The 130562-nt window shown below is 43.8% G+C and overlaps 3 protein-coding genes and 1 long non-coding RNA gene across 7 annotated transcripts; all 4 read left to right on the top strand.

Annotated features, from left to right (window-relative positions):
* The first annotated feature begins 45704 nt into the window (after positions 1–45704).
* LOC111769815 (spermatogenesis-associated protein 31E1-like) lies at positions 45705–49591 on the top strand. The gene is made up of 4 exons (XM_070246461.1): positions 45705–46031; positions 46796–46856; positions 47322–47382; positions 47655–49591. The coding sequence occupies exons 1-4, from the start codon at positions 45846–45848 to the stop codon at positions 49072–49074; spliced, it is 1728 nt and encodes a 575-aa protein (XP_070102562.1). The 5' UTR covers positions 45705–45845; the 3' UTR covers positions 49075–49591.
* A 5822-nt stretch (positions 49592–55413) lies between these two features.
* LOC111769814 (spermatogenesis-associated protein 31E1) lies at positions 55414–60147 on the top strand. The gene is made up of 4 exons (XM_023625793.2): positions 55414–55715; positions 56481–56541; positions 56996–57056; positions 57328–60147. Exons 1-4 carry the CDS (start codon positions 55530–55532, stop codon positions 58745–58747), a joined length of 1728 nt encoding a protein of 575 aa, XP_023481561.2. The 5' UTR covers positions 55414–55529; the 3' UTR covers positions 58748–60147.
* A 7734-nt stretch (positions 60148–67881) lies between these two features.
* LOC138919873 (uncharacterized) lies at positions 67882–80598 on the top strand. The gene is made up of 2 exons (XR_011430417.1): positions 67882–68220; positions 80208–80598. It is a non-coding gene; the product is annotated as an uncharacterized lncRNA (long non-coding RNA).
* A 20798-nt stretch (positions 80599–101396) lies between these two features.
* Positions 101397–119554, top strand: SUB1 (SUB1 regulator of transcription). 4 transcript variants are annotated; one of them, XM_023625792.2, is made up of 5 exons: positions 101397–101534; positions 104117–104189; positions 106366–106488; positions 114496–114604; positions 116514–119554. In XM_023625792.2, exons 2-5 carry the CDS (start codon positions 104118–104120, stop codon positions 116591–116593), a joined length of 384 nt encoding a protein of 127 aa, XP_023481560.1. In that variant the 5' UTR covers positions 101397–101534; position 104117; the 3' UTR covers positions 116594–119554. The 4 variants fall into 4 exon arrangements, with proteins under 4 accessions (XP_023481560.1, XP_070102457.1, XP_023481559.2 ...); XM_070246356.1 differs by having other exon boundaries at positions 101494–101650; XM_023625791.2 differs by lacking the exon at positions 101397–101534 and adding an exon at positions 101615–101988.
* The last annotated feature ends 11008 nt before the right edge of the window (positions 119555–130562 follow it).

The following is a 130562-nucleotide window of genomic DNA, read 5'->3' as shown; positions in this document are numbered from 1 at the left end:
AAAAGATAAAACTGAGTTCACAAAACTAATAAGTGGCAGAGGCAGGATTTAAATCTAGGCCAACCTGACTCCAGAATGCCTAACCTCTAACATACCACCACCCTAAAACCCTTCTGACCAATGTGTCACTACCCTGCTGAACACTTTACAAAGATTCCCACTTGCCTAAAGGAAGAACGTGTCCTATTCGTGTACGCAGCTATTTCTCACCGAAAACTCCTGGAGCACTTACATTATCAGCTCTCTAATTATTTCATTGCAAAGTATCCCATACTTTGCATTTCCTAACACACATCAGACCTGTCATTTCTTGCTCAATGTTTTTCTTTCCCCCAGGGAAGTATGTAAGTTCCACAGGGTTGGGAACCAAGTCAGTTTTATCTGCCACTAAATTCCCAATGCCTAGGACCATGATAATAACAACGTAGGCACTAAATAACTGTTTGTGGGATGAATGAGCTTAATCTTATGTCTTCATTCCTTGAGGACACTGGTTTTATGATATATATCTTTGGTATCTTCCTCCCCCTCCTCCAACTGCCACCTGCCACGACACTAGCCACAAAAGCAAATGCTAACCTATCTTAGTCTTCCCAGCTCCCCTGACACTCTAGCACATGTTATCTGCTGCCAAGTCTCACACCCAACACCGGTGCTGTAAGGGTTTCTTTGTGTCAGTAACATATTCTTTGGAATCTGAAGAACCTGGGGGACTCAAGGCAACCACAAAGAATAAAGCTATTTAGGGGCTTGGATAAGAGTCTGAGCCATACTATCACCTGATTTAGAGCTTGATCTGATCATTAATGAGAGATGCTGAAGGGCATATTGCTTAGAACCCACCCTCTAGAGCAACACTGTCCAGTAGAACTTTATTCAAAGGTGGAAATGTTGTATATCTGCATTCTGCAACATGGTAGCCACCAGCCACAAATGGCTATTGAGCTCTTGAAATGTGGCTAGTGTGACAGAAACTAAAATTTTAATTTTATTTAATTTAAATTTAAATATCCATATATGGTTAGTGGCTACCATATTGAATAGCACAGTACTAGAGCCAGATGACCTAGGTTCAAATCCTGGCTCCACTTCTTACTGAGTATTTAGCTTTGGCCAATTTACTTAACTTCCTTGTGCCCTGGTCTCCTCATCTATAAAACAGGAAAAATAATAACAGTACTAACCTCATAAATTTGATGTTGGGATTAAATGACTAAGAACACACTTTGTATATGGGTCCATCAAGCTAGCACTAGGGTGGGTGAGGGAAGAGGCTTCGGACATCTATAAAATGGGTCATCTTGATCACCTGATTAATGGCGTGCCTCCACCTCTGGCAACACCCCCTGGGGGCATTTACATGTGTATTAGTTTCCTCTTGCTGCCATAACAAATTACCACAGACTTCTTGGCTTAAAACAACACATTTGTTGTCTTATAATTCTGTGGTTCAGAAGTCTCACTGGACTAAAATCCAAGTGTCAACAGGGCTGTGTTCCTTCTGAAGAAAATAGAGGACAATCCATTTCCTTGCCTTTTCTAGCTTCTAGAGGTCACTTACATTTCTTGGCTCATGGCCCCTTCCTTCATCTTCAAAGCCAGCAACGTAGCATCTCCACATTTCTCTCTGACTCTGACACTCTTGTTTTCTTCTTATAAAGATCCTTGTGATTACATTAGGCCCACCTGGATAATCTCCCCATCTCAAGATCCTTAAAAAATTCCTTTTGCCATGTAACAGAACATATATTGGGTTTAGGGGCCATTATTCTGCCTATTACACATGGGATATGAACATTTTCACATTCAGTGACAATTCTGAAAGGTCTATCCATCTACTCCTACCCCAGACCTTCTTGTCATAATTTTCTAGCCTTGTTCTTTCTCAGTCCCCTATCAGCTGGCCAACCCACCAGCCAGTGCTCATTAATAAGTGTAGTCCTGTACTCAGTCTATCTTTATTTGCACGTGAAGTGGGCAATAAGGTGTACACCCCAAATCCTGCACTCTGGGAGGGTTTCCCTCTATCACTGTATTTCAGGGCCACCCTGCATGGAGCAGGAGGGCAGCAGATGTCCATTATCGGCTGGAACTGGTATACCAGGCACATCGATCAATGATTCAGGCCCTTGGCTCTTCCTTATTTGCTTCTGTCATTACCTTCATAGGGAATTCCCTGTGAGGCTATAAGGATGGCTAGAGGAAGAGAGTGGAAGGTAATAGGAGCCGGTAACGCAGGATTCTGAGCCACCTGCTTGTGATAGTTCATTTGTGCCTTCTGCCCTGCTCCAGCCTGGTCTCATATATACACCGCTTCTATTTTGGAATGGTGTTGTACATGTTTAGTTTTATGGTTTGATGGATAAGATAATACCCAGTTCATGATGGACAGGTCTTATAGTCACTTGGTGGACATACTCAGCTGTTCAGTCACTACTAGGGCCCAGAAGCCTCCTAGGTTAGAAGTAAATTTCTAGTTACAGTGTTTGATTAATTCTAATCTGCTAGAGATTTTAAAAGCAGCAAAGAAAAAAACTCTGCCAATAATAATTGTAAGGCACCATTGATTATAAGATGCATTTCTAGTTCAAAGATGTTAAAAGGTACAAAAAAGCCCCCAAATTATGCACCTTAGACTTAGTAAAATAAGGTACCTCCTAATCCATCCTTCCAATGTATATAGGGAGAAAGGTCTAGAGAGGTAAATGACTTGTCCAAGATCACACAGCTCCTTAGTGGCAGTGCCACATCCAGACACATCTCTTGACTTCCAGTCCAAAGCCAGTTTCATTTCATCATATAGTTTTATTATTAATGACTAGTATGAATAATAGCAACCCCAGCTTTGCAAGATAAACTTGCATTAAGTGTGCTTATTCCCCTTTATGTCAGGAACACCAGGAAAAATAGAGGCTGGGCCTTTAGGATCGGTACTCTTCGTGACTACTCTCCTGGCCAAAACCAAGTAAAATTACAAGCATCATTAAGTAATTGATTGTGAAATTAGTGTGCATACATGCTCGTGTGCACACATACACACACACATGTTCACACCCAAGTCAGGCAGAAGGTACAGTTCATGTAGGGAAACTAATGCATCTTGTTTGTACTACTTGAGAGATTTTCAGTTGTAAGAATTCCTTTTTGAGAGAGCTATATCTCTGATCTTGAGTTCTAACTCTTTTCCCAGGCCATGTTATCCGTTCAAGCTGTGATTTGCACTAAAGCTGTCTTACTCCTTATTTGGGGAAGGCTTTAGTCTGCCCTGTTTTGTCTACAGCAGTGCCCAGGCATTTTCTGGATTTTATAAAGTCCCATATCTTTTCCTCCCAACTGAGCCTGGTTCTCAGCCCTTTGCTGAACTGACCAGAAAAGATGCTCCTCTGTTTGAGTCCATGTCATCAGAGCACATAATCAATTCCTATCACAGGCTTCCATGCATGGGAAATCATCAAGACCAAGAAGAGGAGCCAGCATTTACCAGTGCTCCTGACAAAGGGTCCAGAGGATGTTTTTCAAACATTTTAACGTGCTGCTGTGAAAACACTTTTCTTCATTCTTTATTACTTAGAAACTCCTTATCTCTACAAAGTAGTATCACTTAAGGATTTCCAAAGGACAGAACATTCTAGGCACTTTAGCATTTTTAAATGTTAGAGACTCTCTAAATCCAGTGTTTCTTCCAACTTTCTCATGATAAAAATCACCTAGGGATTCTTCCGATAATACAAATTCCTGGATCCCCTTGCAGTCCCACTAACTCAGAGTCTCAGGGCCTATGGCCTGGGAAACAATATGTTGAGCAAGTCTCCCCACGTCTTTCTTATCAGCAAGAAGTGTGGGAAACATTGTGCCCAGCTCCATCACTCTAAGGATGAGGACGCTGAAGCCAGAGAAGTTGAATAACTTACGCAAGATACCTCTGTGTCTATGCTTACGTAAGCACAGGCTACTTTTGGAGGGACTGTGCCTTTCTTTGGAAAGGGGCCCAGATGACCAGGAATCTAAAAGGTGAAAGAGACTTTATTTTTTCATTATATGTCCTTTTGTGGTGGTTAGAGAAAAAAGTTTTCCCCGTAAAATGAATTAATTTTTTGATTAAAAACTTAGTTCTAAGTACATCTGATTTGCATACATCTTGGAAATATAGTCATTTGTACCCTGGCTCTCCCTACTCCCACCTACCTTGAGTCTGCTTTCTAGCTGTCAGACAGCCCCCTCATTTCCCTTTCCTCTGCCTACTCTAGGCTCCTCCACCTGTGCAGTCAGCCCCTTCTTACTCCTGCAGCCCGAGCTAGGCTGGAGGCCAGGAACATTTGAATAACTCCTTCTCTGCCTGAAGGGCCGTGGAGTTGCGTCATCTCTTGCCAGAGATGTCCACTCATTACAAAAGGAGGGTTCTGTTAGGAAAGAAAGGGAATGACTGCCATATTAGTCTGCTGGGGCTACCATAGCAAAATACCATAGGCTGGGTAGCTTAAACAAGGGAACGCTAGAGGCTGGGAAGTCCAATATGAAGGTCCAGCAGGGTTTAGTTTCTCCTGGGGACTCTCTCCCAGTTTGGAGATGGCCCCACCTTGCTGTGTGCTCACATGGCCTTTCCTTGGGGTGTGTCCTAGTAGAGGGGGAGAGGGAGAGACAGAGCAAAAGACACTAATCCCATCATGAGGGCCCCACCTTCGTGACATCACCTAACCCTAATTAACTTGCAAAGGCCTCAACTCCAAATACCATCACATTGGGGGTTAGGGCTTGAACATATGAACTGGGGAGGGGAGGTGCACAAACCTTCAATGCATAACAGTTGCCAAGTAGGCAATAAACAATAGCTGCTTTTACTTCTCTGTGGGATGGTTAGGTGGTCCCAACTTGGGTAGCAGCCTGGAAATTATGTTCGCTGTAGGGGACACCAAAGATGTGGTTGTGGTGCTCTTAGTAATAGTACAATCACGTATCTCTAGCCACTCAGGCATGACGCATTCTCACACATTATCCCTCACAGACCTCCATGGCTTGAGACTCTACTCAATGGGCTCTGTCCACAGAGAGCGTCCTTGGTCAACTCAGCCATCATGGGGCAGGCTGAGTGTAGGTGTGGCTTTGCTTCTGTCGTGACAAGACCTGGTTTATCCCAAAGAGTCTGGAATCCTATGAAGATGCACAGTAGCCTATTGACAGTTTCCTGAATGCCCCATGCATGCGATCTTTGTCTGCCTATATGCTCAGTGTCTCCACAAGCAACTTCATGGCTATCCATGTTGCCTAATTTCTAGGCAAGGCCTGAGGATGGGCATTTCTAGTCTCTTGCATAAAGGAAGTAAATATGATGGATTAGTATTTCACCAGTGGTAATCTATATGCTTCCTCCTTTAGATATCCTAAAAGGTCTTCATTTCCATCACCTTCACCCTAGGTAGCTAAATCTGAGCCGTCCACTTCTTTGGAAGTGTAAAAATTAGGGATCTTTGATTGTAAGCAATAGAAACCAATTCTGGCCGATGACATTAACAGGAGACTTTAGAGGAGGTTACAGAAAGCCCACTGGGGCCGGCTGGGTGGCATAGTGGTTAAGTTCGCATGCTCATCTTTGGTGGCCTGGGCTTCACCGGTTTAGATCCTGGGTGAAGACCTACACACAGTTCATTAAACCATGCTGTGGCAGCAGCCCACATAGACGAACTGGAAGGACTTACAACTATGATATACAACGATGTACTGGGGCTTTGAGGAGGAAAAAAAAAAGAAAGCTCACATATTTGGGAAGGCTGGAGACTCAGGCTTGGAACTGGGCAGGAACAAAGTCTGTTCTGGAGGGTAAGGAAGCAGGAGCTGCAAGAACATTCTGGACAGACACCACTGCCTAGTGAATGAAAGCCAACTATTTTCAATTCAATTCTCTGCAGAACATTCGATTGCAAATTTAAATGTGAAAGGAAAATCAATAAAGGCTTTAGAGGAAAACAGGAGAGCCCCTTTGGGCCAGAGAGTCAGGGCAGAGTGTCAAATACAAGCAAGGCTTGTCAAGGGTAGGACACCTGATCTGGACCAGGAATGAGAAATGGAGGCAGAGCCCAGAGGCTTGGAGGGTAGGGAATGCCTTTGGCTTAGGGGTTCCAGAAGCTGGAGCATAACAGATATTGGCCCATGGCAGTCTCACTGATTCCAGATCTCTTCTGTGGTGGCTTAGGTGTTTCCAATACACCTCCGTTCCTGGGCAGCATCAGCTCAGCCTGCTGGGAAAAGGCCTCAGGCTCCACAGCTGAGCAGGGGACAGGCATCACGCGTCTCTTCTCCCACCGAAGGTGCTCAGTTAGCTGGGGACAAGGCATAAAGAACCAGCCTGGGAGCTTAGCAGTGTGGAAATCCATGGTTCCCAGGGAAGGTCTCTGAGAGAGTGTAGCACTCAGCTCTAAGATCTAGAGGCTGAAATTCGGGGCCCCTGGTGACCTCAACAGTGGAATAGAGCAGTGGAAGTAGAGACCTCATGCTTTGCATGTGTTAATAAAAACCAACTATTGGGCTGGCCTGGTGGTGCAGTGGTTAAGTGCACATGTTCTGCTTCAGTGGCCCGGGGTTCGCCAGTTCGGATCCCTGGCGTGGACATGGCACTGTTTGGCAAGCCATGCTGTGGTAGGCATCCCACATATAAAGTAGAGGAAGATGGACACGGATGTGAGCTCAGGGCCAGTCTTCCTCAGCAAAAAGAGGAGGATTGGCAGCAGTTAGCTCAGGACTAATCTTCCTCAAAAAAACAAAACAAAAAAAACTATTACTGTTGTGCCAGCCCTGTTCTAAGCAATTTACATGTGCCATCTTATTTAGTCCTCCTAATATCGCTATCATGTAAGTTGCTAGTACTCTCCTCATTTTACAGATGAAGAAACTGAGGCACAAAGAGTTTAAGGCACTTGCCCCAAGTCACACAGCTATTTAAAGAGGCAGAGCTGGCATTTAAACGTTGGTAACATGGCTCCAAAGATACTTAAACACTGCAACCTATATTGCCTCTCATGTAAGCCAGGCAGATAAACAGACCCCGAAGTAGACTCTTGGAGTAAGAACTGACAATCAGAATGCATCAGAAGTCAAAGAGACAGAGATATAGGTTCATTCCAAGCATGAGAACCCAAGAGCCAAAAGGAGTGGAGAGCAGGAGGGAGTGTCTGAGTCAGGGTGCGACATGTGACTATGTTGAGGTGTGATTCTGTACAGCCTTCATTTCCCTTGCCCCTCCCTTTTGGAGGACTCCCAAATGTGGTTCTTAAAGGTGCATGTGGGCCTTTTGACACGAGGTTGGTAATGAGAATCTTAGGTTCCATCTGACTGCCACAATGGAACTTGCCAGCAAATCCTGCTGCTTTGAGCCATTTTTCATACATTCTTTTTCATTTTTCATTTTTCAAAATTCTTCAACATCTGCCTCTTAGCTTGCTGAGAGTAGACAGTGGCTCTTGTTTGCACGTAGGAAAGTGTACATATTCCTTACCCTGGCATCTAGAACCCTGCATAACTCAACCACCCCAGGTTTTAGCTGCTGTCTGCCCAATTCTCCACGCAACCCCATATAACAGATTCATTCCAGACTCTTCCTCTTTGCTTTCCTGACATACCTTTTCCTCTTGTCTCTAACCATTGAAATGCCACCAATCCTTCAAGGCCTTCCTCAAGTTCCATCCCCTCCACTTAGCCTTCTGTATTACTAAGGGTTCTGCAGAGAAATGGAACCAACAGGAGATATATATATATATCTCATACACATTTATTATAAGAAATTGGCTCTCACAATTATAGAGGATAAGAAGTCTCAAGATCTGCAGTTGGCAAGCTGGAGGACCCAGAGAATGGATGTACAATTCCAAACCAAGTCCGAGGCCTGGGAACCAGGAGAGACAATGGTGTAAGTTCCAGTCCAAAAGCCAGCAGGCTCAAGACCCAAGAAGAGCCAATGTTTCAATTTGAGCCAAAAGGCTGAAAAAAGATCAATGTCCCATCTTAAGCAATCAGGCAAGAGGAGTTCCCTTTTACTTGAGGGAGGGTCAGTCTTTTTGTTCTATGCAGACCTTGAACTGATTGGACAAGGCCCACCCACATTAGGAAGGGCAATCTGCTTTACTCCGTCTGTTGATTCAAATGTTTATCTCATCCTAAAACACCCTCATGGACACATCCAGAGTAAGGTTTGAGCAAAAGTCTGGGCACCCCACAGCCCAGTCAACTTGACACGTAAATTTAACCGTCACAACTTCTTTCATTTTTGAATTGGAACTATATCCTCCAAGCCCCAAATTGTTACCTGTGGTTACTCCTGAAGGGTGGGACTCCAGGAGGGGAAGGTTGAACTTCCATCTTTATTCTTTGCTCTTCAAAAAGAGAGTTAAAAGTGGTGTAACATTAAGTAAATTATGCTTTCATTTTTTTGTGCTTTTCTATATTATATTTTTGTGCTTTCCAAAATTATCTATATTAAAAAATTATATTAAAAATAACGATCCAATTCCAACTACTAGTTATAGAAAATAAAGAGGACAGAGAAACATGTATAATAGGCCACATGATACAATAAGCAAAATTTATGATTATTAAAGACTGTTTATGATGAACCACCCAGTTTCCTCAACAGGTAAATTACAAGTGTTATATAAAGAAGTGAAGGGAAAACCTATAATTGAAAGAGATTTGAAAAACATAGCAACCATTTGCCATGTGTGGACATTATTTGGATCCCATAAAAAAACCCTCACAAAATGAAAAAAGAAAAATTCACAGCGTTTACAAGACAATTGGAAATGTAAACACTGAGAGCACATTTGACACTATTGAAGAATTTTAAAAAGTGTAATCATTGTATTGTGGCTATGTTTTCAAAACATCTTTTAAAGAGCGTACTCAAATTTTTATGGATGAAATGATGTTATCTCTGAGATTTGCTTCAAAATAATTTGAGGAGAGAAGAAGTGGCTAAGGCTGTGGATGGGGCAAGATTGTCATGGACTGATGACTTCAGGGGTTTGGTGATAGATTCAGAGGGGGTTCGTTATACTATTGGGTCTACTTTTGTGTAAGTTGGAAAGTCTCCATAAATAAAAAGATTTTTAAAATTATGATATAGCAAGCTCAATTTAATTGTAGAATTATTTCTATCCCAGCAACTGTGAAAGACTGGTTTTAAAAACTTAGAGATTCACTCAAAAGATAGAGATTCACTCAAAAGATAGTTGAAAATTTGAAACGCTAAGAAATTTTCATCCCCGTTTTCCTCCTCCCACACAATATAATTGACATCCTGGCCACAAAACTTGTCTGAAACCATGTACAATGTGAAGTAAATTGTCAGCTCCCTCTTGGTTTCTGGCTGCAACTCAGCCCTGAGTTGGCCGTGTTCCCTCAGGTTCAGAGCCGAAGCCTCAGTCAAGACTTTCCCTGATACAGAGACAGAGGCCAGGAACCAGGGCTTGTGCAAAACCTGGAGGGGTTGCCAAGATGATTAAGACAGGGCCCCTGCCCTCAAGAACGTGGATCTGACTTTACATCCCAATAGAGAACATTTCTCAAGGTGTCTTCCCGAATGTGGGATTCCAGATTCATTGGACTCCGTCCTCAGCTCCCTCCTCTCGCTATACTTTCTCCCTTGAGAATTCATCCTCCCTCACAGCTTCGCACTCTGAAAGTTAATGATTCCCAGGTTCATCCCTCCAGCCCTGGCCTCTTTCCTGACTGCCGCCTTGCATATCCAACTGTCTTCATGACGTTCTCATCTAAATGATGAGGGCAATCTTGAGTTACCCTGTAACAGGGCTCAGGATGTTTCCTCAGGCCCCACTCCAACCTCACTCTGCCCATCCCAGGAAGTCATTCTTCATTCTTCCCTTTCCTTCATTCTCCATATCCAATTGCTTAATAAGTCCTGTTGACACTGCCTTCCAACTATACCGCACATCTAGCTACTTCTCACCACCTCTACCACTACCACTTGGTCCAAACCACTGGTATCTCTCCTCTGAGCTACGGCAGTACCCTTTTTTGTTTGCTTTTTTTCTGTGCCAATCTTCCTCTATTTTATGTGAGATGCCACCACAGCGTGGCTTGATGAGCAGTGCTAGGTCCACACTGGGGATCCGAATCTGCGAACCCAGGGCCGCCAAAATGGAGCGCACTTCGGAGTGAACTTAACCACTACGCCACCGGGCTGTCCCCTGCAGTAACCTTCTGACTAGTCTTGCTGCTTCCCACCTTGTCCTTTGTTTGGGTGAAGATTAGGTTTTAAAGATATTAATCAGATCATAAGCCACTCCTCTGCTCAACTCTCTCTAGTGGCTTCCTTTTCCACTTATAATGAAATTCAAATTCCTTACGTGACTGACAGGCCCCTACATGACCTGGCGCCTGCCCACCCACTGTTTCCTACTCCTCTTGGCTCATTCTTCTCTAGCCACTGGCCTTTGAATGTTTGCTCCAGCCTCAGGATACTTATGTTTGTTCTTCCTATTCTAGATTATTCTTTCTGAAAATTTCTTATGGCTTGTTCTTTCCCTTGATTCAGGTGTCTACTTAAATATTAGGTTCTCAGAGATGCCTTCTCTCTGTGCTATGCAAAAGAGCCTACCTCTTCGAACCATTTACCCTGATTTTTTCATTTTTATAGCACTTACTACTTAAAATTATATATTTATGTGTTTATTTCTTTATTTTCTGTTTCCTTTCTCTCCTTCTCCTGGGAATGTAAGCTTCATGAGGGCAAGGACTTTGTCTCTTTCACCTTTATATCTCTAGTGCTTAGCATAGTAGTTGAATAGGTAATTGTTGAATGAATGAATGAATCTTTCAGGACTAGTCTGACACAGACTTATATTCTTTACAGAATGGGAAAGTTAGGGGCTGGCCCGGTGGTGTAGCGGTTACTTCTCCCACTCCTCTTTGGTAGGGATCGCAAGTTCGGATCCCAGGCACAGACCTAGCACTACTCATCAAGTCATGCTGTGGTGGCATCCCACATACAATAGAGGAAGATCTGCACAGCTGTTAGCTCAGGGTCAATATTCCTTACCAAAAAAAAAAGAAGAAGGAAAGAAAAGAAAAATACATTTGAAAAAAGAGAAGGGGAAACTGAAAATACCATTTACCAGCCACTTATCTACTTAGAATCCCAGAGTGCAGGCGTAAGCTATTGAATTCACATGAATTTCCACATGAGCTACCAGGGATTCTTTTCTCAAAAGAGCCTGGCGCCCTGGAACTGACAGCTGGCCCTCAGGGCTGCAACCCTCATTCAATTAGAGATCATTAACTTTACCTTAACCTTCCCAGTGGTTTTCTAAAAGGAAAGCAACTCACTCCAACCAGAGTACTCATGCTTGGCCCGTGAGTGCTAATTTAGGTTGGTGAGGACAGAGGGTTTGAAGGCAGCCCTGAGGAGGGTCTGGAATGATTTTTAGGTCCAGCTGTCTTGTATCAGTCTCCTGGGGAGAGGAGTCCTGTACTAAGATGAAAAATTTAATCAAGCTTAAGAGCTGTAGATAATCACACAGGGTGGCTCTGTTTCATGGCCTCACAGAGTTGACCTAGGTTGGAAGAAAGTGTTTCACTTCAGCAGCAACTGAGGGGAGCTGTACTTTGCCTCTGACCCCAGAGACATGGGAGACATTACAGGAGAAGATGGGGGCACCAGCCACAGTGGGGAGGGTGGAGATCCATGCAGCAGGAGTCACAGTGCACGTCTGATGACGAGTGACTACTAGAGTGACAGGGGACTGCCATTCAGCTCTGGGGGTGTGCCAAAGAAGGGGGCTGGATCAGTCAGATTTACCACAATGATTCTATGTAAACAAAGAAACGCAGGTTTCAGTGGCTTACAACATCAACGCCACATTTCTGTTCCTATAGGTCTTCAGGTCAGCTGGGGTAGTTCTGCTTCAGGCTATGGGTCCCATTCAAGTCAGCTCCACATGTCTCTCATGCTAGGTCCAGCATCTTCTCATGGCAGATGACAGAGGTTCCAAGAAGCCAAGCCAAATCATGCAAGCACAGTTAAAACCTCTGCTCAGGTGGCATTCATTAATATTTCATTGACAAACAAATCACATAGTCAAGCCCAACGTCAGTGGGGCATGAAAATGCACTGCAAAGGGAGACCCTACAAGGTCACATGGCAAAGGCTGTGGATGTTTTATTCTGTTGCAAGGAGGGAGTGAAGGAGCCTTAACCCCATTTCCCACAGGGCCCATCAAGGCTGTTTGGAGGCGCAAGTGTGTTACCATGGAGACATCTTGAGTGAGAAGAGTGAAATCTCGATGGTAAGGGCATGCAGCCAAGGATTGTTCCTTTGTTACTGTCACTTTGATACACATTTCTCAATTTTTATGCTCCAGGCTAAAATTTGAGCCTCCTTGATTTTTACCCCCAGGCTAAGTATGAGCCTGTGGAAGCTCAAATTACAGGACCATGAACTTCTATCTCTGGCAGGAAGCAACAAGGCTGAGAACTTGAGAACACAGAGCTCACGTGTAACATAAGGGACCATAGGCACTGGTGCAGTGAAAAGCAGCAGCCAGGCTGGCATGGGAAAAGAAAGCACCTGGGGCTTTTCCAGGTTTGTTTAAAAGTACAGGCAAGATCTTCCTTGCTCTGCATTTATGAGCTTGGTTCCACGGTGACTTCTCTTCGTATCTAAGAATTATACCAACACTCAGTGTACCCGACATTGTGTGGGAATGAAGGTTGCACAGAACTGATATTTCCATGTAATGGAAGCCTGCCCTTTCAAGTACCAAAACAGCATTTATTTTAACCACTTTTTAAAAATAAAACTGTTGTAAAATATATAATTTATTTCCTGTCTTAAAAATCAAAGAGGCCTAAACATTATTCAGTTTTAAAGACGCAGAATATTTATCTATGTCTATTATCGTGCAACAGAACAAGGTTTCTCCTCCTCTGTTGATCTATGTTCTTTGTATTCAGCTTTCACATTTCTTTTTGCTATCATTTGACTTGTTTCTTAAAAAAAAGTCCGCAATTTATTTTCTTGCTTCCAATCTCTGGTAAAAAGGAAACCAGTCATACAGCTTTATTAGAATCATATGTTAAGACCAATGCATGCAAAGGAAGATAGTGTTTGATAAAGATGGCATTTTAAATCAGTGGGGAGCAAATGGAAAATTAGCCATCCATTTGGAAAAAATAATAAATAAAATAACTTCTTTAACTCCATTGTAAGTTCCAGATGGATTTTTACATTTATTTTAAAAGTAAACCCACAAAAGTATTTGAATAATATGTGGAAGAATAACACATGGAAGAATCTTGAAATAGTGAAGAACTTCATAATCAAGAAACAAAAGACAGAAGCAATGAAGTAAAAAAAAAACAAGTAAATTTTGATAACCTCATAAAAATAAAATTTTCTGTACTACCAAAGATACACAATCAACTTAAAAGGCAAGCAAAAGACAGGAAAGAATAATTGTCACAAAGATAAAAGGCAAAATATCCAAAACGTATAGGGGGCCGGCCCAGTGGTGCAGTGTTGGTTAACCGTGCTTGCTCTGCTTTGGCGGCCCAGGGCTCACTAGTTTGAATCCTGGGTACGGACCTACGCACCACTCATCAAGCCATGTTATGGCAGGCGTTCCAAGTATAAGGTAGTGGAAGATGGGCACGGATGTTAGCTCAGGGCCAATCTTCCTCAGCAAAATGAGGAGGATTGGTGGCTGATGTTAGCTCAGTGCTAATCTGCCTCAAAGAAAAAAAAAGGGAATATCCAAAATGTACAAAGAATGCTTATAGATTAAGAAGGGAAAGATCACCTAATAGAAATATAGGCAAAGGAAATGAACAGGCAGTTCTGTGAAGAGGAAATACAAATGGCTGGCAGACATACAAAAAGATGCTTATTCTCCCCAGTGATAGACACATATAGAGTAAAACAAGACAGAGACATCCTTTTACCTACCATATTGGCAAAAATTAAAAAGATGGATTATAACCAATATTGATGAGAATGTGGGGAGACAGGTATTTGCACAAATTCTAGCTCAAGTGCAAATCATGTACGGCCTGTTTGGAAAGCAAATTGTCAATATTTATTAAAATTTTAAATATTTCTACAGTTGACCTAGATATTCACTTCCAGGTAGCAAACCTAGAAGAAAACTTGCACACCTGCACTATGAAACGTATACAGGATCTTCCCTGATGCACGTTCATTGTGCAAAAGATTAGAAACAACCTAAATATCCATCAATAGAACAATTGTTAAATAAACTCTGGTAAAAACATACTACATGTTTGGAGGAACCTCCATTTTTTTTTTCTGGTCTCATATTTTAATGAGAGGAAGTTAAATTAGAGTCACACACTTGACCCCTTCTTCACTCCTCTCTATAGGTATCTTCACTCCTCTCTATAGGAAGAGGGGACATCTAAGATTAGTGAATTTGGGATAAAGAACTGGGGCATGCCCAGCTAAATCCTTTCCTTTCTCTCTCTCTCTTTTTTTTTTTTTTGAGGAAGATTAGCCCTGAGCTAACATCTGCTGCCAATCCTCCTCTTTTTGCTGAGGAAGACTGGCCCTGAGCTAACATCTGCTGCCAATCCTCCTCTTTTTGCTGAGGAAGACTGGCCCTGAGCTAACATCCGTGCCCATCTTCCTCTACTTTATGTGTGGGACGCCTGTCACAGCATGGCTAGACAAGTGGTGCATAAATCCGCACCCGGGATCCGAACTCACAAACCCTAGGCTGCCAAAGTGGAATGTGTGCGAAATTAACTGCTGTGCCACTCCTTCAAGAATGCTGCATTTTGACCTGTTATCCACTGTGTGACAGGTTCTAGTCCTCTAGGACTAGTTGTGACTGAGCGAGGAAGCCTATCTAATTCGACGCTGTCTTTCTCATTGGAGGCTGAAATGCTTTTAGGCAAAAATTTGAATCCATGTTCAATCCAATGCTTATCAGCAAAAAAGCAGAGGCGTGGTCAGGCGTCTGTTTTGCAGTTGGTCCTGTTTTGGGGTGGGAATAAAAAACTGTAATATGGTGGCATCCTAAAAATCCAACAACTTGCAACCTTGGCAGTAGAACAAGACGAGTCGAGAACACAAAGAACACGTGGAGAGAGTACTCTCTTGGCACAGCCGGGGCTGCTGGCGTTAGGATTTTACCTTTATCAAAAACTATAGCTTCATCATCAGAATGGGTGTGTGTGTGTATGTGTTTAATAAATCTTATTTTAATTAACATATAACATACATGCAGAAAAGTGGTCAAATCATGATTACCCACTCAATGAGTGATTACAAAGTGAACACTATCCACATCCACCACCACCTCAGGAAACAGACATGTATTTTATTAATAGACAATTACCCCAACTTCTTGGGTTGAGGTAGAGAAACAACTCAATAAAATTACTGTAAAGCCAAAGGCTAAGAAGGGGATTAAAAGGCTTATGTCTAGGAGGAAGAGAGTCAAGGAGGAGCTAGTGTAGGTTGGAAAAATACGCTTTAGGATGGAGCAGTGGAAGAATACAGGTAAAATAAAGAGAGAGAATCCCTTAAGAAAAGACTGTAATCTGAGAACCTCAACGTGTGGCCCCCAGATCAGCAGCAGGAGCATCACTGGGAACTTCTTAGAAAGGCGGATATTCAAGCTCTACCTCAGACGTATTTCCTCAAAGCTCTAGGGGTGGGGCCCAGGAAGCTCTGTGTTAACAAGCCATCCAGGTGATTCTGATGCTTGCCGAATATTTAAGAACTATCTTGGGACATAGGCTAGGTGGAATTGAAAGAGAAAATAAAGACAAACTATCATACCTCCCATCTATCCTTCTAAGGGTCCACTCATCTTTCCTAAAAATCATTTGCTTTTCCCTAAGATCCCTCCTCCTCTTTGCCTATTAAGATGGTATTTAATCCTGAATTATAAATCCACCTCAGGGAGTTACTGACTTTTCCCTGCGTGTCTCCCATGTGTAGATGAGGTAAACATGTTAATAAACTTGTGTTTGTTTTCTCCTGTTAATCAGTCTTTTATTTCAGGGGTCTCAGCCAAGAAGTCAGAAAGGTAGAGGGAATTTTTTTCTCCCCTACAATACCTACTCCCAGGATGGAATTACTTGATTCAGGAAGATGATATTAGAGTTTGTTTGCTTGAAAATGAATGCTTTCAGAAAACTCAGAATTCGTTGATTTTATGTCTCTCACCCTGGGACCCCACAAAATGAATTGCAGAGGTTTATGTTAGAAAAACAAACATCTGGGCCAGAAAGCAAAAGGAGATGGGGACGAAGGCACGAGGGCCCAGTAAACAATTCCAGCTCTGCAAGAGTTAGAGCATGAATGACACGAGTAGCTGACTAAACGGCTTAAAACCTTCCTGAAGAGGTATAGGAACTTCAGGGGGATATGTAGCCCTGGACGCATATCCCACCTGTGCAGAAAAAGACACGTCAGAAGACAGTAATTCAAGATCTGAGATTCAATTACAAGACCTTAAATTACAAAAAGCTAAAGAAAGCCTAGGATTTGAGGAAGAACAGATGGCAGAGGTATAGGCCCTGCCCAGGCCTCTGGGGACACTGAGAGATGCTTCCGTTCAGAATCTGTGAGGTTGACTCCAACGGAAACAGATGTGGGGACTGAGGGAAACAGGCCCTGGAATTCCAAGAAGTGCTGGCTGGGAACAATTGGAATGGCTTTCCTGGGGGCGTCTCTGCTGAATCTCAGCCCTGCTTAGGCCTGAGCAATTCTATTGCAAGAGGAGCGCAGGACTAAAAACGTCTGTTCACCAGAGTGTGGAGGCTGTGTCACCAGACAGCACTGAGTGACCAGGAACACAGGGGGACGTCCAAATTAAGAGGTTTGAAATCAGTTGGATGGCTAAGAAAGGAACCTCAAATAAAACCTGGTGACGTAGTAAGAAGGTAGGAATGTCTCAGATGCCACCCTCCATAGGAGGAGACATTTTTGTTCTAGATCTGTTAAACACGTGGTTCTCTAATTCGCCTCTTGATGGGAGTTCTTCTCAACGTAGTTTGTTTTCAGGTTATGGTCTCCAGATAGCTGACGTGGAATGACTTGCTTTCTGGTAGGGCTGGAAACACAGATTTTTCCGCTTATTCTCCTTCTCTCAGATCTCATGGCTTTGGTCTTTGTTAATCATATATTTCTACATTAAGCTCTGTGTGCTCAGAGATGTCATGGGGGGAGGATTTAGAATTGCTTAAGTTTCCAAAATATGGTAAGTATGGGACTGGTGCTGTGACAGTCCTGTGAACCCAATTACTGTTTGGACTCTAAAGAGAGGCACATTAGAGTCTTATCATTGAAAGAATTCAATGTCTGAGGTGTTAAAAGAACTATACGCATTCCGGTGGACGTCAACGTGAGGGCATTTTGCAGAAGTAGACTTCACTACAGGGGGCGCCAGTGTGAGAAACTCCAGGGAGAAATGGAGCGTAAAAAGAAATGAATCAGAGAAGAAGGATTTGGGGGATTTTACCTAAATATATACATGAACTTTAATCTCTTTGTACGTTAATTTACAAGGCTAAGAGAATCAATTTTTGGACTTTGTTTTTTTTTTGAGATAGCCATAATAGGAAGGAGAATGTATTCAAATCTCTATGTTGTAGATGTTGAATTTTTTTTATTGTGGTAAAATATATGTAACATTAAAAAGATTGACTATTTTGACCATTTTTTTATTGAGGTCATAATAGTTTATAACATTGTGAAATTTGAGTCATGCATTATTATTTGTCGGTCACTATATAAACGTGCTCCTTCATCCCTTGTGCTCACCCCGCAACTCCCTTCCCTCTGGTAACTAAACTGTTCTCTGTGTCCACGTGTTTGTTTATCTTCCACATGTGAGTGAAATCATACAGTGTTTGTCTTTCTCTGTCTGGCTTATTTCGCTTAACATAATACCTTCCAGGTTATGAATGTTGTTATGAATGTGACGATGTTTTCTTTTTTTGTGGCTGAGTAGTATTTCATTGTATATATATATTACACCTTCTTTATCCAATCATCAGTTGATGGACACTTGGGTTGCTTCCACATCTTGGCTATTGTGAATAATGCTGCAATGAACATAGAGGTGCATAAATCTCTTTGTATTGTTGATTTCAAGTTCTTTGGATAAATACCCAGGAGAGGGATAGCTGGGTCATATGGTATTTCTGTTTTTAATCTTTTGAGGAATCTCCGTACTGTTTTCCACAGTGGCTGGACCAGTTTGCATTCCTACCAGCAGAGGATGGCGGTTCACTTTTCTCCAGATCCTCTCCAACATTTGCCGTTTTTTGTCTTTGTGATTATAGCTGTTCCAACAGGTGTAAGGTGATATCTTAGTATAGTTTTGATTTGGAATTTCCTGATGATTAGGGATGTTGAACATCCTTTCATGTTCCTGTTGGCCATCCATATATCTTCTTTGGGGAAATGTCTGTTCATATCCTCTGCCCACATTTTGATTGGGTTGTTTGTTTTTTTGTAGTTCAGTTGTGTGAGTTCTTTATATATTATGCAGATTAACCCCTGGCCGGCTATATGATTTGCAAATATTTTCTCCCAGTTGGTGGGTTGTCTTTTCATTTAGATCCTGGTTTCCTTTGCATCACAGAGACTCTTTAGTCTGATGAAGTCCCACTTGTTTATTTTTTCTTTTGTTTCCCTTGTCTGAGTAGACATGGTATTTGAAAAGATCCTTTTAGGATCGATGTCAAAGAGTGTACTACCTATATTATATTCTAGTAGTTTTATGGTTTCAGGTCTTACTTTCAAGCCTGTGATGCGTTTTGAGTTTATTTTTGTGTATGGAGAAAGATAGTGGTCTACTTTCATTCTTTTGCATGTGGCTGTCCAGTTTTCCCAACACCATTTATTGAAGAGGCTTTCCTTTCTCCATTGCATCTTCTTGGTTCCTTTGTCGAAGATTAGCTGTCCATAGATGTGTGGCTTTATATCTAAGCTTTCAATTCTGTTCCATTGATCTGTGTGTCTGTTTTTGTATCAGTACCATGCTGTTTTGATTACTATAGCTTTGTAGTATATTTTGAAGTCAGGGGTTGTGATGCCTCCAGCTTTGTTCTTTTTTCTCAGAATTGCTTTGGCTATTTGGGGTCTTTTGTTGCCCCATGGGAGTTTTAAGAATCTCTGTTCTATTTCCATGAAGAATGTCTTTAGGATTCTGATTGGGATTGCATTGAATCTGTAGATTGCTTTAGGTAGTATGGACATTTTAACTATGTTTATTCTTCCAATCCATGTGCATGGAATATCTTTCCATTTCTATATGTCACTATTGATTTCTTTCAATGATGTCTTATAGTTTTCATTGTATAGGTCTTTTACCTCCTTCATCAAATTTATTCCTAGATATTTAATTTTTTTTGTTGTGATTGTACATGGGATTATATTCTTGAGTTCTCTTTCTGTTAGTTCATTACTGGAATATAGAAATGCCACTGATTTTTATAAGTTGACTTTGTACCCTGCAACTTTGCTGTAGTTGCTGATTATTTATAATAGATTTCCAATGGATTCTTTAGGGTTTTCTATATATAAAATCATGTCATCTGCAAACAATGACAGTTTCACTTCTTAATTGCCTATTTGGATTCCTTTTATTTCTTTTTCTTGCCTAATTGCTCTGGCCAAAACCTCCAGTACTATGTTCGATAAAAGTGGTAAGAGTGGGTACCTGTGTCTTGTTCCTGTTCTTAGAGGAATGGCTTTTAGTTTTTCACCATTAAGTAAGATGTTGGCTGTGAGTTTGTCGTATATGGCCTTTATTATTTTGAGGTACTTTCCTTCAATACACGTTTTATTGAGAGTTGCTATCATAAATGGATGTTCGATCTTGTCAGATACTCTCTCTGCATCTATTGAGATTATCATGTCATTTTTCTTCCTCATTTTGTTAATGTGGTGTATCACATTGATTGATTTGTAGATGTTGAACCATCCCGGTATGAATCCTGCTTGATCATGGTGTATGATCTTCTTAATGTATTGCTGTATTCAGTTTGCCAATATTTTGTTGAGGATTTTTGCATCTATGTTCATCAGCGATATTGGCCTGTAATTTTCCTTCTTCACGTTGTCCTCATCTGGGTTTGGTATCAGGGTGATGTTGGCCTCATAGAATGTGTTAGGAAGTGTTCCGTCTTCCTCAATTTTTTGGAATAGTTTGAGAAGGATAGGTAATGAATCTTCTTTGAATGTTTGGTAGAATTCTCCAGAGATGCCATCTGGTCCTGGACTTTTATTTTTGGGAGGTTTTTGATTACTGTTTCAATCTCTTTCCTTGTGATTGATCTATTCAGATTCTCTATTTCTTCTTGATTCAGTTTCAGGAGGTTGTAAGAGTCTAAGAATTTATTCATTTCTTCTAGATTGTCCAATTTGTTGGCACATAGTTTTTTTTATAGTATTCTCTTATAATCTTTTGTATTTCTGTGGCATCTGTTGTAATTTCTCCTCTTTCATTTCTAATTTTATGTATTTGAGCCTTCTTTCTTTTTTCTTAGTGAGTCTGGCTAAAGGTTTATCAGTTTTATTTATCTTCTCAAAAACCAGCTCTTTGTTTCACTGATCCTTTCTACTGTCTTTTTTGTTTCAATTTCATTGATTTCTGCTCTGATTTTTTATTATTTCCCTCCTTCTGCTGAGTTCGGGCTTTATTTATTCTTTTTCTAATTCTGTTAGGTATAGTTTAAGATTGCTTATTTGAGATTTTTCTTGTTTATTAATGTGAGCCTATATTGCTATAAATTTCCCTCTTAGGACCACTTTTGCCGCATCCTGTATGAGTTGGTATGATGTGATTTCATCTTCATTTGTCTCTGGATAATGTTTGATCTCTTCTTTAATTTCTTCAATGATCCATTGGTTGTTTAGTCTCCACATCTTTGTCCCTTTCTTAGCTTTTCTTTTGCAGTTGATTTCTAGTTTCATAGCATTATTGTCAGAAAAGATGCCAGATAGCATTTCAATATTCTTAAATTTATTGAGGCTTGCCTTGTTTCCTAAAATATGGTCTATCCTTAGGAATGTTCCATGCGCATTTGAGAAGAATGTATATTCTGCTGTTTTTGGATGAAGTGTTCTATACATATCTGTAAAGTCTATCTGGTCTAGTTTTTTATTTAATTCCACTATTTCCTTGTTGACTTTTTGTCTGGATGATCTATCCATTGATGTAAGTGGGGTGTTGAGGTTCCCCTACTATTATTGTGTTGTTGTTAATATCTCCTTTTAGGTTTGTTAATAGTTGCTTTATGTACTTTGGTGCTCTTTTGTTGGGTGGAGAAACATTTATAAGTGTATGTCTTCTTGGTGGAGTGTCCCTTTAATCATTATATACTGCCCCTCTTTGTCTCTCTTTACCTGTTTTATCTTGAATCTACTTTGTCTGATATAAGTATGGCAACACCTGCTTTCTTTTGTTTGCCATTAGCTTAGAGTATCATCTTCCATTCCTTCACTCTGAGCCTCTGTTTGTCTTTGGAACTGAGATGTGTTTCCTGGAGGCAGCATATTGTTGGGTCTTGTTTTTTAATCCATCCTGCAACTCTGTGTCTCCTAATTTGAGAATTCAATCCATTTACATTTACAGTGACTATTGATATATGAAGGCTTAATGCTGCTATCTGATCACTTGTTTTCCAGTTCTTCTGCATTTCCTTTGTTTCTCATCCTGTGTGTTTTGGACTACCAATTTGGTTAGGTAGTTTTCTATGATAGTTTTCTTAGTTTTTTCCTTATTTATAATTTGTGTCTCTGTTCTAATTATTTGTTTAGTGATTACTATTAGGTTTGTATAAAAAATCTCATAGATGACATAGTCCATTTTCTGATAGCCTCTTATTTCCTTAGACTAAGCCGATTCCATCCCTTTCCTTTTTCTCTTCTAAGTTATTATTATCATATCTTATTCCATCTTGTGTTATGAGTTTGTGGTTAAAGTGATGAGATTATATTTATTTTGGTGTTTTCTTTCCCTTTATCATTAATGTTATAGTTAAGTTTACTTAACTGTAGTTAACCAGTTACTATGCTTTTTTTAAACTAACTGTTCTGATAGAGAACTGCAATTTTCTGATTTTGCCTACCTATTTATCTCTTTGCTCAGGGCTTTGTAGCCCCTTTCCTATTTTTTTTCAGGTATGAGGGTCTTCTTGAGGATTTCTAGTAGAGGAGGTCTTGTGGCGATGAACTCCCTTAACTTCTGTTTACCTGGGAAAGTTTTTATATCTCCATCATATCTGAAGGATATTTTCTCTGGATAGAGGGTCTTGGCTGAAAGTTTTTGTCTTTCAGAATTTTGAATATATCTTGCCACTCTCTCCTAGCCTGCAGGGTTTCTCCTCAGAAATCTGCTGAAAGCCTGTTAGGGGTTCCTTTGTAAGTTATTTTCTTCTGCCTTGCTTCCCTTAATATGTTTTCTTTGTCATTGACTTTTGTCCGCTTTACTACTGTATGCCTTGGAGAAGGTCTTTTTACACTGATATAGTTAGGAGATCTATTGGCTTTTTTCACTTGTATTTCCAGCTTCTTCCCTAGGTTTAGGAAGTTCTCTGCTGTTATTTCTTTGAACAAGCTTTCTGTTCCATTCTCCTCTTCTCTTTCTGGAATACTTATAATTCTTATGTTGCATTTCCCAATTGAGTTGGATATTTCTTGAGAATTTCTTCATTTCTTTTTAATCTTAGCTCTCTTTCCTCCTCCGTCTGAAGCATTTCTATATTCCTGTCCTCTAAATTGCTAATTTGGTCCTCCATAATACCAGCTCTATTGTTTAGGGAATCCAGATTTTTCTTTATCTCAACCATTGTGCTTTTCATCTCCAACACTTCTGATTGGTTCTCCTTTATAGTTTCAATCTCTTTTGTGGAGAAGTTCCTGATTTCATTGAAGTGTCTCTGTATTTTCTTGTAACTCATTGAGTATTTTTTTATGATAGCTATTTCAAATTCTCTGTCATTTAGATTATAAATTTCTGTGACTTCAGGATTGATTTCTGGGTATTTGTCATTTTCCTTCTGGTCTGGAGACAATATATTTTTTCCTACTGCTTCACTGCATGGATTTTTGCCTCTGCATAGTGATAGTATCTGCTCGCAGCTTCCACCTGCCACCACTGGGTGGGGGTCAGGAGCTGTGTATTCTGAGCCTGCTGTGATTTGCGGCTCCCTAGCTCCGGCTGCTGACTCCTTTTCTGTCTGTGTGGTGCTCTTGCCAATTATAGACCTGGAGCTCTGGGTCAGGGGAGGGGCACTTTCTTTCACAATCCCCAGGGGCATTCTTGCTGGGCTCTCACTATCTGCTCTCCTGGGATGCTAGGTTGATGAAGACACCCCCTCAATAGCTTAGTCACCTCTGTGTGTGGGGCTTTCCCATGGGCTGTGAGGGAACTCAGAGGGTGATGGTGTTCCTGTGGAGGGCCGCCCCTCCTCCCTTTCCCCTCAGAGCCACCTACAGTCCTGGGGTCACTGCCGTTTGGGATGGGAAGAGAAAATTCCTCTTACCTCCTTCCACTTCCTCTGGGGGGACCAGCACCTCCGCTTTCAGATGTATGGCTCTGAGTGTCTCTCAGATGTCTTTTGTGTTGTGTGAATATCCTCTGTTGTTGTATTTCTGTCCTTTTCATTGTATCTTAACGGGGAGAGTCCACAGGGAGAGCTCACTCTGCCACAATGCTGACCTCACTCTATTTTAACCATTTTTAAGTGTACAGTTTAGTAGCATTAAGTACCTGCACATTGCTGTGCAACCATCACCACCATCCATTTCCAGAACTTTTTTTTTGGAGGAAGATTAGCCCTGAGCTAACATCCACCTCCAATCCTCCTCTTTTTGCTGAGGAAGATAGGCCCTGAGCTAACATCCATGCCCATTTTTCTCCACTTTATATGTGAAACACCTGCCACAGTATGGCTTGATAAATGGTGCATAGGTCTGCACCTGGAATCCCAACCAGCGAACCCCAGGCTGCCAAAGCAGAGTGCACAAACTTAACTGCTACACCACCAGGCCAGCCCCTAATTTTTGTGTGTGTGAGGAAGGTTCACCCTGAGCTAGCATCTGTTCCAATCCTTTTTTTTTCCTTTTGCTTGAGGAAGATTAGCCCTGAGCTAACATCTTCCCCTACTTTGTATGTGGGATGCCTCCATAGCATGGCTGATGAGTCAAGTAAGTCCACACCTGGCATCCAAACCTGCAAACCCATGGCCTCCAAAGTGGAGCAGAGGGAACTTTAACCACTAAGCCACAGGGCTGGCCCTTCCAGAACTTTTCTTTCTTCCCAAATCAAAACTCCATATCCATTAAACAATAACTTCCCATTCTCCCCTCTTCCCAGCCCCTGGAAACCACTATTCTACTTTCTGTGTCTATGAATTTGATTATCCTAGGTACCTCATGTGAGTGGAATCATACAATATTTGTCCTTTTGTGACTGGCTTCTTTCACTTTGCGTTGAAGGGTAGTGGGATATGCCACCCCAAAATATGTCACTTTAGTGTATTGATTATTGTGAGCTGTAGGCACTTGAAATACAGCAAATGCAGGGAGAGACTTTCTCTGAATTCCACTTATCTGCCTAAAGATAAATCCTCCAAGGCCATGTTGGATGTCCAAGGATGCTTGTGACCCAACAGGTAAGCCTGTACTCATTCAGGGGTGAAATCTTAGCAAGTCCTTCTAGACATGCCCTTAAGCCATGTTTTCCAATCAGCTTGTTAACAACATGAGCATTTTGACTTCTGTCAGCTTTGGATTTACATCTGTCTGCCTCCATGGCCTTATTTCTCCATTGATCCCAGATTTAGGAAAGAAAGAAAGGAATGTTATTGTAGCTTTCTAAACTCCCCACACTATGGAATAGTATTCAGCACTTAAAAAGAACCAAATGGCTCCATATGTATGTGCATGAAAGCTTTATTGATGAAAGAAGTCTTATTGTTAATTTAAAAAATCAAGCTGCAAAAGAAGAAGATAGGTACAATATGATCCTTTTTTTGTAAAAAAAAAAAAAAAAGCTCCACAGGCTCACAAAACTCTATATTTCTCTATGTACATTTATATGTATAAATAAATATAGAAAGTTTCTGGAAGGACATGCTCCAAACTAGTAACAATGGCTTCTGTATGTTGTATTTGATTTTTTTGGTAACAGTAGAATGTATCTTTATAATTTGTAGTTAAAAATTAAAAAATCTTGCATATGAGTAGAATGTTTGGCTAAAGGCCAGCCCCTTTGAAGGTTCGGAGGTCTTTTTCTATTACTGCCTGGTTAGTTGTGAGATTTTCCTTAATTAGGGTGGTGGGGATGGAGTGGATGTGCAAACCAGATGGGGCCCAGGGGCCACAGGTGAATGCAAGCCCTGTCCCTGGGAACCGATTCTGGGGTCTATGATGAAAAATGAGTGTTGGATTGGAAAAACAGACATGACAAAGCACGGGAGAAGCTGGGCAGGCAGGCCCAGAATTGAAGCGTGGGTGCTCTTGGAGCCAGAGGGCCCAAGCTAAACTTGGGACTTGATTTTTATTGAGTACTTCCTGTGACATTCACTGGTGGGTTGGCCTGGTTCAGTGCACAGAGTTGAGCCAGGCAAAAACTGTGCCTTTAAGAGTTGCCAAACGTCTGCATTTGTGAAGTATCAAAGTACCCAGATGTTTGAGGTGTGTAGAATAAAGTGTGAGGATGCCATCAGAACTATGATATCCTTACCTGTCTAACAGTCCTGACGCACCTTTGAAGAGGACGCTATACCCGCAGATCTGAAAAAGCTCTGCGTGGACATGAAGTGGCAAACTCCTGATTTTCTTCTCCTGGATAATGTAAATAATAGTTTACCTTCACCACCAGGGGGCGCACGCATTTCGGTCGGGAGACCTGGCTCGGGACTGGCAGGAGCCAGGCGGGGATAATTACTTCCAGATGCGGGGGGACGCTACAGCCCCTTACCGGAGGCCATAGAAATTAACCCTTCAACTGGCCAAATGTGTTATGTCTTATATTCTGCCCTATGGCTATTGGCTCTAAACCAGGTTTATAAAGACACTGCATTACCAAATTTCATTTAACTCTTGATTATCCCAATTTTCATTTGAGAACTCTCCCAGCTGGTTGCTGCTTCTTTCTTCTGTGTTTAAGTCCTCTGCAAATATGGTAAACATAGAGTGGGAGAGGAGAAGAACATTTGTCTTCATTTTTGTCGTGAAAGCCTAAATCACAAAAAAGACCGATCCTCTCGTAAACAGAAAGTAAAGCTGAAAATGGCATAGAAATTCCTAGAGGCTACATTCAATCTTTTGTTTATTTGTTTGTTTTGTTTTAAGGTTGTGAGCAGATGGCTCAGCTACATCAATAACGAACAAAGTCAGATCTTACCAGCAAAGAGTTAGCTGGAGATTCAGGGGAGCGGGCTGTGCTAAGCTCACCCCATCTCCCTGGGGCACTATTTCTCCAAGTATAGTCTGCCTACCACGTGAATCCGAACCACCTGGGGGAAGCAGGCTTGTAAAAACGCAGCTTTCTTGGCTGCATACCAACCTACTGAATCAGAATCTGGATTTCTGAACCTGCATTTTAAACGAGTTGCGTAGTTAACTTCCTATGACTATACATTACATTTTCGATTAGAGGTAAACCTCCTGGGGTGAAGTATGAGGGGAGATGTGGCACCCAGGGATATTTCTGTATTAGTTTCAAGGACCTTACCCTGCTTCCCTGTGGAGAACCAAGTGGCCGGCCGCCGGGCCTGAGGAGGGACAGGAAAGGCTGTGAGGCTGTGGGCGCTGGACTCCAGTGTCATTGGGAGGCATCTGGAAGGAGAAATGGGGATTACTGGACAACACAGGAAGTTGCTCTGAAGCGTCCCCGAGGACTCCTTGTTCTCAGAAGCACCCAGAAATCCCAAGCACAATATCCAACAATATTGACACCATCTCCGGAGCACTTGTGAAACCTTCCTCTTGCCCCCAAACGTCTCCCTTACTGGAGGAAATCTCCTCACTTAATCGCACTTCCTGGAATTTCACCAACTATAGCTTCATTGTGTGGGATTTTTGTTTTGTTTTTGTCGTCTTTGCAAATGCAAATCTCCTTGGGAAAATGAAGCTTCCATTCACCCGTTGGAGGGAATTTGCTCATTACTTCTGGTTGCATAGTTGTGATCTCTCACGCCAAGAAGAAAGGGAAACATTTTGATTGAATTGAGAGGAAGAGGTAATTCGGGAGCCTGGGGAGCTTGAATGAAGGGTAGAAGAATTGGGAACAGAATGTCGATGCCAGGGATGTTCTAAGCAGGGAAAACGCCAAGAGCTGCTTCTGCTCTTGCAGAGCTTCAAGCCCTGGGATAATCCTGGCCGGACGAAATAAGAAAAAGTGAGGGCTTGTAGCTGGGATGAAATCTTAGTCTGCAAACTCCAGAATGGAAGACACAGAACTCTCCTATGTTTCGATGTCACCTTAATTTCTATTTTGCCTCCCTGTACCCATCCATAGACTAGGTTATGCTTTGATGACAAACAGCCCCCAAATCTCAGTGACTTAACACAATGGAGGCTTACGTCTTGCTTATATCACCTGTCCACTGTGAGTCGGCAGAGGGACTCTGCTTGCTATTGTCACTTAGGGATCTAGACTGGAGGCCTCCCAAAGTCACTGTGGCAGAGACAAAAGAAAATGTGACAAATTGCACATAGGCTCTGCATTGGTCACTGTTCTCCAGAGAAACTAGACCAATAGTGTGTGTGCGTGTGCGCTTGTGTGTAGAAAGAGAGAGAGACAGACAGACAGAGAGATTTATCTTAAGGAATTGGCTCTGACAATTGCAGGGGCTGGAAAATCTGAAATCTGCAGGGAACACTGGAGACCCAGGGAAGAGTAAATGTCATAGCTCGAGTCCAAAGGCAGTCTGGAGGCAGAATTCCTTCTTCCTTGGGGGACTTCAGTTTTTTTCTCTTAAGGCCTTCGACTGATGGATGAGGCCCACTCACATTGATGCGGGCTTGGTGAGTCGAGGAGTCGAAAGAAAGATTTCTTGGACTCTCAAAGTCTGGCAGTAGTGCTCCTTTATTCAGAGAACAGCATGGGGACAAGACCCACGGGCATTGAAGAGCTGCAATGTGTTGAGGGTTGGGGCTAAATTTATAAGGCATGGGTACGTGACTTATTTTTACTAGACAAAGAAAAGATGATGTAAAAAGCCATTAAATGGTATCAGTGCAGGTGAGGTCTGGTTATTGTGTGGTCGTATAACTTTAGATATGTATTGGGTCATGTAGGTCAGCATGTAGGCCAGGACACCTTGGGCTTCTCTACTTGGGGCAGCCTTGATCCACATCAACATATGGCAGGTAATCTGCTTTACTCAAAGTCTACTGATTTAAATGTTAATCACATCTAAAAAATACTTTCAGGGGCTGGCCCCGTGGCTGTGGCCGAGTGGTTAAGTTTGCGCGCTCCGCTGCAGGCGGCCCAGTGTTTCGTTGGTTCGAATCCTGGGCGCGGACATGGCACTGCTCATCAAACCACGCTGAGGCAGCGTCCCACATGCCACAACTAGAAGGACCCACAACGAAGAATATACAACTATGTACTGGGGGGCTTTGGGGAGAAAAAGGAAAAAAAATAAAATCTTTAAAAAAAAAAAAACTTTCATAGCAGCATCTAGACTGGTGTTTGACAAAAAAACGGGTACCATGGCCTAGCCACGTTGATACTTAACATTAACCATCACAGGCTCTTAACCTTCAGCCTAGACAGGGTACATCTCACCTATGCTCATATGTCATTGGCCAAAGAATATTACACGACCACACTGAACTTCAAGGAGGCAGGAAAATGCAGAAGTTCTCCAGGAAGAAGGGAACCAGAGTATGTGTGAACAGCCCTAATGGTCACCACAATCCTCATTTCACAGAGGGAGTAGAAACATTTTCTAAGCCAATTTGGGGTCCCTCTTTCCCTGGGTTCCATCTATTGGGGTGGTTAGAGGGTCTTACATATACCATGATAGTGGAGGACCCTTGGACCTCAGTCATCATCTGTTCAGGTTGGCATCTCCTGAGACATCCATCTGGTCTGCAGTTAGCTGCTCATCTCATTCCAGTTTGCAGGGGTCCATTAGAGCCAGTGACTTTTTGGCCACATCTATGTCTCTCTGGCGCAAATGGGAATTATTCTGCTCTTCCTGGGCCACACTAGGGAGCAAGAAACTCTTTGAGGCTGCGGTAGTAGAGACTATTAGTTGCACCCCATGGTCTATTCTTCTCTTCTTCTATAGAAATAGAACACTCAATTTTCAGCTGGACACAGGTTGTCCAGAGTGATGGCTACATTTCCCAGACTTCTTGGCTCCTTGGTAGAGTCATGACACTAGATTCTTGCCATTGGGATATGGACAGAAGAGACTATGTACAACATCTGTCAAGGAGCCATGAAGGGAGAGGGTGTGCCTTTCCTCCTGGTCTCCTCCTCCATGCTGTCTGGGACACGGATGAGATGGCTGGACTGTGAGCAGTCGTTTTGGAGAATGAGGGGACTTTGGGAGTGGAGGTCATGTGGAGTGAAGCAAAACCTAGAAGGAGTGCCATGTTATCCCTCAAGCATCTCCCATCAATCTGCTGTTGTGAAAGACAAATAGCTTCCTATTTTTTTAAGCCATGTTGCGAGGTTTTCTGTCACTTGCAGGACATGAGATAATGACAGCAGAGCAAAAATGTCCTTACGTGGCAGGAAGTAAGTCCCTGAGACTATGGGGTCTCTCCCTCTACTTAGTGGCGTAAAAGGCAGCAAGTCTACAGCTGTAGACCCCTCTGACTTGGCGCATTCCCAACTCTACAACCTCTGCTCATAGAGGAACTAAGGAGCTGACCACTCATCTCCTTGATTCTTTATCTAGTGTGTATCCTTTGCATTTTTTCTTTGCTAGTTCAGAGGCAAACTGAAGAGAAGGCGGCCCCTGAACTGTGTACAAGTTCATTCACATGGTTCTTTGAACCTGCCCTGGATTTTGATGAAGTGACTTGTCTTTGTTTGGGTATTCTGAAGTATCCCAAAGTGAGGATTTGAGCGCAAGTCTTTTATTCAGGAGGTAATTCCAGGAAACTCCAAAAGGAGAATGAAGAAGTGAGATGGGGAGGGGAAGGGAGTCAATAAAGTGTGCGCCAGCGAGCAAGTTTCCACCGTGGCCACTGGAGCTCACTCCCAGGGGGGAGCTCTGGGAGTAGGGCAGAAAACGCCTCAGAATTATCCCACGTATCCCTCTTCCTGAGGGGCGAGGAAGCTGAGGTCCATGTCCACGAACTTCTTGTTCCCCATTGGCTGAAAGCTGCTTCTGGAGGCATTCACTCTCCAGCACTCAGGATTGCCCCCGTGTACAGGCCAGGCAGCCTCCTGCGGCCAGAAAAGTGTCTCCAGGTGGAGTCATTGGTGTTGTCAGTAAGGAGCCTTCAGAGTGCAGTGGGGAGAGCCAAGGGGACATGGGTGTGCACTCGCGTCCGTCCACTCTGACTCTCCTCTACCGCATTCCCCACTGTGAAACTGACCACTTGAGAAGGACAAAAGACTGTCTCTCTGGTAAGAAAGGAATCAGCTTTACTTAAGTTACAGTCAAATTCTCTACCCCTGAGCTATACCCACTGCTTAAAATTGAAACCATGAAATAACTACTTAGAACTTCTGTTTTTCCGATTCCATATGGTAAATTGCTCTTGCCAAGACAAGCTACATGATATGTGGGGCCTCGTGCAAAATAAAAATGCAGGGGCCCTTGTTTAAAAATTATTAAGAATGTCAAGGAGGTGATAGGAGAACACTGACTAAGTGTGGGACGTTTGTATTTGCAGTGGCCTACGCGACTTTCTGCTCTGGAGATTTACAATACTTCGTAAGTTGTAGGCTTCTGTAGTAGGTCTGTTAGTCTAAGCTCAAAGTTTCCAACTCAGGTTTTGTTTTCCTCCCCCTGCTTTCTTTTCTGGGTTTTATCCTCCTTCTGATTCCTGACACTGAAGATCCAAGAAAATTAGCGCTCTCTCACAGAAGTGCCTCAGAGCCCATCTTTCTGTTTTTGACAGGCAATGGCCCATTTTTGGATTAGCTTCATGTTAGATAATTGCAGGAAGTCGTGCAAGAGGGCTAATATTGAAGACAGTTTTTATTTCTTAGTTGGAATGAACTCATCGGTTGCTCTCTGACTCCTCAGCGCCTCCTTTCTTGTGGTCTCCTGGATCTTTATCCCCGGAAGTCCAGTGATTGAGAAAGCTGTTTACATCAGGCCTACAGCAATCCTGGCTATGGGCTCCCAGATAGTCAGAGTGGGAAATAATGATGGTTGGGAGGTGGGGAAGCATTGGAGGTAGAAAAAGTCTGATTCGAGAGAGAGTGAAAATGTAAACTCAGAAGTTTGGGTGAGGAATTGAATAGGGAAACAGGGGTGAAATGGGGGGCCAACTTGCTATCACCCTACTCAGTTAGTTGTCTGTTTGCAAAAGTGGTTAGACAATGCATTACTAAAACCCACCCTCAGGTAACATTTCTCATGCTTGGGTCACTATGGTAACGGGTGCTTAAGTTTTTCAGGAACTGGGAGTCCACTCCTTATCCAGTTCAGGCTAGTTAAGATAACCAGCTCATCAGCTGGGCCTGCAGGATGACTGATAGGTGGCCCTTTGGCATCAGGGCCGAAAACTCCACCCTTAGATCATGATAACGCAACCATTTTGTGAACATGCATCCTATGAAGAGCCGTGAAGCTTGACTATGCTTGTGCAGATCACCAATTACTTCACTCTTCCTTACCTCCAATCATCTATCCCCACACTACAGACCACTCTGACCTTCTAGCCCATAAATATCCCTAATCTCCATTTTTGGGAGGTGGATTTGCAACTTGTTCTCCCATCTTCTTGCTTGGCTGCCTTGTGGGTAAACCCTTTCTCTGTGGCAAACTCGTCATCTTGGTGTTTGACATACCGTGCAGCTGGCCAAATGGACCCGGTTCAGTAACAGGGGTATCGTGGAGGGCTGCTGGTTTTCCATCATGAGCAGAACATGGTTTTTCTCATTTACCTGTTAGATCAATATCTAACGTAATTTCCACCACTCTTAGGCTTTCAGATACTTTGGATACTTAGCTCCTTCCCCCTCATAATTTATTCAGCAAAACTCACATTAACTCATTCCTTAGGGGGCCGGCCTGGTGGCGCAGCAGTTAAGTGCACATGTTCTGCTTCAGCGGCCCAGGGTTCCCCGGTTTGTATCCTGGGTGCGGACATGGCACCGCTTGGCAAGCCATGCTGTGGTATGCATCCCACATATAAAGTAGAGGAAGATGGGCACGGATGCTAGCTCAGGGCCAGTCTTCCTCAACAAAAAGGGGAGGATTTGCAGCAGATGTTAGCTCAGGGCTAATCTCCCTCAAAAAAAAAGTCATTCCATATAAGCTCAGTCCCAAGTCTGATTTTCCCCTCATGGAGCAGGGTTCTCCCTGACTTACAGGGATACATCCAGACAAAACCAAACCAAACACAAAAAATAGAAACACAAAGATGGTCATGTTCCGTATCTACTAAACATGCAAGATGTACACAAATTTAAATGACAAAACCTCATAGAACAGTATACAAAAAGGGTACATTTTTACTGAATGTAAATTACACCTCAATAAAAACAACGTGTTAAAACTCTAAAGCGGGGTCTCTCAATCTCAGCACTACTGACATTTGGGGCCTGAGGATTCTTTGCTGTGGGCCCTGTGCTATATATTGCAAGATGTTTAGCAGCATCCCTGGCCTCTGCCACTACATGCCAGGAGCGCCCCTTCCTCTAATTGTGACAACCAAAAATGTCTTCAGACATTGCAAAATGCTCCCTGGGGCGCAAAAATGGCGCTGGTTTGGAACCATTGCTTTAGAGGAATACTCAATGGCTCTATTAACTCCTTGGGATCATTATAAGTCTAAGTGCAAGAAAATATGCTCTTTTAAGATTGTTCAGTGTTATGAAATCCTGTTACATATAATGTACGTCCAACTATATACATTTTTATACTCTGAAGAAAGTGCTTAAAAATTTAAAAATATATGTTAACAGGGACTAATGGGATTGGTCCCTGGGGCAGGAGTCAGAATCTAGAAGGGAAGAAAAAGAGTGATGTCAGCAGGGAGGAAGCCACCAAGAGTGTGCTTTGCCAACTCCATTTTTGGTTGGAGCCACCTTCTAACATGGTGGGGAGGAGGGCCTCAGGTTATTTAGATTGGATACTGGCTTCAGAATGGGGTTATCATCATTATACCAGTGTTAATGGTTTTTCTTTTCCATTTTGACCAATTGAATTTTTTTTAACAGAATAAATATATACCTGATATAAAAAATTAAATGATAAAAGCAACAATAAATGTTTACTATTATAGGTATTTCTTATCCATTGTGAATTATCACCCTTAAAAATATAGGGCAGGGTATAGGGCTGGCCCTGTTGCCAAGTGGTTAACGTTCCACACACTCTGCTTCAGTGGCCTGGGGGTTGCGGGTTTGGATCCTGGGTGCAGACCTGCTCCACTCATCAGCCATGCTGTGGAGGCATCCCACATACAAAGCGGAGGAAGACTGTCACAGCTGTTAGCTCAGGGCTAATCTTCCTTAAGCCAAAAAAGTAAAAACAAGAGGAAGATTGGCAATGGATGTTAGCTCAGGGTGAATCTTCCTCACCAAAAAAAAAAAAAAAGGGAAAAAGAAAGTAGAATTAGCCTTGTCATTTGGGGCCAGCCTTGTGGTATAGTGGTTAGGTTTGTATGCTCTGCTTTGGCAGCCTGGGGTTCATGGGTTTGGATCCTGGGTGTGGACCTACACACCGCTGTATCAAGCCATGCTGTGGTGGTGTCCCACACACAAAATAGAGGAAGATTGGCACACAAGATAACTCAGGGCCAATCTTCCTCACCAAAAGAAACAAACAAACAAAATTAGGGCAGGGTAATTTTAATCTGTTTGCCCTGTATTTACTATAGCATCTTTACCATCCTCTTCCACATTCAGTTCAGCCTTTGAGTTTAAAACAGTTTTGTACTGGAGGGAATGGAAAGGAGTGTAAAAAGCAATGCTCCCACTCTCTGGACTCCACAGACATCCCTCTGACTGGAGTAGGTGGAGTAGATGCGCTGGGTGCATGGAGGTTGATGGATTCCTGAGAGAGGACCTTGGGCTCAGCAGGGATGGAGGTGGTTGGGGGTAGACAGAAACCCTGGAAGCAGAGGGAATTCTGCCTTTCTTCCCAGATACAGCCCCAGGGAGGTGGCAAAGCCCAAAGAGAAGAAAACGTTGCAAGGTGCGGCGAGGCAGATAGCGTTGTACCTGAGACGGTTGTATTAGTTAAGATCATGTTAAGCTGTGAGTGCCCCAAAGTACAGAAACAGCAGTTTAAACAAGTTCGAGTTCCCCTTTTGCCTAGCAGCGCCCCCGGCCCCTGGCTCTCATGGCTCCCTGGACTTTTATTTTTACTTCATAGGTCTTATCACAGTGAGCATATGTGTATAATTAAATAATCAGGCTGCTCTCCTAGTGGACAGTAATCTCCTTGAAGGCAATGTTTTAATCTGTCAACTTCACCATTATATCCCCACTGCCCAGTGCATATTAGGCAGTCCCGGAATATATATTGAATGAATGAATGTATGAATGAATGAATAAGTAAGTAAATAAATAAATAAATAAGATGGAAATTCCTTGGGGCCAGCCTGGTGGCGCAGCAGTTAAGTGCGCACGTTCTGATTCTAGGTGGCCGGGGGTTCGCTGGTTCGTATCCTGGGTGCGGACATGGCACCTCTTGGCAAGCCATGCTGTGGTAGGTATCCCACTTATAAAAATGAGAGGAAAATGGGCACGGATGTTAGCTAAGGGCCAGTCTTCCTCAGCAAAAAGAGGAAGATTGGCAGTAGTTAGCTCAGGGCTAACCTTCCTCAAAAAAAAAAAAAAAAAAACCCACAAAAAGCAAAACAAAACAAAAAGATTAAAAAAAAAAGATGGAAATTCGTCATTTGGGTCTCAGGCATTTGGTTCAGCCTTAAAGGTGTTTGACACACTGAACATCCTTAAAATCAGTGCTTGTGAAACTGGGAAGAGTGAGCTAGGTTGATGAGTCTTACCAAGGATAAGAGAAGAAGAAAAGAAGCTGAAGAAACTTTTTTTTTTTTTGAGGAAGATTAGCCCTGAGCTAACTACTGCCAATCCTCCTCTTTTTGCTGAGGAAGACTGGCCCTGAGCTAACATCCGTGCCCATCTTCCTCTACTTTACATGTTGGACTCCTGTCACAGCATGGCTTGACAAGTGGTGCGTAGGTCTGCATCCAGGATCAAAACCCAAGAACCGTGGGCCGTTGAAGTGGAACGTGCAAACTTAACTGCTGTGCCACCGGGCCGGCCACTGAAGAAACATTTTATTTATGGAACCATACAGGAGGAGAGGGGAGATAACTTAGTCCCCTTTATAATTCTTAAAATTGCTTAACATATTAAAAAAGTAATATAGGCACATGACAAAAAAAAAATTAAATTCTACAGCATTGTACACCTATTCCTGTGTACCAGCAATATTCTCTGTTACCCAGAGGCAGCCCCTTGGTTTTGGTTTTTAAGTAGTTACCTCTGCGTGTCTAAATACTATGTTTACACTACTATTTCTTGGTTTGTCAACTTTAGGCATTATCTTTTGACATCCTGTTATGAATGATAAGGATTTAGCTCGCTACACTCCTGTTTCAGTTGAGGTATATCGTTATTTTTAACTTCTCTATTGGTTACTAGTGTTTTAGCATTAAGTAATGGACTTAAATCTCTCTTTCTTGTTACAACGATTTTAAGCAGTACCTTCTTGACTTCTCCCTTTATTAAGAGCCAAAAAGCTTGTCTTTCCCCTAAACTCTTCTCTCCATGCTTTACTTCCCAATTTCTGGCATCTGTAATTTTACTTTCACACTGTCAAGGCTGGTAAGGTTTACATTCTGTTCCATACCCGTAATTTGTTTCTCACCCTTTATCTACCTTAATTCTAAAAGGTGTAAATCTCTGGGGAAGAGAGAGGATCGGGAGATCCCCTGAGACAGGGCCTGACTTGAAGGGGCCAACTGGACAAGAATAAGGGGCTTTTCATTAAAGGGCTTTAGTCAAGGACCCAGGAAGTGAGTGGGAGCTGAGTCATTACCCCTGCCCAGGGGCTAGGCTGGCTGTGCGGAATTCCAGAACTTCTCTTCAACACTACTCAGCGCCTCACCCATGTCATTGCAACCTAGTGACTCCTGTCTGTCCTCAAACCTTTGCTCAGCCTCTCTATGATTTATCTTATATGGCTGACCCTCATTTCATAACTTCCTGGCACATCAATAAGCCCCCAAAAGAAGCCTTAAAACTCATCAGGGGAAATCCCCTACATTGGTCCTGAAATTTGAGGGGTTGCAAAGGTACCAGCTTAAGACTCCCCACCAAGCCACCCCTGGGGCTGCAGCAGTGGTCAGACATTGCCCCATTGGCATGTCTTGCAGTAGGCAGAAAACCCCCTCCTTGGGAAGTAATAATTCTATACATTTTATGACAGCTTTGGTCCGAATAACCTTTTCAAGAGTGTCTGCATAGTGAATGCCCTTGGAAGTGGGAGATAATGTGTCTCTCTGGGCCAGTTTTGTTTCCCTACCAGTATAACGAGGATACTGTCTTCCTCTGGGGCACAGGTGGGGCAGGGTCACCAGCAGTTACCTTATACAATTGGGGGTTTCTTCAGCTGTGTGACATGGACCTCCGTGTGGGCAGTATTCACCTCTGCCAGCTCCGTATCACCCTCCTGAGGCTTGGGGGCAAGGGGTCCTGATGTGAACTTGGGGTTCACACTGTTTACTGTGCTGTAACTAATAAATTATCTACATCTACTTGAGCTGGTTGTTTTCTTGCTGCCTATGGAAGTGTGGCAGGTCAGTAGATGTAGCAGCTGCATTGTGCTGCTTGTTAGGGAGAGCTTGACCACTTGACAAGGAGGGGCTTCAGACTTCCTCCTGGGATTCAAACCCTCCTTGAATGCTGTACATTCAAGTCAGCAGCTTCCTCCTTTCTCACGCCTCTGTAATCCCTTAGTTGTTGACACCTCCCTTCCATTCTTTTCCTTTACTGTCATTTGGATGAGGTGTCAGATTTGGGGAGTGGTAGATTATTAATGTGTGTGCTCAGATGACCTAGAAGGGCCAGAAGCTCCATTTGTGTTTCTATGTAGACTGAAGAGGTAATACAGAGAGTGCTGTGTGAGATTTTCAGTAGCTTGTATCATACTTGGGGGAGGAAGACAAATCCTCTACCCTCTGGGTCCTTCTGGCTGGGCTACAAATTAAATTGACATGAGCCAGAATAACAGGAGAAAATCAAACAAAGCTTTATAACATGTATACATGAGAGACACTCAGGAAAACTGAGCAACTTAACAAAATGGCAGAGGCTCTCATCTTAAATACCATCTTCAGCTAAAGACAAAGGAAGGGGTTGGGAGTAGTGGTTTGAGGCTTCAAAGGGGAGAAAGGCAATTCACATGGAAATGGAAAAGCAAATGTTTGGTATATAAGAATAGGCTTAGCGAGGACACTCACAGTCTACCTATACCCAATTATCTATGGTGATGGCCTGTCCTGGGGACAGGCCTTTTATCTTAAATTCTTTTAGGCAGGTAGGGGGAAGATCAAAGTTTCTTTCAGAGTCTTTTGTTCTTAAAAATAATCAAGCCGGAGAGACATATTTTGGGGTGGCCAATTCTGGTTCCCCACACGTACAGCATTCAATTAGTAAATTGCAAAGCATAATACACCATAAAGAGGGATATTTTTGCTGATACCCAAATCTCTGCCTTCTGCATGGCTGCTCAGATTTTCACCATAGGGATCGGCAGAACCTTTTAAAGATTAGAGGCGGAGTGGTTTTCTTCAGTGGCAGCGAAGAAGGGAGAGCATGGGGACACGATGTGCTCCACTGCAAATCTCAGAGACCGCCCCATAGGTTGGGTTGCAGAACAACATTCACACACTCCTGGATGCAGGGGCTGGAGAAGCTACAACTACTAGACTCCTGTGCAGCTAGGGTTCCTGAGATCACCCACCTGGGTGAGACCTCAAGTTAGAAGTAAGGCCCTGGCTGAGGGCTAGGAGACTCTGTCTTCTGGAAAGCACCATTGTGGGGGTTTTTGGTTCTTCTGGAACAACTGTGGTGGGGTTTCTATTGTTTAATATTTGATGTCATGGGCATGATTACTACTAACCTATACAGCATCTTTGTATTAATTAGAAAAAGAAACGTAATGCTGCCTAAAGCACTTTAATTCCATCTGTAAAAAAAATTGTCATTAGCATACTGATATATTAGAATAAGACACCATTTGCGGGAAATTGTAATAAACAAATATAAGATGTCTACAATGTGAATAGCACTCCCAGGGTTATAAAGAGAATCCTGGTCAGAGATGCTGAATGTTCTGCAGTGGCAGTAGTTGTTAGAAGAGTTTGCTGGGGTGGTTCCCTAATCCAAGACTGGTGCCCTCCATAGTCCTCTCAGAAATGCATAAGGCTACCTAATACCTTTAATTAATCCCTTTCTGCATAAACTAGCTAGAGAAGCTTCTTGTTGGCTACTAACAACTCTGATCAACACAGACACAAAACACGGAGAAAGCAGCAGCAGTGAGGAGGGAAGGAGGAAAATCAAATGAGTCTTTGGGGTCAGTAGGGGGAAAGCAAGGGTCCCATAGGAAGGAACCCAGACATAGAAAAGTCAGCTTCCACTTAATTGCTAGGAAGACAGTGAGTTCCTTGAAAAGCACTTATAATATACACTTGTAGGGGAGGGTTACAGGTTCAACAGAAGAGAAAAAATATATTTATTTGAGAAATGAATTCACTGAGATTTTAAAATCAGCAAAATATCCCTTTTTCTGATGCATTACGCTTTGCAATGTTCTAGGTGAATGATTTTGATGTACATAGACATGCGATCCCATCGGTTTACCCCCGTGTGGGAAAGGAAGCAGCTGTGTGGTTCACACTACAAATGGATGTGCTCATGCAGCACAGACCCGGAGTCTGGAATAACGTCCATTAGAGGGCCCATGGGGCACTGGAGATCTGGGGGTGGCCTCTCCGCCCTGTTTTACCAGCTTCCCCACTACTTCTCCTCCTTGGCATGGCAAACCTCAGTTTGGAACTGTTTGAAGAAGATTACGTCTTTTCCTTTGCTGTCCACAGTGGTGTTGTCCTATTAGTTCTCACACTTTGGCCAAAGCTAGGCGGGGGATGGGCTAGGTCCTTGATTTTGTCATCAGTTTAAAGACTGTATCTCCACATATAGCAGCATCGTCTACTTGCAGATGGAACACACATAGGCACCCTAGAAGACAGCAAAGCGACCTCGTGCTTTCATTTTCTACCCTCTTGGATTTCTTACCGCCTCTACCTCTCCACTGCGGCTCCCCCTGCCCTTCCCATCTTTGCCGTCTCCTTCAGTTTGAATCCAGTCCTTTGGCTTCTTCCAGGGCTTTGGGCCAGGAGAGTGCTGGAAAAAGAGAGCAGGAGAGGCCTCCGAAAGGGCCTGCCCTCAGGGAGTGGCAGAGGGAGGTATCCAAACCTTTGACACTTCCCAGTTTAACAAATCTATAGGTTATTATGTTAAGAAGCATGTCTGCCTCATGATGTTGTTCTAATCTATTTTTTATTCAACCCCAAGAGGAAGAAGGGTAAAGGAGAAAAAAAAAAATCTTTCCTGCCACACATAAAATATCACAGATGTTAACTGATGATTACAAAAGACAGGCCAAGCAGGCCAAGAAACCGTTGGGGAGAGAGGCGGGTGTTCGCTGAGCTGCATGTTCGGGGCAGATGCTCTGAAGGATTAAATTACAGACAGTGAGGTTGTTGGTGCCATCCCCCCCAGCCCTGCTCAGTAGGGCTGAGAGCTGTTTCAAGCCAGTGGGAAAGAGAAAGGATCTGCACTGTTTGTCTTTAGGAGGCACTTCATTTTCTTCCTTGTTTTGGAAAGTGATACCCAGCTCTGCATGTATGCGGGTGCCTTTTTCAGGAAGTGTTGCTCAGAGACTCAACGTAAGGAAGAGTGGTAGACTGGGCACGCGTGGATTTGCCCCCTCCACAGCCGTTCCCCCTCCTTTGGTAACAGTCCTGTGATTTTACATGGGAGTCTCAGCCACATGGCCCGTGAGACTGACCCTCACTTGACCCACTTCCGCCTCTCCAAGCTGGGCACTTCTATCATCCTAAGCAATCGGTCCCCGTGATTGTACTGAGGTGTCCACATGACTTAAGTTAGGACCAGGAGAGGCAGCCGCAGGACTTTTGCTGCCGCTTTTGTAAAAGAGGAGCTTGCCTCCTGCTCTGGGTACTAAATGGATGGGATATCCATCTGCAGCGACTCCTGGCTTGTTTTGTGGAAGCTTGCCTGGGAATGAAGCCAAGTAGAAGACACCCAGTTGTGCCATGAAGAGAGAAGCTTCCTGAGGACGTTGTCTGAGCATCCAGCTGCAGCTGAAACTGAGACTATACCCCAGGACTTCTTAGTTATATGTGCCTATAAGTCTTCTCCCCTTCCCTTTAACTTCACCGTTTTGCATTTGGGTTTCTGTCACTTGCAATCATTTTGGTCCTACCTTGTACAAGTGGCTTCAGAAAGCCCAGGAGCCTTGTCAAGGTCACTATGCCGGGCAGAATAAAATGAATGCTGCTGCTCTGCCATTGCCTCGGATGCTGCTTTTGCTGTAGATGAAGCCTGCAGGCTTATTTCTACGTCATGTTTGACTCAGAGGACACAGCTGCCTCTGAGAAGGATTGCCAGTCAGGAGTCGACAGCCAGAACTCAGCTCAACCATCAACATATTCGGTTCTGTGCTATTGTAGAGCAGCGCTCTCTCTCAGGACACCCCTGGACAAAAACGAATGCACATAAAGTTCCAACACACATTTGGAAAGCCAGAGTTTCCACTTGTATCCGTGTGCAAAGGAATAATTGTTCTCAGACCCCCTGGAAGAGACAGCTCTTGGCTCACTAAGATGAGCTGATGTGAAAAATGCTCCTTGAGTGGAAGGCAGCAGGAAGCAGCTGTTAAGGGTATGGGCGATCAGAAAGAAGAGGCCACTTTAATATGTATTCATCCAGCAAACATTGATTGAGTGCCTTCTATTATTCTATGGACAGAAACACTAATAAAAGACAAAGTTCATGCTCCCAAGAAGCTTTCAGGTGGGTCAGGGAGTCAGGTAAGAAAATGAACTGACAAATAATATAATTAGTGATCTTTAAATGGAAATAATAGAAGGGTGATACCTACCCAATAGCATGATTTTCTTCTTCCTTTGTTCCTAGAATTCTGATTTTATTCTAGGAGGTAAAATTCTCAGGTAGGTGGGGCCCTCCCCAGGCTCAGGATGAACGATGATAGATCTAAGCCAGTGATTCTCAAATTTTGGTATATATCAGGATCACTTAGAGGGCTTTTAAATTCCCACATCCTTGGCTCCTCCCCACACCCACTGAGGTTTCCAATTCAGTAGGTTTAGGTGAGGCTCAAGAACACGTATTTCTAACAAGTTCCCAGGTGATGCTGCTGCTGCTGGCCTGAGGACCACTAATCTAAATGAAGCATGGTCACCCGGTCCGCCTGTTGTGGCATTTGAGTTAGGGTTGGGGATATGACCAAGTTCTGGCCAATGAAGTGAAAGGTAAACCCCGTGGGGGACTTCCAGGAAGGATTTTTGCAATGTGAACGTTGTTTGCAGAAACCTCACCTTCATGCTGTGCAATGTCTGTGCGGGTATGTTTGTTTGTTTTATGTACTTAAGAGTGATCAATGAATACAGTAAAAAAAAGCTGCACTGCCCAATAGAAATTCCTTCTGCTTTTCTGAGGCTGTTTTTCTTTCCTCTCCCTCCCAGCAATGGAAATATGTGGGAGAGCAAAGCTTTGAGTCAAGCCCATACCAGAGCCCAGGAAAATTTCCAAGACCCTAGAGATTCCCAAAGACCGGGGGCTTGTTCAATGCAGGAAGAAGGGTCTTCATGGCACTCTGAGGATTAGCTGTGAATGAGAGTAAAATCTGGAGTGACAAGAGCAAGGAAGCCAAAAGGCACCCAGGTCTGCCCATCTAGGATGAGACGCAGAGTTTCAAAGAGGGTGTCCCAGCCTGAAACAGCCCCCAGGGAGCTATGATGGGCCGAGCAGTGTGGGGAAGGGTCCATTTCATCTGCAGCACCCACGGGGGAGGGGCTAGCCCAGGGAAGAGTCACTGTCTTTGTCGTAGACACACTGGTTGAGCAGCTGGATGGACAGCAGTTAAGATTTGTGTCAGCAGAGTCAAGTCTGTGATGGAGACACATATTGATGAAAACATGCACACAGAAAACCAGTGTCTCAGAGAACCCCACCGGAACCACGTGGTCCTTTTCTTCTCCAGAAAAGGGAGCCCAGGTTTTGAAGAGGCATGGCTCCTAAAACAAATCTTTCACCTAACTGTGGAGCTAATGTGGCCAGCTCTCTCTCCTCTCCAGCTCCTGTTCTCACACACAGAGCTCTCCTCCTTGCAGAGCAGCGGCTGGTGGGAGTTTGTGTTAGAAAAACGCAGTCTTCCCCTCCTGAGTAGGGAAATCTCAGTTCTCCACTTCCTGCATGTCTCCCTACTTTTACACAGAAGAGTTCACTTGTGACACTTACAGTCATCAAACTGGTGGGGTTTTTTTCCACCACACCAAGCAATTCTCCGAATGTGCACTGGGCGTCCTGCAGTTTCACTCTATTCTGACACTGTTGTGTCAAATCCCACAAGTTAAGGTCTCAGGTTCACAAAACTGCTCCCACCCCACTTCAGACGTAAATCACAAATAGTAGGTCCCCAGGGTTCCCACAACTTCTGTCTGACTTTGCTAGAAATCAGAGGTTCCCACGACCCCTCATTGGGTTCCATTAATTTGCTGGAGTGGCTCACAGAATTCAGGGAAACACTTATTTACATTAACCAGTTTATTAAAGGATATGCTAAAGGAGACAGATGAACATCCAGATGAACAGATACATTGGGCCGGGTCTGGGAGGGTCCAGAGCACAGGAGCTTCTGCTCCCATGGTGTTGGGGTGTGTCACTCTCCTGGAAAGTGGGTGTTCACCCACCTGGAAGCTCCCCAAACTGTGTACATTAGAAATTTTACAGAGGCTTCCTTATGTAGGCATGATCAGTATTCTCTTCATTTTCAGCCCTTCTCCCCAATGAAGATAATAAGAGGTGGTACTAAAAATTTCCAGTTTCTACTCATGGCTTGGTCTTTCTGGTGACCAGTGCTCATCCAGGAGCTACCCAGGCGCCTTCCTAGAGTCTCCTCATTAGAACGAAAGACGGGACTGTCATCCAGGAATTGACAGGGGATTCAGGAGCACTCGGTCAGTAAGCAGGGTCAAAAACCACATAATAGAACAAAAGGTAGCCACAGTGCTCTTATCTCTTAGGAAATTACAAAGGTTTCGGGAGCTCTGTGCCAGGAATTGGGGGCAGAGACCATACAGATGATCTCACACAGGCATATTGGAAGGTGACTCCTTGCGTGCCCAAGCCTGATTTTCTGGGTCAAGATGAGGCCCACCTCTCAGTCCCCCTGCAACTGAAGCAGAAAGCAGGACCCACCACGGTCCCCATTGGCCCTAGTTGTCCAGATTGGCACGCTTCATGCTCCCCAGGTACCTTAGTTGTTCACACTGGGGACTGTCATGTCCCAGGAAAAATATCACAAGGCATGAAGAGGCTGAAGACACATGAAAACAACAGTAGAGGGGCCGGCCCCATGGTGCAGCGGTTAAGTTCGCACATTCTGCTTCGGTGGCCCAGGGTTCACCGGTTCGGATTCCAGGTGCAGATCTACACACTGCTTGGCAAACCAGGCTGTGGCAGGCGTCCCACATATAAAGCAGAGGAAGATGGGCACAGATGTTAGTTCAAGGCCAATCTTCCTCAGCAAAAAGAGAGGGATTGGTGGCAGATGTTAGTTCAGGGCTAATCTTCCTCAAAAAGAAAAACAAAAAAACACCCCAACAGTAGATGCCCAAGGCGTGCTCTTGAACGTGTGCATTGATGACAGTACAGGCAAATGAACTCAAATGCTCTCATTCCCATGAAAGCTGTGTGAAACGCTATGAACAACAGAGAAGATAGATTCTTTTCAAGCCAGTATTCCAAATAGTTAGAAAAATTAACCACGTAGTGATCAAAAGATCAATCCCTAAGGGAATCTCCAGTTCCCACTGCCAGAAAGATGTCCAACGATGTCACCAGGGAATTCCTCTAGGACTCAGAGTGCCCTCTCTCTAAGGTACATCCAAGAATTGAGGCTCCAGGGGCCTGGAGGAGGCAGGAGGGGTAAGGCAAGGCCAACTCTGAGAAAGAGAACACGTGTAGGGCAAACCAGGGATACCAGAAAGGGCTGCTAAAGACTGGACTCCAACCCGGGCCATGGACCCAGCACCAACGTACACTCTAAAGGTCAGAGCTTCAGCTCACCTGACCCACACCCGGCTTCCGGGTGGGCTACACATGCGTCTAAACTCTGGAGAGTGAAGACTATCTATTTTATGCAGAGTAAGAAGAAATCAGGTCAACACAACATATAAAAGATTTAAAGAAATGAGAAAATGCTTAATTCTCTGGTTTCAAAATACTGAATTGGTTTGTGCAAATGTGTCCATGCGTGTGTACATGTGGGTCTGTCTGTGTCTGTGTGTGTGTCTGTGTGTGTGTGTCCAGAATGTCCCATAAGTCTTGGTGAAGGCTTTCTAACTTCAGAAGTAGAAATGCTACTAACATAAAACACATTATTGGGAGGCTTAATTACTTATATTTTTATTATACTTATTTTAAATAATAAATCATTAGTTTGAATTTTTGTGTCACTTGTTCTAAGTGAAGATGGCAAAGGTTGATGGAAAGAGTAAGAACTTCAATATTCAAAATCAAATAAGTATAAAATAAAGTTCGACTTCTGGATTGATGAAACGAAAAACCTGTTATGTGGACAAATGGAGTTGAGATTTGCACAACGTGGTTGAACCTGGAGGGCATTATGCTCAATGAAACAAGCCAGACAGAGAAAGACAGATGCTGTCTGTGTCACTTACATGTGAACTCAAAAAACAATAAAAGACAGGTCAATTCATAGAAACAGAGAGAAGAAAAGTGGTGGCCAGTGGCTGTGGAGTGGGAGGGAGAGGGAGAGGCAGGTGAAAGGGGACAAACTTTCAGCTCCGAGATCAAGAAGCTCTGAGGTCTCATGTCTGATGTGGGGCCTAGAGTCGAGAACACTGAATTGTCTAATTGAGATCAGCTAAGAGAGCAGCGCTTCAGTGTCCTCACACGCACAGAGTCCATAAGTGAGGGGAAAACAACAGTCAGAGTTGAGGACAGAGGAGAATGAGGGTGTGCATCCCTGGGAACTAGATCAAATTCCTGGGGGAACTTCAGACTTTCAAAGGCCATGAGATAGGTGGGTTCAAACCAAGAATCCAGGAGACACAAGGAACCAGGTGACATCCAGTTTCCAGGTGGAAGAAATAGAAAACTAGCTAAGGTCTGGAAGGCCCGGGAGGGTGGAAGGAGGCAGTTGGAGGCCAGTTGGTGGGGGAGGGGCTGTGGTCCAGCCTGCTCCCCTGCTGTCCCCTCCCCAGCATCAGGAGCCGTTTGTGACAAGACCACAGTTATGTCATGGGGGGCCTGGGGTAATAATCTCCAAGCCACTCCCAGAGCTCAGTTGCCTGAGGGCAGCACTGCGTTTCAGACATGGAGAATCCTCTCGTGTTTCTGAAAAGCTTTATTGCTACCTGGTTGAGCTCCAGTTCCGCTTCCTGGGTGATTGGGACCATCCTCCCCACCCTGTGTGGACTGGGGCTCTTCCTCCTGTTCCTTCCCTCCCTCCAGAGGAATCCATCCTTACGACCACCTTGCAAACGGAGACACATCAGGAAGGTAAGAAATCCTGAACCGAGACCCACCAGAAGATGAGTCTCTCTTCTTTTTTACTATGATTCCCACTTCTTTGAATCAACTAGAGGGACTCCAGGGATGGGAAAGAATAGAACATCATCCTTCTAGGGACAAGCCAGGCCGGGCGGGCAGGGGTGAGAGTGGGCACAAGGATTTCCATCCGAAGATCACGGAGCAGGAGTCCTGGTGTTGTAGAAGGCTCCAGGGAAAATCCCCAGTCCACTGACCAGCATAGCCTGAATGCTGAGTGGGATCTGTGGGAGGATAGGCCCTGAACACTGGTTCCCCAGCCGCTTTCCCGGGGCAGGTATCTTGACCAGGTCTTTCCTCTATCGTGGCTGATCTGAGGGCAGAGCTGAGCCCCCAAAAGCCTCCAAGCAGGGTCTGGAGTGGAGCTCGGGCCTCGGGAAGCAGAGTCCTCCCTGAGCAAGCTTAGAAGCTTCTGTAGGTCTGAGCATGTGCGTGTTTCTTGAGCAGACGACAGTGATGAAAGAAATCCATGGTAGGTCTCACATAGAAAATTCTTCCTTATGTTCTTCAAAGAAGGAAGACACCAAATATCCATTTCATGTTCTATCATCCACTTTAAAAATGTTTAAAAGGAAAGAAACACCCCAGAGCCCCAGGAATTCAGTGTAGACAGTCATCTTGCTCATGAACGCTGCGTGTCTGCAGCTGGTCCAGAGAGAGGAGAGGGAGCCTTGAGTCTCAGACCCCAGAGTTTCTTGCTTTTTCTCTCCTCTCAGCGTCAAGTGGAGCCAAGAGGGAGGAGCAGCAGGAGCAGGAAGAAAAGGGGAGCTTTGAAAGGTAAGCCTCTGTCATTCAGCCCTGTGCCCCAGAGCTGGCCTCCATCACCTGTCCCTGAGCACCCAGCTCCGTGGGCTCGAGGATGCCAGGGACACAGCCTGTCCCTCAGGAAACAGAGCCCTCAGGGAGGCTCCCAGAAGGCTCCCAGTAAGGAGATGAAAACCCAGATACTTGCCAGAGTCTGTCCTGGGAACCAAGGCCCAGGCCAACAGGCGTCTGGAAATGGCTGTTGCCCAGCAGGGGCATGTGGGCTGTGGTGGAGGTGGAAGCACTTGGTCAATGACAAATCTCAACCCATCAGCAGCCTTTCCAGCCCCATCAGGGATCCCGTGGCCTTGGACACAGGTGCCTGGGCTCCCGAGTCTGACCTCAAACGGTCTCCCCTAAAGGCACATTGCATGCAGCCTCCTGTAAGAGCCCTCGGCCCCCCCCTTCATCGCTGTGACCCAGTGTCCTGATTTCTAGCTTACAGAGCTGGCTGGAAGGGCCTGGCAGAAGTGCAAGGCCCGATGTCGCATCCTCAAAGGTAAGAAATCTTCCTCTTCTCTCCTGGACTTCTTCCTCCCAGAGTCTCTGATGTGGCCACAGGGCTACAGGCAGCTTGGGGCTGAGCTGGGAGGGGAGCCTTGGGGCAGGGGGTGCAAAAGGCCTGGGGTGAGGGACAGCAGGAGAATTCGGTGAAGTGGAAGATGGGCCAGGGAGGGCCATGGGTCTCAAGGGGCCACCCCAGCCTGGACTGCCCTGCTGTCCCGGGCCCCTCTGCTCCTGGCTGCAGCTTGTGCCTCCTGTCTCCCGCAGCTCCCCGGAGAGGCTGTCTTCCAAGGGATGCTTCCATTGCTCATCATGTCAAGACTCCCCTGGGGAGGTGTGCAAGACAGCATCTGCCAGAGCCCAGCAGCCATGCGGGAAACCTGTGGAAGGTGCTCCTCTTGCCATGACCCCAGCACTTTTCCTGGCTCCTCTGACCCAGCCTGCTCTAACTCTGGCCTCCACCCTGCCAGCAGAACCTCTATCTGACTTGACCAGAATCCCACTGGGCACCATTGCCATGAGCACAGCTCCAGGTCACTCCTGTTTCCCACCTACCAACTCAGGCCTCAGCTACGCAAGGTGTCGCCTTGAGTTCTTCTCCCGGTGGAACGTGATCAAGGTCTTGTTCTTCCCCGTGCCATCACACTTCGAGTCCCAGCAAGGGCACCTGTCCTGCCACCGACCAGTGGCCTCATTCTGGGGAGGCCCCACAAATAGGGAGGGAGAGACGGAGAGCCCCTCACTTGCCAACCCTGAGGTCCAGAAGCTGCTTGAGATAGAAATCACGGAAAGAATACAAAGGGAGGTCTGGGAAAAAGAACAAGATGATCCAGGCACCACTCAGATGCTCGAAGCACACGGTATCATGTCTGGGCTGAATTTCCGCTGGGGCCTACCCGTCCTGTCCTTGGGGCCTGCAGATCTGAAAGCATGTGAGGCTCAACCCTTGGCCCTTCCAGGGTCGCTTTTTCCCCCCTCAGCCACCTGTGATTCTGACTCCCACTTGAAAGCCGACTTTGATGAGGTCCTGGGAAATCCTCTTGAGCCCGTTCCAGGAGAGAAACATAAGACTTTGACAACAAAAGCATCAGTTCCCAGCCTGGCCCGTCCCCTCCCTGCTCCCTCACCTGTGTGTGAGGAAGATCAGAAGGCCCTGGGAGGGACCCTTCCTGGAGAAGGCAGTGGGCCCTCGGAAGCCTCTCTCTTGGGACAGGAGGGCCGGCCGCCTTCTCCAATCTTCGCATTCAGCCTCTCGGACAGAAATGGGCAGAGTGGGACTGTCGTGGGGGCCGAGCAAGGCCGACTACACCTGAATCCGGGGTCAGGAGTGGCCAGGAATGAGCCTCGGGAGGAGAGTGGGGGTGGGGTGTCACCAGAGCCCTGCCGTGGGGTGGCAACACTGGAGGGGGAGTCAGGGTCCCAGTCTGGGAGCCAGGTCGGGGGAATAGGAGACACCCTCGGGACCAAACCCCTCCAGGCCCTGCCTGAAAAGGAAGAGGTTCTTCACGACAGCCCTTTCAGAAAAATGTTGAGACGCCTCCTGCCCTGCCTGAGGCCCAACAAGGAGGAAGCACCAGAGGATCCCCTTGCAAAGGCAAGCCCGCGTCAGCCACCGCCCAGAGCCAGGCACGGGTCACACACAGCTCGGCGTCGGATGGCGGGGCTGTTCAGGCGCCATCGACAGTGACATCCTTCGTCTGCGTCCCGGGAGAAAAACTAGGATTCGCCAAGGACTTCGTGCCTCCCAGACGAAGCATCGTAAAAACCATTTCAGGCCTGGGAAGCTGGACATACCTGTTACCACACAGTTCCCTCCTCCCCAGACCAGAGAAGAACAATGACAGAGGACAGTCCCCAACCTACCTCCAGGGACCACAGGTGTACTAGTAAGAGGAGTGGATCAGAGACAGCCATGGGAACTGGACCTTGCCATCCAGGCAGCCGCGGTCCCCAGCCAAACCCTGCCAGCCTTGGCTGAGGGTGGCAGCTGCCTCAGCCAATCCATTACCCGCCATGCTGTCTTCAGATATGCGTCTCCTGGGATGAGTAGACTGTGCCTGACACACCTGTCCTCATAGGAACGCTTATCTCCCCAAATGGGGAAGTGGAGGCACAGAAAACCTGGTTTTTCTCCTTACCCCACCCTCTGTGCTAATGGCATCCTCCTACCCCAATTTTCCTCAAATACATGGTTTTTCTCCTGAGAGCTGGTGGCCTCTGTCTGTGCCCTGCTAGGGGTAGAAACGGGGTGAGGCTCCGCCCTTCCTGAGTGTCTGCTTTGGCTTCCAGAAGGGGCAGGGCCATGGGGGGAGGCTGACCGCAACATGGTTCACCCGCCCTCACCCTCACTCCCTCATTGCTCCTGAAGTCCCCATCATGCCATCCTTACAAAAACAAATGGAAGCTTTAGGATATTTCCAGATGAGCAAAACCTCTAAGAGCCCAGCCCAGGATGGGCCCCGCCTGTCCTCTCCTGCGTTCTCTGGCCCTTGAACTTGTGCGGCTGTAGGGAGGGGGTTTGCAGAGGCTCCAGGAAGTGTAGAGACAGGTTGACAGGTCACAGAGTGGGGAGGGGAGTGTGGGGCAGGGCTGGCCCTGAGTCTGGAGGGCGAGGAAGCTGGCCCTGCACCCCGAGTTCTTGGTGGGAGTAGATGACGCTGCCCCGGGGAGCTTCTTCTCTCCCTGCTGAAGCTGCCATGGAGATGAGCCTGCACATCCCTCTTGGCCCAGCGTCACCGTCCCTCTTTCCTTGTCACAGTCTGGAGCAGCAGTGACGATGACGACTGTGCTCCAGGCTCTGAGGGTGGGCGGGTGGGGAGCAAAGATGCTGCTCTGGGCCTGTCCCCTCTGCCCAGAGGAGCTCAGGGCCCTGCTCTCCTGCACCTGCCTTCTCCTCCTGGGGAACGGAGCCGGGGGTGAGTGTGTGGGGTCACCATCTGATGGTGGGACACTGTGGGCCTAGGTGGGATGTGGGGGAAGGAGGCAACTACCACCAGAGTGTAACCATTTACCTGTTGAAGGACATTTTTTGATTTTGATAATTTTACCCTTTATGAATAAAGCTGCTATGAACTTCTTGTGAAGGTTTTTGTGTGAACCTAAACTTTTCTGCACAGTAAATATCAATGGGAATGAGTAACGAAGGTTTGAAAATGGGCCCGCCTCCAGGATCTTAGAAGGAAATGCAACATGCATTAGAGGTTGAAAGGGTGAAACAGGGCAGAGAGAGTAAACCTAACACCATATCTTGGATTTGAGCCATTTCCTGAGGAAAAGTCCATTGCCTAATGCACGGCACAGATGCCGAGGACGTGGGAGGGACAGGTGTCACCACATTTAATAAAACACTGTCAAAATGTATTTGGACAGGAGACCCCTGACCTTTAACCTCTCAGAAGCTTTTTACTATTCGTCTCCAGAGAACATTAATTAGACAGAGGTCCACACCTATGGAGCAGGTCCCCTGAATGAAGTGCATGGGCTGTTGGCCACTTGAATTAAGAAGAAACTGATGGTTGCTGTGGACCCAAATTATTTGTCAATGAACAGACAACTTCAGTTTCTCATTTGAATATTGGCAGAGAAACACTAGCTTAAATGATAACGGAATCCCCTGAACCCGAACAGAGCAAGAAAATATCAATGTATTCCTCGCCTTCCTATCACTTCTCCAGGTCCTACTGAAATAAGGAATATTCAATAGAACAGAAAAGGGAAACTTTCTGAAACTCGTCTTAATATCGGAGCAGCAAGTGCTTCCTGTACTTCTGTCTTCTGTTATGACAGAGATAGAAATCATCATGTCAGGGAAATTGTCAGGGAAATAATCCAATTTCCCTAAATTTGGGGTGGGCGGTCTTTATTTAATACCAGGGGTTCCTCTCAACTATTCACACTCTTTCAGTTGGATTAGGTTTTCTGGGAGAGTTTTCTGATTGATTTACATTTTAAAACACATTCGCTCCTCATCCTTTCTCTAAGCTGGGAGGCAGGCCAATTCAGGGAACACGCGTGAGGCCTGAGTCATGTCAGTCCCCGCTCTGAGCAGCTGGCTGTGAGGAGGCCCTGACAGACCCAGAACTCTTGTGCGGGAGAGCCTGAAAGGGGGACTCACTGATCACAGTCATGGGTCCTAGCCCAGGGTCCCCATTTGGAGGAACGGCTCCCCCTCTGGTCTGCAGATCCCAGGAGGCAGCTGCTGCTTTGGGTGCAGCTCCACCTGTGGGATGAGCTCACCAGGCAGTCACAGAGTGGACGCTTCCTCTGAGTAGCTGCCGGCCACCGGAGTGGTGTTCCTTTCATTTCTGCTTTCCTTAGCAGTAACGTGAGGTCCCAGGCTGTATCACAGAGACATTCCAACAGCTGGCCTCCCTGGGAATGCCTGATTGAGGCCCCATTTCGTTACTCTCTTCCCTGGAAGAGACTGACTTCTGTAGTCACCCAAAGAGTCTTCAGGCAATCTATAGTGGGGTGTCTTTAAAAGGAGTCTTAAGGTCTTCACAAGAAATGGACACGGAGGTCTAGAACAAGTACCGAACAGGGTTAGGTTTTGAAGTTGGTGAAATATAAGAAAGCCAAATTAGGATTGTCAAGAATATGGTGCGAGGGGAAAATAAGTCATCTAAAATACTGAATTGCACCAACTGCTTCTTCAAAGCTACGGTGATCATTGGATTTTCTCACTCATTCAGTTAATGTGATCCGTTATAATGATTAAATTTTTTGAATGTGAAAACAACCTTGCCTTCAGGAACTCAACTCTCTTTAAAGGTTTTTGTGTCCATTTGCATTTCCCCAAGAATTTTCATTTCTTTATCTGTAGCGCTGGTGGATTTCTCTCGTCCTGTTTCATTCTCTCCACCTTGCTGGAGTTTACCAGGCATTGCAATGCAGACATCAGCATTGCGCTTCCTAGCAGAGAAGGCTGGGACCAAAGAAACAGGCAAACTGGGAGACCAAGGTGGAGGACATGGCATAGCTCTCAACGAGACCAGGAACCTCACATTTCATGAAAAGCCACAATCTCTTTCATGAACAGAGATGCACAACTCAGAAACGAATCATAAGCAGAATGTAGCACAGTGAAGATGAGAAGATTTGTGACACTAAAGTGAACACATACATTGTGTTCGGATCCAATGACAACCTCTATCATTTGCAGTTCATAAATGAGGAAAAATAGTAGGATATTTCTTCAAAATGGTACTTTATTATAAGGATGAAGGCTAAAAAATTCTATTTGGTGGCCTATTAATAAATACATGATGATTCTTTTCATCTTCCCTTATTTCTTCCTTAGTCCTATGTTGCTACGGTAGGCATGTTTGAGTGCCCAATGTCTACTTATTGGCTTATTGGAAGGCCATCCTTATCATAGAAGGACAATCAGGTCAAAATTGTGTTGAGCTGTGTGGGGTCAAGAACACAGACCTGAGAGTCAACGGACTGTGTGATAGGCCTACTTCTGCCACAAACTAGACGTATGACCTTGGGCAAGTAAGTCACATGGCTCAAACCCTCCCTAGGCCTTGTGTGGAAGTGGTGTTCCTGTGCCCACAGAATCTCAACATTCCTCCAAGATGCTTGAACCTGTCCAAAATACTTGCTGCTCTCCAAAAATCTGCTATCCAGGAGGCAAGTCAGACACATCCATAGATGGATGTGCTATCAAGCAAATGCTAAAAGTGGTTTAACAGAAGTGGAATGAAGTATGTGGAGATATGGACTTTGCAAGGTTCTCTGAAATGCTCTTAAAGGAGGCATTCATGGAATTGGACTTTGAATCACAGTCAAGATGTTACAGAATTGTGGAGAAGGTGCAGAGTGAAGGAAAACCTTGATCAGAGCAGGAAAGTCGGGTTGAAAGGCTTAGCATCTTCTGAAGCGATGAGTCCACAGACTGTATTGGTGAGGAGTGACCCACTGGGAATGTGCTGGTAAGAATGCCTGGACAGAATGCCGAGCTATGGGTTGAGCCATTCCTCACAGTAATTCCATGTTCAGAGATACCTGCAACGCTCTTACTTGTATCAGATCCTAGAGATATATATTATTTCTGCCACACACGAACTATTAAACCATTCAGTGGTCTATATTTTAAGTGGAACCATGCCTGACATGTCATAATTGCTATATAAGTGTTTTTACATCAAAAGTAAATATAATAACTTCCCAGAAAGCCCGCCGCTTTGCTTGATATGCTCTACGTGTTTCTTAATTTGTCCCTACACCATTTCATGACAGGAGGCAACAAAGTAGTAGACTGGAATTTCCGTCCCAGCTCCAGAAAAAGGTCTTTGTTGGACTTAAGAGAATAAAGTTGTTTTAACTGTTGAGAAAGACATTAAAGATCATTTTGGTGGCTGCTAAGAGCGTTCCTCTGAAGCAAGTTCTTCTGTGATCACACATATTCATAAATCAGGAACATATTTATCAGATTAAGCTAGTAAGAACAACTTACACAATACTTCTTTTGGTATAAGTAAGATTACCTTATTATCAAGTAAAAGAGTATCTCCCCATAGGTGTGTGTAAGTATAGTTGTGCAATAACGATAAAATCGTATATCTAAGCACTACCTGTCCAACAGGTCAGAAAAATTGACATGTTGATCAAAAAGTATAATCCCTAAGTGAATCCCCGGTTCTTACTGAAAAGAGATGTCTGTTGATGTCACCAGGGAATTCCTCTAGGACTTAAAGGGCCCTCTTTCTACAGGTTCAGGCAAGACTTGAGGCTCCAGGGGCCTGGAGGGGGCAGGAGGGGGAAGGCAAGGCCAACTCTGAGAAAGAGAAACGTGGAGGGCAAACCAGGGACACCAGAAAGGGTTACTTGAGACTGGACTCCAACCCGGGCCATGGACCCAGCCCCAATGTCCGCTTGAAAGAGCAGCACTTGAGCTCACTTGAGCCATGCCCGGCTTTGGGGTGGGCCACACAGCCGTCTAAACTCTGGAAACCGAAGACTGTCTATTTTAGGCAGAATAAGAAGAAATAGGGTCAAGACAACATAAGAGAGTAAAGAAAATGGGAATATGCTTAATTCTCTCCTTTCAAAATACTGAATTGGTCTGTGCAAATGTGTCCATGCCTGTGTACGTGTGGGCGTGTGTGTGTGTCCAGCGTGTCCCATAAGTCTTGGTGAAGGCTTTCTCACTTCAGAAGTAGAAATGCTACTAACATAAAACCCATTATTGGGAGGTTTAATTCCTTAAATTTTTATTATGCTCATGTTAAATAATATATGATTTGTTTCAATTTTTGGGTGAGTCGTTCTGAGTGAAGATGGCAAACGTTGATGTAAATAATAACAACGTTCATGTTCAAAACCAAGTAAGTATAAAATAAAGTGGGACTTCCAGATTGACGAAACCAAAAGATTGTTATGTGGACAAACGGAGTTGAGATTTGCACAACATCGATGAAGCTGGCCAGCGTTATGCTCAACGAAACAAGCCAGACAGAGAAAGACAGACACTGTCTGGGGTCACTCACACGTGAACTCGAAAAACAACAAAAGAAAGGTCAATTCACAGAAACAGAGAGAAGAAAAGTGGTGGCCAGTGGCTGTGGAGTGGGAGGAAGAGGGAGAGGCAGGTGAAAGGGGACAAACTTTCAGCTCCGAGATCAAGAAGCTCTGAGGTCTCATGTGTGATGTGGGGCCTAGAGTCGAGAACACTGAATTGTCTAATTGAGATCAGCTAAGAGAGCAGCACTTCAGTGTCCTCACACGCACACAGAGTCCATAAGTGAGGGGAAAACAACAGTCAGAGTTGAGGACAGAGGAGAATGAGGGTGTGCATCCCTGGGAACTAGATCAAATTCCTGGGAGAACTTCAGACTTTCACGAGATAGGTGGGTTCCAACCAAGAATCCAGGAGACGCAAGGAAGCGGGTGACATCTGGCTTCCAGGGGGAAGACATAGAAAACTAGCTAAGGTCTAGAAGGCCCGGGAGGGTGGAGGGAGGCAGTTGTAGGCCAGTTGGTGGCGGAGGGGCTGTGGTCCAATCGGCTGCCCTCCTCTCGCCTCCCTCCTCAGGAGCCCCTGTGACACGGCCACAGTTCCATGATGAGGGCGTGGGGTTCTAATCTCCAAGTCACTCCCAGTGCTCAGTTGCCTGAGAGCAGAACTCTATTTGAGATATGGAAACTCCTATCTTAGATCTAAAAAGCATTGTTGCTACCTGGTTGAGCTCCAGTTCCGCTTCCTGGGTGATTGGGACCATCCTCCGCATCCTGTATGGACTGGGGCTCTTCCTCCTGTTCTTTCCCTGCCCCAAAAGGAATCTGCCCTCACAACTAACTTACAAAAGGAGAAACGTCAGGAAGGTAAGAAATCCTGGACCGAGACCCACCAGAAGATGAGTCTCTCTTCTTTTTTACTGTGATTTCCACTTCTCTGAATCAACTAGAGGGACTCCAGGGATGGGAAAGAATAGAACATCATCCTTCCAGGGACAAGCCAGGTTGGGTGGGCGGGGGTGAGAGTGGGCATGAGGATTTCGATCTGAAGATCTCCGAGCAGGAGTCCCGGTGTGGTAGAGGGCTCCAGGGAAAGTGCCCAGGCCAGTGACCAGCAGCCATGGACAGGATGCTGAGTGGGATCTGTGGGAAGACAGGCCCTGAGCACTGGTTCCCCGGCCACCTTCCTGGGGCAGGGGTCTCAGGCGGGCCTTTTCTCTGTCGTGGTTGATCTGAGGGCAGAGCTGAGCCCCCCGAGAGCTTCTGGGCAGGACCTGGAGTGGGGCTGTAGCCTCAGGAAGCAAAGTCCTCCCTGAGGAAGCTCACAAGATTCTGTACATCTGAGAATGTGCGCGTTTCTTGAGCAGAGGAACAGTGACAGAAGATGCATGCTCGTCCCACATGGGGACCTTCTTATGATCCTCCAAGAAGGAAGACAGCAAATGTCCGTTTTGTGTTCAATTATCCCCTTCAAAAGGAAGCAAAAGGGAAGAAACGCCCCAGAGCCCCAGGAGTTCAGCGTGGACAGTCATCTTGCTCACAAACGCTGTGCGTCTGCAGCTGGTCCAGAGAGAGGAGAGGGAGCCTTGGGGCTCAGCCCCCACAGTTTCTTGTCTTTTTCTCTCATTTCAGCGTCAAGTGGAGCCGAGAGGGAGGAGCAGCAGGAGCAGGAAGAAAAGGGGAGCTCTGAAAGGTAAGCTCCTGCCGTTCAGCCCTGTGCCCCAGAGCTGGCCTCCACCTCCTGTCCCTGAGCACCCAGGTCCGTGGGCTCGAGGATGCCAGGGACACAGCCTGTCCCTCAGGAAACAGAGCCCTCAGGGAGGCTCCCGGGAAGGAGATGAAAACCTGAGGACTTGCCAGATTCTGTACTGGGAACTAAGGCCCTGGCCAGCAGGCGTCTGGAACAGGGTGTTGCCCAGCAGGGGCATGTGGGCTGTGGTGGAGGTTGAAGTGCTTGGTCAATGACAAACCTCAACCCACCAGCAGCCTTGCCATCCCCGTCAGGGATCCCGTGGCCTTGGGCACTGGTGCCTGAGCTCCAGAGTCTGACCTCAAACAGTCTCCCCTAAAGGCACACTGCACGCAGCCTCCTGCAAGAGCCCTGGGCCCCCGCCTTCATCGCTCTGACCCAGTGCCCTAATCTCTAGCTTACAGAGCTGGCCCGAAGGACCTGGCAGAAGTGGGGGGCCCGATGTCCCTTTCGCAAAGGTAAGGCATCTTGCCCTTCTCTCCTGGGCTTCTTCCTCGCAGTCTCTGATGTGGCCACAGGGCTACAGGCAGCTTGGGGCTGAGCTGGGAGGGGAGCCACGGGGCAGGGGGTGGCAAGAGGCCTGGGGTGAGGGACAGCAGGAGAATTCGGTGAAGTGAAGGGAGGGCCAGGGAGGGCCATGGGTCTCCAAGGGCCACCCCCACCTGGCCTGCCCTGCTGTCCCAGGGCCCTCTGCTCCTGGCTACAGCTCCTGCATCTTGTTTCCCGCAGCTCCCCGGGGAGGCTGTCTTGTAAGGGATGCTTCCATCGCTTGTCATCTCAAGACTCCCCTGGGGAGGCGTGCAAGGCAGCGTCTGCTAGAGTGCGCCAGCCATGCGGGAAGCCCGTGCAAGGTGCTCCTCTCACCACGACTCCAGCACTTTCCCTGGCTCTTCTGACCCAGCGCACTCTCCCTTTGGCCTCCACTCTGGCAGCAGAACCTCCATCGGCCTTGACCAGAACTCCCCTAGGCCCTGTTGCCACGAGCTCAGCTCCAGCTCACTCCTGTTGGCCGTTTCCCAACTCAGGCCACGGCCGCATGAGCTGCCGCCTTGAGTTCCTCTCCTGGTGGAACATGATCAAGGTCTGGTTCTTCCCCGTGTCATCACACTTCGAGTCTCAGCAAGGGCACCTGTCCTGCCACCGACCAGTGGCCTCATTCTGGGGAGGCCCCACAAACAGGGAGGGAGAGACGGAGAGCCCCTCACTTGCCAACCCTGAGGTCCAGAAGCTGCTCGAGACGGAAATCACGGACAGAATACAAAGGGAGGTCTGGGAAAAAGAACAAGATGATCCGGGCACTCCTCAGATGCTCGAAGCACACGGTATCATGTCTGGGCTGAATTTCCGCTGGGGCCTACCCGTCCTGTCCTTGGGGCCTGCAGATCTGAAAGCATGTGAGGCTCAACCCTCGGCCCTTCCACAGTCCCCTTTGCCCCCCGCAGCCACCTGTGATTCTGGGGCCCCCTCGAAAGCTGACTTTGCACCCTTCATAGGAAAACCTCTTGAGCCTCCTCCGGGTGACAAAGTCTTAACTTTGACAACAAAAGCATCATTTCCCAGCCTGGCCCGTCCCCTCCCTGCTCCCTCACCTGTGTGTGAGGAAGATCAGAAGGCCCTGGGAGGGACCCTTCCTGGAGAAGGCAGTGGGCCCTCGCAAGCCTCTCTCTTGGGACAGGAGGGCCGGCCGCCTTCTCCAACCTTCCCATTCAGCCTCTCAGAGAGGAAAGGGCAGAGTGGGACCTTCGTGGGGGCCGAGCAAGGCCGTGGAGAGCTGAGTTCAGGGTGCCCAGTGGCCAGGAATGAGCCTCCGGAGGAGAGTCGGGGTGGGGCCTCACCAGAGCCCTGCCGTGGGGTGGCAACACTGGAGGGGGAGTCAGGGTCCCAGTCTGGGAGCCAGGTCGGGGGAATAGGAGACACCCTCGGGACCAAACCCCTCCAGGCCCTGCCTGAAAAGGAAGAGGTTCTTCACGACAGCCCTTTCAGAAAAATGTTGAGACGCCTCCTGCCCTGCCTGAGGCCCAACAAGGAGGAAGCACCAGAGGATCCCCTTGCAAAGGCAAGCCCGCGTCAGCCCCCGCCCAGAGCCAGGCACGGGTCACACATAGCTCGGCGTCGGATGGCGGGGCTGTTCAGGAGCCATCGACAGTGACATCCTTCGTCTGCGTCCCCGGAGAGAAACTGAGGCTTGCCGAGAACTTCTGGCCTCGCAGTCGAAGCATCATAAAGACCATTTCAGGCCTCGGAAGCTGGACATACCTGTTACCACGACGTTCCCTCCTCCCCAGACCAGAGAAGAACAATGACAGAGGACAGTCCCCAACCTACCTCCAGGGACCACAACTGTCCGACTACGAGGGAATGGATCGGAACAGGCGTGGCAACTGGACCTTGCCATCCAGGCAGCCGTGGTCCCCAGCAAAACCCTGCCAGCCTGGGCTGAGGGTGGCAGCTGCCTCAGCCAATCCGTTCCCCGCCGTGCTGTCCTCAGATATGTGTCTCCTGGGATGAGTAGACTGTGCCTGACACACCTTTCCTCGTAGGAACGCTTATCTCCCCAAACGGGGAAGTAGAGGAACAGAAAACCTGGTTTTTCTACTTATCCCACCCTCTGTGCTAATGGTGTCTTCCCACCCCAATTTCCCCCCCAATACACTTTTTTTCTCCTTAGAGGTCATGACTTCTGTGTGTGCCCTGCTACTGGTCAAAATGGGGTCAGGCTCCGCCCTTCCTGAGTGTCTGCTTTGGCCTCCAGAAGGGACAGGGCCACGGCGGGAGGCTGACTGCAGCGTGGCTCACCTGCCCTCACCCCGACTCCCCCACTGCACCTGAAGTCCCCATCACACCGTCCTTACAAAAACAAACGGAAGCTTTGGGCTGTTTCCAGATGAGCAAAACCTCTAAGAGCCCAGCCCAGGATGGGCCCCGCCTGTCCTCTCCTGCGTTCTCTGGCCCTTGAACTTGTGGGGCTGTGGGGAGGGGCTTTGCAGAGGCTCCAGGAAGTGTAGAGACAGGTTGACAGGTCACAGAGTGGGGAGGGGAGTGTGGGGCAGGGCTGGCCCTGAGTCCGGAGGGCGAGGAAGCTGGCCCTGCACCCCGAGTTCTTGGTGGGAGTAGATGACGCTGCCCCGGGGAGCTTCTTCTCTCCCTGCTGAAGCTGCCATGGAGATGGGCCTGTGCATCCCTCTCGGCCCAGCGTCACCGTCCCTCTTTCCTTGTCACAGTCTGGAGCAGCAGCCACAAGGATGACTGTGCTCCCGGCTCTGGGGGCAGGCGGGTGGGGAGCACGGACGCTGCTGTGGGCCTGACCCCTCTGCCCAGAGGCGCTCAGGGCCCTGCTCTCCTGCACCTGCCTTCTCCTCCTGGGGAGCAGAGCAGGGGGTGAGTGTGTGGGGTCACCATCTGACGGTGGGACACTGTGCGCCTAGGGTGGGACGCGGGGGAAGGAGACAAAGTGCCACTAGAGTTTAACCACTTACCTACTGAATGACATTTTTTGATTTTTATAATTTTACCCCTTAGAAATAAACCTGCCATGAACTTCTTTGTGAAGGTTTCTGTGTGAACTTACATTTTTCTGCCCAGTAAATATCAATGGCAATGAGTCATGAAGGTCTGAAAATGGGCCCGCCTTCAGGATCTCAGAAAGAAATGCAACATGTGTTAGAGGTTGAAAGGGTGAAACAGGGCAGAGAGAGTAAACCTAACACCGTATCTTGGATTTGAGCCATTTCCTGAGGAAAAGTCCATTACCTAACGCACGGCACAGATGCCGAGGACGTGGGAGGGACAGGTATCACCACATTTAATAAAACACCATCAGAACGTATGTGGACAGGAGACCCCTGACCTTTCACCTGTCAGAAGCTCTTTGTTCTTCGTCTCCAGAGCACATTAATTAGACAGAGATCCACACCTATGGAGCAGGTCCCCTGAAGGAACTGGATTTCCACTTGAATTAAAAAGAAACTGATGGTTGCTGTGGACTCAAATTATTTGTGAATGAACAGAGTACTTAAATTTCTCATTTGAATATGAGCACAAGATCACTAGATTAAATGATAATAGAATCACCGGAAATGGTACAGAGCCGTAAAATGAGCAATGTATTCTCGGCCTTCCTATCGCTTCTCCAGGTCCTACCGAAATAATGAATATTCAATAGAAGAGAAAAGGGAATCTTCTGACACTGTCTTAATATCTGAGCAGCAGGGGCTGCCTGTACTTCTGTCTTCTGTTATGACAGAGATAGAAATCATCATATGTGTCAGGAAATAATCCAATGTCTTATTGCTAAAATTGGGGGCTGGGGGCCTTTATTTAATATCAGGGGTTTCTCTTTACTATACAAACTGTTCCAGATGGATTAGGTTTTCTGGAAGAGCTTTCTGATTGATTTACATTTTAAAACACATTCGCTCCTCATCCTTTCTCTGAGCTGGGAGGCAGGCCAATTCAGGGAACACGCGTGAGGCCTGAGTCATGTCAGTCCCTGCTCTGAGCAACTTGCTGTGAGGAGGCCCTGACAGACCAGGAACTGTTGTGTGGGAGAGCCTGAAAGCGGGACTCACTGATCACAGTCATGGGTCCTAGCCCAGGGTCCCCATTTGGAGGAACGGCTCCCCCTCTGGTCTGCAGATCCCAGGAGGCAGCTGCTGCTTTGGGATGAGCCCACCAGGCAGTCACAGAGCAGACCCTTCCTCTGAGCCTCTGCCTGCCACCCGAGTGGTATTCCTTTCGTTTCTGCTTACCTCAGCAGTAACGTGGGGTCCCAGGCTGCATCACAGAGACATTCCAACAGCTGGCCTCCCTGGTAATGCCGTGACTTGAGGCCCCATTTCCTTAAACCCTTCCCTGGGAAATAGTGACTTCTGTGTAGTCACCAAGAGAATCTCCAGGGAATGTATTATGAGGCGTCCTTAAAAAGAGGCCTAGGGGCTTCGTAAGAAATGGACTGTAGGTCTAGAACAAGTATTGATATCGAACCTCTTCATCTCAAGTTCATGTGCCCAATGCACAGTAGGCTAGTCACTGAGACACCAGTGCTTGGAGATGGAGAAGCTTTTATTTGAATTGGCCAAAATGGAAGCACCTTGTTCTCTCAAATGCAAGTTACCAAAGGAAGACAGCAGTGAGTTTTACAGAGCTAAGTGTCTTGGGAGGGGGACTTTTGGAGAAGCAGAGGGGAAATCCATATTTCTTTCACTCCCCAGATAAGCCCTTGGACAATTAGAGTTCTGGGCGTCAATGTGGGGGAGGGACTGGTTATCTGGTGATGAGCACCTCCTTGTGACCCTTTAGTCACCCCTCAGGTTAAAGAAGAATACAGCAAATTAACCAGGTTAACTTCTTTTCATCTGTGTCCTGTGTTGGGAATAAGGTTGAAGGGTAATCATGTTCTTCCTGAATATTTTCGGTAACCCGCATGTACCCTGCTTCAGAATCACTCACCTTCAGATTCTTTGTCGTGTGAAATAGTTAAAAGTTGTTCTCATTTTCACTTAGAGCTGTAAGCATCCCAAGTGATTTAGAGGGCCAGCAATCTGAGCCTGAGTGGGATGGAGCATCAGGAAGGGCTTCCAAGAGGAGGTGATTCACTCCCGTGCCCTAGCTCTTCAGGGAGAGCGGTTCCCATTTGTGGTTTGGCAAAATGACACTTTATAGACTCACATTATAGAGTAGCTTTTGAACTGGCTAAACTAGGAATGTTATATTTATGAATGCCAAGATTTATTTCATGTATAAATAACTGTGTGGGAACGGAGGATGAGGAAACCATTTGTTCCACCTGTGGTGAAGTTAAGGAAAATTTTGTGTAGGTGACGTTTGGGCCAGACCACCTAGAGCTGATGTGCAGTGGTGGGAAGTATAGTGCTAGAGTCTAGCACCGTGCCTGGTGTGTTGTTTGTACATTTGTGCAGTTTAACTGATCTTAAGACCACATCACCCAGAGGAAATGGCACAGACAACAGTCTAAGGGCATAACAGAGCTTGGCATCTCTGGGTAAAGCACACGTTGGTATGGTGACCTAGTGGCAGTATGTGTTAGACTGTGCTGTAATAGGAAAAATGTTGGGAAGCATTGGATTAGGTTAGATTAGAAAGCAAAAGTAAAGAGATCAATTAAGTCAACCCCCCAAAGCGGAATATCCTAACCTTCAAATGCTACTGGAACTTAACCCTCTCAGTCTTCCCTGCCTTTGGAAGGGGTACCTCCTTTGTCTTAAGGATGCAGTCGTTCCCTCTAGGAGCAGAAATTGCTTCACGCCCTACTTCTCATTTTACTGTGCCAGTAACCAAAACCTAAACACGACTTGGCCTGGGATGGAACAGGGTGGGGCAGAGCAGGGTGTGAAATGAGCCAGGAAATAACAATAAAAAATGATAATTTGTACTGCACAGCTGGGTTAAACAGATGAGATTGCTTACAGCTGGGAGTGACAAGGCCAGGGGCTCCACATGCCCAGCCCCCACCCAACCACCACCACAGTGAGGGGACCAGTAGCTCTACGCATCTGTAACTCATTGCTTATTTGCTTTTTAAAAAAGTCCTGATGATGTTTCTGAGAATGGATTTGAGGATTCATAAACAAGGATGATGGCATATAGTTTGAGTTTGGGCTGAATTTAGTGATATGGGTGCAGTTACATGCTAGCGTAGACAGAAGAGTTTGGCTTTTCTCTTTTTCTATTCTGAAAATGGCTTTCAAAATGATTTAAAACAATGCTCATTAAAACAATTTAGAAAAGTCCAGTATCTGTAAATCAGGTTTCACATCTGGTCGCAGGAAATACGTACTCTAGACCCACTGCCTGCGGAGGCAGCTACTTCCTTTTGTTCTTTAAACAACAGCTTTACTGAGGTATAATGCACACATCATACAATTTGCTTTTGTAAAGTGTGCAATTCAGTGATTTCAGTTTATTCACAAGATTGTGCAACCATCCTCTCTCTCCGAGAGGGCTGCCTGAAGGTATGAGGGGACCCAGCAGAGAGGCTGTGTGGAGATGGAGCCCTGTGTTGGGGAAAGGGTGGGCCGCTCCTGTCTCCTCCAGGGAAGAAGAGCAGAGAACTTCCCAGGCAGCCCATCAGAGTACCCAGGATTGAAGCATCATCTTGACCATTTGATGTGTTCAGAGAAACTGCAAGTCTGGAGTGGTCATGAGTCACAGAAACTGGGGGTGGTTTGGGGGAGGGACTGGCAGAAGACGAAGAGAATGAAACAATCACAACACCCCTTCCTCAAGCTGAGGGGAGGAAGATGCTTTACGTTTACATAAAGCTAGCAGTTCAGGTTATTACACCGGACAAGGCATAATTTCTAGAATTAGATTTTTCCCGTGACTGAAAGCGATCAGAGAATGTTTTTCTTAGAGTGAGTGATAAACTATGAGGTTTGCCCAGGTTTCATCCTGTGGTCAGAGCTAGCCCCACAGGGCATATGGTTCCTGTTGTTCAACACTGAAGCTACCCTAATAAATAGCTTGAGAGAGTGATAAATGCTTTGAAGGAACAATAATAGTTCAGATGAGAGACGATGAAGATGAGGAAGTAAAGTATTTGGGGCAAATTGGTTTAAAAATGGACAAGATTTAGCAGCAGATTAGATGTGGGAGGTGACAAAGAAGGAGAAGTCAAAGATGACTCTACATTTTCTAGTTTGCGGCATGAGGTGGCTGTTGGTGCCAATAACTGAATTAAGGAATGCAAAGGAGGAGTAGGTTTTGGTGGGAGGAGGAAGATAGGGGTTTTGTTTGGACTTGCTGAGTTTGAGCTGCACGTGTCATGGAAAGGTGAGAGGCCAGGAGACAGTTGGAAATATAGTCAGGCGTTCAGGTGACAATTCAGATGGCATAGATTTTGGAGTTTTCAGGACATAGATAGCAGGAGACACATAAGCCTGGATAAAATCCTATAGGGGGAAAGAGCATAGGGTAAGAAAAGGGCTTGAGATGAAACCAACATTTATTTAATCACTGGTGGAAGGTACCAAAGCAATTGTCAAGGAGGAGGTAGAGAGACCTAAAAGAGAACATGGTAACCATGCGGTTAGAGTGAGAGGACAGGTGAGGATGTCTGAGCCACATAACCACTCCTTTCGGTAGTGCAAACAAATTAAATATTGGTGATGGCTGGCTTAATAGTAATAATGTGCCACTGTTCTTCATAACGCATTTGCTAGCACTCTGGACCCAGCGATAAGGAATGTCATTTGAGCAGATGATGATTTTACAGCATTCCACCTGCTCATTTGCCTGATGATTCCTTAGAATCAGTGACATGAACGTGCAAGATAACTGGATAGGGTTGGGTTTTGGACCAAGGTCCAGAATGAAGCCAACTGTTGACTTCTGGATCATTTATAAGATCCCAAGTGCCTTAACATGGGATAGAAGGACGCTCCTGCTTTGATCCTTGATTCCTTTCAAACCATTTTCCTTACAGTTCTCCCCTGTTTAGCTTATCCTCTGGGCAATCCAGTTACTGAAGTGTGCTGAGTGGTCCCGCACACCTTCATGCCTTTCCATATGTTGGTCCCTCGGCTTGGAATATATGTCTCCAGCCTAAAACCCTTCGTCAACTTCTCAGCGGTTTGGAATAAAATTCAAATATGACCATGCAGGACTATATCCTTGCCTATTGATAAAAAAAAAAATCAACCCCATAATGGAGTTTCACGTTACCTCAACGGCCAGTTAGAGGAAAAGTTGAAATCTCAGAAAAGTCCCAGCTCTTTAAGATTTTACTGGACATGGTGTTCCATTTGCTAGGTAATGCTGTCGTCATCTTTCACTGAAGCCAGTCTTTTGAATTTACTAACTCGTAATCATGTTTCCCCTCCTCTGCGGAGTCATGTGACATCCTTCTCTCTCACCTCAGTTTCAAGAACTTCGCTCTTCTTTGCCTGAATGTCACAGACTCCCTCCTCCCCTGAGTGTCACAAGTTTCAGCCAGGTTTTTAAGTTGCATCTATGTTAAAAGAAAACCGGTCACATCATCTCTGTTGTTTTCTTCCCCCAAATCTATGACCTCAGTCTAATTCTGACACACTCAGATTGAGAAACATTCTGCAAAACACCTGGCAGTCTTCAAGAGTGTCAAGGTCAAGAGCAACAAGGAAAACTTATTTCAAAACTGAGGACCGGTCACAGACTGGAGGAGACTAAGGAGACATGACAAATGATGCAATATGAGATCCTGGAACAGAAAAAACAATTTGGTAGTAAAACTGGGGAAATTTGAATAAACTGTAGTTTAGTTAATAGCACTGTCCCAATGTTAGTTTCCTTTTTTCATTTCCTCCTTTATGTCCTTTGTGATTTTGTTGACATACATATTACTTCTACATATGCTAAAATCCCAAGTGCATTTTCCTTTTTTTCTTTAGTCATTCATCTTTTCAAGATATTAAAATCTGAAAAAAAATGTTTTGAGTGAGAGTTAATTTCTTAATTTTGAGAAATGTACCATGGTATCTAAGATGTTGACAAAAGAAGGTTAAAAGAAAGTCCCTAATTTGACATACTAAAACAACTAAGGTGTAGGGGTCACCCAGTTTCTGGCTGGTGGACACTTCCTTTCTTCCCTCCTTAGCTCTTAGGAAACGACAAATCCTGACATTAAGTTTTAAGTTCCACGCACCTTCTTTGACCTTGTCTCTTGCCGTTTTCCCCTTTGATCAATTCCACTCCAGCCACTCTGGCCGCCGTCTGGTTCCCTCAGCCCTACTGCAGGGCCCTTGTGTTCGTCATTTCCTTTGTCTTGGAATTCTTGTCCTCTGCTTCTTTGCAGCGCTGGCTTCTCTCTTTCAAGTCACAGCTTAATGTCACCTTCAGTTTAATGTCCTTCAAGGAAGGAGAGGCCTTCCTTGACCGCCTCTCCCATTAATCTCTGTCACAGCATCTTAGGTATTTTTCTTCGTTGCCCTCATCACCATCTACAAGGTATTGATTTGTTTATCGGTTTTGTCCCCTCCAGAATGTTTGCTCCATGAGGGCAGAGACCTTGTCTATCTTCCCTGTTATATTCCCTGCCCCTAGCACGGTGCCTTGTCTATAATAGTTGTGCAACAAATGTTTGTTAAACGAATGCCAAAAGAGAATTTTCCAAGAGTTAAAAACATGACTTTCGTCAAACATATGGTGAATATGTGTCAAATATTTCTTTATCTCATTTGATGAAGGAACCAGCAAGACCATAAAGCTGATCCGAGGAGAATTCTCAGAACAGAAGTTTATATAGAAGCAGGACGCATGCTGAGAAAAGTCAGCTTGGTTAGAGGTAAATATGGTTAATGTCCTACAGGGCAATAAAGTGTAATCTTTGGGGTTGTCTTTTCTACTGAATGGAAATCATTTGCATCTCTAACAGACAAAAACCTACAAACTAATAGGTAACTTCACAGAACTTGGACCTTAATGATAATAATTAATAAGTGAAACAAAGGTACATTCTTCAGAGGAATAATGCTTGGGAGGGCCTGCTAGGTAATGCTCCGGCACGACATTGAAAGGCCATGCAATTATCTTTCTGTTTTAATTCTAAGTTCTGGACAATTAAAAAAAAAAACCAGAATGAATGAGCAAATGTTCCCATTGAAAGGGGGAGGGCTCAGTTAGTTGGGGAGCAGGCACTAGGCATCTGTTTCATCATATCTTCCCCGAAAGCCACCATCATTGGATCTAGCATCAGTTGTTCAAGAGTTAGCCAGTGTTTCATCTCCTCTGTGAGGTCTGCCTAGAGTTTTCTCTCACCCACCGTCAGGCAAACTGAGGTACTCACTCAATCCTTGTTACTAAGATGATGGTTGTTATTGAGGCTCTAGACTTTTTTTCCTACGATGTGTGTAGCCCTGGTTTATACCAAGACACCCTATTCTGGTTGTGACTGGTGTTTCTCAGGCGCTATTTTTGTTTTGTGGATATACATGAGCAACCCTCTGGAGATTCCCAGAAATAACTGAAGTGGGGTGGGGTGGAAACTTGGAAAGTGGGAGCCCAGTTGCTACAATCAGCAGGTGAGGGCCAGGGGTCAGGACAACGTAAGCAGAAATGTAAAGATGACCTCATTTGTATTCCGGCGAGTGAAACCAGATGCACACGGGTCACACAAGTGTCAGAGCTGTTCCTCACAGCACTCTTGGTCCCATGAGATGCTACGCTGTGAAAACGGGTCCAGAGGTCAGCCTCATCTATGTATCTTTCTCTAGTTTTAGAATTTACTTTATTTGAGGGACAGCAATCTTTGGGACCAAAGTCCTGAGCATGGCACCAGGGACTGTCTGAAGATGAAATCATTTCCAAGGCAAATAATGACTCAACCCAAGCTGAAAACAGTCCCCTTAGTACCTCAGAAGGGACCTTTTGGCAAGTGGCATCTTGCCAGGGAATTGACTCAAAACAAATCTCCAGCAGCCCAGAGGTGCGGGAGCGGGGTTTCAGAAACAGTCAGCGCGGAGAGGACTGTGCAGCAGCTTCCAGGAACTGCCTCACTCACGCTTTGATATTCATCCTCTGCAGAAATCTGCTCATCTCTGCAGCTTCAAAGCAGCACGCAGGAATCAGAGATGCTTACATCAGCAGGAGACCTGGGAGATGTTCTATGGCATCTCTGCCATCGTACAGGTGAGGAATACAACACACACAGAGATTAAAGAATTTGCCCAAAGCCACGCAGTGGAGAAATTCGAGCAGAACCCGCATCTCTTGTTTCCTGGTTTAAATATTTCTAATCGCTGGTACCTTATATATTAGCTAGGTGGAAGGTGTGGCAACCGCATAGATTTGCTTTCTTGACGATATCTCTCTCTGCCTGGTGCAGAGCTCAAGCATCAGTCAGCAAACAGTAGGAAGGCATAGATGTGGCCCCAGCGTATGGGAGCAGCATGTGATAGCGTGGCAGCACAGACATAATTTAAAGCAGCGCCATGGCAACCAGCATTCACTCTGGCCCCAGATAGCACCGTGAGCTACCGAGTGTGATTGAAAATGGCTTCTTACTTGTGAACGGAGTGCTCAAGCCTCGGTTTCCCCTGCAGTGAGTGACTCTACAATATAGCAAACATTGAGTGCAGCAACAGGACTGGTCCAGCTTCTTTACCAAGGCCTGGAGGGTTTCTCACAGGAGAAATAAGCTCAGCACCCTCGGGAATCCCCGAGAATTACTGTGTCTGGCAGTATGGCTTTGCAGTCTAGCTGTATGGTTTTGCTTCCTCTTAGAGCAATCCACTGTTTCAAAGCGTGTTCCCCGAACACTAATATTTCAAAGAAGTGCCCTAGGCGGTGAGGTGAAGGGACGGGGGGAAGGGCATCACCACTGAATCTTTCTTATATATTGCATGTTCTGCTGCTGCCAAAAAAAAATCGTAAACCACAGCGGTAGACCGGGAGGGGTCTGGACTGAGTTAAGCTTCATCAGTAGGATTGATTATTAGGTCATTGTACTGAGATGCTGAAGCCTCTTTGATTTTAACCTGAATGCTCATGTAATCTGCCAATAGAGCTCCTCAAATAGACCATTTGTTGTCCCCCAATAACTGCTGTCTCCTTCTTTTTCCGAGTTTGTGATTGGGTACATTGGAATAAAGACTTCCAGCTGCCCGGACACGTAGACATGGTCTTGTGACCAGCGCTGACCATTGCACCATAAGTGGAAGGGCAGCTTTCTGGATTGGGCCCTCTCTCCTCGGGCCTTCTTCTCTGCCCTTCGGCTGATGTTCAGTTGCAGTGATGACAAACCACTTTGGGCTGTGAGGATGAGGGCACATCAACATCAGAGGAATGGTGAAACAATGAGATATACTTTTGTGATAATTCAAAAATATTGCTACTTGTTTTATCACTACTGAAAAAATATAGTGAGAGGTACGCAGTATGCTAGCTAGATGCACCCTGGTTCTGGGCGCAGCACTTGGACCTGAGCTGCCTGACCAGCCCTCTATTTTTTAAATTTTTTGTTCTTTCCGTGTTAGCAGCTAAGTCAATATCCTAATACCCCCCTCCAAAACAGCCCCTGGTCATGCTAAAAATATTTAGGATGCTTTGGGCTACAAGTGAAAACAGCCTCACTGAAAGTGACTTAAAAACATAGGAGTTCAAAAAACGATGACACTTCACAAGGAATCCAGAGATACGGAGTTCCCAGGGGTGGTTCACTGTTAGGTTGTTGTTGACAAATTGCTGCTATGATAAATGACCACAACCTTGATGACTTAACCCAATTTAATTCTCTTTCTGTTCTGGAGGCCAGGGATCCAAAATCATTTTCACTGGACTAAAGTCAGTTGGCACGGATATTTTTTTCTGGAAGCTCTGGGGAAGAATCTATTTCCCTGCCTTCTTTGGCTTCTGGAACCTTCTGTGTTCTTTGGCTTAAGACCCCTTCCTTGATCACTCCAACCTCTTGCTTCCATCATCACGTCTCCTATTTCTTTCTTTCTTTTTTTTTGGTGAGGAAGATTGGCCCTGAGCTAACATCTGTTGCCAATCTTCCTCTTTTTGCTTGAGGAAGATTGTCACTGAGCTAACATCTGTGCCAGTCTTCCCCTATTTTATGTGGGATGCCACCACAGCATGGCTTGAGGAGCAGTGCTAGGTCTGCACCCAGAATCTGAACCTGCCAAACCTGGGCCACCGAAGTGGAGCATGTGAACTTAACCACTATGCCACCAGGCTGGCCCCCACATCTCCTATTTCTGTAGTTAAACCTCCCTCTGCCCGCCTCTTACAAGGACACTTGTGATTACATTTAGAACCCACTCAGATAATTCAGGATAATCTCTTCATCTCAAAATCCCTAATCACATCTGCAAAGTCCCTTTTGTTATATAAGGTAAGATTTGCAGGTTCCAGGGATTGGAAAGAACACAGATGTCTTTGAGGTCATTATTCAGCCAACCACAGCTGTTAAGCACCCAGGCTCTTTCCATGTTCCTGATCTGCCATTCTCAATGTTTTGGTGACATCTCCCTTCACGGTTTTAAAATCACTTTGGGGCTCCAAGCATGACATCCTCATGAGGCCTTGGCTACAGCAAGAAAGGAGGGGTGTTCCCAGCCTGTTTCTTCAGTTATCAAAGAGAACCTGCTTTCCCAGAGGTTCTCAGCATAAGCCACAGCCTGTACTCTAGCTGCAAACGAGGCTGATAATTTGCTGATCTGGCATTTTCTTTTTTCTCCCCAAAGCCCCAGTACATAGTTGTATATCCTGGTTGTAGGTCATTCTAGTTCTATGTGGGACACCACCTCAGCATGGGTTGATGAGTGGTGTGGAGGTCTGGGCCCGGGATCCTAACTCATGAACCCTGGGCAGCCAGAGCGGAGTGAGTGAACTTAACCACTTGGCCACAGGACCGGCCCCCTGGTCTGGCATTTTTAACCTCTACAGCAGGATGTGGGTGCTGCTGCCAAGAGGGAAAATGACTGCTAGGGAGGGAACAGCTCACTCTTGAAGGTCTTGCAGAAGATTCTACAGGCATAAGTACCACTGAAGATCACTGTAAAAAGCACATGTGATATGAAGATAATTATGTATATTTTCAAAAGAATACTTTATTTAACTGTCAACCCATGGATGGAAGAAAAGATGTTTAATATTTGTGTGTGTGTGTATGTGTGCAAAGCACCAAACATGATGTCTAACGATTTTGGTCATAAAACACAAGCTCTTTGAGGATAATGTGTGATAATCAAATTGTCCTTTTATTCATTCAACCAACATTTGAATCACTTTCTCTGTGCCAGACTTCTCCATCAAGGGCTTGAGCTGCAAATATGAATAAAAAAAGTTCCCTGCTGTCAAGGTGATCCTGGATCATCACAAGAGAGACAGCCGATCTAAGTGAAGAGAGAATGTAGCTCTGATGGAGACATAAGATGTTGGGTTGATACACAGTGATGCCTTATGGAACCCAAGGGCTGTCAAGCTTCGGGAGGTATGGAAACAGGAAATGAACAAGCAGGAGCCAGGACTGACTGAGCCTCTCAGTTTCCCATTTCACAGTTTCTTCCCTCTGTACCTTCTCTCTCTCCTTGTTTGCCCACGTGACTGAAGTTGGCCACCCTTCAACTGACGGACACCCTTACAGATGGCTGTCCCATTGTAGTGTGGTGAGGTCATACTATAACATAAGACGCCACAGCCAAAGTAGGAGGCTTGTAAATGCAGGAGGCACCCCCAGGTACTTCTCAGAGATGATGAAAGGGAAGAGGAAGTGAGGGGCAGGCACAGGCGGTGGTTGTAATTTGAGTCACTTATGTCAGCTGTCTGTACCCTCTTTCAGACAGCTCGTTCCACTTCTCTGAGCCTGGAGAAGAGTGAACAAAAGCCTCGCTGGGTTTGGAGGAGGGAGGAGCTGCCCACTGCTCTCCCCAGGGAGCCCTGGAGCTGGCTGCCATGTAGATGCTCATGGCAGGTGTGGAGATGTGAGGCTGGCACAAGGCCAGACCCCATTGTTTTGTGGACTGAGTAGGAAAAGCTCCTGCACAGAAACAACAGAGACTGGAGACCGTGTGTGGGATTTTCTCTTTCCCTCAGCACATCTCTACCTCCATCCTGGTCCCGCTTTAGGAAGGAGGAGGTTTTGGGTGTTCTTGTCCCTAGCAGCCCACTGTTACCGCTGGAATTCGTTTAAAGGCTCCATTCCCATAACCAATTACAGGGCAAAGGCTTTTAGCATGAATTCGTCTTTCTGGGGTAGGCATTTCAGATCGCAAAGAGCCCTTTGGGAAAGCTGAACTTCATCACTGGGGAAGGTGAGGGGATGAAAATGGGGTCACTGTCTTAGTTGATATCAGTTGGCATTTCTCCCAAAAGCAAACACTTGTTTCACCTCAACTTCAAGTTAAAAACGACATTGGTAAGAACACTTTAGTAGTAGATTCGAAAGTGCATCTCATTTTAACACGGGAACCTTGTCCCCTTTCTCTGCAGTTTCAGGAGCGCCGCGGGTCATCCGAGGCCTAGGGCCAGCTTCACCTGGGAAGGAATTCCCGCAGCACACTCTCCCCTCCAGGGAGGGAAGGTGAAGCAATGTATTTTGAAAGCTGAATCCTCCCTGCTCTGGCAGAAAGTGGGTCAAAGGAGAATCACAGTTTCTTCGCTGTTGCTCAGGCTCTCTCGTTTTAAAGGGTCGTGGAGGTTTCTCCTGTTGGGCTATTAAAGGCAATTTTGAGGAGAATAAAGAAAATATGGAAAGAAAGAATAGAAAAAATAAGAGGTTTGGGGGGAAAGGCTGGGGATTCTAAGGAGAAAAGTTGGAGGTAGTGGCAAGAGGGGCTGTGGCCGAGAGACGCCAGGGGAGGGCCCCCAGAGGAGGGCCGTCTGGAGGCTCTTCTTGAGTTATAGTCCCACCAGCCTTCCCGTGTAGCTTGTGCAGTTTTCACTCCACATTCTGGCTTTATTTTCTATAACAACTGAATTCCAAGTGCCTAATCCACTGGGGCTCCACACTCGATACCCTGCCTCTTCTCCTGGCTCCCACCATGGACTTGAGTTTAAATCTGCATCTGCAGGGCTTGTGAACACCAAGGTGTGGTGATGGGGGCAGCGAATGCCCATTTGATCCTCAAGTCATCTCTCCATGTAGGTGTCAGCCAAGACTGTCCCTTCCACGTACCAAATCATGCAGGTTGTGCCTCGATGCCCCTCGTTCCTGTCTCTTGGTTCCTTCAAGTCCCAGGGCCCTTTCCATTGCTAGTCCATGCTCGGTCTCGAGGGCATAGGAATCCCTCTGAGGCAGGTTCTCCCTCTCTACAGCACTCAGGGCACAAAACCCGACCTCTGGGCCTCAGTGACATCTGTCCTTTTCCCTGTCCTTTCTTTCACCTGGCGTGAAGCAACTTTTTTCTGGTGTGGAGAAAGTCCCCTTTCCTCCAATCTCCCTTTCAAACGTTTGGCTCTCTCCAGCTCCTCTCAGTCCCACCATGGGCTTTAGGCTTTTGGAAGCCACAGTTGGGAAGAAGTCTGTCTGTCCGTCCGTCTGTCTGTCCTCTCTCTAGCTTTCCATCCTCATATCCCTTCCAAATTGCAATGGGCATGAAATAGACCACGTGCTTGGAAATGGGCAAAAGAGAAAAATACGTGGGAGAAAATAGTTAAGCCTTCAAAATATTATTCTGCACACACACACAGGTGGGAACCTCGTGTCATCTGCCCAGAACTAAAGCAGATGAACATCTGGAATCAGAATCACCCATGTGTGAGCTAAAAATATTGACTTCTGTGCCCCACCCAAAGTCTGCTGAATCAGAATCTCTCCAGGTAATTCTTTTTTTTTTTTTTTGAGGAAGATTGGCCCTGAGCTAACATCTGTTGCCAATCTTCCTCTTTTTTTCCCCTTTTTTCTCCCCAAAGCCCCAGTGCATAGTTGTATATCCTAGTTGTAGGTCATTCTAGTTCTTCTATGTGGGATGCTGCCACAGCACGGCTTGACAAGCAGTGTGTAGGTCCATGCCCAAGATCCAAACCGGGGAACCCTGGGCCACTGAGCCAGAGCGTGTGAACTCAACCACTCAGCCATGGGGTTGGCCCCTCCAGGTAATTCTTATGTGCACTAAACCTTGAGAATTTCCTAGTCTTAGTCTCTGCTGAATCATCTACCCAGTTTTCATATTGAGTTGTGCTTGTTCCCAAGCTGGTTCTGAGTACTTTAATGTGTGTACAAATCACATGGGGGGGTCTTGTTAGGTTGGGTGGGGGACCTGAGACTCTGCATCTCTAACAAATGTTCAGATGCTGCTGCGGCTGCTGCTGGCTGGAGGACCACATTTTGAGTGGCGAAGTGCTGGAGACTCTATGTTGATGTCTTGTGAGGCCTGTGAGGCCATCTCGAGATTTCTCAAGTCCTCGCTGCTGGCAGTTTGCTTGCACCGAGTTGGAGATTGCTACACCCTCATGGAGACTGTGCTTTGTTGACTGGACTCTACCTAGGGCTCATCCGGACTCGCTCCGCCTCCCCGCTTGTCCTTCCCTCCTGTCTCTGACCTGCTACTCCCACTCTGCCTCAAGGGCAACTCCACTGCCATGCCCTGGTCTCCCTCACCCCATGGGCCTCCTCTGACTGTAGATAAAGAACCGAACATCTCTAGAGAATCTTTAAGTTTGCTAATATGGTAAAGTCCTTCTTCTTCCTGGGAGAAAAGGGGAAGTGAAACTTGAAGAAGCAGATAAAGGTGAGTCAGGAATTCACTTTTCTCTTTAGGTCCACCATCTGTGGGGAAAGATGTTCCAACTTCCTACACTAGCCTTGACAGAAGAACTTGAAAGAAGAACTGAGCCTGTGGGAACTCCTGCCCCTTTCTGATAGGTGGATGGAGAAGGGGAACCCCATACTTGCTTGTGTGGTCTGTGTTTATCCCTCAAGTCCTTGGGGAGTTGTAGAATTTAAAAAGTGGTGAGATTCTTCTCTGCAGCCATGGAGAACTTCTGATGTTCAAACTAGCGTGGTTTCAACCTCTGTTGGTTAATAATAAGACGGCAGGTCTAAAGCAGAGGTGCAGGGGAGGGCTGCCCGGTGATGCTCTCCAGATGTGGAGAATCGTGTCACACTGAAAGCTCTAATGCCTGAGTGAAGCCAGCAGTGGTCAGTGGACTGTAATGCCAGTCAATCCAGAAAGAGGCCCCTGACCATGTGGCTGCTGACCTGTGGCTCTGGCCCAGAGTGAGACACCCTAGGCCTGGGAGGCTGACTGTGGAAGTCACTGGCCCTGTAGCCAGACAAACAAAGACAGCACTTTTCAGAGCAGTGGAACCCAAACTAGGGTCTACAGAAAGCCCCGTCACCTGGAGAAATTTAATAACAAAGACCCCAATGCTCACCCTAGACAGGCTGATTCAGCAGGGCCCAGTGGGCTATATTTCAAAAACTACTCTTTGGGAAATTTTTGACATACAGGTTTGGGAACCAATGCCTTAGCACGTGATTTGCTAAGTTTTTAGCAGAAAAATTAATCCACTAGATAAATACTTATTGAACAACTGCTATATGCCATGAATTGTTCTAAGCTCTGGGCAAGCAGTGGTGAATCAGACTGACAAGGTCTTGTTAGAGCTCTAAAACAGGAAACAGATAAAAAGGAGGAGTGGATTTTTTAGGAATTTTAAATATTCCTTGTTTGGCAGAAAATGCTGTTTTTTGCTAAACCCCTAAAGCACCGTCACATTCTGTGGCACATAGTTCAAGAACCACTGCCTTGGAGGCCTGGGAAGCAATTTAGAGTAATAAACCCAGCACAGGCTTTCAGTTTCCGGTGGATTAGCTGGGGACACCTTACTGTCTTCTTGTGAGTAACAAAAGAACCAAACACATAAAGCATAGAGGACAGAGCTCGGCCCGCTGCTGGCCCTTGCTGCATTTTCATTCTCTTTCTTCTGCAGCGGGTTACCTAGGCGAGAGGGCAAGTTGGGGGCAGAAACAAGAACACACCTGTAAGTGTGTTGCAATAGGGACCTGAGGATCAGGTGGGATAATCAGGAGCACAAAATGCAGAGGCCAAGAAAAGGCTCTTCCACCACCACGGTGAGGAGCGACCACAGGTGAAAAATGGGGCAGCTGCCGCGGGAACCAGTCTAGGAGTTCCTCAGAAAAGGTAAACATAGCGTCAGCATAGGACCCTTCCAGTCCACTCTTAGGTATATACCCAAGAGAAAGGAAGACGCATGTCTACACCAAAGCCTGTACACAATTCACAACAGCACTAGTCATAATAGCCAAAAAGTAGAAACAACCCAAAGGTCCATCAAGTGATGAATGGACAAACAAAATACGATATATTTGTACAGTGGAATATTATTCAGCCACAAAAAGGAGAGAAATATTGATACATGCAACATCACGGATGAATCTCGAAAACATTATGGAAGTGAAAGAAGCCAGTCACAGAAGACCACTTATTGTATGATTCCATTTATATGAAATGTTCAGAATAAGAAAATCTATAGAAACAAAGTAGATTAGTGATGTCCGGGAGCTAAGGGCAGGAGGAAATGGGGATTGTAGGGGGTTTCTTTTTTGGGGTGATGAAAATGTTCTGAAATTGGATAGTGGTGGTGGCCGCACAATCTTGTGAGTGTAGTAAAAACCACTGAATTGCACCTTTTAAGAGTGTTGAATTTTATGCTACGTAAATTATATCTCAGTTAAAAAATTTTTGTAAAAGAAAGAAACAGCCACAGAGATTAAAGCCAACCCATGTTCCATGGATAAGAAATAAGAAAATGCTCAGAGCCTGTTGCTGCTCAGCTAGAACCCACAGGAGGCTGGAGAAAGGGACTCAGGGTTCAGATGACAAACCTGGTCGGGCTTGAGACTGCCTTTGGCTTGAAGAATTTATCAATCTCTCAGAAAAGAGGGATTGGCGATTAACGGAACTATGCCTGTTATATTTATAATAATGATTATTTCTGGGCCTACATTGATTATTTACATATATTCATATTCCAGCCATAGGGATGGTTTTTTAATTTTTAAATACTTAATTCATTTTGTTGTTTTTCAAAGACCCAGTTCTAGAAGCCCATTCAGGTTGTTAGAAACTCAGCACCGGGTCCTGGTGCAGTGAGGGTTGGTGTCCTTGACGATCAGATAGAACTCCTCACGTTAGCTCACCAGGCCACAGGCACACAGGCCTCGACTACGCAGAGCTCCCTGAACAAGTCTTACAGTCCCCCGTTGGGTGAGTGAAGAAAATATTTTTGGGAGAATCAACTTGAAATTTACTAGCTGTACGAAAATGCATTAGAGAGACAGAAGGTGTTTTTAAGCATGAAAAGTTTGGATCATTGATGGGAATAAAGGCTTGCCAGTGAATCCTGATTCCACTTTCTGGCTCATCATTGCCTTCGGGTTTTCTCCCGTGAACGGTTCTGACAATGTTCTGTTTTACAGAATGTGTCACTGCCGCTTCCGAGCTGCCACGTATGCTCTGCTGCACATTTGGGATCACTGCTTCAGGTTTGCAAAACTTATTAAAAAAAAAACAATCTTTCAAAGTTTGCCTTTAGCATTTTGCAAGGAGGTTGCTCCCCAGCTGTTTGTTTATACTCTCTAGTAATTGTTTTTGCACATTATCAGTGAGTAGCATGCAATTACATCATTATAATGGCAAGTAGCATACTGAATTCCCAGTAGTATGTTTCTGGGGGAATAGACGTACTTTTCCTCTAGTCCTAGTGCCCTGAAGAGACTCCATGGTTAGACAAGCCAGTGGCTCCAGGGACAAGAGGGTCCTATTGTCAATTGCTGGAGCCTAAGGCTTTAGCTGACAAATTTTCAATTGCTGGGATTTGCAGACTGAGGTTGCCAAGAGTACCTAGTAGAACCTTATATTTCTGACCCGAATTATTCATGATGAATTTCCCTTCTGCTAGAATTGACACTGAATTAAAATGATCCCAATGATCTGGATATAATTAGAACCTCATTCATTCATTCATTTTTTTATAAGAGCTTATTGAGATATAATTCACATACCATAAAAGTCAACCTTTTAAAGTACATTTCAGTAGTTTTTAGTGTGTTCACAGAGTTAGTATCACTACTCTCTAATTTTAGAACATTTTCACCCCACCCCAAAATAAACCTTGTACCTATTAGCAGTCATATACCATTCCCCCTCCTCTCCCAACCCATGGAAGCCACTAGTCTACTTTCTGTCTCTATGAATTTGCCTCTTTTGGACCATTTCATACAAGCAGAATCATATAATATCTGGTCTTTTGTTATTGACTTCTTTCAGTTAGTCTATTGTTTCCAAGGTTCATTCATGTTCAAGACGTATTAGTACATTCATTCACTTTTTAAAAAAATTTTAATTGTGGTAAAATACGAATAAAAAATTTACCATCTTAGCCATTTTTAAGTGTTTGGTTCAGTAATGTTACGTATATTCACATTGTTGTGCAACCAATTTCCAGAACTCTTTTCATCTTGCAAAATTGAAAATCTACACCCATTAAACAGCAACTTCTCATTCACCCCTCCCCCAGCCCCTGGCAACCACCATTCTACTTGCTGTCTGCATGAATCTGACTGCTTTAGGTACCTCAGAGAAGTGGAATCATACAGTATCTGTCTTTTCGTGACTGGCTTATTTCACTTAGCGTAACATCCTCAAGGTTCATTCAAGTTGTAGCTTGTGTCAGAATTTCATTTCTTTTTAAGGTCAAATAATATTCCAATGTAGGTATGTATCACATTTTGTTTATCCATTCATCTGTCCATGGACACTTGGGTTGCTTCCACGTCTTAGCTATTGCGAATAATGCTGCTATGAATAAAGAAATATAAATATCTGTTTGAATCCATGCGTTAAATTTTTTTTGGTATATACTCAGAAGCAGAAGTGCTGGATCGTACCATAATTCTATCTTTAATTTTTTGAGGAACTGCCATACTGTTTTCTATAGTGCTGTATCATTTTACATTCCTGCTAACAGTACACAAGGGTTCCAATTTCTCCACATCCTTGCCAACACTTGTTATTTTCTGTTATTATTACTTTTTTGATAGTAGCCACCCTAATGGGAGTGAGGACGCATTCATTCATTTTTAATGGACATCTGATACATCGTGCTAGGTGGGTGGGGATGGGGGCTGTCAGTAAAGAAAAAATGTAAACAAGATAGTAGACATAGTCCTTGCTTCAATCTTACAACCCGTTTAGGGAAGCAAGATCATAATTTTAATTTTAAAGCGATTACTATGTGCCAGGCACTGTGCTAAGTGCTTAATGTGTTTTCTCTCATTCAGTCCTTTCAACAGCCCTGTGAGGTAGACAGGATTGCCGCCATCTTTGAGGCCAGGAAACCAGGTCACCCCAGTGATTGGCCAAATGTCTCCAGGCCAGAGTGGAAAGCCCAGAGGAGCTACTGCTCACTCTGAAGCCTGTGCTCTCTCTCTATCATTCAGAGGATGAGATTAACCTGATCTTGTTAGCCTGCTCTTGCAGGGCTGGAGGGACTGGCCGGGCCTTCAGTGGTAAGGACAGGTGTTGCCAGGGCCCCCAAGTGAAAGGTTAGTCATCTGCTGCAGTACACTTTTACCCCAACGATTGTGAACTAGAACAAAGTTTGTTTGTAAATGGAAAGGATGGAGAATCCGCCTATAGATGCCCTCCATCCTTTCCACTGCTATTTTTACAGAGGAGGGAAAAAGGCCCTGAGGCATCCGGCTTGCATCTTAATCAAAGTCACATAGATGGTTACAAGGACAGGTGGGAGGCCAGGACCTAAATGCTGGCCTATTGACAAGTCTGATTTTTATTTATTCTAGGACTGTATTGTTATTTAATGCTTACACTGATTATGTGTTATATATATATAAACAGTCATGCATCGCCTAACCATGGGGATATGTTCTGAGAAATGCGTCACTGGGAGATTTTGTCATTGTGTAAACATCACAGAGTGTACTTACACAAACTTAGATGGGACAGCCTACTACATACCTAGGCTATATGGAACTAATCTTATGGGACCATCATTGTATCTGCGGTCTGTAGTTGACCGAAACATGGTTATGTGGCGCATGACTGTGTGTATATGTATTTATATATGAATTTTATATGTATGTAAATTTCTTTTTCACTCTGTGAACACTTTCCTTCTTTGATCAGCTACCACAGAGGCACCCAGAGATGAATAATCATGGGAACCACACTTCCCTTCATCAGGATTAGCCTAGGGTTGGATGTGTGACTCAATTCCAGCTAAGAAGACAGAGAAGTCTGTTGGGGACCTGGTGAATGTTTTTTCCCTTTAAGAAAAAATCTGGAGCCTTCTGTTTTCCATCTTGGAACATAACTGTGAAGATGTAGAGCTTGGAATTGTAGCAGCCATGTAGTGACTACAAGGTGACAAGCCTGAGGAGAGAAGCTGAAAGGCCGTTAGGGAGAAGCTATGTTCTTGACGATATCGTTGAGCCTCGGTCAGAACCAGTCCTGGAATGGCCAACCTCCAGACTTCTTGTTACTGCAGATAAATAAAGGTCTACAAGGCTTAAGCCGCTATTGCTTAGGAATTCTGTTTCTTGCAGCCAAATACATCCTAACAAAATCATTCCCCAGCAGAGTTTTGAGTTCCTTGAAGCAACGATACTGTATTTAATTTCTTTTTATCTCTCATAATACCCTGGAAGATTTTCATCCATACGGTAGGTACAAATTTATTAAATTAGTAAGTGAATGGATGGAAGAATAAATAATAGTGATCCAAAATACCCTGTCTCCTAAAATATGGGTCAGCTTGGCCATGGATTGTGGGGCATCCTGCAGTCAGAGCATGCACGCCAATGTGCTAATGGAATCAGAGAATCTTAGAGCTGGAATAGACCATACAGATCACTGAACCAACCCTCTCATTTTACAAATAAGGACACCGAGATGTAAAGTGCTTAACTGATATTTGTCAGTGACAAAGATGGGGCTAGTTGCCCTGCTCCCAGAATACTGGTCTTTCTATTACATCGCACTTACTTATCTTGCCCAGTGAGCCCAACACAGGCCCTTTCATCCCAAAATAGCTCCAGGCTCCCCACATTGGCAATGCAGTAATTTTTGGTCTCAATTCGCTTGAAGGGTCTATCCAATCCTCCTGACTTTGAGCTAGTGACAAAAACTAGCAAGCCCTCATGTCGGAGAGGCTTGCGCAGGCATTGTGATCACTCGGGAAGGAAAGTGGGAGCTCCAGAGGAATTGTAGTTTTAGAGCAGACTTGAACAAGATAGGGGCGGAGAAGGCATGTGGAAGGCAGAACCTCCCACTTATCCATGGATTCCCCAAGTCCAGACCTTTGCAGAGAGGCTCCCTAGAGGCAGTTGCCTGTACTTCAGCTCTGATTCAAGTCCTATCAAATCCGGTTCTATTCCACTAAGTAGGATTTTAGGACTACAGGAATGGTCAATTTTATGTGTTAACCTGGGTAGGCTATGGCTGGGTCAAACACCTGTCTGGATGTTGCTGGGAAGGCCCTTTTTAGATGTGATTAACATTTAAGTCTGTAGACTTCGAGTAAAGTAGATTACCCTCCATAATGTGGGTGGTCCTCATCCAATCAGTTGAAGGCCTTAAGAGCAAAGACAGAAGTTCCCTAAAGAAGAGGGAATTGTGCCTGCGATCTGCCTTTGTGCTCAAGACTGTAACATCAGCTCTTCCCTGGGTCTCCAGCCTTCTTTGTAGATTTCAGACTTGCCAGCCCTCACAATCATGTGTGCCAATTCCTTAAAATAAATCAATCTCTCCTCTCTCTCTCCTTCTCTCTCTGCCTCCCTTGCTTCCCTCCCTCTCTTACTCTGTCTCTCTGTCACACAAGCACGCGCAGGCGCGCGCGCGCACGCACATACACACACACACACACACACACACACACACACACATCCTATCAGTTCTGTTTCCTTTGGAGAACACTGATTAGTACAACTGTCCTAAAGTCCAAAGATATATAGTCTTTGTGCTTCCTACATTTTGGTGTTAGAGTTGATCTTTTCAGCTGGTGGGGGTGGCTTAGCTGTCAGGCCCAGTTTCCCTGGGGACAAAGCTACAGGAAAAACCAACAGGAGGCATGGAAGGAAATACAATGAACATTGACAGCCTGATTTAAACAGTTCCAGGAATCTTTAGAGCAGCTTGCTTTGAAAGAATTTTTTTTTAAAGTCATGTTCTTTTCCCCTTTATAGCTTTCTGTCTATTCATCCTCCTGACACTGTTTGTTTTTTCCACTCTCGTGGGGAGTCTGCAAGAGAGCAGTCCCCGCCCCCAGGCTTATTCTTGGGGGAGACAGTCAAGACAATGATGGTCCATCTCTGTTTTATACCAGAGCTCATCACTGAGCCAGCGGTACAGGAGACAGCAGCGGCAGTGCTTTAAGGATGCTCAGAGGCCCAGCTGGAAGCAGTTTAAATTGATGTGCCTGGGAGGAGAGAGCTGCAGAGCTGCAGCTGCAGGCAGAACCAGTAGGGGAGGGGACAGGGCTGGAGGGAGGGAGAAGGTGGGCCTGGCAGACCTGGGACATGGACATGTCCATGAGACAGGACATGGAGGCTGCAGAGAGGGATGGTCCTGAAGGTGATTTCTCTTTGGGCGCCCTGCATGTCCTCTCTGGTGACAGACATACTTAAGGGCCTATTATCCCTGTGACCGTCATGGACACTGGATACACAAGAAATGAAGCTAAGTACTTTCCTGCCTTGTTGTGAGCATCCGGAGAGATGATGTGTGTTGAAGCTACACCAACATCATTCATTTTACTATTATCTTATTACCTAGAGAAAACTAACTCCTACAGCTGGGTTGCTATATCAAATGAAATTACATAAATATTATAATACTTATCTAGCTATCTATCTAAAGTTTAACACTTTAAAAAATTGTCACCTATGTGATGATTTCCATTGAAATTACCTGAATTATACATTTAAACAGATTATTAGTTGTAGCCATTGGCATCATTTTCAGACAAGAAGGGTAGGATGAGGGCCAGCCCCAGTTGCCTAATGGTTAAGTTCAGTGTGCTCAGCTTCAGTGGCCCAGGTTTGGTTCCCAAGCATGCAACTAGACCACTCGTCTGTCAGTGGCCATGCTATGGTGGTGGCTCACATACAAAAAGAGGACAGTTGGCAACAGATGTTAGCTCAGGGTGAATCTTCCTAAGCAAAAAATAAATAAATAAAATGAAAGAAGAGTAGAATGAAGGAAGGTTTGCAGGTAAGTTTTTATTTTTTTTAAATTTTTATTTTTTTCGGATGTACATCATATTTCGAATTCTGTGTACATCGCATCATGTTCACCACCCGAACACTAATTATAGTGCATCCCCTCACATGTGACCCTAATCACCCCTTTTGCCCTCCCGCCTCCCCCCTTCCCCAATGGTAACCACCAGTCCAATCTCCAACGCTATGTTTTCTTTTTTTTGTCTTTTTTATCTTCTACTTATGAGTGAGATCATATGGTATTTGACTTTCTCCCTCTGACTTATTTCATTCAGCATAATACCCTCAAGATCCATCAATGTTGTCACAAATGGCCAGATTTCGTCATTTCTTATGGCTAAGTAATAGTCCATCGTGTATAAATACCACATCTTCCTTATCCATTCATCCCTTGATGGGCACCTAGGTTGCTTCCAAGTCTTAGCTATTGTGTATAATGCCTCAGTGAACATAGGGGTGCAAGTATCTTTATGCCTTTGTGTTTTCAAGTTCTTTGGATATATACTCAGCAGTGGAATAGCTGGATCATATGGTAGACCTATTCTTAATTTTCTGAGGATACTCCATACTGCTTTCCATAGTGGCTGTACCAATTTGCACTGTCGCCAGCAGTGAACAAGGAGAGAAGTTCCCTTCTCTCCACATCCTCTCCAACATTTGTTGTTTCCTGTCTTGTTGATTACAGCCATTCTGACCGGAGTGAGGTGATACCTCATTGTAGTTTTGATTTGCATTTCTCTGATAACTAATGATGTTGAGCATCTTTTCATATGCCTGTTGGCCATCTGTATGTCTTCTTTGGAGAAATCTCTGTTCAGATCTTTTGCCCATTTTCTAATTGGATTGTTGGTTTTTTTGTTGTTGAGCTGTACGAGTTCTTTGTATATTTTGGATATTAACCCCTTATCTGATATATGGTTTGCAAATATCTTCTCCCAATTGTTAGGTTGTCTTGTCATTTTGTTGATGGTTTCCTTTGCTGTGCAGTAAGTTTTTATTTTTAAAGATTGGCACCTGAGCTAACATCTGTTGCCAATCTTCTTTTTTTCTTCTTCTTCTTCTCCCCAAAGCCCCCCAGTACATGGTTGTATATTTTAGTTGTGAGTGCCTCTGGTTGTGCTATGTGGGATGCCCCCTTAGCATGGCTTGAGTGGTGCCATGTCTGTGCCCAGGATCCGAACCGGTGAAACCCTGGGCTGCCTAAGTGGAGTGTACAAACTTAACCACTTGGCCATGGGGCCGGTCCCTGCAGGTGAGTTTTTGAGGACGGAGAGGTGTGAGGTGTTTGTAAGTTTCTGTGAGGAGTACAGCTGGGCCCCTTATTCCTCCTCCTCCACTAAGTCAGAGCTCTCATGTAATACATAAACTATATAGTTCTAATATATTTTTGGATCTCATTTGAGAGTGACTAGAATGATGATTTACTGTTTCATGATATGTCATCTTAAAGACTACGATCTCCTTTCTTCTCATTCAGAATTCACAGGAATCTTGTATGATGAAGTTGTCACTATGATGGGAAAGTTACTTTGATTAAATTGACCGAAGCACTGACAACTCCCAAAAGCTGTGATTCTCAAACGGGGACTATTTTGTTCCCTGGGGGATATTTGGCAATGTTTGCAGACATTTTTTGGTTGTCACAACTGGGGGAGGGGTGCCCTTGGCATCCCGTGGGTAGAGGCCAGGGATGTTGCTAAACATCCTGCAAGGAGCAGAGAGCTGCTCACAGCAGAGTCATCTGACCTCAAACACAATAGTGTCATGAGTGAGAAACTGGGCCCAAGAGCAAATCAGCAATCCGTCAGCCTGGCCCCTCTTCCCAATCCTTGTGGGAAACATGAGCTTAAGTGTAATTATCAAACATCCCTGGCTTCCTTTTCACTGCTGCTTTTTTGGAGCCTTTGCTCCTTTCTCTGGGACAGGCTTCTCAGGAGAAGCTGCATGTTTCTAAAACTAATAAAAACAAACACTCCTGTTAAGACTTTGATATGTTGAACCCTTGTGTCTTTTTTGACTTGCTTGTTTTACCACCAGATCAACAAATAAGCTGTACACAGGCAGTCCACAAGTTCAAGGTCACACGGGGGTGGTTCCTATGTGTCTCCCTTGGTCCTCAAAGAGACCTGCTTGAGGCCCTGCTGGCCCCAGTGTGGGGAGGAATCCGCTGCCTGGGGCCTCCTTTTACATTTTTTTTTAAGGCATTTGAACTTTGAAGAAAGTTAACCTAAAGCCAAATGGCGGGAGACATTCAGCTTTTGTTTGAGACCTCCCCCGGGTGAGGGGGATGTCTTGCTTCATCAAAATTGTCTAGACTCAGAAATTAAGGCGTCTGCAAGGGCTCATGACAGGAGGAAGGTTGATAAACTATACAGCTTAGAATGTCTTTCTTGACGTTGTTCGGGGCTTGGTGTACTCCTCAAGGCCTAAGCAAGCCTTGTTTATCTATAAGCTCCCCAGGGCTGGGACTAGGGTAAGAGAAGGTGAGGTGCCTAGGGTACAAAACTCACAAGGCACTCATCCTCAGGGTCCTGCAGGTTCAGGGTCAGTGCGGCACCAACCTCACAGCCCTCCAGGCACCTCTCCTGCCTCCCTCTAGTCCTGGCCCTGAGGCTCCCCAGCCTTCCTGAGGGCTGGAGCTGCCTCATGCCATTGAAAATGACATAGGAGGGTCCCACATGCTTACAAGCAGACATCCTCAGGATCGCGAGTGATTTTGAATCTCCTTTTGTCCAGATTTGGAGATAAACTCTAAAAATGTCTCTAGGTCTCGAATTCTTCCTTCCAGCTCTGACTCGGCCTGTTCTTAGTCCAGGATTATTTCACCTGGTTCCCTAAAATGTCTGTATTATCTTTCCATTTTGAAATCGTTTATATTCCTCTTTCTGACTATCCAAGCGATATCTCTCTTTTGACTATTGAATCCCTATGGTTCTCAGTTTGTTCCTTATTCGAGACTTGGCAATGTCATCCTTTTTTTCTTGCCCTTTTTAATTTCTAACTTACTATTTGTGTTAGTCTAAATAAGGGCCACCAAAGATATCCATGTCCTAAATCCCTGGGACATGAGCACTTTTAATGGCAAAAGGGACTTTGCAGATATGATTAAGTTAAGGATCTTGAGATGTTGGGGTTATCCTGGACGATCAGGATGGACTCTAAACATGATCACAAGTGTCCTTAAAGTGGGAGGCAGAGGGAAATTTGACCTCAGAGGTAGGAGATGTGATGATGGGAGCAAGAAGTTGGAGGGATAAAGGAAGAGGTCATGAGCCAAGGAATGTGGGCAACCTCCAGAGGATAGAGGCAAGGAAGACAAGAAAACAGATTCTCCCCTCAGAGACTGCAGAAAGAACCACCCTGCCAACACCTTGACTTTAACTCGGTGAGGATGATTTCAGACTTCTGGCCTCCAGAACGATAAGAGAATAAATCCGTGTTGTTTTAAGCCACCAAGTTTGTTACAGCAGCAAAAGGAATCTAATACTCTATCCTTGTATTACAGTAAAGAGTGCACTTGCTTTTCTAGACCATATACCCCATGATGGAGTCAGCATAGCCCAGGGGTAAGAGTACTGGCTCTTGAGCAATCAAACCTGGGTTCAAATTCTGGCTGTGCAGCCGGCCCGGTGGCATAGTGGTTAAGTTCGAATACTCTGCTTCAGTGTTCTGAGGTTCATGAGCTTGGATCCCAAGTGGGGACCTACACACCACTCATCAAACCATGCTGTGGCAGCATCCCATATACAAAATAGAGGAAGATTGGCACGGACATTAGCTCAGGGCCAATCTTCCTCACCAGAAAACCAAAACCAAAAACAAAAACCCAACAAATTCTGGCTGATACCTCTAGTAGACACTTGCTAATATTTAGTATACCCAGGCTTTTGAAGTTTCTCCCTATATGAAGCAGACAGTGTTAGTTGCCTTCCTAACATTCATTTTCCACTTTCGAATACTAACAGAACTCTAATTTTGTATAGGGTGATAAATATGACCATCTTAAAAAAAAAAATCACATTTCACAGTCTCCCTTGAAGCTACATGTAGCCATTGACAGTTCTTGACAAGTGGTTGTTTCTCGAAGATACTTTAGAGAAGGCTTTTTAAAAGGAAGTTGATTTGACTAGCATGCACCTTTGCCCTTTGACTTATCCTTAGGGTGCCACATACTAAGGATGGTGGAGTGGAAAGATAGGGATATCTTGGGTCCTAATGGAATCACAGAAACAGTGTTCCAGCCCTGGTCTGCAGACCTCCAGACTTCTTGCTTTGTGAGAAGAATAAGCCCCTTGTTTTGTTAAGCCACTATTTTTTGTGTTCTCTGTTTTATTCACCCTGTGATTCTTTATTTGTTCCACTCTTGCAGAACTCATCCATTTCTGTTTGATTCTAGTACTCTAGTACGTTGTATATGTATCTATCACCAGGTTCTAAACAACTCGAAGGAGGCAAATTGCCAGCATGTGGCAGCACAGGCTCCCGAGCCCGATAGACCTAGTGTATCAGGATAAGTGGTGTTAGGTGCTGGAACAGATGAACCTCAGATTCTTCGTGGCTGCACACAATAGAAGCTTATTTCTTGCTCACATGGAGCCCTTTCTGGTGCATATTGTCCTTCAGGGGACTAGGCATTTACCATCTGGTAACTCTTTCCTGCCTAATCTCACTAGAGTGGTTGTCTGATGTATGCAATTAAGAACTTGGACAGATACAGCTACTTATTAGATTGAGCTGTAAGAAACTGACACTTGAACACAAAATAAGCCTGCAAAATGGCAGTTTCGTATGATTCTACCTAATTTTGCATGTGTGGCTTTGAGCAAAAGACTCTCTAAGTCTGTTTCCTCAGCTGTGAATGGGGTACTAATACTTCCTCCCTCTAGGGAGGTTACAAAGATGAAATAAGAGGATGAATGCAAAGGACTTAGCTCAGGATTTCAGACATAGTAGGATGCTCAAAAGGGTGAGCCATTTTTCACCCAGTGCCTAGCACAGGATCTCTGACACATACTAGCAACTCTTTAATTATCTTTTTGAAAATTGAGATATAATTCACGTACCATAAAATCCACCCTTTTAAAGTGTACAATTCAGTGGTTTTAGTATATTCATAAAATTGTCCAGAAGTCATCACTAATTCCAGAATATTTTTGTTACCCCCAAAAGAAACCTCATGCCCAGTTAGCAATCATTTTAATGATCTTTTGAATGAACAATCTTTGTCTCAAAATAGTTGACTATCTGGCTCATAGGACTCATTCAGTATTTATTAATTTTTTTTTTAAAGATTTTATTTTTTTCCTTTTTCTCCCCAAAGCCCCCCGGCACATAGTTGTATGTTCTTCGTTGTGGGTCCCTCCAGCTGTGGCATGTGGGAGGCAGCCTCAGCGTGGCTTGATGAGCAGTGCCACGTCCGTGACCAGGATTTGAACCAACGAAAAAATGGGCCGCCTGCAGTGGAGCGCGCGAACTTAACCACTCGGCCACGGGGCCAGCCCCAGTAGTGTTTATTAATTTTATTGGCGTGTCCTGTAGAGTTAAAGGAACATTCTTTGTTTATTGAACAACAATTGGTAAGCTAATTTAATGTGTGTGTGTGTGTGTGTGTGTTTGTGTGTACAACCACAGACATCCCACATTTAAGCTCAGGAAATCAGATTCTCCCACACCAGAATAATAAAAAGACAAAAATAATAACAGCAACAATAATAATGTTGATAACAATCCCGGCTGTGCATTTAAGGCAATGCACGGAAGCTATTGTGACATGAGGCTGTGGGGCTCTCCACTTTCACCTCCGGGAGACAATTCATGAGGAGAATGGAAGGCACACCTCCAATTTTCACATTCTTCTTGCGTGCAGTGACCTTCTTACTCTCCCTGTTGGCAGTCACTGCAGCTCATGTAGCTGCAAGAAAAGAAACTGAACTAGTGTTAAGAAGGTTGCCTCAAAAGCTCCTCAATTGCATTAATCTTTTACTTCAGAACATTTTATAAATAGCACTGTTTGGGGCACAAAGAAGGGCAAGTCCAAGCAAAAATAGCCTAGTTCTTCTTCTTACCTAAGATTGTCTACTTTCTACAACTGTCAGATAGGACAGGATGTGTCACTGTGGGAGTTTGCCTGATTCTGTTGAGTGTCACAGCTGTAGAAGCAGATACGTTTTTGCCTACTTTAGATTCTTAAAGAAAGGTCATCCTGGAAAACAACCCAATTTAGTATTTACGTTACTCTACACGGTTGACGGTTTCAAAAAGTTAATCATGTACTATACTTATTTTGGAGACGGTTCATTGCTCTTATTTCGAAACAGCCCAGTTCTCTTTTGCACCTGCTGTGGCTACAAGGGCATTGTTCCGGCTTGGGTCCTTCCTTACAAGTGTGAGCTGAGTCAACTCAGAAGGAGCAAGAGATACTGCGCACCGCATCGAAATCGAAATAGTTCCATCATTTTAACTCCTGATGCCTGAGAACAAACAGATAGAAGAAGGAAAACTTTAAATGTGGTTGTGACAAATCCAATGACAGGACATTTAAGAAAAATAAACAATGAAATAAAACTTGCAAACTAAACAAAGAAACAAAAGTGAAAATATGAACAGGCCATGGTGGGTCCAGCCAGTTGGTTACACAGTTGTCTGGAATCACACGGAATATTTAGTCTGACATCTGATGGAGCAGGAAATTGACACCTAGAGAGGTGAAATGACTTCCCTGGCCCTATTCTGGCCAATGTCACTGTGGGTCTCTGGACTTGGCTCTTTGGCATTCTTTCCATCACTCTATACAGCTCCCCATGTATCAATTCTCTGAGTGACTGAATAACATAGTTTGGGGACCTGTAACTCTTACCTTGAATTCAGCCAGCTCCATACCTCTGCTCAGCTTATGAAGTCCGGAGCAGCCCTGAGTAGGTTTGGGAATCAGGTGGCAACAAAACCCCTCTTTGATAGACTGTGGGTTAGACTTGATATTTGGGAAGTGGACAGTGGAGCTCAAACTCCAGCACTGCTACTCATCATCTGCATGATACCAATGTTTTAGGGTCCCAGGGCTACCATAACAAATTACCACAAACTGGGTGGCTTAAAAACAACAGAAATTTATTCTCTCACAGTTCTGGAGGCTGGAAGTCCAAAATCAAGGTGATGTCAGGGCCATGGAGGCTTCAGGGAAGAATCCTTCCTTGCCTCTTCCGAGCTTCTGATGACTTCCAGCAATCCTTGGTATTCCTCAGCTGGTAGATACTTCATTGCAATCTCTGCCCTGGTCTCTGTGTCTCTGTATCTACATCTCCCTCTCTTTTCTGTTATAAAGACACCCGTTATTGGATTTAGAGCCCACCCTAGTTTAATATGACCTCATGTTAACTCGATTATGCGTGCAAAGACCCTATTTTCAAATGTGGGCACATCCACAGGTCCTCGGGGTTAGGACTTGAACATATCTTTTTGTTGGACACAATTCAACCCACTAACTTGGGTAACTCCCTTTACCAACCTGGCTGCACTTTCTTTCTTTGTATAATGGGGGTAAAATACCATCCTCCTGGGTTGATACGAACACTCAATGAGATAGCATGTGTAATGCACCTGGCACAGAGTGGGTGCTTTACAGACGATGCCAACTCCCCATCAGACCTCTTTGTTTCTAGAGTCAAGCTCAGTGACTTGCACATAGTATGTATTCAGTAAGTTTATTAGGGATTGATTTTCCAGATCAGAGGGGTTAATGCCTGGTAGCCTTGGCACCAGAGGGTCTGAAGAAGGATGAGCATTCAATCAGCATCTCTTCAGAAAGCATGACTACCATCCCTCTGGAAGAATCACTGTTGAGGCACACTTTCTGGTTCCACCGCCTTTCTCCTTCAAACCGCGATGGAATATGCTCTTTTCTGTACATCTAGGGTTCTGCTTGAATAAAGCGGAAACTCTTTGATAGTTTTTATGAGGAAGAAGTTTCCACTTTCTATGTAGAATTGACACAAAGACATTTGCACTATTGAATTAGGGCTCCTAATTGAGCTTTATAGGCAAGCCTCATGTCAGAATACTAAAGAATTAATAAAAATTGCATAAATGACCTAAAGAAACATGAATTTGTACAGAGTGTTTAAAATGGGCAAGTTTTATTAGAAAAGTATCCTGGAGAAGAACCATTCAACTTTGTAGAAGTATCTCATTTTAAAAAAAGATCCAGGTCTTCAGAGCAAAGAAATTAGTAATCTGATAAAATATTTTAGCAGCACTTAAAGTGGCAAGTTGTCGCTAGGATTTTCTATAAAAGCAAATTTTAAGCAGCAGCTAAAAACAAGGAAAAGCAGAAAAGTAAACCCGCAGAGTATAAGAAAGAGAATTGCTGAAAAATTTGCTTAATAATTGTAATAGTTGAAGTTGTTTTATTTTTTATTTATTTTTATTATTTATTTATTTACTTATTTATTTATTTTCTTTCTGTTTTTACTCCCTAAACCCCCCACAGTCCATAGTTGTATATTTTAGTTGTGGATCCTTATAGTTGTGGCATGTGGGACGCTGCCTCAGCATGGCCTGACGAGCAGTGCCATGTCTGTGCCCAGGATGTGAACTGGTGAAACCCTGGGCTGCCGAAGTGGAGCATGCAATCCTAACCACTCGGCCACAGGGCCGGCCCCTGAAGTTGTTTTAGAGCATAAACGAAAAAAGGTATCTGTAGAGAAATCACTTACCAGTGATTTTTTTAAAATTTGAAATAGCCTTTAAATAGGGTGAGGAAAACTATTCATTCATATGTTTCATCAAAAATAATTAAAATAGAGATGATGTTGCTGATTTCTCCACCTTGCTATGTCCCTCTAGAGGTGTGAGAGTCCACGTTTTCCTTATTTGGTTTTATGTCTCAGTCTGGCTTAGTTAGATGTATTTCTATATGAGTTTCCAAATGCAGCACTGTCATATTTAAAGATATAAAGTCAACAATAGCCTGGGCACGACTGTGAAATGATAAAACTATTAATTTTAGGCCTGACAATCTAGCAGAAGTCACCGAGGGACAAAGATGTCCATATAAGGTGTTACTAAAAACAGAGATACCAGAGTCTATACAGCTGTCTTGGTTCGTTAATCATAGTTAAATTTTTGAAACTGAAATAAGCTGATTGCTTTCGAACAATATGTGTTTACTGAAGATACAGTGATGTGAAAAGACCACAGTTTTGAATGAGATAAAGTGGCATCATCATCTTGACTCTGAGCTCTTGGTTTCTGTGACGGTCCAGAGTCAAATATCCTATATAGCTATCCTGAACTCCAGTGTTCTGGAGATATTACCAGATTAAATTATTTGGGTTTCTTAGGGCACGCGTCACTTAGCCCTGTGGTCTCTGGTTAAGTGGCTTTGCAGAGCTGTTGGTGGATTGAGTTCTTGATTCAGCAGAGACCAGTATTTGATTATCTGTTCACTTCCTGTATCTAATCCGTTGGCTGATATAGCTCATGCTATCCTTCTGGACAGACTCCCTAGGGGTCTGATGGCCAACCAGTCAGGTAAATCCTAGCACTGGGCTCCAGCTAAAGACGAGAATGCTTTGTTACTGAACCAGGTTCCTTTTTGCCCATTACCCTGAATGCCAAACACCAAGACGATGAGATTGCAACAGAGAGAGGGTTTTAATCACAAGGCAGCCAAGTGAGGAAACGGGAGAACGAGTCTCAAATCCACCTCCCCGAAAATGGGGACTCAGGGATATTTATTGGGTAGGGGGCAAGGTGGTTTGAAATGTGGAGAAGGATGATTAGAGATGAGGAGACGTAAGGTAATTGATGATCCACGCAAGCGTAGTCAAAATTCATGCCTCTTTATAGGCCGCATGTTCACAAAGTGGTGGCTATAGCATGATCTGATGGTGGAGCTTTTAGCCTCTTGACGTCAAAAGGTCACTTATAGGGCATCTGTTGGGACCCAGCTGATGGGTTGGTGGTCTCAACCAGCCTGAACTGAGCAGGAGGCCTAATTCCTGAAAAACAGCTCAAACACCCATTTTCATAGTGACCCAGGTGCCAGGAAGACATTATCTATAGGAACCTAGTGGGAGTCAGATAGCATATTTCCTAAACAGCACAGTTAACAACGGGTGAGTGAACAACTAAAAGCTATAATCAGTAATTGCAAAAAAGAAAAAAACCTAATCATCAGTGGCTAACTGTTTACCAGTTTCAGCTTTGATTGTATTTTCATATTAGTTTCATTGACCATCACAGGCCTAGCAACATAGGATGTATGTTAAGTATTGAGCTCTTCAAAAAAGTTTACCTAAGCAATACTACACTAAATGGACTGCCCTCCATGGAAGTCTCCTTGGGAGGTTGTGTGTTTTTTCAAACAGTGAGCCCACATTCACATTCAACGTCGTTTTGTTTTGAATTGCCCCCAGGGCCAATTAGTGATCCACATAAGGATATCATTTTATAAATGTCTTAATTACTCTTATTACTGATTATGGATCTGAGAAATGTTTTTGCTTTTTACAAACAGAAACTGACCTCAAAAACTGAAGATTTCCTTTCACTAGGGACACATAAAAGATCATGCCGCAAGCTCTGACAGCCATTTTTAAAACAGAATTCTAAAAGTTAACTTTGACCAATGTCAGAGTCATTGCGATGATTATATAGCTTCCAAGAAGATGACTTTTGAAGGGGAAAACACTCATTTGGATGTAAGTTGTGGGATAATTACTAGAAATTAATTACACTATTTTATAGAACATTAAATAAGTCGGGTATGGATAGTAAGGCGAGTTAGGCTATTCACCTGGTGAAAACAGTATGTATGTTTTTGCCATTACAAAATGCATTCTTCTATAAAAGCATTTCTAATGAGTGTTGGATCTAAGAATAGCTCTACTACCAAGTTAGAAAAGTCACCCTAGAGGAAAAATGCTTAGCAGTTTGTATTTAAATAGCTTCTTTAAACATATTCCTGTTACTCATTGCATATGACCTTACATATAATTCATGTTTATTTATAATTACTTGAGTGAGAAGGAGTATTAAACTTTCGGAATTATAAATTATTAACATTTTAATGTTGTACTATGAAGGTTAATTTCAACAGATAAATACAAGGCCTGTAGCCTTGTATTTATCTCTTCCTCTTCCACCTTGTTTGGCGGAAGAAAATTCTAGTGAGTAGGTCATAGCTCTGCCCATTCAGAAGAAAATGCAGCCCTTTCATCCCCCCCCCCCCTACTGCTCCTGTCAATTTGTCCACTTTGGTCTCCAGATGACCGCCATGGCCTATAGCTGCTAACAGAGGAATTTCGCTCTTTGCTTTAGATTGCTGTTGGCTTTTTGATCTGGTGTTATGTCCACTGAAGCCAGGCCCACATAACACCAGGGGAATATTCTTGTGGTTCCTTCCCTCTCTGTCTCTGAGCCTAACTGTCTAGACTCTTAGCAGGGTAGGAAAGAAATAAAGGAAGTTACTTTTCCCGTGGTCTTCAAAGCCTGTGAAGCATGAGTTTTTTCCCTTAACTTTCTCTCATTTCAGTGTCTCGGAGGGATATAACTCATACCCTGTGAAAACAGAGGCTTCCTGCATCTCCTCTTGGGGGGAGGGTATGCCACCACCCTTACATGGTACCCCATCCCTTCCCAACTCTCAGAATCACTGCACTGGGGGGATTCCCAGGGCTCCCTTTTACTTGTTTTCCATTTGCATGTATGATCCAGATGACCCTATCCTGGGTGGGGCCCCAAGACCTTTAGACATCCAGAGCCACCAATCCTTTAATATTCAAATGGAATGGTTGGTGCTACCATTTCATGTATTGCAGAACTCCAGCATTCTCCCAAAGTTTTCCAAAAATTTTCTGGAGGGAGCTATGTTCTGGTCATTCTGTACTGTGGTCTGCTTCCCTTTTTAGCCTAGATGTTAAGCCAGGGGCTCCTGATCTTCCTCTGTGCCCACCCTATCCCTGGCACATAACACTGCTCCTCTTCCTTTATTTCTTCTTCCCTCCTCTTTGTATGTTACAGGTATGGCTCTCATGCTACAAACTCAGGCTCATGATAAAAGTGGCTTTCTTGATTTTCCTAAGATTGCGTTTAATGATCACCATTCCATTTAGTGGCAGAAACTACATCTTAGCCAATTTCAGGTTAAACTCATGCTTTCTCCCCTCCCCCCTTTCTCCCTTTCTAAATTCTGGGCAGGGGTGGGGTGAGCTAACATGGTGTCAGAGCACTGAGGGTAGTGGTGGGGTCTAGCCCAGTTTCTCTGATCTGTCCATGCCGGTCCTCGCTTAAGAGTTCATCTTGTCTGGTTCTTGTCCTTCTTACTTCCTCACACTGGTATTTGTTGAGATGTCCTTTGTTCTTTCCACTCAATGCAGATCATGGCTGGTGAGCTCTCCTGGCTCTGACTTCAAGCCCTCTTCAGATCTGCTGGCTGTCGGTGCCACATCTGTGCTACTCTTGACCAGTGAGGAAGACATTCTGCTGAGTTCTGAAGCACCTTGGGGAGTCCTGGGATTCAGCAAGGCTGCCTGAGCCCTGCCATCCTTGATATGCCACCCAAACATCTTTACCCACACCATGTGGGGTGCAGAGGACCTCCTGGAGCTTGCTTACCTAGAAAGCAAGGCACTGGTTTGCTTTGCTCTCAGATCCCAAACTCTCCGGGGAACTTCCCTCAGAGCTGATCTGGGGACAGGCAGCAGAGCTACTTCTCAAAGACGCTGATGAGAAGTCTTATCTCATTGCTCTCTGACTCTCCCTGTCCCCAGTCTGGAGAATATCTCCAGCGGGGTGGGGTAGGGCCAGAAAGGACTGGAAGTGACTAATTAGATACTATTTTAAATCCATAACTTATGCCTGGAATCCTAAGATTTTAAAAGTCAAAATCCAAGGAGGTGACCCATTTGCTCTGCTCTAACATCCTTCTCCTCGTGGAATGCTGTAGCTGAAACAATGGGGAGGGAGAAGAGGTAAGAGGCAGAAATTAGGAAGTGTTGGAACAGGAGTCGCATTGCATAACATCTCCAAATAATATCCTGCTGCTTGAAGAAGTCTTTTCCTGAAGTTTTGGAAGAAATGAGTAATGGAGGGTGTTAACAGCACAATGCATGGCTAGGAACCACTTAAAAGTCTCCCAAAGCCTCCAGGCCTCCAGGAATTTCCCACTAGATGTCTCTTCCTCAAGCTCTGGTCTTTCACAGTTTCTGAGCTGTTTCTCTCACTCCTTCTCTTCTCCCTCCTGCTCCCCAAACCACAACCGTTTCTGGTCTATCCACACATACTCCAAATTCAGTTCAGTTCCTTAGCTTCCATTTTGTATCCTCTGCTTCTTCCAGACCGAGGCCTGGAGCAGGGGGTGGGGTCCTTTCACATCCAAAGATTCCGTCTAGGAATTTTCCTATAAAAGAAGCAATTTCCCACCCCATCCTGTTCAAATGCATGCCAATTACACATCCCTCCTATTATTTGAAAGCAACTGCAGTCTACTTTGCTTTAAATACAAATTTTCCTCCCTTTCACCCAAGCGTAAACAATTATTTTTATTTTTCGAATTATATTTAATTTTTAAAAATGGACATCACGTACCATCAAGGATGTGCTAATAGTTTCACAAAGTATCACAAACAGAGAACATTGAGCCAACTAAATTTGCATGCAAAGCATTTCATCTCCTTGCTTCTAAAAATTCATACTTCCTTAACGGTTCTCTACCTCCTGGGGCTCAGAGAATTGAAACCTAGAAGCCTAAACCTGACCCAGGCACACATCCAAGTTCCCTCAGGGGCACAGAAATTGAATGAAAGCTTTTGTTCAAGGGGGAAGGGATGGAGATGCAGAAGATGCTCTATCCATTTATGTGTGCTTGGTTTACCTTGAATGTTGAGCGTGATTTTGAGGGAAACCAGAATGTGTCACTCCAAAATATGCCTCAAAATGGACATCAGAATTATTTTCAGCTAAAGCCACTTAAAAAAACCCAGCAGGTGCAAGAAGGATACTCTGACACTCCCCTTTTTCTTTCTAAAAGCGGGGTTAAAACCCCCATCTGGAAGATGTCTTTCCCACACCAGAAGGATCTTATCCTCTTATCATCAAGAGGGGAAGTTGAGACTGAGAGAATTCTGTACAAACAGACCCTGTTCAAATAACTCTCATCTTCCTTTAGCCTCCCCACATAACTTAGTTACTTTTTCATAATTACCTTTAGTTCAATCTACTATAAAAGCATTTAGATTTTGCCACTTTTTTGGGGTCTTCCTTTCCTTTTGAAGCCTTCCTTGACATGTAAAGCATGTTAAATAAATGTGTATGCTTTTCTCCTGTTTATCTGTATTGTGTCAATACAATTCTCAGGCTCAGCTGAAGACCCTAAGACAGTGGAGGTAAGCTTTTGCCTCTCTTACAGTTTCCTTAGATAGGTGTGCATGAGAGAGAGCTGTTGAGATGTTTGGGATCCCAAGACAGTGCACCCTGTCAGTGTTTATTTTCATGGCTGCTTTTATTTCATTATGATTCAGAGTTTCACAAAAATTTTTAAAGGAATTAATTTGTATTTTTGTTTGCATATAATTTTTTAAAAGTCAAGTTGTGCTAGAAGGGGAAAGGGCCTGAGGAGGGATGGTTTCACATTACTGCTCAGACATTGCCTTGGTCTCCTGGATTCGCTTTGCCCCTCAAGCCCTTCACACATACCATTCCTCTCCAACTTTTCCAAAGAAGATAGAGCTTCCTTCTTCTATGAGGGTGGCGTGGCTGGGAACCACAGATCTAATTGCTGCATATGTAGACCCAACCATTCCCCCTTTTTTTCACCCTCTGCCCCCCAGCCATCTATGGCACCTCAGGCCTGCAATTTTGAGCTTTTACAGGATGCTGTCTTGTACTTTGTCAAATCCCCGACCATTCCTCCACCTGCTGTCCCTCTCCATACTTCAGGATTCTGCACCTTGTATGTTTTCTGCTGTGGTGGCCGTGAGGATGTACTTCTTGGATCTCCCACTGCAGGGAACGACATTGACCCAGAGCCTGGTGATCACCACTGAGCAACTCTTATTACCAAGTGTTGCTCTGCTGGGCTCCACGGCCTCCTCTGCCTCCTGGGGAGGTGCCCTCTCTTGCTGCTTGTTGAGGTCTAGGAGTTTATTCTTGGTGGCTGCCTGGAGCCCACATAATTCCACAGCTCTGCCATAATCAATGGCAAAGAAGGAAGGTTGGCTCTCTCTTCTCTGCATTCAATGTGGGCAAATGGGTCTCAAAGCAGTGTTGCTTGGACCCAGTGGGTTTGAGTTTAGAAGAACAGATCTTCCCTATCCTTATTACTCTTAGTGCTCCCTCTGTTGGACCCAGACACGTGCACAGAGAGCTCAGTGGGGGCCAAGTCTGAATGGCAGTCACTTTGATATTCTGGGAATTTATCGCTTCTACCTTGGCAATTAGAGCAACTTCCTCGACAGTCTTCCCAGCTTCCAGCTCTTCTTCTTTCTTCAACCCAATCTTCACATCACCCCAGACATTCCTAAAACATTTCACTGCCCTGCTCAAACACCTTTCACAGCTCACTCTCTTCTTTTTCACATGAGATAATATCCAAACTCCTTGGACCTCATTTAGGATACTTTACCATCTGGCTTCACCCTATTTTCCAGATGAATCTTCCATTCTTCCTCTATGCCAACTCTGCTCAGATAGGATCAATTACTCACAGTCTCTCACTATGCCTTACCCATTTTGTGGTCCTACCTAGCTCAGGGTCTTCTTCTCCTACCCTAAATGTTCTCTCTCATCTTGCTAGGTGAAGCTTAGGCTGTCTTCCTATTTGAAGCGTTCCCAGTCTATTCCAATCTAGAGGCTCAGATCTCTGTGGAATTTTATGAGATTTGTGGTTGTAGCTTTCATTGGACAACTATATAGATCATATATAGCCTTGTACTATTTGATGTATAGCAATATCTCAAAAACCAAATCTCCTTGTAACACAACTCCATTTCTCTGGCACAGACACCGTTGGAAGGAAGCTGTGGGATTCTTTGGCGCTGACTAATAGTAGTGATAAGTGAGGAGGAAGAGGCAGTGGTGCCATCGTGGATCTTGGGAATGAGGCCAGAACTGGCGTCTTGCAGCTGTGCAGAGCCAGCACTTCCTAGGACTTGGGCAGCCCCAGCTTTGAGGCTGGGGAGCTACTGTGTGGGTCCACACAAGAGAACACACAATGGGGTTCCACATCAAGAGAACTTTCTGTTCTTCAGACTCAGCTGGATCTTAGGGCCTTTGCACTTGCTCCTTACTCTGCTGGGAACCCCCAGGAAAAAAATTTTGGTCTAGCTATCTCTTTTCATTCTGGTCCTTGCCCAAATATTTCCATTTCTTCCCTCTCATGTCTAAATTAACCTCACCCCAACACTCTCTACGGCGTCATCCTGTTTTTCTTTTATTTTTTTTATAGCACTTACCTGAAGTTACCATCTCTATTTACTTCCTTACTCGTTTATAGTCTGTTCCACGAGTTTATGGTGACCTTGTCAGTCTTGTTCATTCCTGAATTCCCAGCACTTAGAGCAGCGCTGGTATACAGTAGGTGTTCGATACGGGTTTACTGAAAAATTGCATAAACTGGGAAAGGACTTTTGGGCAGTTTCCTGCACTTGAGTAAAGAGAGTTGCAGCTCTTTCTTGGAGGAGAGAGAGGGAAGGTTGTGAGTCAAATGACTCCAATCATGCTCTGAATTCTGTCCCTCCTCAGCCAGCACCCAGCTTTCGAGGAAGAACCACGTCATTGTGGCTCCCAGGTCACAGGCAGCCCAGTGATCCTCTCATTACCCAAGTATATTAGCTCAGTTCAACCAGCCCCTCACGCCTGGCCCCCAATGCCCCAGGGCACCATTGGCCCCAGAGGAACTTTTGTCCATTGGTCATAGTGTCCATGGGGGAGCTTCCCTAACTGCCATTGGGTGTGCAAACTCCAGGCTACCGAGCTACCAAGCTGGACCAGCGGTTATTGAGTACATTTCAGCTCTTCATAATTTAATTTAAATATTTTTATTTTTTACTTTTTCAACTTTCTTACTGAAGTGTATCTTATTTACTACCGTAAAGTGCACAAATATCAAATGAAATTTTACGTCTCTATACACCTGTGTAATCACCACCCAGACCAAGATATTTTCAGCATCCCAGCAAGTTCCTTCATCCTGGCTCCCAAGTGACATCCCCCAAGGGTAACCTGACCTAGATCCCCATAGATTATTTTTGCCTTTATTGGAACGTCATATAAAAGGAATTACACAGTTAGTGTTTCATTTTTTAGAAGTAGTCATCTAGCCTGACACTGCATAAAGTAGGAGCGTGTTAGCACTTTTGCATTCTCCCTCAGTATGCAGCGTGAGTCAGCGCAGGGTTTGAATCCTGACTCACTGCCTGTATAACCACCGGCAACCGATTTAACCTTGTTGACCCTTGGTTTCCTCATCTATAAGTGGGGAGAACAATCATTCCTATTTTGGAAAGTGCTCGTTAGGATGAGGAATATATGTAACGCGCCTTGTGCAGTGCCTGGCACATAGTGGGTGCTTGAGAAGTGTTTGTTGGATAAATATAACCTTACATATATTCTTGGCTATAGTAGGCATTCATTAAATGTGTATTCAACTAATCTATCAGCTATATTCCTGCTCATAGTGTGGCTTTCTCTTGCCTTCTGTGAACAACCTTAAACCTCCAGGACTTCAGTTTAGGGATAACAGTGTGTGTGCCCAGGGACTTCTGCAAAGATTTCTTGCACTTTCCTGAATTAAACGCTGTGATCTTGGCTTCTTTCCTCTGGATTTTACCAGCCAGAGTCAAATACTGAGAAGGAAGGGGAAAGATCATTTCTGGGAAAATGGGCCAGAAGCGTCGATATTTTTAGTATGGATGCATCATTTTAATACAAGAAACATTTATTGAACAAGTGCATAGCTTAGTGCTTGTTATTCACGTTTTATTCGCTCCCTTATCCACTCACAGGTCAAACCCAATCTTTGGGGCATCTCACTTTCGCGTCACCCACTCAAAACGAACGGCGGCCCCTTTAAAGCCCTGGAAAGGGTCTCGGTGTTGGTTTCCGCGGGGAGGCCACGCCCTGTCACGTGCCACAGTCCCCGCGGGGCGGGGCCGGCGTCTCTTGGCTGCCGTCACTTCCGGTTCTCTGTCAGTCGCGAGCGTGCGAGCCGGAGGCTGTGGGGCTGCAGCGGCGGAGCGTGAGTGTGCGGGACCCCGCCCCCACCCCGACCCCCACTCGGCCGACCCCCACCCTCCCGCGCGGCCGCGAGCCGCCCGCGGCCCTCCGTCCCTCGTCGGCGACGGAGGGCCGCGGGTAATGGCGGCGTTACCCGACCTTCCCCCGCCCCGCCTCGGCCTCCCCAGATCCCCTCCGCCGGCCCCGAACCCGTGGCTCACGCGTCGCAGGGCCCTCCGCGCCAGCAGCCCGCCCCCTGGGCAGCGGGCGCGGGGGCCCTGGCCGGCGGGGCGCGGCCGGGAGGGGGCGAGGAGCCGCGGCGGTGGTGGTGGTGGGGGCAGCGAGGCGCCCCCGGGACAATGCAGCGGCGGCCCGGGCCGGTGGGGGCGCGTGCGGGCCGGTTCATTCCCCGAGGCCTCGCGGGGGGCCCCTCTCGTCCCCAGCGTGCGCGGCGCTCTGGCGGCGGCGGAAAGCGGGTCCGGTTCCTGGATGGCTGGGGGGTGGGGGGGGTAGGGGAGCGGTGGCGAGCGCTGGCGGATGCGGCTGGTGTGCTGGGGGGAGGGAAGGCTTCGAGAGAAGAAAATGGCGCTCGGTGCAAGTCCCTCCTCTTCCCACTCGCTCGCCTCCGCACTTCGCCGCCTCCCACGCCCCCTCCGACCAACCTGTGCCCCCGCCCAGCCGTTGCCAGCCCGGGGGTTCCGGCAGCTTCCTGGCCCGCGCGACCCCTTGCCCCCCGCCTGCCTGCTTATCACCGTCGTACCGAATGCGTGTCCCTTAGTCCTAGTTATTTTCACCTCGTCCTCCCTGATCCTCCCTCCCCCACGCCACCATCAAAGACCGAAGATTCGCTTTTCTGGTTGCGTTTTGTGGGTAGCACTAGCGCTTTTAGTATCATTTTCCTGAATTACGAGCCTACCTATTTTTGAACAGTAGAGGCTGGTTAAGTCAAAGTAGAAATATGTTTTGCCGTAAGTTCAAAGAGGTTGGCCTTAGTTACCATTACCTTGTGTTCTGGTTGAATGGACTTATTTGGATTAAATATGAGGTGGTTCTTCGAAATGGTCTTAGGCCCCCAGCCACCTTTTGTTAACAGACGGTCTCGTCATGCTCAACGGTTTCAAAGTGAAGAGTAGGTTATGTCCACTTTAAGTCCCTTTCAGTGTTTCTGGGCATTGTTAGCAGTCAGCATAAAAAACAAAATGATTTTGGAGATAAAGTGGTAAAAAGGAGCGGTAACAGGAATAATGTATAAAACGTGGTTACCAAGTTGCTGCTCCCTTTCCAGTTTACTGTTCTCATTATCAGGAAATTACCAGTTAAAATTAACATGGCTGGGTTGGGCATGGTTTGAGCTTTTTGAATTTCGTGGCTGGGATCGGGGTGGCCCACTTATTTTACCTTGACCTCTTACTGTGGAACACATTGAATGCCAGTGCTAGTGCAGGTTTAGTCTGGAGAGCTAGATTTTTTGAGGAGAAAATGAAGTCTTTTTTTCCCTTTATTTAGGAGAAAATGAAGTCTTTTTCCTTTATCCAACAAACGGTTACAGTGTGTGCCTTGTTTATATCTGGCCCTTTAGGGCATACAAAAATTAATAGGACTCAGGTTCTGCGATCGAGATGGAAAGAGCAAAAGACACTTTGATAATAAGCATTTCACCACTTGGTGTTTATTCTAAGTGCCTTAAGAAGAGGTTACAGCGTGCGTTGGAATTCCTTGAAATTTGGGATTTAGACCTATTTTTTTTTTTTTTAAATCTCTGCAAACATGGGGGCACCAGGCTGTCTGCCTCGCCCTCAGGCACTCAGTAAACATCCACTTGAAATCTAGGTACTCCGCCTGTACCTCTGTGTCTCGGGGGAGCTGAGGAACTAGGGTCAGGGTAGGAATTTGAGGAAAGGGTTTCCTGCTCCTATAAGCAGATTCTTTAAATTTTAATCATTCCAGAGTAGAAAATCAGTGTAAAATGTAATGAATTGTGAATTATGTATAATTTTCTGAACTGTGCTTTAGTTCGACGGCATGGCCCAAAAGCCAAATAAAATTAACGTGTATAAAATATGAGAAAATAGGATTATAATGACAAAGTTAATTTGCTGTCAACATCTGTGTAGTACAACTGTTCCCCATGTTGTGTGAATGTTGGGAACAGTTCTGCAGTGAATAATTGTAGATTAAGTCTCGTCAGTGAGAACTGGAAAGCTGTACTGAGTAGAATTATTCATGTTTTTCCTGGTTTTAACAGTGATTGCTGTCAGTTGCCTTGCAGTCTACCCTACCCATAACTATCTAACCCCACTAAAATGAAGTATAAAGATACCCATTGGCTTCCAGAAAGATAGAGGTGTAGGAGTGTGAGATGTGTATGACATTTAGTTCTTTCTCTTTTCTGGGTTCGGAACATATCATTCTGCTCGTTATTTTCAACTTGGAAGAGCATAGAGTGAGAGTGTAACTTCCAGCATTGAGCTCAGTGTAGCAGCTCCAGTACCACAACATGGTAGAATGAGCCATGGAACTTGTTGCATTTTTGCTTGGGGCAGAGTTAAGTTGAAGGTAATAGAGCTGTTCGTAAATTATTTACATAATGTATTTTTCTTACAGAATGCCTAAATCAAAGGAACTTGTTTCTTCAAGCTCTTCTGGCAGCGATTCTGACAGTGAAGTTGACAAAAAGGTGACTATTAGTGCACCAGGTCATTCTTGTGATAATTCAGTAGTATTGCCCCATCCAGTTCTGAAGGACAGTAAAAGGCATATCAGAATCTTTAAATGAGAGCCTAGATGGCTTCTGAAAGCGCAGATGGCCCCTGGACCACTTGACTAGAAGTGCCTGGGATGCTTGTTGTATGTGCACCCTCTTAGCCCCTAAATCAGACTTGAGCAAGTCTTCAGACTTCAACAAGTCTTATGTTGAGGACTTTCAGGAACCCTAAAGCTTCAGAACCACTGCCTTGGACCCTAGGGGAATAGCAGTAGAATTAGGCCAAAGCCACTATTTGCCATTATTTAGAAATCTGCCTAATCTTTAGGTGGTGTTTGTAGTAGTTGGGCTAAATTTTGAACTCCTTGAATGTAGGTATGAATTTTGACAGCCTTCTTAGCTGTTGGTGTTTCTCTAACCCACAAGAATTAGTTAAAATATAAGCTTGGTACATTTTAAGTTAGACTGTTACTTACTCTGGTCCCCTCCTTTTAGTTAAATCAATACCTAGCAAAGCTAACATGAAATTCCCCATTTTGACAGTCTAGGCTTTTTCTGCATTGGATGACAAGTGCACTGTAAGTGGTGCATTCCACTTAACTGTGCATCTCACGCTGTAGCCAGGGCTTCCTTCCATGGAGAACTGGCTTATCCTTCATATCCTAGAACCTTACGTAGTTGGGTCTCTGAACTTAGTTAGTGGTGTTAGTTAAAAGAAAACAGAGCTTATGAGAGAATCTTGGAGAAGATGGCCCATTATAGGGAAATACAGAATGTAATACCACCTGAAAGGTTGAAATAAGGCTTTAAAGAGCATACATAGCTATACTTGAGAAGAAAAATCTCTTAATTTTTTTTCTTTGCAACTGGTATGGTATTTGAATATGTTAATAAATTATTTATTTATTTATTTATTTTTTCTTTTGGTGAGGAAGATTGGCCCTGAGCTAACATCTGTTGCCAATCTTCCTCTTTTTGCTTGAGGAAGATTGTCCCTGAGCTAGCATCTGGGCCAGTCTTCCTCTATTTTGAATGTGGGACACCGCCACAGCATGGCTTGATGAGTGGTGTGTAAGTGTGCACCCAGGATCTAAACCCACAAACCCCAGGCTACTGAAGTGGAGTGTGCGAACTTAACCACTATGCCACTGGGCTGGCCCCTTTATTGAGCTTTTATGTGCCAGGTGTGCACCAGTCCGTAGGGAATATCCAGACCCTGATGTAAAGAATAATTGCTTTCTGCTTATTGAAATGAGTTAATTTTGCTAGTTGTCCCCCATAGTACTATTTATCCTGTAAGCACTTGGATTAAATACAGCCAATTTTTGTTGGTATACATTATGTTCTACCTAGCTGCATCTAATTTAGTAAAACATTGAAATATTTATTTACACTTTCCACTAAGGAGCACGACTGCCCTCTACTGTTTGGGTTGGGTACTCTGCTGGTTTTCATGAGAAGTAGGCTGTATAATAAAGCTTTGACAGTAGTGCTGCTCTTCATACGTTGTTTTGGTTTTGAATGCTAGTCTAACACACTGCTGTCGATCTCTCTGATTTTTTTGTGATGAGCAAATTCTTGAGTTGTTGATGTCTACTGCCTAGTGCAAAATAGCTTTCTTAGCTTTGCCTACTCATAAATTCCCTAAGCTGATTTAAGTCTCTTTTGGAATAGGCAGGACATAAATAAATAATCATATCCTAGAAATGGAGTAAGTTGGTTGTATTCTTCTTAAGTAGTATATCTCGTGTCTGAAAAATAAGTAACTAGCTTTAGTAGATCTATGGTTTTTAAAAGTTTGTTCAACAACAGCAGGCCCCCCAATCTTGTTTTTTGGCCCAAAGAAACCTTACGTGGAATGCTGGTCTATAAAATAATTGTTTCTCTGGTTAATACCAATCTAATGCCTGAAGCGTCTTTTGGACTGCTGAGAACAGTTTGAAAACAGTGTATTAGATGTCAATGTTAGGTTAGTTTCATAGTACTATTGTCAGGTGAAACTTGTTTATGTATATATTTATGACTTTTGGTTAGTAAATGTAGTCTTTTGATCCTTTAAGTCTTAAAAAGTAGTGGAATCTTTTGAACCTGAGATATGGTTTATTCTCATGTGTGCAAATTTTAGCCATAGTCTTCTTTTTCTTTCAAGTTAAAGAGGAAAAAGCAAGTTGCTCCAGAAAAACCTGTAAAGAAGCAAAAGACTGGTGAAACTTCAAGAGCCCTGTCATCGTCCAAGCAGAGCAGCAGCAGCAGAGATGACAACATGTTTCAGGTAAAGTTGGCTGTATCCTTAGGTCCGGAAGAGCCATTACCTGGCTTGATCTGAAGAATGTTACAAGCATGCCTTAATCTGGTAATACATAATAATCTTTCATGTATGTTTTAATCCTCTTGAATAAGGATATTCATTGAAATATAAGAACAAGTTAGTAGAAGTGAGAGTAATTTATTTGATGCTAGATTGTTGTTAAAGTCTAGAAGTCTGTAGTTTTGCTATATTTAAAAATGAACTTAAAAGTTACATCCAAAAAGATCGAGAATTGCACATTTAGAAAGCAGTTTGGAGGAAGTAGGTTTGTATTGGGCTGTGAAGTATGGATAGGATATTATTGGAGGGGAAGCAGCAATATGATTTGCCTAGTTTTGGCTTGATAAGAACTGAAAAGGCTGGTGGGTTTACTAAAGGAGGCCCTCTGTTTCTGTGTAATGGGGAATAAGGTTGGAGGGCAAGGTAAAACGAGAGAAGTTCATTGGAGGGATTTGATGAGATCACTTGCAGAGGACTAGTATAGCTGCTTTTCTTGTGTTTCTTACCTTGTTTTTGGGAGACTTGTCGTTGGTGTCATTGTACAAGAAGGATTTGTGGGGAGAGGCAGTGGGGATAAATGGATGTAGGTGAGATCTCCTAGGCAGTTGTAGCCCTCAGTCTGTATGTGAGGTGATGAAAGCTTAGATGGTTTTTACCAAAGAAGAAATAGGATTTTAAATTACTGGTGAGGAAGAATGGGCTAGAGGAATGAAGCAGTCAGCGAAGGCTGGTTTTAAGAGAGACCATAGAAATCAAGGTTTCATTGATAGAAATAAGGAAAAGAAATTAGTTTTAATGGCAAAGATCGTTAAGCTTGGCCTTTTGGACCTGATTATAAATTTGATAAAAAGAGTCATCTGTACTGTAGCACTTGGAGGGCTTGGTTGGGAAATGTTCTCATGGGATCATTGGCATGGTTGACTGAGGCCTTCCATTGAAGTAGTGTAAGTCAGAGGGAGCAGAGGTTACGGAGGACATGCAGGAAGGAAGGAAAAAGAGGACATAGGTCAGAGAATGTGAACGAAAATAGAAGAGTACAGTCATGCGAGATAGAAAAGGATAAGTGTTTCGAGAAGGAGGCATAAGTATCAGCTGAAGGTAAAATGTTGGACAGAATGAGACTGCAAGCCTTTATTTGACTAGAAAGTGAGGCTAGCATATATATATTTTAAACCTACTGATGGCCTTAAAACCCAGTGCCAGGATTAGGACGAGAATGGGAAAATAGAAGTTGGATATTTTTATTCACTTTTGCCTTGTTGTATGTCTGGATAAAGAAAATAGACACATGATGACTGTCCTAGTAATACTATATTGAACACTGGAAATATGCTGAGTAGATTTCAGGTGCACTGATCACACAAAAAATGGTAACTGAGGAGATAATGTTCATTAGCTTGAGTAATCATTTCACTATGAATATGTATATAAAATATACACCTTAAATATATACTTTTTTAATTTAAAAATATGTAAAAAAAGTAGATAAAATACAGATGAATTATTTAGTTATGAGTTTTAGTCCTGTGACTTTGGTATAGCTTGAGCAACTGGGAGCACACTAGGTTAATTTGATAGAGAACGTAAGTCACTGTATGTAAGAAAGAATTGTGAAAGGGCCCTCATTTGTTTGAATGGGTGGTAAGTTGAATGCTTATTGTATTTATTCAGGCTTTGCTAAGTTCTGGATATGCAGTGAAGAACTAAGAGGTGTGATCTGTGGTTTCTTGGAATTTATGGGGATAAAAATTATACAGGTAAACATATATGTAATTCAAGTTGTAAGTGCTGAGAAGTAATAGGACAGGTTATTATGAGAGAGAGGGTGCACCGTCAGTCTCTCTCTAAGGAAGTGGCATCTGAAGCTTAAGACATAAAGGAGGAGCCAGTCCTGCGAAGTGTAGGGGAGAAGGAAGCATTTTCATAGTAGTAGAGAGTATTGTGCAAATACTTTGAAGTGGGAAAGAGCTTGGATTGTGCAGAGATTATAAGCCCTTGTGGCTGGAACCTAGAAACTGATTCAGAGTGTAGATAGGGGGTCCAGGAGAGTGCAGGGCCTGCTTATGGGGAGGACATTTTTAGGAGTTTGTTATATTAAAGTGCATTGGGAACCCATTTTAAGGGGTAGAATGAAATGTAAAATCTGCAAGAGAATATCCTTACTTTTGTAGACTTTCCTCTTGTGTAGAATGAAGGGCTGCCTTGAAATATTTTAACATAATATTTGCAATAAAGCTAAAAACTTGGAAGTATTTGCTTGGCAACTATCTTGGGCCTTTTTCTGATCAATTCTGTTTCACCCAATGCCTCCCTTTACTTGTATAACAATAGAGCATCTGTGGCCTATTTCATGGATTTTATCTTGCCCATTCTGCCCCTGATTTTTAGATAAAGAAACCAGGACTCACGTTTAGAGATTTTATTCTGTTGGAGCAGTTTTGGGAAGACCGGATCTATTTTTAGGGGTTTTTCTCTTACCAAAAAAAATGAGTTCTGAGGCCGGTCCCGTGGCTGAGTGGTTAAGTTTGCGCACTCTGCTTTGGTGGCCCAGGGTTTCACTGGTTTGAGTCCTGGGCGCGGACATGGCACTGCTCATCAAGCCGTGCTGAGGCGGCATCCCACATGCCACAACTAGAAGGACCCACAACTAAAAATACACAACTTTGTACCAGGGGGCTTTGGGGGAAAAAGGAAAAATAAAATCTTAAAAAAAAAAGAAAATGAGTTCAGTTCTTAAACCTTCATTTAGAAAGGTTCCCAAGCCTCATAAGGCTGGTAGACTCTTTACCCTTTTGAAAGTGCCTCTCGGAGGAACATAGGCCTTATTTTCAAAGTGACTCTTCACAGTCCTAATAGTGTATGTGTTGTAAGAGCTAATACAGTATTTAATTTTGTTGCCATCATAGCTTTTTCCTTGAAATGGTATTTTGCCCATAGAAAAATATTTTGGTGGTAATACTGAACTTTTACCGGCTTAAGAGCACATTAAAGTATATTTGTTTCATAATATAAAATGAGGACTTCATTTTTCTTTGTAGTAGTGGTTTGATAATTTTATTAGAAAGATGGGTGAAGGTTTGGGTTTTTGAAAGAAAAATCAGTTACTTTCATTGTTTTGTGAAGTTTTTTTTTTAATAGGGCTATATGTTTTCTGTATTTTTCATTTACCAAGAAAGTGGCTCGAAGACAGCTCCCACAGAGTGGAACTCTTTTAGACATTGCTAGAATCTTTCAGGACTCAGATTATCAGGTATACTTCGCCAAAAACAAATAGAACTAAAATCTAAGTTAGAATTGTTTGGGTATTGATTCGTAGCTATAAGACAGGATTTTTTTTTTTCCCTTAAACTATATACTCATCTCTTGAGAATAGAACTAGAGGAAATGATCTTCGTTTCTGGTAAAGCAACATATATCAAACAGTAGGAGCTCTCTAATAAATGTAATATTTGAAGAGAATTGTACCTCAGGAGAGCCACTACACTAATGGTTTAAACTGTAAGGTAATTTGGGCAGAATCCTAACTAGAAGGGAAATAACTACTCAGTGCTTGCCTTTTGTGTGGTTCCTTCAGCTCTGAATTTTAAGAACTTGGTTCCATAGGGATATAACCTACCTGAGATAGGACCTATGTGCTATTAAGATAGCCTGGAGAACTATCTCGTGTCTGTCTTAAAAGGTCAGAATGATTCAGGCGGGGGACTTTGATCCCTTTTTCTTCAAAGGTGGACACAAAGGGTCAGTAATATCACCTTAGTTGATTTGATGATTCAAATCAAATCAGGGATAAAACTGGTACTGTTTTTTTCCCTGAGGAAGATTAGCCCTGTGCTAACATCTGTGCCAGTGTTCCTCTATTTTGTATGTGGGATGCCTCCACAGCACAGCTGCTGGATGAGTGGTGTAGGTCCATACCTGGGAACTGAACCTGGGCTGCTGAAGCAGAGCGTGCCAAACTTAACTTCTAGGTCAAGGGGCTGGCCTTGTCGTAATGTATTTTTTCAAGACTTCTTAGAACTTTCTACATGGATGATGATTTTGTCTGTTGTTTTACATCATCCTTTTGTTTTACATCATCCTTTTAATTCTTTTTCTTGCCTTATTGCTAGTTTTTCCAGTATAATATTGAAAAAAGTGATGAGAGCAGACATCTTTGCCTGATCTTAGGGGCAAAGCATCCTTCTAACTCTCCTTCTTCTGATGCTGCAGTTGCTTAAACTCTGGAATGAATGCACATAATGCTGTGGTTTTGCTGCTTTGGGACGGGAGAATGAAAAGTCATGGGATAAACTTGGTGTATTTTTCTCTAGGGCCCATCTTTATTTGGAGATTTGCATTAAAACTTTTAATGCTAAAATGAACACTGATATGTTGAGGGGTAATATACAGTTTTGCACAGTAAGTTTTAGGTTGTAACAGGAGACTCAGATTTTGATAGAGCAGCGTTTAGTCTGTGTCCCCAGGTTTTCCCTTCCTTCCAACCCCATAGCTCTTTGGTGCTGATGTTCTTTGAAATATTACTACCAAATTTTAGAGTGTCAGTTTACTGACCTACACCTTTTCTCTACTTGGAATAATTTCTTATTTAATATACATCAAACACAAGTTATTTGAAAAGTGATTAGTGACTTCAAATTGTAAATTCACAAAGTTTTGAATATGTGGATGGTCAGCCATGTTTGGAAGAAAATGCTTCTTATGTTCGTATGTAGCAAACAGAAATGTTTATACACACCTTGTTGAAATTGTGGATGAGAGGGCAGGGCTGGGCTGCGAAGTTTCTAGGGCAAGGATGGAAATTAACCAGCTAACCGTTTGTTGTGTGTTTACTATGTTATAACATGTTCTTTACGTAAAATAATTGAATATTTGTTATTCCTAATTTAAGACTGGCAAAATGCCACGACTATAATGTGTTTGTTTTTAAAAATAGGTTTGCTTTCAGTCTTGATTTTTAACCTTTTTTCTAGTGAGATTTTAAAGTTTTAACTATTTTCAGGTTTTACATTTCTCAGAAATAGGAACCTTGCAGAAGGTGATAGTAGCAGTATTTTCCTGCTTCTGCATTTTTTTTTGTCCTTAGTCCAGGGAGCTGTAAAGGCTTCAGAATTCTCTTCCTAGCTTTTCAAGTCCTCTTCAGTATAGCTTCATCTGTTCAGCCTGCCCTTGAATCTCATCGGTTATGTATCTTTGTTTCTTGCTCCTGTGTCCTCATGTTTTTCTCTCTTTTACTTACTTAATGGCCTGTCATTGTTCAAGGTCAGATCCCACCACCTAAAGTCTCTTCTACTTGCTCAAGCCCACAATGAACTCTTAATTTGACTTGCCTAATCAATATTTTAGTAGGTTTTCAATATATTTTAATTTTGTCTATTCAGCTACCTTGTGGGCTTACTGAAAAAACAAAACGAAACAATGTTCAATTCAGTCCTGTGATCGCCTAAGATCCTTGTAAGTTTCTTAAGAGTTAGTAAGTCAATATTATAAATACTATCAACAGTTTCACTGTTATAATTATTTTAGTCTTAGTTCATCCATTAAAACAGTTTATTGGGAACCCAATATGATACGCACTAGGGGATCCAAGGAAAATTGGTTAAGAAATAAGCCATTAAAACTGACAGTAAGATCACTAGTGACTTTAGAGTAGGCAGTGGGAATTTAATTAATAGAAACAACAATTCTTTCCTTTCAAAATTTAGCAATAAAGGGAGGAAGGAAATATGGGGAAAGTTATAAAATGGAGATTAGGGAAAATGCGTTATGGAAAAAGGAGAAAGAGCATGTTTGGAAATGGTAGATAAGAAATCAATGGAAAGGGAGAGATTGCATATGCAAGAACTGGGATACAAAAGGTAAAGAAGTTAAGAATGTTGATGATGTGGGTAAGTACAGAGAAGAAAGATTTGAAGGCACCACTCACCCATACCTAGTGGACTTCATTTTCTCCAGAAGCATGAGCATGCCCTGGAAGGAAGGGGCGCACCAGCAGGACAAGATACTTACTTGAGAATAGAAAACTAAAGGGAAATGGATAAGACCTAACTGAGACAAGAAACAGCAGTGTAAGAGAAAGGCTGTAGACAAGATGGAGGCCATGAAACCGTGTCGGCCAGCACAGCTCTGATTCTCCTACAGATGTGCTTGGTATTCCAAGAAAATGGGTTATTTAATAATCACAGGACCCAGGGTGGTAGGCAAAGGAATCTGGCCAAACCTAAAACCTTTACGGGGTGATATGTTTTAAAGACAAAGATGGTAGCTAGTTTTAAGTGGGTAAGTTTGAAGACTAGGTTTAGAATGAGAAAGAGATAGGTAGAGGTATTAGAAGTTTTGATCAGAAAGTGCGATCCTTTTTTTTTTTTTTTAAAGATTGGCACCTGAGCTAACATCTGTTGCCAGTCTTCTGCTTTTTTTTTTCTTCTCCCCAAAGTCCCCCAGTACATAGTTGTATATTCTAGTTGTGAGTGCCTCTGGTTGTGCAGAAAGTGTGATTTCTTAACACTAGTGTCTATTTAAGTTCTAGACACTACGTTCCAGCAGCATGAGACATCCTGGAAAGTGCTTACAGACACTTTGTTGCATAAAGCCTTTTCCTTCTCCCTGTAATTCATAGCTTGTGTTAAGCAGCAGTACAAGGTTTTAGAAAAATAGTTTTCTGTGGATGGTTTTAAGTTCTCAATTTGAGGCTGCGAATGAAGTGTTAAAGATATTTGAAATGAATGTCTAGAAGGAATAGGTTTGTCATGTTACTACTGCCTAGCACTCTGGATTCTTATATTCAGAATGGTTGCTAAACCAGTGTAGCTAGCTGAGTCTCTGGATTCCTACGGTTGTGGTTCCTACTGCAAGATTTTGTTTTCTAATGATTTTTATTTTGGTAAAAAACACAGCATAAAATTTACCATCTTAACCCTTTTAAAGCACATAGTAGTGTTAAGTATGTTCACATTGGTGTGAAACAGATCTCCAGAATGTTTTCAGTTTGCCAAACTGTTAAATAATTACTCCACTTTTCCCCCCTCACCTGGCCCCTGGTGACCATCATTCTGCTTTCTGTGTCTGGATTTGACTTCTGTAGGCACCTCATATAAGTGAAATCATACAGTATATATCTTTTTGTGACTGGCTTATTTCACTTAGCATAGTGTCCTCAAGGTTCATTCCTGTTGTAGCATGTGACAGGATTTCCTTCTTTTTTAAGGCTGAATAATATTCCCTTGTATGTATATACCACATTTTGTTTGTCTATTCATCTCACAATAGACATTTGGGTTACTTCCATCTCTTGGCTATTGTGAGTAGTGCTACTGTTAACATGGGAGTGCAAGTAAGTATCTTTTCAAGACCCTGCTTTCATTTGCTTTTAGATACATACCTAGAAGTGGGTTTGCTGGATCATATTTTCTATTTTTAATTTTTTGAGGAACCTCCATTACTGTTTTTCATAGTGGTCATACTATTTTACTAGTGATTCTTTTAAAGTAAAAATGATTGGAAAGGAGAGATGTGCTTTGTGTAGTTCCATCTTTTTAGAAAAGTTTTTTCTTTTTTTAAAGATTGGCATCTGAGCGAACATGTTTCCAGTCGTCTTTTTATACTGCTGCTGCTTCTCCCCAGAGACCCCCAATACATAGTTGTACACTCTAGTTGTGAGTGCCTCTAACTGTGACGTGTGGGACGCTGCATCAGCATGGCTTGATGAGTGGTGCCATGTCTGCACCCAGGATCCGAGCTGGCGAAACCCTGGGCCACCAAAGCAGAGCGTGTGAACTTAGCCGCTTGGTCACAGGGCCAGCCCCTAGAAAGGTTTCTTTTTAACAGTGACGTTTCCTTTGGTGTAGTTTTGATATTGAGAATAGTAGTTATTTTCATGACTAAAAGTAGAGTGAGCATACAGCAAGTTGTGAATGTAAATATAGGCACCATTGTTGAAATGAGTATCTTTCTATGTTTTTGTTTCTTTTGCAGATTGGGAAAATGAGGTACGTGAGTGTTCGGGACTTTAAAGGAAAAGTCCTAATTGATATTAGGGAATATTGGATGGATCCGGAAGGTGAAATGAAACCAGGAAGAAAAGGTGAGATTTAATTTCCTGAATTTGGTCCTAATATTGGGATTAAATTGAAAATTATCTAAGTAAACCTACCTTATTTGAAATTGAAATAATGTCGGCAGTGCATAAGGGGTGGAAGATCCTCATTAAGTTGGTTATCTTCTGTAGTGTTTTTGGACATGACAGTTTATTTTAATGAGATGTCCTACATATAGCTGTTGGAATAAAACCCAGAAAAAATAATCCCCCTAATATCACTTCAGTTGGCTGCTAATTTACTTGAATATAAGTTTCTTTTTTTGAATTCACGCCAATTCTGAAGTAGAGTAGGCAGCATCTGGAAAGTTGTAAAATCAAGAATGAAAAATCCTGTTTACAGTGTTTCCTTTTGGTTCATCTCCTGAAGGATATTCTTTAGGGTGGTATCCTTTAAATGAGTTTTCGTCCTCCTTCCATTTGTGCTTCTTCCGGTCCCAATCCTGTCAACGTCATAAGAGCATACTTTATTCATTCACCAAATGGCTAGAGAATATATGTGTATTCATAAAAACTCACATATTTGGGTAGTTAGCCTGCTTTAGGTTGATCCTTAGCTAATGAAAAAATGCCTCCTTATTTTCTTCTACTCTGCCTGCGTGTTCTTTTGAAAGGTACCACTTGTCTGCTTCATGCAATTTTCGGGTTTATTAAACTTGACCTCTATATGTTTTCATACCCTGTAATGTTTTCTTGTTCAAGCGACTTCTGGATAGGTCATTCAAGTTGTTCCATTATGGCCAATGCCAGATTTCTTTCCTTGTTCCTGCAAATGTTTATTAAAACAATTTGATGAGCTTTAAGGCTCTTTCTCTATGTTGTCCCAATGCATTATCCTCCTCCCTCTCAATTTCATGGCTTCTCAGCCATGAAATAAATGAGTTCTTCCAATATTTATTTCTGTTTATGTGTGTCAAGTATTAGAACACTGGAATTTTAAAGTACAGAGTACTTTTCTGTTCATTTTTCTTTTCACTGACAAAGATGTGCTCTGAGCTAATATCTGTTGCCAGTCTTCCCTCTATTTTGCATGTGGGTCGCTGCCACAACATGGCCACTGATGGGTGGTGTAGGTCCATGCCTGGGAACTGAACCCAGGCTGCAGAAGGAGAGCACGCTGAACTTAACCACTAGGCCATGGGGCCAGCCCCTGTTCATATTTCTACATCTTAAATAGGAAAGACATGTCATTAGCTGACATTTTAAATGTTTACTTATTGTGTCAGATGATATGCTAAGCTTTTACTCAGATTAGCTAATTTAATCATTCACAACAGCCCTTTGAGTTATAAGTACCATTGCACCGGTGTACTGGTGAGGAAACTGAGGCTTAGAGGTAATGTAATTCTTTTAAAGGTTATACAGTTAGTGATGCTGGGATTTGAACCCTGACAGCATGACCCCAGAATGCATTCTCACTTAGTGTGTACATTCTGGGAAGTCCTGTATGGCTCATGTCCTGGGGCTTTTTCCAAAGTGAAATGACTGCCTCTGGAAGAACTCAGCACAGAGTTATTCATCTTCAGTTCCTAGGGAAATTTTGAGCAAATTTTGGAACCAACTGGTTGTAGAAATGGGGTGTCACATGCCAAATCTGGGCCTGGCCACCTAGCCTGCTAGTTTGCACGCATTTGTGAGATTCATCTTCAAATCGTTATTTATTCTCACTGGGTATAATAGACAGTTATGCAGGGTGCAGTGTTGGAAGTAAAACTGGATATAACCTTGATCTGCTCAGGTAATTGTCATGTGTCTATAATTAACAAATGTAAGAGATTTGACTCTTAATATTGTACCATTAAAAATGGGAGTTTTGATACAACAATATTTTAGTTGGAAAATCCTTAAGAAAGCTTAAATAGATTTTCAAATTTTGATTTTTAAAACTTTGTTTTAGGTATTTCTCTAAATCCTGAGCAGTGGAGCCAGCTGAAGGAACAGATTTCTGACATTGATGATGCAGTAAGAAAACTGTAAAATCAGAGCCATATAAAACCTGTACTGTTCTAGTTGTTTTAATCTGTCTTTTTACATTGGCTTTTGTTTTCTAAATGTTGTTTTCCAAGCTTGTATATTTGGATTGCAGAACAATTTGTAAGATGAATACCTTTTTTTTTAATGTGCATTATTAAAAATGTTCTGAGTGAAGCTAATTGTCAGCTTTATTAAGAAGGATTGCTTTGTGCCCACCACCTAGTGTAAAATAAAATCAAGTAATAAGATCTTAGCTCTTGTGGCCTTCTTTGATCAGAAGAATTTGTACTGTTTAAGGCCAAAAGTAACAGTTTATAGACCTTTAGTTTCAACTCAGCTTTTACATTTAAAAGAATTTGTATTGCATTGAATTTATAAACTTTTGATTTGTGAAATCCATAGTTGACCTGTTTCCTTCCAACTAAATGTCTAGACTTGTTTTTCCACCCCAGTAATATTTTACTTTCCTCTTTTTTCTTTACTTCATTTTCCTTTAATAACTTATCTTGTCATGTTGTGTGTTCATTTCACTTTTTGCTCTTTTCCTTGAATATACTATGCTAATTTGAAAGTCAGTGGAACTGACAAAATGTTAGTTATCTCGATAAGGTACTTGTAATTAAAATACTATATGAGAACTACAATCACTAATTCTACTGTATTAAACATTAGGAGATATAGTTTGATAAACAACATGGCTTGTATGAAAACTCAGCAAGTAAGTGTATGTCATTACATGTAGTGTTTGGTGTAGTTGTTATCTTATTGCTTAGTCTGCAGAAAAAAATGACCTAGATGTCTGATTTGCTTTCACTTATTAAACATGTTCACCATGGGATGATGTCTATAGAATCAGATATTGTTAAATTAGACTAGGATTTAATAAAAATTATGAAAGCTTACTGGCCTAACATTTTATTTTATAGCATTGAGTATGGATCATATATTGCCAGAGATATCACTGAGTTTACTGTCATAGTAGGTATTGTGGTCGATTTTTAGGGGAAAGCATTTAGAGTGTATGCTTGTGTTTTCAGCCTTTGCTTCAGTAGACTAAGTTCTTTTGCAGTTCCTCTGCTGGGCAGTGGCATTCTAGACTCAATGTTGCTAAATATGAGCAGGCATTCTGAAGGTGGTTTTCATTGAACCATAACGATGAAGCAGACAGATTGAGGCACAGATTTCAGGAGTTTTGCAGCAATAAATAGGGCATGGTTGCCTTAGGAAAAGAATGTAAGGGAACTATAACTGAAAGGTGGTGGCAGTGACGAGGAAGGAATTCTCTTGAAACTATGATACTTTGAACGCATTGATAGGACACAATTTTAGATAGAATAGTAACAAGGAAAGGTTTAAAGACGTAAAAAATTCTTGTTGACAAATTATTTTTGGTAGCTATTCTCAAATGGTTACTGCCATATCAGAGAGTTGCACTATTATAACAAGTTTAATTATCACGTCTAAAACATTTTATATTGTAGAATTGTCAAGGACTTGATTTCAAAACCGTCTGCCAGGCCACATATAGTTATCAGTTCTTCTTCTGGCAGATACTCTGTTTTAAATATTTTTTTACATTTTTAGATGATTTTTTTAGTGTTTTTAGCGGTAACCCTAATAGGTGCATAATTGGGGAAATAAAGAAATCCTCTCTTCTGGTATTTTAGCCTTCCTCAGATATTAGGTACCAAAGTGTTCAAAATACATATTTTAGATAAGTCGTTTTTGATTGATAACTTCCTCTCTTTTTTGGGAATATATATGTCCTATTAATTGGAAAGATTTGTAAAATATTCCTTATTATATATACAGAAAGGGTAGTTAGAACACAGAACTTTGATTTTGGTGTAGATGCAGAGGGAATAATGGGTAAATTTCCTAGGTTTATATGAATTTAGGGAGTGTATGCATTTTGAAACAATCTGCTAATACAGAGATGGTGCTGAAATCTATTACCTAGGCATTTTCTAGCGTTTTAGCACTATGTTGTTAAAACCTTCATATAAGGAGCGTTTCTCTGGCAGAATTTAAGTTGATTGCTAAATTCATTTAAATATATTACTGGGTATGCAATATACAGAAATTGGCAATTTGTTTGTGTGTAGGAAAGGATGAGAACTAGGTTAAAAGAAGAGACAAATTAACTTACACGGAAAAGAAAAGATAGTGTACTTTGGTTGTCTGCTTAAACTTTACCTTCTTGGTAGGATTTCTTCCAAGAAGAAAGCTTGGCATTTTAAGGCAGTGGTTTCTTACCTTGTGATGCCGAAATGAATTTAGTTAACGCCAGCCCTTGAATGTACTTGGCAGCAGGGCTTTCCTGATGGGTTTTTCCTCTTTGTCTTTTAAAGTACAAGCAGCATTTGACCAATTTCCAGTACTCTTGGCATTTTATTTAAAGAAAACCACTAAAAAAGAAAAAGCTCTCTAATAGATTATTCTCTTTTGTTTTGCTTCATCAATGCCTAAGAACTTCTTTTGAAGAATACTCCTACCTCATTAGCTAGTCAAGATGCTGTAATGATTAACCTATTCTACATAACGTGTTTGAAAAAAAGACTTAAGGAAAAAGAGTGTGTACATCCTGGCTTGGCTATTGAGGGGAAAGGAGAAAGAACTGAGTATTAATTGTTTAAAGTGTTCTTGATAGGGGTATGTTAGAAGAGTACTTTGAAAGTTTGAAATTTTTAAAAGTGCTAATATTTAGGGATCTTTTCTGAAATTCTTTGCAACTCTCTTTTTATGAAAATTAATCCAGTGAAACACTCAAAAGTTTTTTTTTTTTTTAAGTGGTGTTTTTCCAGATAAACTCTAGGAGTAAACATTCACGTAGTCACAAATATGTAATTCTGTAATTGTGGAATACCTGTCTGCTTTGTTTGGTACATCTTCCATGGAGATGTCAATGGATATAATACTGCATCTGTGAATATTTTAAATCTTGAAATAAAAATGAGAAATGTGCCCTATGTGTCATCCCAGTTTCACAAACCTTGAAGATGAATGGCTAAGTTACCTGTTGAATGGATTTTGTTAACAAATTGAAGACCTTTCTGTGTGAATGCTTTGGAATTTGAATTAGCCTTGGAGTGTTAAATTTTCTGAAGACCCTTGGGACTGGGTGGTGTGGGCAAGTGTTTTCTCTCTACCTGATCCAAATGGAAAAATGTAAATAGTAAGATGGTACACAGTCTCTTCTTTTTCTTTACCCTTTGGGTGCTTTGCAGTCTGATTGTTTCTTGGTATGCTTAACTGTATATTGGAGTCCTTGGAGTATTTCAAACTTATATTTTCATTTATAAATTCTCTCCTTTTCCCTTCTTGATCAGTACTTTTGCTTAGTTATATATAGCCAAGCACCGCATAACGATGTTTTGGTCAGTGACGGACTACATAGACAATGGTGGGTTCCGTAAGATGAGTACCATCTAGGGTAGGTATGTGGTAGGCTATACCATCTAGGTGTGTGTAAGTATGCTCTATGCTGTTCACACAGTGATGAAATCACCTAATGATGCATTTCTCAGAATGTATCCCCATTGCTAAGTGACACATAGCTATATATATATATGTGTGTGTGTGTATATATATATATATATATATATATGCTAGCCTCACTTTCCAGTTGAATAAATGTTTGTAGTCTCATTCTGTCCAACATTTTGGCTTGAGCTAATACTTATGCCTCCTTCTTGAAAGACTTGTTCTTTTCTTGAGATCTCTTATTGTTTAAATTTCTGTTTAGGGAAGCTTAACACAGGTGTAGAAAGATCTATGGATGACTTTGTATGACACTTATTTTGTTCCAGCTGATCAACTGTAGTTTTGTTTCTTTTGTTTGTTTGTTTTTATATCTGCCACCAATCCTCTTTTGGCTGAGGAAGACTGGCCCTGAGCTAACATCCGTGCCCATCTTCCTCTATTTTATACGTGGGACACGTGCCACAGCATGGCATGACAAGCAGTGCGTGCGTGGGTCCACACTCAGGATCTGAACTGGCGAACACCGGGCTGCCAAAGTAGAACATGCAAACTTAAACACTGTGCCACAGGGCCGACCCTAGTTTGCTTCTTTTTAAGTAAAATATAACAACTCAAAAATCCAGTCAAGAAGAAGAAAAAAATAGTACACGAATTTATACAATTAATCGCTGACTTCATAGTTTTGTAGTATGGCTCAAGGGAGTTATGACATAGCAAAAAGTTTTGAAAAGTGTGAAACATTTAAAAAATTATGTGGCATTATTTACGATAGAACAATTCACTCAAGACTTAGGTCCATCTGAGTGAAAGATCTTGCTACACAGGACTCCCCCCCCCGACTTGCTTCACATAAGTCCATTAGAGTTCAGACCTACTTCACAGCCGTTTTAGTCCTGGATTAATGGTGACCTACTGACTCTGACTAAAGTGAAACACTCCTGTCTCTTAGTTCACACTCAGGCTCTTGATAGAGAGTTTAACTAGTTTTTCTTTCTGCTAGATAACTTACGTTAACTTGGAAATGATTTAGGCTACTTCCTTTCTCTACCCCTGTGGGAAAAACAAAGCACTTAGCCTGAATTTCAACAGTTGGGTATTGTATAACCTCCCTTACAGGTAACAAAAACACTGTCTACAAGGTGCTCTCCTACCATCCAAGCCAGAACTTAGCTAACTTGTGTGCGTGGTAGCTCACGTGTCTTGGAAAGTGATGTCAAGTTCCAGTTTGGCCCTCTTCTAATTAAGCCTGAGCCTTCTAATAGCTCCTACTCTGGCTGTATTTTCCAACCTACATGCAAGGAATATGTACTTGCTGCAAGAATGGTACAGAGAACTCATTCGAATGTTGCCAGTTGTTCCAAAATGTCTTCATAGCAAAAACTTCCAACCCATTTGATTGTTGTGTCCCTTTAGTCTTCAGTCTGACACAGTTCCTCAGTTTCTCCTTAACTTTTACAATCTTGACAGCTGAAGATTTTGTAATTTGTAGGACATTGGTGGTGCTGACAGCGGTGGGGAAGGCAGAGGCTGGTTGAATGTGTGTGGAGACAGCTGCTTGGTTGTGAACCATAAGGAGAATGAGAAGGCTGTGTGGGATCAAGGCTGTGTGGTTGAAACTCTGCAGCATCTAAGTGAAGTGCAGAGTTGGCTGGGTTCAGTACACGTTTAAATTGACCTTTGGTATGAGCTACAATTTCAATCACTTCTCACTTTGGTTTTCTGGTGACTTCTTCCTAAGTGCCACCTGAATCATGAATACTTTTAATAATTTTAAAGAAGAAAGTTGTATCTACTTCATTTTAACATCCTGGATATAATAATTTTGATTCTCAAACCACTCTTCCCGCCTACAGCTGGGCATCTCAAGTTGACACCACTGGCTTGTCCACCTGCGCCTTGGGCGGCTCTGCAGTCATGCTTGGTGCATAAGCCGGTCATGAGCTTCTCTCATTTATTATGTTTGTGGCGTGAGCTCTGTTGCTTCTACTTAGTATTGGCCTTGGAAAATAAAAGAGAGAAAGAATATTTGCATTTATTCATGCTTGAGTGATACAAAAGGAAAAGAGGACAATGGGAAGGTATATAGCAGAAATCAAAAGATTTCAAGGAATTCGAGGATTTTAGCCCTCAGTGCAGGTCAGAAGTATCTCCTGGTGTTGAGGTTTGAAGACTAACCCTTTATATTATTAATTGAAAAATAATTTCAGAACCCCTATGATTTTCCTTAAAATTCTTAAAATTCCTTAAAATCCTTAAAATTCAGAGTCATAGGTCTTTTGGTATCCAAGTACTCATAAATAGGTCTTTTTTTGATCTATGACTTTTCTTTAATCTGAATATGGGGAAATCCTTCTTATTCATCACAGTCATTAACTGGTAGGCAGAAAAAAACACTTAGAAACAGTTGAGAACGCTTTCAGCACATTGGAGTCCTGTAATGGTTCTTGAATTTTTAAGCAGAAAGGAAGCTGTTACTTGCTGTAAGGAGATTGTCAAAGGAGTGTTGTCAGCAAGCCCCTCCTGTGAGAAAACGGCCTCCCAAAGGTTGAAGGGTATGCTGACTTAAAAAGCAACTGAAAAATGCAGTGAAGTCTGGGTTTTGCAGCCTTTCCAACTAGCAGACTCCATGGGGAAAAAACACCTCTAGAGTACTTACAACGCTTTCGTATAAGTACTGAAAAGAATTTGGGTTACAGTCTTTGATGTTTGGAAGTTTTTTATCTTAGAAAGGCAGAAGCACTGTGTGCTGTTTCAGTAAACCATCCCTTACTGTAAACTACCCAGTGGATTGATGACAGCCCCCGTTTGTTGAGTGCCAGGGTGCAGAAGCGTGGACGGTGGCAGATCCTGGGCATTAATTATTTTCCCATTTAATATTCTTCATTCCATGCGAATGTACTCCTCTTATTCACATTTTACAGGTGGAAATTGAGGTTTCCAGAGAATAGTTGACTTGGTCAAATGACACAGTAAGTGGCAGAGGTAGGATTTGAATCCACATCTGACTGACTCCAAAACCTGAGATTGTTACTTGCCTCCCTATGTTCCTGTAGTACAGACCTTGGACAACGGCAGTGTTCTCTCTTGGTTCATTGATTTGCACTGAACTTTCTGGCAGTGACCCTGACTTTGATTTTCACTGGCTGGCATTGTAAGCTAGGATTAACGTGTAACCCAGTGAATGATCTTCACAGCTTCTTAAAACCCTTTCACCACATTCCCAGCAGCAACAGAAAGGACAGTTGTCCATACTTGCATCCCCACACATGGTCACATGCTAGGGTCAGGTGGCTTTGCTGAACCCTTAATCAAGGCTAAACTCTCAAAGTCTCTTAGTTTGTACCAGTTAGATTCTGCCTCTTGCCAGAACAACTGAAATAGAGGTAGCTTGAATTATTCTTGAATATAAGGATTAGGCTTTCCTTTTGGCTTGGTCTCTGCCAACTTCCAGGCACCATAGGCCTTGTGATTGGCTAGAAAAAACTTAACTAGTAATGAAGGTAATACTGAGAAAAAGAATTACATAAAATCTGACCTTACTCTCTTCCCTTCTAACTTTTTAACGCCTGTAGTGAAATTGGAACTAGAGGTGCTCTACCCTGTTTGTGGGCTGCCTTCTGCTGCTTCTCCAGATCTGCCCTCTTCCCTGCGTCCCTGGTAGGCTGGCCTGGACAGACACAGCACTGTACAGGCTTCCCTGCTCTCTGACTCTTGGCTGGGTTTGGCCAGTGCAGAGCTCCACCAGGAAGTTGGAGAGGGAGGAACAGAGGTCAGATAAATTTATTCCTCTGGCCCCCTCTCACCCTTCAAGGTCATCTTGGGCTGGCTGTGTCTGTCAACTAAAGGTGACTTCCTAAGGGGAGCTCTACCCAATTATCTCCCAATTTCCAGTAGTCACTCCTTTACCTCGTTCCTTTGGGCCTAATGTGTTAACTATCTGTGTTGGAAAAACCCAGTCTTCCCCACCTGTAGGTCTTTCTCCTGTGTGTTTCCTTTACTCCTCACACTACTAGCACACTCTGACACTTCTGTCACCACCAAGGAACTCTCCTTGACACCAGCTGGGTGTCCTACAATTTAACTCAATTCCCACACGATGTACCTGGACGTTATGTCAGATTCCACAGGTAAGAGTTCAGTCCCGCAAGACCACCGCTTGCCTTCCCTTCAGATGCATTCACACAGGTCTAGGTTGTCACCTGTGCTTCTGACAGACCTGATAGGACATTTCGACGACCCCCTCGGATTTGAATAATTGGCTAGAGTAGCTCACAGAATTCAGGAAAACAATTTACTTACATTTACCAGTTTATTATAAAAGGATATGATAAAGGATACAGATGAATATGTAGAAGGAAGAGATGCATAGGGAAAGGTATGTGGGAAACTGTGCGGAGCTTCCACGCCATCTCCGGGCACAACACTCCTCCAGCACCTCCATGTGTTCAACAGCCTGGAAGCTCTCCTTATCCCATACTTTCGGGATTATCTGGAGGTTTCATCACATAGGCATGATGGATCATTAACTCCATTTTCATCCCTTCTCCCTTTTTTTTTTTTGAGGAAGATCAGCCCTGAGCTAACATCTGCTGCCAATCTTCTTTTTGCTGAGGAAGACTGGCCCTGAGCTAACATCTGTGCCCATCTTCGTCTGCTTTATACGTGGGACGCCTACCACAGCATGGCTTTTGCCAAGCAGTGCCATGTCCTCACCTGGGATCCGAACCAGTGAACCTTGGGCCACCGAAGAGTAATGTGCGCACTTAACCGCTGCACCACGGGGCCGGCCCGGAGCGGGGGGAGTATTTTAATAGCCTTTTCAGATAATTGTGGTTATTCTTTGACAACCACAGAGCTTGACAAGTGGTAGTTTCTTAAAGGGTAGTTGCACTGTGTAACTTTTGTTTGAAAGCTTGAATTCTGTCATTGGCAATAAATACTATCAGTTATTTCCCTTGAAGTGACAGGCTCAGTTTGTTCATTTTTAAGAAATGTCTTCCAAATCCACAAGTTTGAATTATCACAGTTTGCCAGTCGTTCTTGGAAGTAAAAATGCTGCTCCAGGGGAGAAAACAGTTGTTCAGTTCACAATCCACGGAGACAGCCATTGCACTTCAATATGCATTTCCCAAGAATAAAGACATCCTCCTACCTAACCTCACTATTATTACAACTTAGGGAAATACAGTAATTTCATCTAATATTCAGCTGATATTGAAATTTCCCCAATTGTTCCCCAAAATGTTCTTTGTTTCTTCCCCGATGCAGTATCTGATCAAGCTTCATGCCCTTCATTTGGTTATTAGTCTCTTTTAATCTAGAATAATGACCTACTGTTTTTGTTTTCCATAACATTGACTTTTTAAAAAGAGTTCAAGCCAAGTATCTTGCAGTATATTCCACGTTCTGGATTTGTCTGTTTACTCATGGCTCAATTCAGGTTAAATGTTTTTTGTTTTTTTCTTTTAAATATTGGCACCTGAGCTAACAATTGTTGCCAATCTTCTTCTTTTTTTTTTATTCTTCTCCCCAAAGCGTCCCCGTACATAGTTGTATATTCTAGTTGTGAGTGCCACTGGTTGTGCTGTGTGGGACGCTGCCTCAGCATGGCCCGACAAGCAGTGCCATGTCCACACCCAGGATCTGAACTGGCGAAACCCTGGGCCTGTGAAGCGGAGCATGCCAACTTAACCACTTGGCCACGGGGCCAGCCCCCAGGTTAAATGGTTTTTGCAAGAATACTACATGGTGAGGTTCTGGACTTATTGATCAAACCATAAGGCGTATTAAGCCAGGCTGCTTTACTCTGTTTGATCATTAGGTTACTTCAAGTGGTGATTGCCAGATCTCTCCATTTTAAAGACACCTTCCCTCACCCTTTTTATTTAATTCTTTGCAAAGCATGTAACTTTGGGGCACCTAGTGTGGATGGAGAAATGGTTTCAGTGATTTGGCAGTGAGGATTGCCTTTGGCCATCTTGGGCTTCTCATGCCACTGAACCAGCAGGCAGAGAAGGGAGTTTCTCTATGGGCTGAGTTGATTGTTCTTGAACTATGTGTGGAAACCAAGGGATTTACTTGACCAGTTGTCCTGGTGAGTGAAAAACTGCAACAACCCACAAAGACTTCCAAGGACTCAGACATTGTAGCAATGAAGAGTTTGGACTCCTCGTCTGGTAAAGAACCCTGGTCCAGCCAAGATACTGGGAGAATTAAGGGGCATGTGGAATGGGCAAATGGAAAAAGGAGCTGCAATGGCCAACACAGGCCTCATGGACGTCCAGAGTGTCACAAAATATTTTGTGTAACATAATTGTCTCTTGTCTCCTTCCCTTTTCTCAGAAATAAGTCATACGGATGAAACCAATGTTGGCTGAAGTTTTAGGTTTAGGTGGGAGTATGAGAAAATTGATACCAACTTGCAGTGACATGGTAGGTGATAGAACGTCATGCCCACCCTGTGATGGGAGCTCAGTCTTTGCACCAGATGAAGGGCCAGAGAGGATGCTGAAGGCAGAAAGTCTTGGGTGGTGCTGTGTGCATCTATATTCCCTCTATTCCTCCAGACCTGTTGTACCTTGTTCTCTGTCCTGGGAGGCTGCTATGTATGAATTACATCAACGGGCTGTGTGTTCTAGTTTGAGTTCGGTCCATGTTGAAAGGACAGTGAGGTGGTGTGGAGTCACATCATGCTGGCTGTGTTTCTCGTCACTGCCCCTCTCAAGGTGACTTCTATGTGAGTTTCTTCTTTGGGGTTCAGTAACTGCTCCTGCCCCTCACCTTTTGGGTGGGGATGGTAACATTTCCTCCATTAAGCCCGAGGTTATAGCATGGTTATCCTTGGGTTTGTCCGAGCCTTTGCCAACATTTTTGTAAATAATCTATTTTAATAAACATACTCCTCGAATTAGCTTAATTTGAGTGTGTCTTTTCAAATTGGGAACCTTACTGATAATGGGCAAATAGGATTATCAGAAGAACTATTATCGGGACGAAATATCTGTTACCTGGCCCTCTAGATTAAAATCAAAGGAAAATCAAGTGAGTGTGTTTTCAAACCTCTGTCTTTGGTCTTGCGAAGACCTTGGTTCAGTTATTTAGTGTGTTTGTTTTCCTTACACTATGTGACCTCTAAAAACAGTCATATCGATGACCAGAAACAACTGCTAAAGTCATCGATTAGAAATTGTCAGTCCAATATTTAGAATTTATTCTTGAAGTCTAATCACAATAGAATATGTTCCGTGAAATTTGTTAGACACTAGCTCACTTGTGGTAATAAGTATCAGTCTACCTATTCCGAACTCAATTATGCAGTATATTTGCCTCTTTAAAATTCAGGTAAAAACGAAGAAATAAATAACCAAAATAATTAATAAAAAGTTTAATCAATAAACTACATATACAGTAAAAAAAAAAAAATCATCCATCCAAGGAGGAAGAGTTCTTCAAATTTTGGTCCCCTAAGTGAGTTAGGCAGAATCCTTTCTGCTCCAAGGCTACATATTCTCTTGGTACCATCTCAATGCCAAAGAGAATCAAAGCCATCAGGAGGAACGTGAGATTATTGGCGCTCATAAGGGTTACTGCTTGCTGCTGCGTATGGATGATGACCAGTGGCTGCCATCCCACTGCGCTTTCCTTGACAGAGAAGAGGTTCCCAGCACATTCACCCCCAAAGCTGGTTGCCAGATGGCTCCAGCAAACCTGGTCAGAGTTAGATAGGGAGATGAGAAAGTTTCTGGGTACTTGAAAGGTGGTGGAAGATGTTGGCCACCTTGAAGAATGGCCAGAGTAAATCTTCAAGGCAAGTACCCAAGGTGGACATCAGACTCCCAGTCACAAGCGGCAGACCGGGAAGCCTTGATAATTCATTACATGAGATGATGTCAACTTTTGGCCACAGACAGGTTTTCATTCTCCTTGCTGGATGCTCCACTGGTGCAAAAGTCTTTTTACAGGGCAGGAACGTACTGAAAGCTAAAAGCCTTGGCAATTTATACAAGTGTTGGTGATAAGCAGGTCTCTGTTATCAGCCCTCCAGTTTGGCTGAAAGAACGAATTACTCTGGTGAACTTTGATGTAGGTTGTAGGTTGTATGGCAGGGCCCATTCAGGTTGGATTCTCATACTTGTGAATGGAAAGCTTTGGCATATTTCATTTGTACTTTTTAATAGCATTCAGCATATATTTAAATGTAGGACTATTCTGTGAGGGGCTCGGATGCGGCAGCAGATGTCGTGGGCTGTCTCTCAACGTGGGGAGATTGTCTCTCTGTTGGCTGTGGATCTCACATTCGTGAGAGCTACATGCAAAGGATCTGGCCTCTCCAGTCTGATCTGTGGACTGATTTCAGCCAGTTATTTTTCAGAATTCTGTTCTGCCCTTTCACTGCCCTGATTTTGGGAGATGTGAGCATGGAAAAAGCATTATAGACTTTCTAATTTGGCCTGGATGTGGTTGGCTCCTGTCATTATTGTTGGACAAAGGGATCTCAAATAGAATCTTCTTGGTGACAGTAGTTCTAACAGGTTTGGTGTATAGATATGCTTCTATTCATGTGAGAAATCTATCAACAATTAGCAAAAACATATTTATATGAAAATATGTATGTTCCTTTGTATAAGTCAGTCTCTGCATTTACAAATGTCCCATACAGAGGAGCCTGAATTGCCTTCTCTGTGGACTCGACGAATAGGAAACGTGTGACAATTCTGCCAGACTACACTGGAAAGGTTTGTAGCACACAAAGTGCCTTATTACTTCTCAGTTGGAGGTACCATTGCAAAGGTCAGACAAGCAAAGTCAGGGAGAAGATGCTTGGGTACCATCTAGTGGCTGTCTAGGGAATGTCAAAGGCAACAGCGATGCTGCTCAAATTGTGGCGAAAGAGTTGTTTCCAATCAGTTGTGGAGCAATACTTTTATAAAACATGACAAAAAGTTGTTAGAAAATTGTAAAAATAGAAGTGCACACAAAATGTGTCTCAATTTTTATTATTATATTCAACAGACAATAACATTTTGGTAATATAATCAGAACAAACAAAACAGAGAGAAAAAGAAAATAAAAACTGTACGTGCCATTCTTTGCAAGTGTGAACAAAACTAAACAAAAAGTTAGAGTGATGAGCCAGCCCTGGTGGCCTGGGAATTAAAGTTTGGAGTGCTCCTCTTTGGCAGCCCAGGTTCAGTTCCCAGGAGCAGAACAACACCACTTGTCTGTCAGTAGCCATGCTGTGGCTGTGGCTCACATAGAAGAACTAGAAGGACTTACAACTAGAATATACAGTATGTACTGGGGCTTTGGGGAGAAAAAAAAGATGGAGAGAGGAAGTTTGGCAACAGATGTTAGCTCAGGGTTAATTCCAACAACAACAACAACAAAAGAGTGAAATAGCTATTTTCCATGTTAAATGCCTAAACAGTTTTGAACAAACACCCTATGTACCGATATGTAAGTTTTATACCAAATATTTGGTACAAATATGTACCAATGTTTGTTATGTACAAGTATAAGTTTTTGTTTTTTTTTGCTGAGGAAGATTCACTCTGAGCTAACATCTGTGCCAATCTTCCTCTATTTTGTGTGTGTGTTGCTGCCATGGCATGGCTGCTGATGAGTGGTGTAGGTCCACGCGTGGGAACCAAACCTGGGCTGCCGAAGCAGAGTGCACTGAACTTAATCACAAAGCCACCAGGGCTGGCCCCAAATATAAGTTTTTAATGTGATAAATGAACTGATTTCTCACTTGTTAACACTAATCTAGATTGAATTGATGACCATGTTATTGACAGGGGATAATGTATATATAAACTGGTTCTGTGTTTTGTTTTAGTAACATACATAATTGAGAAACCAGCTCACAGGGACAAGTTCAAGATATTAATTTTTAACTTTTATGCAAAATGAAGCAAGTGAGGCTGTATTTTAAAAATCCATCTTCAATCCTTAATAAGTAGTCAATTCTAACAATTTATCCTGTATTAGTACCATTAAAATTAAATTACCTTCTGATGAAAGAAATGAATTCAAGAGCCATTTCCATCTTTTTAAAAAGATTTTATTTTTCCTTCTTCTCCCCAAAGCCCCCCGTACGTAGTTGTATATTTTTAGTTGTGGATCCTTCTAGTTGTGGCATGTGGGATGCCACCTGAGCATGGCTTGATGAGTGGTGCTAGGTCCACACCCAGGATCTTAACCAGCGAAACCCTGGGCTGCTGAAGCAGAGGGCGCAAACTTAACCACTCGGCCATGGGGCTGGCCCCTCATTTCCATCTTTTGATGGAAAATAAAATTTGAAACATTCTACCCAGTATCTTAAATATTGATAATTGTTGTTAAATTATGGTAAATGTTATTACTGTATATGTCAATTTTGTCTTTCCAAATTATAACTTTGGTTTTTGCCCTTAGATCTTATTTGCCACTGAAAATCATGTTGTGTGAAAGTGTTAAAATAATTAAAAATACCAAAGCTATCAGGCAA

Source organism: Equus caballus, chromosome 21 (assembly GCF_041296265.1).
Source record: "Equus caballus isolate H_3958 breed thoroughbred chromosome 21, TB-T2T, whole genome shotgun sequence".
Classification (NCBI taxonomy): domain Eukaryota; kingdom Metazoa; phylum Chordata; class Mammalia; order Perissodactyla; family Equidae; genus Equus; species Equus caballus.
The sequence above is the reverse complement of the archived record's forward strand: the minus strand, read 5'-3'. Positions and strand labels throughout refer to the sequence as shown.

Excerpts from the sequence above, each read along its gene's own strand:
- LOC111769814 (XM_023625793.2), top strand. The coding sequence starts at position 55,530 with ATGGAAACTCCTATCTTAGATCTAAAAAGCATTGTTGCTACCTGGTTG. Across the intron at positions 56,542-56,995 it reads GAAAAGGGGAGCTCTGAAAG|CTTACAGAGCTGGCCCGAAG; the intron begins GTAAGCTCCTGC and ends CCTAATCTCTAG. Across the intron at positions 57,057-57,327 it reads CCGATGTCCCTTTCGCAAAG|CTCCCCGGGGAGGCTGTCTT; the intron begins GTAAGGCATCTT and ends TGTTTCCCGCAG.
- SUB1 (XM_023625791.2), top strand. The coding sequence starts at position 101,654 with ATGGCGGCGTTACCCGACCTTCCCCCGCCCCGCCTCGGCCTCCCCAGA. Across the intron at positions 104,190-106,365 it reads ACAGTGAAGTTGACAAAAAG|TTAAAGAGGAAAAAGCAAGT; the intron begins GTGACTATTAGT and ends TTTTCTTTCAAG. Across the intron at positions 114,605-116,513 it reads AATGAAACCAGGAAGAAAAG|GTATTTCTCTAAATCCTGAG; the intron begins GTGAGATTTAAT and ends ACTTTGTTTTAG.
- LOC111769815 (XM_070246461.1), top strand. The coding sequence starts at position 45,846 with ATGGAGAATCCTCTCGTGTTTCTGAAAAGCTTTATTGCTACCTGGTTG. Across the intron at positions 46,032-46,795 it reads AACGGAGACACATCAGGAAG|CGTCAAGTGGAGCCAAGAGG; the intron begins GTAAGAAATCCT and ends CTCTCCTCTCAG. Across the intron at positions 47,383-47,654 it reads CCGATGTCGCATCCTCAAAG|CTCCCCGGAGAGGCTGTCTT; the intron begins GTAAGAAATCTT and ends TGTCTCCCGCAG.